General features: G+C 36.2%; 5 protein-coding genes, 1 long non-coding RNA gene, 1 other non-coding gene and 1 pseudogene across 9 annotated transcripts; 4 read left to right on the top strand and 4 right to left on the bottom strand.

The window, feature by feature from the left end:
- Positions 1–42980: 42980 nt before the first annotated feature.
- On the bottom strand, positions 42981–51317 carry LOC107612937 (E3 ubiquitin ligase PARAQUAT TOLERANCE 3). Its single transcript, XM_016314728.3, has 15 exons — positions 50084–51317; positions 49291–49387; positions 48994–49078; positions 48750–48916; positions 48338–48414; positions 48181–48237; positions 47910–48066; positions 47677–47828; positions 47318–47482; positions 46912–47214; positions 46773–46814; positions 46326–46575; positions 46123–46245; positions 44983–45055; positions 42981–43786 (listed from the first exon to the last, which is right to left on the bottom strand). Exons 1-15 carry the CDS (start codon positions 50247–50249, stop codon positions 43199–43201), a joined length of 2502 nt encoding a protein of 833 aa, XP_016170214.2. The 5' UTR covers positions 50250–51317; the 3' UTR covers positions 42981–43198.
- Positions 51318–66117: 14800 nt separating this feature from the next.
- LOC148549216 (small nucleolar RNA R71) lies at positions 66118–66225 on the bottom strand. Its single transcript, XR_015898740.1, has one exon. It is a non-coding gene; the product is annotated as a small nucleolar RNA R71 (small nucleolar RNA).
- Positions 66226–81946: 15721 nt separating this feature from the next.
- LOC107613244 (Protein kinase superfamily protein) lies at positions 81947–86236 on the top strand. 2 transcript variants are annotated; one of them, XM_088496141.1, is made up of 10 exons: positions 81947–82246; positions 82387–82523; positions 83010–83500; positions 83786–83951; positions 84035–84085; positions 84189–84371; positions 84502–84595; positions 84762–85166; positions 85248–85513; positions 85617–86236. In XM_088496141.1, exons 3-10 carry the CDS (start codon positions 83037–83039, stop codon positions 85977–85979), a joined length of 1992 nt encoding a protein of 663 aa, XP_088352267.1. In that variant the 5' UTR covers positions 81947–82246; positions 82387–82523; positions 83010–83036; the 3' UTR covers positions 85980–86236. The 2 variants fall into 2 exon arrangements, with proteins under 2 accessions (XP_088352267.1, XP_088352266.1); XM_088496140.1 differs by having other exon boundaries at positions 84762–85513.
- A 3610-nt stretch (positions 86237–89846) lies between these two features.
- LOC148549217 (secreted RxLR effector protein 161 pseudogene) lies at positions 89847–90623 on the bottom strand (annotated as a pseudogene).
- A 120-nt stretch (positions 90624–90743) lies between these two features.
- On the bottom strand, positions 90744–93720 carry LOC148549218 (uncharacterized). Its single transcript, XM_088495698.1, has 4 exons — positions 93364–93720; positions 92812–93180; positions 92459–92672; positions 90744–91738 (listed from the first exon to the last, which is right to left on the bottom strand). Exons 1-4 carry the CDS (start codon positions 93718–93720, stop codon positions 90744–90746), a joined length of 1935 nt encoding a protein of 644 aa, XP_088351824.1.
- A 24985-nt stretch (positions 93721–118705) lies between these two features.
- LOC107611271 (aspartic proteinase CDR1-like) lies at positions 118706–120046 on the top strand. The gene has a single exon (XM_016313219.3). The coding sequence runs from the start codon at positions 118706–118708 to the stop codon at positions 120023–120025; it is 1320 nt and encodes a 439-aa protein (XP_016168705.1). The 3' UTR covers positions 120026–120046.
- A 1526-nt stretch (positions 120047–121572) lies between these two features.
- Positions 121573–124257, top strand: LOC110265988 (uncharacterized). Of its 2 annotated transcripts, XR_015895926.1 has the most exons (3): positions 121573–122343; positions 123059–123492; positions 123581–124257. It is a non-coding gene; the product is annotated as an uncharacterized LOC110265988 (long non-coding RNA). The 2 variants fall into 2 exon arrangements; XR_002352741.2 differs by having other exon boundaries at positions 123059–124257.
- Positions 124258–131565: 7308 nt separating this feature from the next.
- On the top strand, positions 131566–135134 carry LOC148549219 (uncharacterized). Its single transcript, XM_088495977.1, has one exon. The coding sequence runs from the start codon at positions 131663–131665 to the stop codon at positions 132746–132748; it is 1086 nt and encodes a 361-aa protein (XP_088352103.1). The 5' UTR covers positions 131566–131662; the 3' UTR covers positions 132749–135134.
- Positions 135135–144179: the final 9045 nt, after the last annotated feature.

A 144179-nucleotide genomic window follows, 5' to 3' on the forward strand; every position in this document is an offset into this window, starting at 1 on the left:
CTGACGGTTCATCTTGTTGCTTAGATTAGGTAATTTTATTTTTTGTTTAAGCTTTTTATTTTTAATTTTCAAAAAATTCAAAAATTCAAAAAAAAATGTGTTCTTCAGAATTTTTAAGAATGAATTCTAGAGTTTCATGAGATATGTTGAAGCCTAGCTGGCTGTTAAGCCATGTCTAATCTTTTGGACCGAGGTTTTCGCTTATCTCTGCAGGAGCCTTTTGGTTCCCATCAATTTGGCTGGTTTATGTAATGCTCTGCTAAAGCTTGGCTGGCCATTTGGCCATGTCTAATTCTATTGGACCGAAGCTTTAGACTAACATTGCATGATTCCTTGAAAAATTATTAAAAATTTTGTATCCCTTTATTTTCTTTTTCCACAAAACTTTTCGAAAAAAATATAAAAAAAATTATAAAACCATAAAAACCAAAAATTTTGTGTTTCTTGTTTGAGTCTAGTGTCAAATTTTAAGTTTGGTGTCAATTACATGTTTTAACTTTTCTTAAAATTTTTGAAAATTCATGCATGTGTTCTTTCTTGATCTTCAAGTTGTTCTTGATGATTTTCCTTGTTTGATCTTTAATTTTTCTTGTTTTGTGTCTTATCTTGTTTTTCATATGCATTTTCAAATTATTAGTGTCTAAACATTAAAAATTTTTAAGTTTGGTGTCTTGCATGTCTTTCTTTTCTTAAAAATTTTCAAAAATATATTCTTGATGTTCATCATGATCTTCAAAGTGTTCTTGGTGTTCATCTTAACATTCAAAGTGTTCTTGCATGCATTTTTTGTTTTGATCTTAAATTTTTATGTTGTGTCATTTTGTTGTTTTTCTCTTCCTTCATTAATTCAAAAAAATCAAAAATAATATCTTTCCCTTATTTTACTCATAAATTTTGAAATTTTGGGTTGATTTAGTCAAAAGTTTTAAATTTTAGTTGTTTCTTGTTAGTCAAGCCAAAATTTCAATTTAAAAATTTTATCTTTTCAAATCTTTTTCTAAAATCAAATCTTTTTCATTTTTCTTCTTAATATTTTCAAAAATTTTAAAATTGATTTTCAAAATCTTTTTCTTATTTTTATTTCATATTTTCAAAATTAATGCTAACAATTAATATTTAGATTCAAAACTTCAAGTTGTTACTTGCCTATTAAGAAAAGTTCAATCTTTAAATTCTAGGATCATATCTTTTAGTTTCTTGTTAGTCAAGTAATCAACTTTAATTTCAAAAATCAAATCTTTTTAATTTCCTTTTCAAATCTTTTTCAAAATGAATATCAATCATATGTTTTTCAAAATTTAATTTCAAAATCCTTTTCTAACTTCTTATCTTTTTAAAATTGATTTTCAAATCCTTTTCAATTAACTACTTGACTTTTTGTTTGATTTTAAAAAAGTTTACTATTTCTTATCTTTTTCAAAACCACCTAACTACTTTTCTCTCTCTAATTTTTGAAAACCACTAACAACTTTTTCAAAATTCTTTTTAATTAACTAATTGTTTTAAATTCTAATTTTATTTTATTTCTTTTCTTAAATTTCGAATTCTAACTTAGAATTAAATAAAAACAAAAATATTTTTCTTTTCTTTTAAAATAATTTTCAAATACACTCTCTCTCATCTCTTTCTATTTATTTTAATTATTTACTAACATTCTTCTTCTTAAAATTCGAACCCTCTCCCTCTTTCTGTGTTCGAATTCTCTTCATTCTCTCTTTACCTCATTCTTCTATTCTTCTCTTCTTCTACTCACATAAAGGAATCTCTATACTGTGACATAGAGGATTCATCTTCTTCTCTGTTCTCTTTTTTTACATATGAGCAGGAACAAGGATAAGAACATTCTTGTTGAAGTTGATCCTGAACCTTAAAGGACTCTAAAGAGGAAGCTAAGAGAAGCTAAAGCACAACACTCTGGAAAGGACCTTACAAAAATTTTCAAAAAAGAAGAAGACATGGCAGTCGAAAATAACAATGGTGGAGATGCAAGGAAGGTACTTGGTGACTTTACTGCACCAACTTCTGACTTCTATGGAAGAAGCATCTCAATTCCTGCAATTGGAGCAAACAACTTTGAGCTTAAGCCTCAATTAGTTTCTCTAATGCAGCAGACTTGTAAGTTTCATGGACTTCCACTGGAAGATCCTCATCAGTTCTTAGCTGAATTCTTGCAAATCTGTGACACTGTTAAGACCAATGGGGTTAATCCTGAGGTCAACAGACTTATGCTTTTTCCCTTTGCTATAAGAGACAGAGCTAGGATATGGTTAGACTCACAACCTAAAGAAAGCTTGAACTCTTGGGAAAAGTTAGTCAATGCTTTCTTGGCCAAATTCTTTCCACCTCAAAAGTTGAGCAAGCTTAGAGTGGAAGTCCAAACCATCAGACAGAAGGAAGGTGAATCCCTCTATAAAGCTTGGGAAAGAAACAAGCAATTGATCAGAAGGTGTCCTTCTGATATGCTTTCAGAATGGAGCATCTTATGTATATTCTATGATGGTCTGTCTGAATTGTCCAAGATGTCATTGAATCACTCTGCTGGAGGATCTCTTCTTCTGAAGAAGACGCCTGCAGAAGCCCAGCAACTCATTGAAATTGTTGCAAATAACCAGTTCATGTACACTTCTGAAAGAAATCCTGTGAATAATGCGATGACTCAGAAGAAAGGAGTTCTTGAGATTGATACTCTGAATGTAATATTGGCTCAGAATAAAATATTGACTCAGCAAGTTCATATGATTTCCCAGAATCTGACTGGAATGCAAGCTGCATCCGGCAGTGCTAAAGAAGCTTCCTCTGAAGAAGAAGCTTATGACCCTGAGAATCCTGCAATGGAAGAGGTAAATTACATGGGAGAATCCTATGGAAACACCTACAATCCTTCATGAAGGAATCATCCTAATTTCTCATGGAAGGATCAGCAGAAGCCTAATCAAGGCTTCAATAATAATAATGGTGGGAGAAATAGGTTTCGCAATAGCAAGCCTTTTTCATCATCTTCTGAGCAACAGACAGAGAATTCTAAGCAAAGCCACTCTGACTTAGCAACCATAGTCTCTGATCTATCTAAGACCACTCTCAGTTTGATGACTGAAACAAGTGGGTCAACTGAGTAAAATAGTCACTGAAACTCCTCCTAGTACTCTCCCAAGCAATACAGAAGAGAATCCAAAAGGAGAATGCAAGGCCATAAATATACCCAACATGGCTGAAACTATAGAGGAGGAAGAGACAGTGATTTCCAAAGAGGAAGACCTCAATGGACGTCCACTGACCACTAAGGAGTTCTCTAATGAGGAACCAAAGGAATCTGAGACTCATACAGAAACCATAGAGATTCCACTGAACTTACTGTTGCCATTCATGAGCTCTGATGAGTATTCTTTCTCTGAAGAGGATGAAGATATTATTAAAGAGCAAGTTGCTCAGATCCTAGGAGCAATCATGAAGCTGAATGCCAAGTTATTTGGTAATGAGACTTGGGAGGATGAACCTCCATTGCTCATCAATGAACTGAATGCTTTGGGGAAACTGAAATTACCTCAGAAGAAACCGGATCCTGGAAAGTTCTTAATACCTTGTACCATAGGCACCATGATCTTTGAGAAGGATCTGTGTGACCTGGGATTAGGAATAAACCTCATGCCACTCTCTGTAATGGAGAAACTAGGGATCTTTTAGGTACAAGCTGTAAGAATCTCACTAGAGATGGCAGACAAATCAAGGAAATAGGCTTATAAACTTGTAGAGGATGTCTTAGTGAAGGTTGAAGGCTTTTACATCCCTGCTGATTTCATAATCCTAGACACTGGGAAGGATGAAGATGAATCCATCATCCTTGGAAGACTTTTTCTAGCCACAGCAAGAGCTGTGATTGATGTGGACAGAGGAGAGTTAGTCCTTCAATTGAATGAGGACTACCTTGTGTTTAAGGCTCAAGGATCTTCTTCTGTAACCATGGAGAGGAAGCATGAAAAGCTTCTCTCAATACAGAGTCAAACAGAGCCCCCACACTCAAATTCTAAGTTTGGTGTTGGGAAGCCACCATTAAGCTCTGAGTCTCTGTGAAGCTCTCTAAGAGCTTCACTGTCAAGCTATTGACATTAAATAAGCGCTTGTTGGGAGGCAACCCAATGTTATTTAATAATATTTAATTTTATAGACATTTGTTTTCCATTGTTATTTTATGTTTTCTTTAGGTTGATGATCATGTGAAGTCATAAAAACAGCTACAGAATTAAAGCAAAATGAAGAACAACATGAAAAATAGCACACCCTGGAGGACAGGCTTACTGGCGTTTAAACGCCATTAAGAATAGCAGAATGGGCGTTTAACGCCCAGCCTGGTAGCATTCTAGGCGTTAAACGCCAGAATGGGCAGCATTCTGGGTGTTTAACGCCAGAAAAGGGTGTCTGGCATCTGGCTGGCGTTAAACGCCAGAATTGGCAGACATACTGGCGTTTAACGCCAGAAAAGGGTGTCTGGCTGACGTTAAATGTCAAAAAGGAGCAGCAGACTGGCGTTTAACGCCAGGAAAGGTAGCAGAGCTGGCATTTAACGCCAGAATGGGCACACAGTGGGCTTTTGAATGCCAGAATGGTGCAGGGAGCAGAATTCCTTGACACCTCAGGATCTGTGGACCCCACAGGATCCCTACCTACCCCACCTCTTCTTCTCTCCTTTTCACACCTTTCCATAACACTCTTCCCCAAATACCCTTGACCAATCACATCATTACCTATTCCCCAAACACTCTTCACCTATCAAATCCTACCCTCTTCCCCATATCCTCTTCACCACTCACATCTATCCATCATAAACTCCACTTACCCCACCTATCACATCCATCCATCATAAACCCTTCATGAGATCATATCCCTAGAACTCTACAAGGTAGCGGACAAGCCCTCTACTTTGGCAAGGTTAGCTTTCCCTCATCTCATCTGTACCGTATACAATTCAACTGGAATTGTCATAGAGAAAGACATCCTCATTGAAGGAGACAAGCCCATCACTAAGAAAAGGATGGAGCAAATAAGAGAGCCCACTCATGGACCTCAACAAGAGAATAAGAAAATTCCTCATCAAGAAATCCCTGAGATGCCTCAAGGGATGCACTTCCCTCCACACAATTATTGGGAGCAAATCAACACCTCCTTAGGAGAATTGAGTTCCAACATGGGGCAACTAAGGATGGAGCACCAAGAGCACTCCATTATCCTCCATGAAATCAGAGAGGAGCAACAAATGCAAGGAAGAGATATAGAGGAGCTCAAGCACTCCATAAGATCTTCAAGAGAAAGAACTAGCCGCCATCACTAAGGTGGACCCGTTCTTTAAATTCCTTGTTCTTATTTTTCTATTTTTCGAATTCTATGCTTTATGTTTTGTCTATGTTTGTGTCTTTATTACATGATCATTAGTGTTTAGTGTCTAGGTCTTAAAGCTATGAATGTCCTATGAATCCTTCACCTTTCTTAAATAAAAAATGTTTTTAATTGCAAAAGAACAAGAGGTACATGAATTTTGAAATTTATCTTGAAATTAGTTTAATTATTTTGATGTGGTGGCAATACTTTTTGTTTTCTGAATGAATGCTTGAACAGTGCATATTTTTTATATTGTTGTTTATGAATGTTTAAATTGTTGGCTCTTGAAAGAATAGTGAAAAAGGAGAAATATTATTGATAATCTGAAAAATCATAAAATTGATTCTTGAAGCAAGAAAAAGTAGTGAAAAACTTGCAGGAAAAAAAAGAAGAAAAAAACTGGCGAAAAAAATAAAGAAAAAAGAGAAAGAAAAAGAAAAAGCAAGCAGAAAAAGGAATAACCCTTTAAACCAAAAAGCAAGGGTAAAAAGTATCCAAAGCTTTGAGCATTAATGGATAGGAGGGCCCAAAGGAATAAAATCCTGGCCTAAGAGGCTAAACCAAGCTGTCCCTAACCATGTGCTTGTGGCGTGAAGGTGTCAAGTGAAAAGCTTGAGACTGAGAGGTTAAAGTCGTTGTCCGAAGTAAAAAAAGTGTGCTTAAGAGCTCTGGACACCTCTAACTGGGGACTCTAGCAAAGCTGAGTCACGATCTGAAAAGGTTCACCCAGTTATGTGTCAGTGGCATTTATGTATCCGGTGGTAATACTGGAAAAAAAATGCTTAGGGTCACGGCCAAGACTCATAAAGTAGCTGTATTCAAGAATCAACACACTGAACTAAGAGAATTAATAACACTATCTGAATTTTAAGTTCCTATAGATGCCAATCATTCTAAACTTCAAAGGATAAAGTGAGATGCCAAAACTGTTCAGAAGCAAAAAGGCTACTAGCCCCGCTCATCTAATTGGAACTAAGTTCATTGATAAGTTTGGAATCCATTGTATATTCTCTTCTTTTTATCCTATTTTGTTTTTAGTTTCTTGGGGACAAGCAACAATTTATATTTGGTGTTGTGATGAGCGGATAATTTATACCCTTTTTGGCATTGTTTTTACATAGTTTTTAGTATGTTTTAGTTACTTTTTATTATATTTTTATTAGTTTTAATTCAAAAATCACATTTCTAGACTTTACTATGAGTTTGTGTGTTTTTCTGTGATTTCAGGTATTTTCTGGCTAAAATTGAGGGACCTGAGCAAAAATCTGATTCAGAGGCTAAAAAAGGAATGCAGATGCTGTTGGAAATTAGACATCCTGGGCTTTCCAGCAATATATAATAGTCTATACTTTGTCCGAGATTTGATAGCCCAAACTGGTGCCCAAAGCCAGCCTAAAACTTTCTGGCGTAAAACGCCCAAACTGGCACCAAAATTGGAGTTAAACGCCCAAACTGGCATCAAAGCTGGCGTTTAACTCCAAGGACAGCCTATGCATGAAAAAGCTTCAATGTTCAGCCCAAGCACACACCAAGTGGGCCCCAGAAGTGGATCTCTGCACTATCTGCACTTAGTTACTCATTTTCTGTAAACCTAGGTTACTAGTTTAGTATAAAAACTATTTTTAGAGATTTATTTTACATCTTTCGATCACTTTTGATCTTTTATCATACTTTTTCATCTATTGTTCACGTTTGGAGGCTGGCCATTCGGCCATGCCTAGACCTCTTTCACTTATGTATTTTCTACAGTGGAGTTTCTACACCCCATAGATTAAGGTGTGGAGCTCTGCTGTTCTTCATGAATTAATGCTAAGTACTATTATTTTTCTCTCAATTCACGCCTACTTCTTCTCCAAGATATACTCTCGTTCTTAATTCAGTTAAGTCAGAATGAAGGGGTGACCCGTGACAATCACCCAATCTTTGTTACTCGCTTAGTGATGCATGGAAAACTTGTCTCGCAACAAATTTCCTTCGGCAAGTGTACCGAATTTGTCGTCAAGTAAAAACTCACAATAGAGTGAGGTCAAATCCCACAAGGATTGATTGATCAAGCAACTTTAATTAGAGAAATGTTCTAGTTGAGCGAATCTAGGATTTGAGTTTAGAATTGCAGAAAATAAAATGGCGGGAAGGTAAATGACAGAAAAAGTAAATGCTAAAATTAAAGAACTGAAAGTAAATGACTGAAGTAAACTGCAAAATTGTAAATATGGGGGAATTGCTTATAAAAGTAAGTGACAGAAAATAAAGAGAATGGGTAAGATCAGAAATGGGGAGTTCATTGGGCTCAGGAGATGTTGCATTCTCCGGATCAATTTCATTTTCATCTCTTCCTCAATCAATGCACTCATTGATCTCCTTGGCAATCTTAAGTGATTGAATTACAATTTCTTGTAATTCAATCTCTCAAATCTTGATCAATAGCCAATTCCTTGGTCAATTGCTCATGAGAAGAGATGAAGTATGGTCACTAATTATACCACATGCATTTCCCAAATCAAGTGTTGAGAGGATTATAGTCACATATCCATCCAAACCCAATTTGGTCCAGCATGAGAAAGCATTTCTAGCTTGATCTCTTCATTCCTCTTTCAAGGTTCAGAAGAGATCCAAGTATGAATAGCTTCTTTTCCAAGATAACTACCCAAATTGGATGAAGATCGAAAGCTTTCAAGTAAAATCAAGAGAAAAGATAGAAGAAGAATAATGAAAACTAGTATTGATCCATCAAATTACAACAGAGCTCCCTAACCCAATGAAAGGGGTTTAGTTGTTCATAGCTCTGGAAAATGAAAACAAAGATGGAGAATACATAATGAAACTAGAAGTGTATAGAAAGTAAATACAGAGAGTAATTCTATGCCCAGAGGCTCCCTATATTTTTCAACTCCCGATTAATTCAAAGCTACTCCTATATATACTACTCTTCTACTCTTCTAGTTGGTTCTTCAAGTCTTGGGTCTGGGCCTTTGGATCTTGAGTTTGAAGCAGTTATCTTCTTCATTGGGCTTGGCTTTACTTGCATAGAGAAATTGTGAAGTGGGCAGAGACTTTTGCTCAGGACGTTAGTGGTGTTAACGTTCAGTGAAAATATGGGTTCGAGAATGTTAGTGACATTCAACTTTTTCACTAACGTTCCTTACCCAAGTAAGAGCCACGTTAACCTCAACGTTAGTGGCACAAACGTTGCCACTAACGTTGCCTCTTTGTCCTTCACGCACGTTATTGGGACTCAACTTTCCCAATAACATTGAGAAGCCTCCCCCTTCCCAACGTTAGAGTCCACGTTAACTTAGTTAACATGGCTCTTTTAACTTAGGCTTGCCAACCTTCGAGAACGTTAGTGACACTTAACATTGTCACTAACGTTCCAATGTGCCCCTTAGCTCCCACGTTAGAGTCCACGTTAACTAGGTTAACATGGCTTCTAACGTGGCTTATGCTAGCCATCTCCAACGTTAGTGACAAAGTTGAGTGTCACTAACGTTGGTTCAACATTCCCTTATCCACGTTAGCTTCCACGTTAACTAAGTTAACGTGGGAGTTAACGTGGCTCATGGTGGCATGTGTGGGCTCCTTCCAACGTTAGTGACAATGTTGGGTGTCACTAACGTTGGCGTCACCTCCCTTCCTCACGTTAGCTTCCACGTTAACTAGGTTAACGTGGGAGTTAACGTGGCCTAGAGTGACTTGGCCATCGTTAGTGGTAATGTTGAATGTCACTAACGTTGGCTTCCCCCCTTTCTTTTTAACGTTAGAGGCCACGTTAACTAAGTTAACGTGGACTCTATCGTGGCCACTTATAGCTTGGTCCAACGTTAGTGATAATGTTAAGTGTCACTAACGTTGGCTCCATTTCCTTTCTTCCACGTTAGAGTTCACGTTAACTTAGTTAACGTGACTCTTAACGTGGGCAATGATGGCTTCGAGAGCGTTATTGGCAATCACTTTTCTCATTAACTTTGTAAGTTACTCCCATTCCACGTTAGTGTTAACGTTAGTGTAACTAACGTGGCCACTAATGTGGTTCTTCTTTGCTTCCTTTGTCCTGAAATCAAGCAATAAAGTGCATCAAAGTTCTAGTCCAAGTCATGGGAAATGCAACATCAAATTTGTCCTTAAATTCATGCAAAATCCTCATGAAATCATGTAAAGTGCACAATGTATGCTTGAATCAAGATGTAAGTGAATATCTACCCAAAACTAGCTTATTTCCTAAGGAAACGCATGAAACTACCCTAAAAACAATAAAGAAAAGGTCAGTGAAACTGGCCAAAATGTCCTGGCATCACATAGCCAAGATCCGCGTGCCTGACAACCACAAAGCGGTCTACATGATGTTCAATGTAGTCATTGGACGACAGCCGGAGTATATTCTCTTGTGTATCTAATACACGGACCGAGTTCGTGAGATTAGTATCTTCGTGGTATAGGCTAGAACAATTGGCAGCATTCCTGGGATCCAGAAAGTCTAAACCTTGTATGTGGTATTCCGAGTAGGATCTGAGAAGGGATGACTGTGACGAGCTTCAAACCTGCGAATGTTGGGCGCAGTGACAGTATGCAAAAGGATCAATGGATCCTATTCCGACGCTAGCAGGAACCGACAGATGATTAGCCATGCGGTAGCTGTACCTGGTATTTTTCACCCGAGACGAGAAATCTGACAGTTGATTAGCCGTACAGAAACTGTAGAGGACCATTTTCACTGAGAGGATCCTACAGCTTGCCATGGAAGAAAGTAACGCATGGTTGGAAGAAGACAATAGGAAAGCAGAGGTTCAGAAGCAACAAAGCATCTCCAGACACTTATCTGAAATTCCCACCAATGAATAACATAAGTACCTTTATCTTATTTTCTGTTTTATTTATCTTTTAATTATCAAAATCTCATAATCAATTGAGTCCTCCTGACTGAGATTTACAAGGATGACCATAGCTTGCTTCAAGCCGACAATCTCCGTGGGATCGACCCTTACTCACGTAAGGTTTATTACTTAGACGACCCAGTACACTTGCTGGTTATTGTGCGGAGATGTGAAAAGTGTGAATCACGATTTCTCACACCACCTGGAAATGCCCCCTAATGACTCAGGAAGACCATCATCAATCCTGCTTGGAAGACCATTCCTGAAAACTTCAAAGTTCAAGCTGGATGCATTCTCAGGAACTTACTCCTTTGAGATAGATGGCAGAGTAGTGAGTTTCAGTTTAAATGAAGCTATGAATCACCCTCCGGAAGATCATTCTATCTTCCAGTGTGATATCATTGATGAAACTGTAGCTGAAGTTCACCAAAAAGAAGTAGAAGAGAAGCACATGGAGCAAGGTCCAAGTGTGGGGACACCCTCTAAACACAATGAGGACATTATACCATTATCACTAGCTCCAGATGATCCAGAGCCTATCCATGAGCAGAAATTAGAATTGAAGCCCCTTTCTCCACACCTCAAGTATGCTTACCTTGAGGATAATCAGAAGTTCCCAGTTATCATTGCAAGGGAACTCACTTCCCAACAAGAGGAACAACTACTCAGTGTGCTGAGAAGACACAAGAAAGTAATTGGGTGGAGCTTGGTGGATATAGTAGGCATCAGCCTCAAATTTGTGAGCACAGAATATTCTTAGAAAAAGGAACAAAGCCTGTCCGTCAACCCCAGAGAAGATTGAATCCCACCATCTTAGAAGTTGTCAAGAAAGAAGTGACCAGGCTACTTGAAGCAGATATCATTTACCCCATCTCAGACAGTGAATGGGTCAGTCTAGTACAAGTGGTGCCCAAGAAGTCTGGAATCACAACAGTAAAGAATGAGCATGGAGAACTCCTGACAACTAGAGTGCAGAATTCATGGAGAGTTTGCATTGACTATAGGCGTCTCAACCAAGCTACTTGCAAGGATCATTACCCCTTGCCATTTGTTGATCAGATGCTTGATCGCCTGTCAGGTAAATCCCATTACTATTTTTTAGATGGTTATACGGGCTATTTTCAAATTCATATAGCTCCTGAAGATCAGGAGAAGACTACTTTTACATGTCCCTTTGGAACGTATGCATATAAGAGGATTCCTTTTGGCTTATGTAATGCACCGGATACTTTCCAAAGATGCATGATGAGTATCTTTTCAGACCTTATTGAGAACCGCATGGAAGTATTTATGGATGATTTTAGCGTTTATGGTGATTCCCTTAACCTTGCTTGGATAGTTTAGCTAGAGTATTAGACAGGTGTGTTAGTTCAAACCTTGTATTGAATTTTGAAAAATGTCACTTTATGGTAAAACAAGGGATTGTTCTAGGACATGTTGTGTCTAATACTGGTATTTCTGTAGATCCAGCAAAGGTAGATGTCATTTCTAGTTTACCTTACCCCTTCTCCGTGAGGGAAGTCCGCTCGTTCCTTGGCCATGCAGGTTTCTACAGGAGATTTATTAAGGACTTCAGTAAGGTAGCATTGCCTTTATCCAGACTACTACAGAAAGATATTGAGTTCGAGTTCAGTGAGGATTGGATGCAAGCATTTGATAAGCTAAAAATCGCCCTGACTCAAGCTCCAATTGTGAGAGGACCAGACTGGAGCCAGCCTTTTGAGATTATGTGTGATGCCTCCAACTATGCAGTAGGAGCGGCGCTGGCTCAGCGCAAAGGTAAGGATCCCTTCGTAATTGCTTATGCATCTAAGACCTTAGACGCTGTTCAGTCTAATTCCACTACTATTGAAAAAGAGCTTCTTGCTATTATTTTTGCTCTGGATAAATTTTGAGTCTATTTACTTGGTACTAAGGTAGTAGTGTACTCAGACCATGCAGCTCTAAAATATTTATTAGCTAAAAAAGAGTCCAAACCAAGGCTAATACGTTGGATACTGTTGCTGCAAGAATCTGATTTAGAAATTAAGGATAGGAGTGGTAACCAGAATTTAGTGGCAGACCACTTGAGTCGCCTTGAGCACATTAAGGATGACTCTACTCCTATCAATGATGTTTTTCCATTTGATAGCTTGCATGTAGAATCTGAAGTAGTTCCATGGTATGCACCTGTAGCTAATTATCTAGTTAGCCACACTTTCCCTCCCAATTTTACTAAGCATCAAAGAGACAAGCTGAAAAGCAAGTCCAAATATTATATATGGGATGACCCATATTTATGGAGGTGTGGTGCTGACCAGGTAATTAGAAGGTGTGTGCCTCAATCAGAATTCCAGTCCATTTTAGAGGCCTCTGGAAAAATCCTAGACTGTGGATTCTGGTGGCCTACTCTTTTTAAAGATGCTGCTGCCTTTTGTAAATCTTGTTCCCCATGCCAAAGGTTTGGTAATATATCCAAGGGGGATGAGATGCCTCAATAGATTATGCGTTTTTGTGAAATTTTTATGTTTGGGGCATTGGCTTCATGGGTCCATTTCCGAACTCTAGTGGTTATCTTTATATATTGTTAGCTGTAGATTATGTTTCTAAATGGGTGGAAGCAATTCCTACCCGTACCGATGATGCTAACACTGTTGTTTCCTTTGTTAGAAACCATATTATCTTTCGCTTTGGATCACCACGAGCAATCGTGAGTGATCAAGACACTCACTTTTGTAATAGGAGACTAACAGGATTACTGAAGAAGCATGGGATAGTTCACAAAGTAGCAACAGCTTATCATCCCCAGACTAATGGGCAAGCAGAAGTGTCTAACAGAGAGATTAAACGCATTCTGGAGAAGATAGTAAAGCCTCATAGGAAGGACTAGAGTGCCAGGCTACAAGATGCGCTCTGGGCATATCGAACAGCGTACAAGACACCCATCGGAATGAGCCCCTTCCGCTTAGTGTACGAAAAGGCTTGCCACCTTCCAGTAGAGGTGGAACACAAGGCTTTCTGGGCTGTGAGGGAGTGCAACATGAATTTTGAGAAAGCTGGTGCTGAAAGGAAGCTGCAACTAGCAGAATTAGAGAACCTTCGCCTAGAAGCATATGACAGCTCCAGGCGATACAAAGAGAAGATGAAGGCTGTCCATGACAAGCACATAAAAAGGAGAGAGTTCAGACCAGTAGAGTTAGTTCTTCTTTATAACTCCAGACTGAGGCTTATGCCAGGCAAGCAGAGATCAAGATGGAAAGGTCCCTACAGAGTAAAAAAGGCAGAGCCATACGGAGTTTTTCACCTGCGTCATCCTTCTAGCTCCAAATTCATTAAGGTCAACGGACATCGCCTAAGCTTTATCATGGTGAGAAGATGAAGGAACACAAAGAGCTAGAGGTCTTCCTCTTGGAGGACCCACCAACAGAAACAGAATGAGCTTGAAGACCGTCCAACTTAAGGACGTAAAAGCAAAGTGCTAGGTGGGAGACAATCCACCATGGTATGATCGTTCAGTTTCAGTCTTAGTTTTGTTTTATTTTATTCTACTTTATTTTCCTTAGTGACTCTTCTCATAATATTTGCATATAGTCTGCATTTGCATTTACATTCTGCATACAAAAAAATGCACGCGACGCGCGAGCGTCGCTGACGCGTCCGCGTCATATGTGCATTCGAAACAAGAAGAAAAGAAGCAGAGAGTCACGCAGGAGCATGGCTGGAGGCGTGCCTTAGGTACAAACACGCCCACGCGAACATGTTCCTGACGCATCCGCGTCGCTTGCGAAATCAGCCATCCACGCATGCGCGTCACCCATGCGCACACGTGACCCTGCAAAAATCGACGTAAATAGGTGTATGGCAGAGAGTTATGATGGTGTGGGGCTGGAACTGTGCTGGAAGCACAAGTCCTATCATGCGAACGCGTCTCCCACGCATCCGCATCATTTTTCCAAATGAGGCCATTCACGTGTGTGATAGGTGGAAATCAGAATTCCCACACAAAACTCACCGGCAAGTGTACCGGGTCGCAGCAAGTAGTAAAACTCACTTAGAGTGAGGTCGATCCCACAGGAATTGATGGATCAAGCAACTTTAGTGGGTGATTAGTTTAGTCAAGCTAACCTTGGTGAATTGAAGTGAAATTGAAGCAACAGAATGTAAATAGCAGTGAATTCAAAGTTGCAGAAAGTAAATGAGCAGAATCTTAAAGAGCAAGAAATGTAAATTGACAGAATCTTAAATGACAAGAAATGTAAATTGCATCAAAGGTAAAGGGGGCTGGGTGCTGGAAATTAAAGAAGCAGTAGATCAAAGCTTAGAACAATTGCAGAGGGATTTAATTGCAGGAAGAGTAAATCAGATCACAGTAAGCTTAATTGAAAAATTGTAGAAAGTGAACTTGCAGAAGAGAATCGTAGTAGAAAAGGAAATTGTAGCAGAGAAGGAAATTGAAAATTGCATAAGCCAATATTGAATTCAATACTTGAAAATGTAACAATGCAGAAAAATTAAAAGTGTTTCAAAGAGGATTTTCTATTCTATCCTACTCGTCATGCTCTCTAGCAGAGCCAGCCAGCCTGTGAAATGAAACTGATGCCTTTATATAGGCTTTTACAAAATTAAAATGAAATTGAAATTAGAAACAGATTACAATTAAATAAAATTCCTATTCTAACTATCTCTTGTGCCTTTGAGTGATGATAATGGGCTTTGCTTGCTTTGGATTTTAAGAAGAGTGGATGGCTTGGTTCAAGTGGCATGGGTCATGTGCATTCTGGTTGAATTTTGGTTGAAGGCATGCTCCAGTGGCTTGTTGCTCACTAGTGTAGCGCTCACTAAGTGAGCGTTGTGCTCAATATTTGAGCGCTATGTCATGTGTTGATGTGCGCTTCCCCCTTCGAGCCTTGGTGAACCCCTTTTTTGCATGATGCTTCCTTAATTTCCTTGGTGGAGAGGCACGATAATGCTCACTTCAAGTGAGCATAGTGCTCACTAAGTGAGCGCTATTAGAGCGCCCCTTGCTTCAATGTGTCCCCCTCTTCAAATCTTGGCCAGTGCATGTTTGGTGCCTTGGTGATGCCTTTGGGGACTTAAAGATGCCTATCACTTGTGCTTCAATTTTGTGCCAAATATAGATTGTTATATATTGTTGGAAAGCTCTGAATGTCAGCTTTCTAACACAACTGGAAGTGCATCAATTGGACATTTGTAGCTCAAGTTATGGCTTTTTGAAGTAAGCATGGTCATGCTGTCACAAGGCTTAAAGAAAAGCCCGAAAATGCTCACTCTAGTGAGCATAGTGCTCACTTCTTTTGAGCATTAGCCTTTGTTTTTGCTTTTCGTTCTTCCAGGACACGAGAATGCTCATATATGTGAGCATAGTGCTCACTTCTTTGAGCATTCCTTGCTTGGGCCTTGCTTTCCTTGGTTTAATGCACCACACTTTATTTTCATGGGCCACGCTTTTGAAAGTGTGGCCTAAGGTCCAAAGCGTGCTCAATCTTCAAAGTGTGCCCAAAATTCCTCTTTTCTTCTTTTTAGATTATTTTGTGATTTTTTGCTTCTTTTTCTTCTTATTTCCTACAAAGTTTATAAAATCAAAAGATCAAAGAAATATACCATTTAAGCTCAAAAGAATGCAATATTTAAGCACTAATCATCAATTTCTTGTATGAAAAAGCATAGAAAAACATGACATGATGACATGTCATCACAACACCAAACTTAAACCTTGCTTGTCCCCAAGCAAGAAAATAATCATGCAATAAAGATTGACAATCCATGGTAAGAAGAATACCAACTCAATGTTCATGGTTGGCTAGTTTTCTATGCATGCCACAATCACAAAAGAAATATAAATGATTGATGCTTCTATCTAGCTCATTTTATGAAATCTTTTCCTTATATTTCTTCCTTGAAACAAGCTTTTGATTTTCTTATTAGCTTCTCCTTTTGGGTGCTTTGTCCCATGAGTTGATAACAAAGCTACGATTTTAAATGCTTTGTTTTCAAGTTTTACCACTTGACACATAAGCACCACAAGCATTTAATTAGAGGACTTCTTTAAGCTCATTTGTTTCTTTTCTTGACTCTCTAATCATTGATGCTCGGAACCTTGAGCTTTGAGGGAGTGCATTTGCACTTGAGCCTAACCTTGACTCTAAGTGTTTTGTTTTCAAGCTTTTTGCTTGATACATAAACACCACAAGTACTTAACAATGAAATTGTCATTGGTACTCAGAGCCTTCAGCTTTCTCATTCTTTCCCTTTTTCTTTTCTTGCTTTAATTGTAATTGCTTTTTCAAGGTTTTCATGATTTCCAAAGATTTCACAAAATGTCCTAGATAAAAACTTTAATTAAATAAAATCTAATGCAATTGAGCAACAATTAATCATACTAGCCTTCCAATACTTGTATGCACATGCTAAGTTCTTCTTTAATTCCTTGTTTGTTTATGATCATGATACTTTACTGCTTTGAACTTTACAAAACTCAAGTTGGTAGTCATAATGGCATAGCAACATGTTACAGATCACAATTCAAGCTATGCTTATTCATACACACATGTAAACAGAGCAGATAAAGACAATCATGCAATTTAAAGTGCTGGAAACAAATGAGAGGAAAAGGAACCTTACAACCGTGTAATTCATCTTCTCTATTATTGTCATTTTCCTCCCATTCTTCCTCTTCCCTTGCCAAACTCAGAATGCTTGCTCATCCTCAAGTAATAATTAGAACAATGGCTATGGGGCTAAGATGGATCATGAATATCTTACACAATTAAATGTTAGCAGTACATGTGTTGCAAGCAAGCAAAATTGAGGATAACAATCAAGGCACAAGAGACAGAGATATTGTGATTGCAAACATAAGAGGGTGTGCATGATACATGGCATAAAAGATAAGTGGCACACCAAACTTAGTGTGACACTTTCACTTAGAATTGGTGCAAGTATCTAGTATGGATTGGGAACAAATTTTGTTACATAGCAACACCAAACTTAGAATACAACCATATGTCAATTTATTTAAACTAAAACTAAGCAAATGAAACTTTTATTTGTTACATACAATCACCAAGTGAAGCATCTGCCATGAATAAAGATTTCTTGGTGAGGTATTAACAAAAAAAGTTAAGTAGCAAACTAAATGAAAGCATTTAAAAACAGAAAAATGACTAAAGCCAGTGGAATAAAAAAGGTGTCAAATCAAAAGAAAAATAATACTACAAAGGCATTATGATTATGCAGACAAGTGGTGTTGCTGAATGACTTGCATAGAAAAATAAGTGGCACACCAAACTTAGAATCTTAGTGTGACACTTTCAATTAGAATTGATGCAATCATCTAGAGGGATTGAAAATAAATTGTTGTATGGCAACACCAAACTTATAATGTAATCATATTCCAATTTATTGAAAATAAACAAAGCAGACAGAGAAACTAAACAAAGCAATGTTACCTACGGTTGACATGTTCTTCACTTTCTTCCTCTTCTTCCAGTTTGTTAAGAGGAATGACCTCAAGGGGGGAAAAGATTCAGCTGTTGTCCCTTGTCTTGGCCTCTCCTCAGCAAGCTTCCTTTTGTAAATGGCTTGATTGAGCTTGCTTGCTGGATCAGGGACAGGATTGGTGCTCTTGTTGGTTGCCTTCACTTCTTTAATTTCAAGACATGGTTGCTGTGTGATTATTGGAGTTTTGTCTTCATCCAGAGCCTTTTGAATTGGTAGTTCCATGAGTTCTTCCTCTATGTACTTCTCTTCTTCACTTGAGTTTGGAATTCTTTGGTTGTCTTCCTCACATTCTTGCTCTTCCACTTCCTCCCTTGCACTCAACATTTAACTTAATAGCACTTTCATGGAGGAGGTTTGCTATTCTTCCCAATATTTCTTCGTCTCCTCTTCATACCTTTCAATCACAGATTCAATTGTTGAGACTTTTTGGTCCAGGGGAGTTTGAGGAGGTTGTGAGTTTTCATGTTCTCTTGACATCTCAAGAGCAGTTTCAGGTTCAAATATTTCCACCACCTCTTTCTTCACTGAAAATTTGCTTGACACAGGGGCCTCTTCTTCTTGCTCTTCCACTTTCTTCTGTGCATTCAACATTTGATCTACCAGCACTTCCATGTTTGTGAGGGAGTTTTCTTATTCTTTCCAGTATTTCTTTGTCTCCTCCTCATATCTTTTGAGCATGGACTCAAGCTTTGAGAGTCTTTGGTTCATGGAAGTTTGTGTCGGTGGTGAATTTTGAAAGGGGCTTTCTGTTGAAGCATGGTCAAGTGATGATATCTCTGGATGAATATCATATGGAGCATTAGAATTTCCCTCCCAGCCACCATTAGAATAATGACTTGAATCATTTTGTGGTGGTGAGAAATATCCCATATGATTATTTTGCTCATCTTGTGGTTCTGAAGCATATCTCCATTGATTGGAGTGCTCAGAAATTGTGATCTCTTGGTGATATTCCCAGCCACCATTAGAGATTGGTGATGGTGGGTAATATTCCACAAAATTTGTTTGATCATAAGATGAGTTGAACTCCATTTGAATTTTGTAAAACACAACACCACGGCAAATTGAAATTCATATCTCAGAGAAGAATTTCTTAGTGAGGCAATAACTCAAACACCTTGGTGTCAGTTTAACACAGGAAATAAAAACAAAGAAAATGCTTAATCTAGACTTCTCACCCACTTAATCATTGTTGATCTAAATCAATCCCCGGCAATGGCGCCAAAAACTTGATGGGTGAAAATCAGAATTCCCACACAAAACTCACCGGCAAGTGTACCGGGTCACATCAAGTAGTAAAACTCACTTAGAGTGAGGTCGATCCCACAGGAATTGATGGTTCAAGTAACTTTAGTGGGTGATTAGTTTAGTCAAGCTAACATTGGTGAATTGAAGTGAAATTGAAGCAACAGAATGTAAATAGCAGTGAATTCAAAGTTGCAGAAAGTAAATGAGCAGAATCTTAAAGAGCAAGAAATGTAAATTGACAGAATCTTAAATGACAAGAAATGTAAATTGCATAAAATGTAAAGGGGGCTGGTGGTGCACGAAATTGTGATTCACACTTTTCACAACTCCATACCACTAACCAGCAAGTGCACTGGGTCGTCCAAGTAATACCTTACGTGAGTAAGGGTCGATCCCACGGAGATTGTTGGCTTGAAGCAATCTATGGTTATCTTGTAAATCTTAGTCAGGAGATTAATTATGATTATCAGTCTGAATTGCGAAAAATAAAAGAGCATGAAATAAATACTTGTTATGCAGTAATGGAGAATATGTTGGAGTTTTGGAGATGCTTTGTCTTCTGAATGTCTGCTTTTCCCCTGTCTTCTTCTTCACGCACGCAAGGTTCCTCCTATGGCAAGCTATGTGTTGGTGGATCACCATTGTCAATGGCTACCATCCGTCCTCTCAATGAAAATGGTCCAAGTGCGCTGTCACCGCACGGCTAATCATCTGTCGGTTCTCACTCATGCTGGAATAGGATCCATTGATCCTTTTGCGTCTGTCACTACGCCCAACCCTTGTGAGTTTAAAGCTCGTCACAGTCATTCAATCCCTGAATCCTACTCGGAATACCACATACAAGGTTTAGACTTTCCGGATTCTCAAGAATGCTGCCAATGGATTCTAGCTTATACCACGAAGATTCTGATTAAGGAATCCAAGAGATACTCATTCAATCGAAGGTAGAATGGAGGTGGTTGTCAGGCACGCGTTCATAGGTTGAGAATGGTGATGAGTGTCACGGATCATCACATCCATCATATTGAAGTGCGAATGAACATCTTAGATAGAAACAAGCGTGTTTGAATAGAAAACAGAAGTAATTGCATTAATTCATCGAGACACAGCAGAGCTCCTCACCCCCCAACAATGGAGTTTAGAGACTCATGCCGTCAAAGAGTACAAGTTCAGATCTAAAATGTCATGAGATACAAAATAAATCTCTAAAAGTTGTTTAAATAATAAACTAGTAACCTAGGTTTTCAGAAAATGAGTAAACTACGATAGATAGTGCAGAAATCCACTTCCAGGGCCCACTTGGCATGTGCTGGGGCTGAGACTTTAGCTTTAAATGTGCCTAGGCTGTTTCTGGAGTTAAACTCCAGGTTGTAACCTGTTTTGGGCATTTAACTCCAACTTGTAACCTGTTTTTGGCGTTTAACGCCAGAATAGGGCAAAGAACTGGCATTGAACGCCAGTTTGCGTCGTTTATCTTCAAGAAAAGTATGGACTATTATATATTGCTGGAAAGCCCTGGATGTCTACTTTCCAACGCAATTCAGACCGCGCCATTTGGACTCTTGTAGCTCCATAAAATCCACTTTGAGTGTAGGGAGGTCAGAATCCAACAGCATCTACAGTCCTTCTTCAGCCTCTGAATCAGATTTTTGCTCAGGTCCCTTAATTTCAGCCAGAAAGTACCTGAAATCACAGAAAAACACACAAACTCATAGTAAAGTTCAGAAATGTAATTTTTAATTAAAAACTAATAAAAGTATACTAAAAACTAACTAAATCATACTAAAAACTATGTAAAAACAATGCTAAAAAACGTATAAATTATCCGCTCATCACAACACCAAACTTAAATTGTTGCTTGTCCCCAAGCAACTAAAAACAAAATAGGATAAAAAGAAGAGAATATACAATGAATTCCAAAAACATCTATGAAGATCAGTCTTAATTAGATGAGCGAGGCTATTAGCTTTTTGCTTCTGAACAGTTTTGGCATCTCACTTTATCCCTTGAACTTCAGAATGATTGGCATCTATAGGAACTCAGAATTCAGATAGTGTTATTGATTCTCCTAGTTAAGTATGTTGATTCTTGAACACAGCTACTTTATGAGTCTTGGCCGTGGCCCTAAGCACTTTGTTTTCCAGTATTACCACCGGATACATAAATGCCACAGACACATAATTGGGTGAACCTTTTTATATTGTGACTCAGCCTTGCTAGAGTCCCTAATTAGAGGTGTCCAGGGTTCTTAAGCATACTCTTCTTTTTGCTTTGGACCTCGACTTTAACCGCTCAGTCTCAAGTTTTCACTTGACACCTTCACGCCACAAGCACATGGTTAGGGATAGCTTGGTTTAGCCGCTTAGGCCAGGATTTTATTTCCTTAGGCCCTCCTATCCATTAATGCTCAAAGCCTTGGATCCTTTTTACCCTTGCCTTTTGGTTTTACGGGCTATTGGCTTTTTCTGCTTGTTTTTTTCTTTTTCTTTCTTTTTCTTAATTTTTTTTCGAGCTTTTCATTTTTTTTACAAGCTTTCTATTCACTGCTTTTTCTTGCTTCAAGAATCATTTTTATGATTTTTCAGATTATTAATAATATTTCTCCTTTTCTATTATTCTTTCAAGAGCCAACAATTTTAACATTCATAAACAACAAATTCAAAACTATGCACTGTTCAAGCATTCATTCAGAAAACGAAAAGTATTGCCACCACATCAAAATAATTAAACTATTTTAAAATTCAAAATTCATGTACTTCTTTTTCTTTTTCAGAAAACATTTTTCATTTAAGAAAGGTGATAGATTCATAGGACATTCATATCTTTAAGACATAGACACTAGACACTAATGATTATGTAATGAAGATACAAACATAGATAAAATATAAAGCATATAAATCGAAAAACAGAAAAACAAATAGATAAGGAGATTAAGGAATGGGTCCACCTTAGTGAGGGTGGCGTCTTCTTCCTCTTGAAGAACCAATGGTGCTCTTGAGCTCCTCTATATCTCTTATTTGCCTTTGTTGCTCCTCCCTCATGGCTCTTTGATCTGCAGTCAAATGCTCTACCACTGAACTATGGACCCTTGAGATGAACCTCTCCATCTCTCATGACTCGGGGGTGAAAGCAACTGCCTTCCTTTTCCTCTTTCTAGAGGTTTCTCCGGCCTTAGGTGCCATAAATGGTTATGGAAAAACATAAAAGCAACGCTTTTTTTCCACACCAAACTTAAAAGGTTTGCTCGTCCTCGAGCAAAAAGAAGATAGAAGGGAGTAGAAGAAGAATTTGAGGAAGAGAGAATGAGTTGAGGTTGGTGGGGATCATGTGGGGTCCACAGATCCTGAAGGGTCAAGGACTTAGCATCCCTGCTCCATTGAGGCATGCAAAACGCCCTTAATGTGCAATCCTGGCGTTTAACGCCAGACTACTGCTTATTTCTGGCATTAAACGCCAGCTTTTCCCCTTTCTTGGCGTTGAACGCCAATTTGGTGCTTGTTTCTGGCGTTAAACGCCAATTTTATGCTCTGTTCTAGCGTTAAACGCCAGTCCGGTGCTTGTGTCTGGTGTTTAAACGCCAATAAGCTCTTCCTCCAGGGTGAGCTATTTTTAATGCTGTTTTTCATTCTGTTTTTGATTTTTCAGTAGTTTTTGTGACTTCACATGATCATCAACCTACAAAAAACATAAAATAGCAATGGAAACTAAATAGATATAGTTAAATAACATTGAGTTGCCTCCCAATAAGCGCTTCTTTATTGTCTTTAGCTGGACCTTGCTGAGCTTTTAATCTAGCCTCAGCCTTGAGCACTCTTGCTCATCATTGCCTTCAAGATAATGCTTGATTCTTTGTCCATTAATAATGAACTTCTTATTAGAATCAATGTCTTGAAACTCCACATAGCCATATGGTGACACACTTGTAATCACATATGGTCCCCTCCACCGGGATTTCAGTTTCCCGGGGAATAGCCTGAGCCTAGAGTTAAACAACAGAACTTTTTGTCCTGGTTCAAAGACTCTAGATGACAGCTTTCTGTCATGCCATCTTTTTTCTTTCTCTTTGTAAAGCTTGGCATTTTCGAAAGCAGTGAGTCTGAATTCCTCTAGCTCATTCAGCTGGAGCAATCTTTTTTCTCCATCTAATTTGGCATCAAAGTTTAGGAATCTGGTTGTCCAGTAGGCCTTATGCTCCAATTCCACGGGCAGATGACAGGCCTCACCATACACAAGCTGGTATGGAGAGGTCCCTATAGGAGTCTTGAATGCTGTTCTGTAAGCCCACAGAGCATCATTCAAGCTTCTCGCCCAATCCTTTCTACGGGTACTTACAGTCCATTCCAGGATTCTTTTTATTTCTCTATTAGAGACTTCAGCTTGCCCATTTGTCTGTGGATGATACGGAGTTGCCACCTTGTGACTAATTCCATACCGGACCAAAGCAGAATAAAGCTGTTTGTTGCAGAAGTGAGTGCCCCCATCACTAATTAGTGCTCTAGGGACACCAAACCTACTGAAGATATGTTTCTGGAGGAACATCAGCACTGTCTTAGTATCGTTAGTGGGTGTGGCAATGGCCTCTACCAATTTGGATACATAGTCGACTGCCACCAGAATACAAGTGTTTGAGTATGATGGTGGGAAAGGCCCCATGAAGTCAATACCCCATACGTCAAACAACTCAATCTCTAAGATTCCTTGCTGAGGCATGGCGTAACTGTGAGGCAGATTACCAGCTCTCTGGCAGCTGTCACAGTTACGCACAAACTCTCAGGAGTCTTTATAGTGAGTGGGCCAGTAGAAGCCACATTGGAGGACTTTTGTGGCTGTTCGCTCACCTCCGAAATGTCCTCCATATTATGATCCATGACAATGCCATAGGATCTTCTGTGCTTCTTCTCTAGGCACACACCTACGGATTATTCCGTCTGCACATCTCTTAAAGAGATATGGTTCATCTCACAGGTAGTACTTTGCATCAGTAATTAATTTTTTCTTTTGTTGCTTGTTGTACTCCTTAGGTATGAATCTTGCAGCTTTATAGTTTGCAATGTCTACAAACCATGGTGTTTCCTGGATGGCAAACAGTTGCTCATCCAGAAAGGTTTCAGAGATCTCAATAGAGGGAAAAGACGTCCCTTCTACTGGCTCTATCCGGGACAGATGATCAGCCACTTGGTTCTCTGTCCCTTTTCTGTCTCTTATTTCTATATCAAACTCTTGCAGAAGCAACACCCATCTTATGAGCCTGAGTTTTGAATCCTGCTTTGTGAGTAGATATTTAAGAGCAGCATGGTCAGTATACACAATCACTTTTGATCCTACTAAGTATGATCTAAACTTGTCAATGGCATAAACCACTACAAGCAATTCTTTTTCTGTGGTTGTGTAATTTTTCTGGGCATCATTTAAAACGCGGCTAGCATAATAAATGACATGCAGAAGCTTGTTATGCCTCTGTCCCAGTACTGCACCAATGGCATGGTCACTGGCATCACACATTAGTTCAAATGGTAATGTCCAGTATGGTGCAGAAATAACTGGTGATGTGACCAGCTTAGCTTTCAGAGTTTCAAACGCCTGCAGACACTCTGTGTCAAACACAAATGGCGTGTCAGCAGCTAGCAGATTGCTCAGAGGTTTTGCAATTTTTGAAAAATCCTTTATAAACCTCCTATAGAGTCTTGCATGCCCCAGAAAGCTTTTGATTGCCTTAACATTGGCAGGTAGTGGTAATTTTTCAATTACCTCCACTTTAGCTTGATCCACCTCTATTCCCTTGTTTGAAATTTTATGCCCAAGGACAATTCCTTCAGTCACCATAAAGTGACATTTTTCCCAGTTTAAAACTAGGTTGGTCTCTTGGCATCTTTTCAAAACAAGTGCTAAATGGTCAAGGCAAGAGCTGAATGAGTCTCCAAAGACTGAAAAGTCATCCATGAAGACTTCCAGAAATTTCTCTACCATCTCAGAAAAGATAGAGAGCATGCACCTCTGAAAGGTTACAGGTGCATTGCACAGACCAAATGGCATCCTTCTGTAGGCAAATACTCCAGATGGACATGTGAATGCTATTTTCTCTTGATCTTGGGGATCTACTGCAATTTGGTTGTAGCCTGAATAGCCATCCAAAAAGTAGTAATAATCATGACCTGCTAGTCTTTCTAGCATCTGGTCTATGAATGGTAAAGGAAAATGATCCTTTCTGGTGGCGGTATTGAGCCTTCTGTAGTCAATACATATGCGCCACCCTGTAACTGTTCTTGTAGGAACCAGTTCATTTTTTTCATTATGAACCACTGTCATGCCTCCTTTTTTGGGGACAACTTGGACAGGGCTCACCCAGGGGCTATCAGAAATAGGATAAATAATCCTAGCCTCCAGTAACTTGGTGACCTCTTTCTGCACCACTTCCTTCATGGCTGGATTTAGCCGCCTCTGTGGTTGAACCACTGGCTTAGCATCATCCTCCAATAGGATCTTGTGCATGCATCTTGCTGGGCTGATGCCCTTAATATCACCTATGGACCACCCAAGAGCTGTCTTGTGTGTCCTTAGCACTTGAAGTAGCGCTTCCTCTTCCAGGGGATTTAAAGCAGAGCTTATGATCACCGAAAAAGTGTCACCTTCTCCCAGAAATGCATATTTCAGGGATGGTGGTAATGGTTTGAGCTCGGGTTTAGGAGGTTTTTCCTCTTCCTGAGGAAGTTTCAGAGGCTCTTTCAATTCCTCTAAATCCTCCAGATCAGGCTGAACATCTTTAAATATGTCTTCCAGCTCTGATTCGAGACTCTCAGCCATGTTGATCTCCTCTACCAAAGAGTCAATAAGATCAACTTTCATGCAGTCTTTTGGTGTGTCTGGATGTTGCATGGCCTTGACAGCATTCAACTTAAACTCATCCTCATTGACTCTCAGGGTTACTTCCCCTTTTTGTACATCAATGAGAGTTCGTCCAGTTGCTAGGAAAGGTCTTCCTAGAATGAGAGTAGCACTCTTGTGCTCCTCCATTTCCAGCACTACAAAGTCAGTGGGGAAAACGAATGGCCCAACCCTGACAATCATGTCTTCAATCACGCCTGATGGGTATTTAATGGAGCCATCAGCAAGTTGGAGACATATCCGGGTTGGTTTAACTTCTTCATTTAAACCAAGCTTTCTGATAGTGGATGCAGGTATTAGGTTGATGCTTGCCCCAAGATCACATAAAGCTGTCTTGGTGCAATTACCCTCTAATATGCATGGTATCATAAAGCTCCCGGGATCTTTAAGCTTTTCTGGGAAGCTTTTCAGAATGACTGCACTACATTCTTCAGTGAGGAGAACTCTTTCAGTTTCTCTCCAATCCTTCTTATGACTCAAGATCTCTTTCATGAACTTGGCATAAGATGGTATTTGCTCAAGTGCCTCTGCAAACGAAATCTTTATTTCAAGAGTCCTCAGATAGTCTGCAAAGCGAGCAAATTGCTTATCCTGCTCCTCTTGGCAGAGTTGTTGAGGATAAAGTATCTTGGCTTTGTATTCCTCAACCTTGGTTGCTGCAGGTTTATTTCCTATAGAGGTGGTTGGAGAAGCCTTTTTAGAGGGGTTGTTATCAGCACGTGTGTGTGTCTGATCCCTCACTGGCGTTTGAATGCCAGGGTTGGAAGCTGGATTGGCGTTGGACGCCAACTCTTTACCTGTTTCTGGCGTTTGAACGCCAGAACTGAGCTTCCATTGGGCGTTTAACGCCAACTCCTTGCCTGTTTGTGGCGTTTGAACGCCAGAACTGAGCATTGGTTGGGCGTTTAACGCCAGCTCTTCACCCTTTTATGGCATTTGAGTGCCAGAATTATTCCTCTCTAGGCTCTTACTGTCCTCAGAAGAATTTTGGTTAGCAGTTTGTTCATTTCTTGGCTTCCTGCTACTTTGAAGTGAGGTAATTAATGTTTTCCCACTTCTTAATTGAACTGCTTGGCACTCTTCTGTTATTCGTTTTGATAACTGCTGTTTTGTTTGCTTCAACTGTACTTCCATATTCATATTAGCCATTCTTGTGTCTTGTAGTATCTCCTTGAATTCGGCTAGCTATTTTGTTAGAAAATCTAATTGCTGATTGAATTCAGTAACTTGTTCTGCAGGACTGAGTTCAGCAGTTACTGTTTTAGCCTCTTCTTTCATGGAAGACTCACTACTTAGGTACAAATGCCGATTTCTGGCAACTGTATCAATGAGCTCTTGAGCTTCTTTAATTGTCTTTCTCATGTGTATAGATCCACCAGCTGAGTGGTCCAAAGACATCTGAGCTTTCTCTGTAAGCCCATAATAGAAGATGTCTAACTGCACCCACTCTGAAAACATTTCAGAGGGGCATTTTCTTAGCATCTCTCTGTATCTCTCCCAGGCATCATAAAGAGATTTATTATCTCCTTGTTTAAAGCCTTGGATGTTCAGCCTTAGCTGTATCATCCGTTTTGGAGGGAAATATTGATTCAGAAATTTTTCTGACAGCTGTTTCCATGTCCTTATGATAGCCTTAGGTTGGTTATTTAACCACCTCTTAGCTTGGTCATTTACAGCAAATGGGAACAGTAATAATCTGTAGACATCCTGATCTACTTCCTTATCATGTACTGTGTCAGCAATTTGTAAAAATTGTGCCATAAACTCTGTAGGTTCTTCTTGTGAAAGACCAGAATACTGGCAACTTTGCTGCACCATGATAATAAGCTGAGGATTCAACTCAAAACTACTGACTCTGATGGAGGGTATACAGATACTACTCCCATATGAAGCAGTAGTGGGGTTAGCATATGACCCCAGAGTCCTTCTGGACTGTTCATTTCCACTTAGGTCCATGATGGAGAAAGGGAGATGTTGTGAATTGGAGATTCAAATAGTATTAAAATATTTTTTTATTAAATATATATATATTTTTTTTAGAAAACAGAAATTAAAAAAATAAAATAAAATAAAATGAAAAATAGGTGAGGATTTTCGAAAAATGAAGAGAGAGAAAAAGTGGTTAGGAGGTTTTGAAAAAGATATGATTTTTAAAAAAATTTAAAAAGGATATGATTTGAAAAAGATATGATTTTTTTTAAAAAAAAAAAAAACTTGACAACTAAGATATGATAACATAAAATTTTGAAATTGAAATCTGAATTTTTATGAAAAATTTTGAAATATTTGCTTAAAAATAGTTAGAAAAGATATTTTTTAACTTTTGAATTTTATGATGAAAGAGAAAAACACACAAAAGACACACAACTTAAAATTTTTAGATCTGATGCTTCTTATTTTCGAAAATTTTGGAGGGAAAACACCAAGGAACACCAAACTTAAAAATTTTAAGATCAAAACACAAGGAAGACTCAAGAACACCTTGAAGATTCACAAGAACAACAAGAACATGGAGATAGAACACCAAACTTAAAATTTTTTTGCAAACCACAATGAAATTTTCGAAAACTAAAGGAAAATTGACAAGAGAACACTAAACTTAAAAATTGACACAAGATTTAATCAAAGAAAAATTATTTTTGAAAAATTTTTAAAAGGAAGATAGCCAATTACCAAGAACATAAGCACAACGCTCTAGCCAATTGAGCTATAAATTTAACGTATTTAAATAAGGTATTTAATAAATAAAATTTTTTTTGAAAACTGATATTTTGAAAAAGCGCAAGAAAAACAAGAAAAGACACGGAACAAGAAAACTAAAGATCAAACAAGAAAAATTGACAAGAACAACTTGAAGATCAAGGAAGAACAAAGAACATGCAATTCGAAAATTGAAAGACAAAGAAAAGCATGAAATTGACACCAAACTTAAAACATGACACTAAACTCACAGAAAAACTAAAAATTGATAAAGAAAAATAATATTTTTGAAAAAAAAATTTTGAAAAGAAAATAAAAGACTCTGACGCAAAAGACAAGATTTTCCTAATCTAAGCAACAAGATGAACCGTCAGTTGTCCAAACTCAAACAATCCCCGACAACGGCGCCAAAAACTTGGTGCACAAAATTGTGATTCACAGTTTTCACAACTCCATACCACTAACCAGCAAGTGCACTGGGTCGATCCCACGGAGATTGTTGGCTTGAAGCAATCTATGGTTATCTTGTAAATCTTAGTCAGGAGATTAATTATGATTATCAGTCTGAATTGCAAAAAATAAAAGAGCATGAAATAAATACTTGTTATGCAGTAATGGAGAATATGTTAGAGTTTTGGAGATGCTTTGTCTTCTGAATGTCTGCTTTCCCCCTGTCTTCTTCTTCACGCACGCAAGGTTCCTCCTATGGCAAGCTGTGTGTTCGTGGATCACCGTTGTCAATGGCTACCATCCGTCCTCTCAATGAAAATGGTCCAGGTGCACTGTCACCGCACGGCTAATTATCTGTCGGTTCTCACTCATGCTGGAATAGGATCCATTGATCCTTTTGCGTCTGTCACTACGCCCAACCCTTGTGAGTTTGAAGCTTGTCACAGTCATTCAATCCCTGAATCCTACTCGGAATACCACAGACAAGGTTTAGACTTTTCGGATTCTCAAGAATGCTGCCAATGGATTCTAGCTTATACCACGAAGATTCTGATTAAGGAATCCAAGAGATACTCATTCAATCGAAGGTAGAACGGAGGTGGTTGTCAGGCACGCGTTCATAGGTTGAGAATGGTGATGAGTGTCACGGATCATCACATCCATCATATTGAAGTGCGAATGAACATCTTAGATAGAAACAAGCGTGTTTGAATAGAAAACAGAGGAAATTGCATTAATTCATCGAGACACAACAGAGCTCCTCACCCCCAACAATGGAGTTTAGAGACTCATGCCGTCAAAGAGTACAAAGTTCAGATCTAAAATGTCATGAGATACAAAATAAATCTCTAAAAGTTGCTTAAATACTAAACTAGTAACCTAGGTTTTCAGAAAATGAGTAAACTACAATAGATAGTGCAGAAATCCATTTTCGGGGCCCACTTGGTGTGTGCTGGGACTGAGACTTTAGCTTTAAATGTGCCTAGGCTGTTTCTGGAGTTAAACGCCAGGTTGTAACCTATTTTGAGCGTTTAACTCCAACTTGTAACATGTTTCTTGCGTTTAACGCCAGAATAGGGCAGAGAACTGGCGTTGAACGCTAGTTTACGTCGTTTATCTTCGAGCAAAGTATAGACTATTATATATTTCTGGAAAGCCCTGGATGTCTACTTTCCAACTCAATTGAGAGCGCGCCATTTGGACTTCTGTAGCTCCAAAAAATCCACTTTGAGTGCAGGGAGGTCAGAATCCAACAGCATCTGCAGTCCTTCTTCAGCCTCTGAATCGGATTTTTACTCAGGTCCCTCAATTTCAGCCAGAAAGTACCTAAAATCACAGAAAAAACACACAAACTCATAGTAAAGTCCAGAAATGTGATTTTAATTAAAAACTAATAAAAGTATACTAAAAACTAACTAAATCATACTAAAAACTATATAAAAACAATCCCAAAAGCGTATAAATTATCCGCTCATCAGATGGGTGCTGAAAATTAAAGAAGCGGTAGATCAAAGCTTAGAACAATTGTAGAGGGATTTAATTACAGGAAGATTAAATCAGATCACAGTAAGCTTAAATAAAAAATTGTAGAAAGTGAACTTGCAGAAGAGAATCGTATCAGAAAAGGAAATTGTAGCAGAGAAGGAAATTGAAATTTGCATAAGCCAATATTGAATTCAATACTTGAAAATGTAACAATGCAGAAAAATTAAAAGTGTTACAAAGAGGATTTTATATTCTATCCTACTCCTCATGCTCTCTAGCAGAGCCAGCCTGCCTGTGAAATGAAACTGATGCCTTTATATAGGCTTTTACAAAATTAAAATGAAATTGAAATTAGAAACAAATTACAATTAAATGAAATTCCTATTCTAACTATCTCTTGTGCCTTTGAGTGATGATAATGGGCTTTGCTTGCTTTGAATTTGAAGAAGAGTGGATGGCTTGGTTCAAGTGGCATGGGTCATGTGCATTCTGGTTGAATTTTGGTTGGAGGCATGCTCTAGTGGCTTATTGCTCACTAGTGTAGCGCTCACTAAGTGAGCGTTGTGCTCAATATTTGAGCGCTATGTCTTGTGTTGATGTTAGCTTCCCCCTTCGAGCCTTGGTGAACCCCTTTTTTGCATGATGCTTCCTTAATTTCCTTGGTGGAGAGGCACGATAATGCTCACTTTAAGTGAGCATAGTGCTCACTAAGTGAGCGCTATTAGAGCGCCCCTTGCTTCAATGTATCCCCCTCTTCGAATCTTGGCCAGTGCATGTTTGGTGCCTTGGTGAGTGCTTTTGAGGCCTTAAAGATTCCTATTACTTGTGCTATAATTTTGTGTCAAATATAGATTGTTATATATCGTTGGAAAGCTCTGAATATCAGCTTTCCAACGCAACTAGAAGCGCATCAATTGGACATCTGTAGCTCATGTTATGGCCCTTTGAAGTAAGCATGGTCATGCTGTCACAAGGCTTAAAGAAAAGCCCGAAAATGCTCACTCTAGTGAGCATAGTGCTCACTTCTTTTGAGCATTAGCCTTTGTTTTTGCTTTTCTTTCTTCCAGGACACGAGAATGCTCATATTTGTGAGCATAGTGCTCACTTCTTTGAGCATTCCTTGCTTGGGCCTTGCTTTCCTTGGTTTAATGCGCCACACTTTATTATCATGGGCCACGCTTTTGAAAGCGTGGCCTAAGGTCCAAAGCGTGCTCAATCTTCAAAGGGTGCTCAAAATTCCTCTTGTCTTCTTTTTAGCTTATTTTGTGCTTTTTTTCTTCTTTTTCTTCTTATTTCCTACAAAGTTTATAAAATCAAAAGATCAAAGAAATATACCATTTAAGCTTAAGAGAATACAATATCTAAGCACTAATCATCAATTTCTTGTATGAAAAAACATAAAAAAACATGACATGATGACATGTCATCAGCGTGCACGTCCCTCACACGCACGCGTCACCCTAAATTTTGGCAATGTGCGTATTAAAACAGAGAGTTGTGCGTGCGCAAGGCTCCTCTCACGCCAATAGCCCATTTCAGGTCACGCGCAAGTGTCTCTCACGCATCCGCGTCACTTGAAAATAGCGCAAACTGCGCGTCCGCGTGTTCCACGCGTCCGCGTCACATGCGCCGCACAGTTTATCCAGATCAGTGCCAGAATTCCTATCTTTTCTTCCCTAATCCTAATTTTTCTTCTCCCCTCTTATTTCTTTCTTCTTCCTTCTTTCTTCTTTATTCCTTCTCACTTTTTATTTTCTCCCTCCTTCTTTTTCACATCCATTATCAAGGTTATTTTCTTTTCTTCTTCCCTTTTACTTTTCCATTATTACTTTAATTTATATTTTCTTCTTCTTTTTCCTTTTTACCTTCATTATCTATGTTTTCTTTTTCTTTTTTTTCATTATATTAATTGGTGTTAGAAATTTAATTGGGTGATTGTTTTCTTTTGTATTTTGCTTGTGAATTATTAATGAGTTGTTTGACAATTATCAATAATTATTTTTTGGTTGTTTGCATGTTCAAATTTAATACTTTCAATAACATATTTACCATGCATACTAAGTGTTTGTGAAAAAGCCGTATGGCATGGTGCATTTTTAAATTATTCTATTTTTCTACTCGAATGCCTGTTTTTCACAAAATCCCTTTTCATATATTATTGATTGAATATAATTGTCAATACAAACAGATTGTTAGTTTGAAACACTTGATAATCAATTTGGGCAATTAATGCTTGATCTATGCTACTCATGCCTTTGCCAGTATGCCAATAAACATCTTGCATCTACTTGCCATAACATGCACTTGCTATATTTCCATTGATGAACTTTTCACATGTAATCGCGACCATGTGGTAACGACATCCTTCTTTACCATGCAATGATTATCACTTGTACCATCCTCTTCCTTGATCTAACCCTTAGCTTTAAATATTACTTACTTTTTCCCTTTTCAGGATGGCCACCAAGAAGGGTAAAGAGAAAGCTACTCCCAAACCACCAGCAAGGAAAGGAACAAAAAAAGCACTAGCTGCGGAGCCATCTTTAACAGCAGTAAAGCCCTCAACAAAGAGAGTCAAGAGGATCATCAAGGTCGATGACAAAGAGAAAGCCTTTCCAGCAAAGGACACTGCGCGGTTCACTAACCGCTACTGTGAGCAGATATTCCCCATCCTGGTTGAGCGGAACTATAACAATGAGTACCTACTCATCCTCCCAACCCACATTGTTGAATTTGTTGAGCCCCGCATTGAGCGAAGACAATGGGGATTCCTACGGAGACAGCCACGGCAGGTTAACCTTTCATGGGTAGTTGAATTCTACTCAAATTTTCACATGCCAAACCTGCAATCTGTCTATGTCCGTCAGAAGCAAGTCCCCATAACTGAAGAAGCCATTCAGCGAGCTTTAGATCTTTCCCCTGCTCCAGAAGGATTGGACGCATACCAAGAAGCTTCTTTCAAGCGCCAGACATACCAATTTGATTGGGACGCCGTTCTCAGAGTTATAGCACAACCTGGCAGCAGATGGATCTATGGATACCATCGATCCCGACCTAGGGGCATATTGGCTTCAGCACTCACCTTGGAGGCTCGAGTGTGGGCACAGATTATGTCCCACTATGTCTTTCCGAGCACTCACGAGTCCTCCTTCACTGTAGATATGGCTGTTCTACTCTGGTGTATCCTTACAGACCAGTCTCTCAACTTACCAAGACACATTCGGAACGCTATAGGACACATACAAATTACGGGCAACCTACCTTTTCCCGCCTTGGTTTCAGATCTAATCTTAGCAGTCGGAGTCTCCTACAGAGCTAGGGACACCAAGGCCATGATTCCACGGGATGATCAGTACGTCCCTAATAGGAAGTACATCAGACCTCCAGCAGCCACTATCAACCGGAGCACAGAACCAGCGAAAGATATCCCTTCTCCTTCCACATCACAAGAACCTTCAGCAAATCAGCTACTCCTACAGATAATTCAGAGGTTAGACCGGCTTGACCGGCAGGGAAAGCAAAGAGAGCGTCGTAACAAGCGCCGATTTACATACCTCAAAGAGCTGCTTATTGGTAACCACCCACCTGAAGAAGACCCAGACACCCCGGACTCCACTTCATTTACCAGCACAGGGAGCCATAACGGTCCCGATTGTGGAGATGCTGCAACTAGCCCCCCTCTGTTCCTGACTGATGGCACCGGAGACGTTGCCAAGCTTTAAGTGTGGGGAGGTTGGTCAGTACCTGACTTCCGGAGGTAATTTCTCTTTATTAGCACCAATAAATTATCTATTTTTCTTTTGTTTAGGATAGGATAAATTGCATAGTAATAGGTATTTGCATGCATGTTCTAATTAGTTGAAAAATAATAAGTTTCTTTTTAAAGACTCTATTTTGAAAATTTTACTAATTTAAATCAAAACTTTTGAGTTAAAAACTTGTTTGAAGATTGTAAATTGGAACGTGGTTTTTAAGCTAGAACACACAACCTGTGAGACTTGAGCTTAATTACATGGTTACACTATTTAACCATAATATTTTATTCTTGTGTGTTTTCTTCTCTATGATTGTAATCTATACTTTGTTCCATCCTATATGTCCAATGTTTAATGTGTTTATATGCATGTATATGATTGAGGCCATTATTTGATTATTAGCTCACTTATCCCAAATAGCCTACCCTTTCAATCACCTTTGTTAGCCACTTTGAGCCTTTTAAAATTCTATTTGTTCTATATTTTACCACATCACTAGCCTTAAGTGGAAAAATAATTAAATACCCCAATTGAATCTTTGGTTGGCTTAAGATAGAGATTGTGTGTCAATTAAAGTATGGAAAAACTGTGGGAACATGGGTTAATAAGGAATGTCTTATATTTTTATTTCATTTAATTATTGGGAATTTGGGTACCTACTCATGTGAAACCAGAAAAATTAAAAATCCATGTGCATTGATAAATTGTGTTTACATTTAATAAAAAAATAAAAAAAATCCAAAATATTCAATAAATAAATAAATGAATAAGGGGACAAAATTACCCCAATGTTAAGTTAATGAAAAAATCAATGCATATGTGATAAAAATTAAAAGAAAAGTTAATGCATGAGTATGTGATACAAAAGTGGGAAAATTTTGGGTAGCTAGGCATAATTCTAAAAGTATAAAGAGTGTATGTATAGGTGAAAGCTTAGGTTGATCAAGGATTCAATTTAGAGTTCACTTAGCCATATATATACTTTCACCTTTACCTTAGCCCCATTACAACCTTGAAAAGACCTCATGATATTTACATTGGTACATTAAATACTTGTTGATTGGTTAGGTTAAGAACAAGGTTTAGAAAGCATGATTAGAGAAAAGTAGAGCGATTACCGTATACACTTGAGTAATTAGAGTGCACATATACTATCAGTAAGGGTTCAATGCTTGATTCTATGTTCCCTGCTTTCATAAGCTGTCTTCATACAAGTTTACTTATTCTTACTGTATGATTTTAATTAGTGATATTTGACTTATGTTTGTCTTGAAGAACTTATTTACTTTTAACCAAGTGGGCAAAATCATCTTAGTATATAGTTGCATTCATACATAGGTTGCATTGCATTGCATGAGTCTTACTTTTTCCTACTCATTTATTTTATCTCCTTAAGCTAAGCATGAGGACATGCTAATTTTAAATGTGGGGAGGTTGATAAACCACTATTTTATGGTTTATCTTGTGTTCAATTGAATGGTTTTATCAAGCTTTTACCCACTTATTCATATTATTTGCATGATTTTACAATTCCTTCCTAGTGTTATTCTATGGTTGAAAACTTGCTTCTTAGAGATCTTTAATTTGTATATTTTAATTCTCCTTTATACCGTTCGATACCGTGATCCGTGTGTTAAGTGTTTCAGGCTTTATAAGGCAAGAATGGCTTAGAGAATGGAGAGAAATCTTGCAAAATGGAAGGAACACAAGAAACCAAGGAGATAACCAGCGAGCACCGACGCGCACGCCTGGCTCACGCGAGCGCGCGGTATGAAGAAATTTGCAGCAACGCGTGCGCGTGCCTGACGCGAACGCATGGATTGGAGTCTGCACAAGGACACATGCGCGTGACTGACGCGTACACGTGACACGCCAAAATGACCAGCGACGCGCACAAGGCACGCGTGACTAACGCGTACACGTGACATGCGCGATCTGCATAAATAACAGAAAACGCTGGGGCAATTTCGGGCCGAGTTTTGACCCAGTTTTTGGCCCAGAAACATAGACTAGAGCCAAGAAACCTGCAGAGACTCAAGACACATTCTCATTAGCATAGTTTTAGGTTTGGAGATCTGAATCTAGAGAGAAAATTACCTTTCCTCTAGGTTTTCTTTACATTCATAGTTCTATAGTTTTATGCTTTTGCTTTTGGATATTGCAGAGTCATCACCTCCGTTGAAGATACTATTCTAGTTTGTTTCCTTACTCTTTTATTTATTCCATATTCTTAATTCTTGTTTAGAGTTATAATTGGATTATTTTCATGGATTGTCAATGAAAAAGGATTACTTTTATTTTTAATTAAATTGCAGTTATTGTCATCATGTCTTTCTTTTATTCTCTTTTTAATTCTATGCAAGTAATTTTTATGTCAATGGAGTAGATCCCCAACTTGACATGGGGGTTGATTAAAAGGAGACACTTGAGTTGGAATGCTCAAGTGATTAGTTAAATTGGAAGTTGGTGGCTAATTCTGTATTTACTAACGCTAGACCTTCCCAAGGGAGAGGACTAGGATTTGCGAATAAGAGTTAGCTTAATCACTTGACTTTCCTTTATTTAGTAAAGGTTAACTAAGTGAAAATAACAACCTCTTTATACTACACTCGAGAAAATTCCAACAAGGATAGAACTTCCGATTAATCATTCCCCCAGTCAAGGCTTTTTAATTAGAATATATGTTTCTCTTTTAAATTACAATTATTTATTTTCTGTCATTCAATTCTCAAAATTCTTGGAAAACTCCTGATTAATAACTTAGTACCCTTTCTAGCAACTCGTTGGGAGACGACCTGGGACTCATACTCCCAGTATTTTCATTCTAAATTTTTGTGACAACCTTTCTAAATTGATGAGGCGGATTTTTTCTGGTTAAGGGATATACTTGCAACGCTGTTCTTATATTATAATATCTTAATTGGTCATAATTTCTGCCACGCACCAGTTTTGTAAATTCTCCTTTAATTGTGCTTAAGAGTGAAAACATGCTTTTTAGGTCTTAAAATTGCTAGATTTAGTTCACCTTGATTCCATTAGATGCCTTGATATGTTTGTTAAGTAATTTCAGGTTTAGGAGGCAAAGATTGGATTGAGGGAATGAAGAAAAAGCATGTAGAAATGGAGAACTCATGAAGAAATGAAGGAATCGCAAAGCTGTCAATCCTGACCTCTTTGCACTTAATCGATCATAACTTGAGCTACAGAGGTCCAAATGAGACGGTTCTAGTTGCGTTGAAAAGCTAACATCCGACGCTTCAAAATTATATAAAATTTTCCATAGTTTCCTAGAATTTAGGGATGCGTACGCGTGATGTACGCGTACGCGTGGGAAGCTGCACGTGACTCACTAAAGGCAACTTGTGGCCAGCGATTTCTAAAGTATTTTGGGCCCAATCCAACTCATTTCTGATGCTATTTAACCCAAGGAATGAAGAGGGATGAACCAATTAGTTAGGTAGTTAGTTTTAGTTTAGTTTTCATCATGCTTTAGTTAGTTTCTAGAGAGAGAAGCTCTCACTTCTCTCTAGATTAGGGTTCTTAGTTTTAGATCTAGATCTACTTCTTCTTCTCTTCTAATTTTCCTTTTCCATCTTTAATTGTTCTCTTGTAGTTGTAGAATTCTTCTTCTCTTGTAGTTCTCTTGTAGTTCTTTGTATTGTTAGTTGTAGTTTATGAATTCTTTTGTAGATCTATATTTCTTCTTCAATGCAATTGGTAAGTTCTTTGTTGTTTCATAATTGTTTTGCCTCTCTATTGTTAATCTCTTGCTTTTGTAGTTGTAGATTCCTTTAATTCTTGCCATTAATAATGTTTGCCTTTATTTCCTTCTATGTGTTTGTTAAAATGTTTCTTCTAGCTATGAGGTAGATTTTGTTCCTCTTGGCTTTGGTGGGGTAATTAGTGACTCTTGAGTTATCAAATTCTCTTGTTGATTGATAATTAGAAGTTGCTAATTAACTTGAATGCCACTAAAGCTAATCTTTCATCATAATTAGGCTAGGACTTGTGGAACCAAGTTAATTCATCCACTTGACCTTCCTTCATAGTTAGAGGTTAACTAAGTGGGAGCAATAGATAATTCTCATCACAATTGAGGAGGATAACTAGGATAGGACTTCTAGTTGTCATACCTTGCCAAGAGCTTTTCTAGTTGTTAGTTTTTTTCCTTTGCCGTTTACATTTCTTGTTCCTTATCCAAAACCCCCAAACATACTTCATAACCAATAACAAGAACACTTTATTGTAATTTCTAGGGAGAACGACCCGAGGTTTGAGTACTTTGGTTATTTTCATTGGGGTTTGTTTTAGTGACAACCAAATTTTTTATTGAAGGAATTGTTTGTTGGTTTAGAGCTATGCTTGCAACGAGATTTCATTTGTGAAATTCTAAACCACACACACAATTATCTCTCATCAGTGCCATTCTATAGGAAGTTTCGTATCATTGTAATTAATGTTTGTACTCCTCTTTAGATATTGTTGTTCATGATTTTATGTTTCTACTCCCTTTAAGATAAAGATGAAGATCATAAGATGAAAAATACAAAAAGGAAATTCAGTTTTTTTTTTAACTTGGACATATCAATCTCTTATGTTCACTTGGATCTGTCATACACAAAAAATCAAACGTAACTCCCTTTAGACTGACCTAGTTGATATGGATGCACATGTGGAAGAGTTTTCAAAATGAGACAAATCAAACTCGAGGATCAATGTGTCTAGATTTTAAAGAATTTAGGGACTTAAATGTATTTTTAAATCGTCAGAAACTTAAATATCTGCAGACCAAAAAGTTAGAGATCAATTTGTCTTTTTTTCCTTTCCTTCTCGGATTTAATATTTGAATGATAGTAATTGTAGTTCAACTTTGTTAGATAATCTTATTTTCTCTTATGCCATTAGCCTTGATGATTCTCTTTTAATTCATCATTTGTAATTCATGGTTTTCAACAAATAAATCCTATATATTGATTAAAAGAATGAAAAGGATTAATAAACAAACAAAAAAACAAGGTAAGTTGTAGCACTTCCCTCCTAGGCTCCTATTAGGAGCTTCGAATTTCAGCTGTAATAAAGCCTACACGATATATGCGATAGGAATTTGGATCCTCTAAATTTTAGATTTTTACTTTAGAGGATAAAGTTGGATTGCTCACTATTGAATATTTTCTCTCTCATGTTTTTTCTTGGTCCCACCTATGAAATAAATGGTGATAGACCATACTTTACCCTCTAAAGTGAAATTCAAAATTTAGAGAATCCAAATCCATGCAACAGAGCTTAAAGAATTAATAAATACCAAGGTTCTGAAAACCGAACCGGTCATCGACCCGCTCTAGCTACTAGTTCACTAGTTTATAGGTTCAACCGGTTCGACCACGGTCGAACCGAAAAAATTGTTTTATAATAAAATAATAAATAAAATATAAATAAGCACACTAAACCTATATGACCTTATCAATTTACAAACTCAAAAGTTTTTTTAAACACTCTTAAAATATATATTTCCAAGCACTTTTGTCATCATCATCTTCAACTTTATACTCATCACTCAATTAAAAAATCCATAACCCTAATCCTCTGTGATTTCTTTTGGAAAAATAAAATCCCATTCAAGAAAGAAATCATAGATGTAAGTAATTGAGAATATTTGTGAGACTCAGCACCAAAACATAGAATAAGTATACATATAGAGCAGTACCAAACAATCCAATTCTCAGTTCCATGAATCATAAACAAAAAGGTGTCTAAATATCCACTGAATCAATCAAATTCAGCATTAAAAAGCATCAAAAACCAAATTTTGCAATTAAAGAATAAAGTAAAAAACATTAGAAATGAGTTGCTTGAAGCCTTGAACCACTGTCTTCCGCATAAAAAAATACACTACCATCATCATCATCGCTCCCAAGACCTCCAACAACAGCATCTTCATGATTCCTTGCTCTAAATCAATAACATGGGACATCTACTGTTTGTTAATTTTTTGAAAGCATCAATTTGGTTTAAAATTAAAAACCAGCAAAGGATAATCACCCTAAACTCTAAAATCAATAAATCTAGCAACAAAAATTCAAAAATAGCATATTCATAAATTAAAAAACAGCAGCAATAGAGTACAAATCCATTTTTAGCAATAATTTTGACAACAACACAAAATCAATTTCTTTGATTGATTTCACATTCAGAAAATCACTAATCAGATTTAAAACAAACTCAACAGAGCAATAATAATACAATCCAATTACAATATCACAACAACCCACTACCCAATAATCTCAACAAACAACATTCAAACAATTAATTATGCTTCAACAATTAATCACTTAATCATGCTTCAAGCAAATAGTTTTTCAACAATTAATCATGCTTCAACCTTCAAGCAATCAGCTTCAACAATTAATCATTTAATAATGCTTCAAATGGGTGTTGACCCGTATACGAATGGCGTTGCTGAATGAAATGATGTAAAACCAACAATTAATCATACTTCAAGTAATAACAGCAAGGTTTAGAAGTTAGAACCAACAATTAATCATACAAAAATTATTATTACAACAAATTAGATTTATACCTAGGGTGAGTGGAAGACAGGGAAGAATGCAGAACTGGCGGCGACAAAAACAGTGGCTGGGTGGAAGGGTCGAACAGAGGTGGCGCCGGCAGAAAGACACTCGCGATGGCAACTGGCGCTAGCGGTGGCTGCGATTTTGACGGCTGAAAAGAAAGCTGCTTGTGCAAACGGAAAGCTGGCGCCACGGGTCAGTGCAGGTGAGTGACTTCCACGGACCTTGCGACACAGGAGGTGGCTGGACGAAGGATGCGCCGGAAGCTCGCGGTGGAGACTGAACGTGGTGAGAGCGAGAGGTGAGAATGGAGGGCTGGAGGGGAGGCTCGAGAGTGGGTGTGTGCAGTGTGGGTGTCTGGGTGAAAGACTCCTAGGGTTCCTTTTGGGTGCAAGTCAAAACGCGTTTTTTGGCAAAAATTCAAAAACCAGCCGGGTCACGGTTCGGTTCGACCGACTGGTTCTCGGCCGATTTAGCGGTCTAACTTCGGTTTTTGAATTTGACGGTTTTTCCTTTTGTCCGAACCGTGTTTACTAACGGTTCCTGGTTCAACCGGTTCGACCGACCGATTCGAACCGATTTTCAGAATATTGATAAATACGCAATATGAAATAGAAAAAAGCATCTCATTTATTTCAACTCAAGATCAAAGCATCTATCACCAAACTAAACTAATCAAAATAGAGTTTACATTTATTTATTTTTCATAATTGTAAAAACCGAACCGAACCGATCGGTTTGACTGAAAAACTGGTAAATCGGATCATAAATCAGTTCGGTTCATCTTTTGGACTGTTTAAGGATAAAAACCGGTATGAACCGGTAAAAACCGACAAAAATCGGTAAGAACTGGTCCAACCGATTCGGTTTAGTTGCCACTCTATGGTGCTCCATAACAACGCATCCCCACATGTGATCCACTGCGATGTAAGGTCCTCATCAGTTCGGTTCGTCTTTTGGACCGTTTAAGGATAAAAGTCGGTATGAACCGATGAGAACCGGTAAGAACCGATCCAACCAATTCAGTTTGGTTGCCACTCTTTGGTGCTCCATAACAGCGCATCTCCACATATGATCCACTGCAACGTATGAGGGACCTATTGATTAGGTTGCCTCCTTGTTACCACTATGCCACTGTGTTTCTCATGCTTTTACATGACAAAGACTAATTATATAGTAAACTCTTGAATTAAATAATTTTATAAATATTTAATTTAATTTTAATTTTATATTCTCTATCTTTTGAATTAATTATATTTTTAATTATGTACCATTATTAATAAAAATATAAACTTTACTAAAAATTTATTAATTTACTTTATCTATTTTAATGTTAGTGTTATGATTAAAGTTATCTGTTTTGATACTAGTATTGAAATTTACTGATATTATGAATTGTTGTTCTTATTATATTAAATTAAGATACTAGTATAGTAGTACTAACTAATTTTATGTCCATCTTTATATTAGTTGTCTATTTTATATTTTTTATTTACGTAGGACCGATTTTATTAGTTCAACCTATAATTTATCGGTTGAATCAATAAACCAGTAAACAAATAATCTTAGTGGTTTGATCACCGGTTCGGTTCTTACAACTATGTATTTTTTGACACTTGATTGAAAGTAGTTTCTACAAATTTTATGACCAAAACTGAGAATAAATTCATTAATGGGAATAAATTCATTAATGGCTCGAATTGCCAATGGGAATAAATTCATTAATGGCTCGAATTGCCGCACGAGCACAAAATATACATATACATTGACGCATTTTACATTTGTTTTTTATTTTTACCTATCATATCATACACAACACAATAAAATAGCAAACATTAACTACGCAATAATTTCTTTGGCATTGCCATCAACATAATTGTGAATTAGAATTTTGTTATTATTCACCACATACAAAAACACTATAACAGAGATGAAGTAGAAAAACCAATTTCTAATGATATTACGTGAGAAAAACCAATTTCTAATGATATTACGTGAGAAAAACCGAATGCTAAAAGTGTTAGAAAAATAAAACTAATAAAAAACAAATAAAGAATCAATTGCCTAGTCGATTATAATCTTAATGATTAGATTATGTAAAATCAACATTCAATAATAAAAAATATTTATCATCATTATTTTCATATCTATTTCTTGTGTAAAAAAAATTATATTTTTTGAATTATTTATCCAAATCGCTACAACTTTAAAATAAGTATTTCTATAACTAAATCCAAACACAAAATAACTTATTTATAAGCTGCTATTAATAAAAGTCCTTGTACTTTAAACTCTTCTTCCGAAAAAACTTATTTAAGTTATTTATCCAAACTGGACCTAAATAGAAAATGAAGAGCTGCGTTTTGGTCTAGGTAGACAACTTGTGCCTTGATGGCCTCCGTTTGAAATGCCGCTCGTCATCACTAGACTCGTATTCAGAAATCGTGCTGCTCTTCCTGCCTTCATAGTAGCCTTTCGGTGCTGCCTTGAGATGCGCTGAAGATGTGGCAGGGGGACCAGCTGAAGCAGCTTCAGTTGTGGGAAAGGCAGATATCTTCCTCTTCTTGGTCATCTCTTCCTCAGCGGGGAAGCTTATGCGGGAGAAAACACTGGCCTTCTGCTTGCGGTCTGCAGCTGCAGCTGCAGCTGCAGATGATGGTGCAGTTGAGGAGGTTTTGGTCACTGGTTCAGATGACATCCGGGAAGAGGATTCTGACCGGTGGTGGCGATGGTGGTGATGGCCTCTTTCTCGATCACGGTGGTCCCTCTGGTCACGATCATGATCATGGTCACGTTCACATTCCCGTTCCCGTTCGACATGATAGTCAGCTTTTCTCTTGATAGGACGTGGAGGCTCCACCTCTCGTGGAGACCGATCAGGTGACACACGTTCTGCACGGTGACGATGGGGTTGGGGATGGTGGTACTCACTACTTGGAGGTGCTGGAAGTGATTTCTGCATTAAAAAAAGAAACAAAAATTATTGTTTGAAACATGTTCGGTTTTAGTTTTTTTTAATTATTATTATTATTTTGACATTCCTCATATCTCTGACATGACAAGAATGACAAATAACACATTTAACTGCCATAAAACAGACTAACAATATACTAACCCAAATTTGTTTGTTTTATGTTCGAAAAATAAATAATGCAGTACAGACCATGTATTAGTTATTAAAACCATATAGACAAAAATTAGGAATGTTAAATTTTAATCACTATACCCTGCCCTCATTAGTGGACAACAATTATGAACAGAACCCTTACAACCAGGATAAAAGGCACAAATCTAAAGGTATCATGGGTCAAAGAATATCGAAAAACAATAGTCCATAAATGATCACTAAAGAGACTCTGAATCCAGAGAGAGCATATAAATTTAATCACATTACTGTTACCATCCAAGTGCAGCAATGCAACTCTAATCTATTTATACCAATTCCCTTTTAATCAACTTTAAACCAACCGGTGGCTGTTGATTAGAGATATATGGTTTTGAGTGGGCACTGCTCCCTCAACCATATATGACCAACAAGAATAGTATGTAGAACAAGCAAGACTAACTGCTAGGCTGTGTTTGTTTTCAGGGACAAGACACTGAGACAGGAACACGGAGATATAAAATTGTGTTTGACAAATAAGATATGAACAGAGATATTGTGTCCAGGGACACTGAATTAGTGTATTTGTGTCCATCCTGACAGGAAGGACATAGAGACACTAACAAAGGACACAATTTATTTTTTATTTTTCTTTTATTATTCTTGTTAATTTTTTGTAATTATATTTTTTATTATTATATTTTTTTTCTCAAATTTTTTTAATGAAAAAAAATGAGAATAAATTGTATTTTTAAAATTTGTTCTAGTTTATCATCAAACAAAATATAAGAACATAAAATTGTGTCTCCGTCTTTTATGTTTTATTCTTAGTGTCTTGTCTTGTCCTTTTCTCAGAAACAAACGCACCCCTAAAGACTACTATCATCATTTAAGAAGCCAAAACAGTGAATGGCATCATCTAAAGCAATTACTGTTCAAGCTCAAGGTTCAAGTTTCTACCAAAATTTAGTGGGAAAAACCTAGAAAGGTAAATGATGCATACAAGTCCACAGATAAATAAAGGCAAAGTAAGAGAACAAAAAGCATACAGTTTTTGATTTCATAGGAACATCCCCAATACTGCTCGCTTCCCTACCAAAGTCTCGATCTTTGGAGAAATCCCTATTTCATTAAAGAAACAAACTCATTAACAATGATAAACAAACTACAGAAATACCTCGAAAATAACCCACATAAAATTACAAGCAACAAGAACCACAATAACATTGGAAATTTTGGCAACAAAAAATTCATCAGGCAACGTCAATAAAAAATAGATTATCTTGTAAACCAAAGCTATTGCTAAGATTAACATGCGACCCTTGTCCTTTATTAACCCAAGAAAAAGGATAGCCGTACCGCTACAAATCTTAATTATTAGAAAGTAAAATTATGTTAAATCGTAAACAAAACACAGTCAAAATACAGAAGAAATATGCAAAAGATCACATAGACGAGCAATCATGTCTAAAACAGTTATAACCCAGTGGTAACAGACACTTCACTTTTAAGTTTAAATTCCATATATATATATATATATTGAATGACATAGGTGTCAGTTTAAATAAAGTTAACAGTGATCATAACTATTTGTCTCTTCATTGCATAATCTAATTCATTTTTTGGAATATATCCAATGGCATAAATCCCTTATCTAGAACTTCCGCCCTATTTAGAATTTCATTGCTTAGGTTTTTTCCCCTTCATTTTGAGAGTTCCAACAATTATTGAATTCATCATAGAAGATTTTTTCTCTTGTTAAAGAGTCTATTCTTTTTCCAACATTTTTAGAGAAGTCGACAAATTAGGTGGCGCGCATAACTATTTATAGGATATATATTTTTCGATCCAACTATTGGATCACACTAACAAATAATAAAGATCATCTATAACACATTTTACCAAAACCAAACATTAACAAACATGTAATTCAAGACCTCTTTATCTATGTATATTTTGAACAAACATATTACATTATTTTCAAATGCATAAAAGATATAACAAATGATTTTAGATTGACAAAATGTTTTTAAGATGATCTATAATATATAAGTTTCTAATCCAATGGTTGATTTTTTTCAAAAATTACACGAATAAAAAGTTGAACAGTGAATATTTACTTAGATCAACACTGGTGTCAATTATATATATATAAAATGAATCGCCATCCAAGAGTAATTCTGTTTTACCTATCAATCCGTTTCTCATTTTCACGCTTTCTCCAACGATCAGCTTTCCGAGCTTCAAACTCCTCTCTACTCATAACTGGAGGTGGAACATTCATCCCCATGCCATACTCAGCAGCAAGATCCCTAAACAATAATTTAGCTTTCTAAAATAGTAATTATCTAAATATGCAAGACAAATTTTGATAATCAAAAAAGGTACATACCTATGAGGTGGAACAACAGGCATCATGTAACCCTGCATGCCAAATGGATCATGAGGCAGACCACCTGCAAATGGCATGTCCAAGGGGCCCAGGCCATAACCCATCATTTGCATCGGGCCACCATATGGTCCCATAAATCCTTCCATACAAGGTTGCATGCCATTCCAGTATGAATTGTAACCAGGTGCTGGGCCCATTGGCATCATGTAGCTCTCAGCCCCAAGGTCGTGTGGGGTTTTCCACTGAAAATCTGCAAGAGAAAAATAATTTGACATTGTTACAAATAACATAAATAGAGGTTAAAAAAAAGACCTCTGTATTGTACTCCTCCCCCGAATGTTCAAGCAGCAATTCGGTTTGCAAAGTTTAATATAAAGGAGAAGTTACAGATACGTGTCCAGATTTGAACATAAATATATAGATTCGAATGCAGAAGAGTAGATTTACCATTTGCAGGCAAACGGACTTTCTTCCTTTTTTTCTTCTTTCCTGCAAAGTTGAAAGTTGAAACTACAAATGAGATTGTCATCGAAGAAAATAAATTATTACATGTCTTACACACGATGACATGAGCAATCTACATTACCTGCCTCAGCAGGAACCATTTTTTGCTGGACTTCCTCCTCAACCAACTGAGCACTCCCTTGTGAGGCTGGTTCCTTTACACTCATCGACTCATGTGTAGCTTCACTTACATCAGGCATTCTGGGCTTCACTTGCTCTGATGTTTGCAATGGAGCTGGAGCAGAAACTGTTTTTTTAGCATCAACAGTTTCCGGTACATTTGTCATTCCTTCATGAACAAGTGAAACCTTTGGTTCTCCCTTAGACGCAGCCGATGAGGTTGGAGATGGAAGCTTCAGTTGTGGACAACGAGCAGACTCCATATCTGGAAAGGAGGAGAAAACAAATGCAATTTGCATGTTAGTTTCAATAAATTTTTAACCAAATAAAGTCCACGTAAGAGTCACATGATAAATAGTTTCAATAACCTTGAACTTGAAAGGTGCTCCCAGCGTTTTCAGCACTGCTATTGCCTGACTCCAATATACGATTAATAGTATCTCTTAGGGTCTTATTTGGTAAAAGATCATCTGCAAGAATATTTGTTGCACCACATATGCACATGGACTTGGAGATAATATAGTCCCTAATACCTGAAAAGAATTTTCAGAATGATATTTACAAAACTTCATCTGAGATGTTTGTACATCGGGAAGAAATGCTGAGGAGAGATTATATCATCTAAAGCATTCTTTACTTGCTTAATGAAGAATTATAAGCTTAAAAACGTAAGTATTTACTCAAATTCTAAGAACCAGGACTTCTTCAGGAAGACGAAGAAACATACATTTGTCACAAAAGCTTTTAAAACAGCACTTGCTTGTCAGCACAGCATCTTTCATCACATCATTGCACAAGGGGCAGTGGAGCTCAGGTGGTAGATCCCCAACAGAACGTGTGGTTGAAGGTAAACCTTCTATTTCTTTCTCAAAAGCAGCCCTGTTTAGCAGGATTAGGTGAGAAATACAATATTAGTCCTACATATGACAGAATGGAGAAGAAGAACCAACATGTACTCACTCATTTGGCTTCAATACAGCTACTGAACCATTTGGTAGTGCATAGGAACCTTGTGGGTTCACCATCAGCATGGATCTCGGAATACCAGTAGGTTGTTTAACTCTCTTGATGTCATAATTTGGATCACCGTTTGTAGGGCAGTGCTGAATAAAATGGCCTACAAAAAAAGTTTAATAAGTAAGCTAAGCATAACCGACAATGCCATCCAGCAATTTAAGCAGATTTAGAGCCCCTTTTTTCTCCCTGATAATAATAAGAGTCTAGGAAATACCAGGAACCTTGCACCTGTGACATACATAGCCTTGGGGAGGTGTTTTCCGCTCCAGTCCTGCTCAGTAAGTGAATAAGCATTAGAACAGCAATATCAAAATCTGTATTCAAAGCAGGCAGTGACTCAAACTTGTATAGAATAGGAAGAGGAGACTCACCAAAACCACGACCACCCCCCATCCGTCCACCCATACCTCTTCCAAAACCTCTACCAGCACCAAAGTCCGATCCTTGACTGCATGCCAAAAGGAAACTTTAGATATGGCAAAGTCTAGAGTGACAATGATTTCACCAAAACAAAGCACATTTGGTATGTGAAATGAAATTTTCTGCAGAAATCCTTATGCAGGAATGATGGTAAATAAGAAACAACTGCTCCTCTAGTACAGGTGCTGATTTCAGAATGAGCAATCCTTTCCACCAGAGATTATTGACCATATTATTGCAGGTGAAAAAGAATACGAAGTTACTTATTAGTAATTCATATTCATATTTACAGTCATCATCCCTTTTTATGCTGATTCCAAGAATAAAGAAAGACAACTAAAGGAAAGTAGATAGTTTACTCACCGTTGCCAATCCAAGGCAGGAGTATCAATCAAAGCCTTTATCTTACTTTCTTCATCAGCTTTGTTGGTTGGAGGAGCTTCAGGAATCAAGTTGCTTGATTGAATGGGTGGTACATCAGGAATTGCATACAAATCATTTCCAAATTCATCCCAATCTGAATCTTCTGGCTGTCATATTATGAGAAGGTAAATAAAATAGGAATGAAGTGGAATTGTTTATTAAATAAAAGCAAAAAGGGACTTACATATTTTACAGCAGATGCATCTTCAGCTGGTAAGCTGCTGTTTTCTGGTTCGGCTTCCATAGCCATATTTTCCACCTTTTTTTGCCTGCAAAAGCCAAGAAAAGTAGCAACTCAACACAGAATTTTTCTCACAAATCAAAAGGGTAGTTTCTTGGGAAAACTGTGTGACTACAACGTGAAGTATCAAGATGAGAATAGCAAGCCCATGACTGCCCATTTCAAGAACCAACATGCATGATGCATGACAATAGTCCAAAAACCAACAACAGTAATAAGATTAAAGGTTAGAGATAATACTCTAGTTCAGTAACAATTGGTAAACGTGGCCGACCAGGAACCCGACGAATTAACACTGAGGTATTTTTAGGAATCAGCATTGCTTCATCAAGATATTCTGAAATTCCAAAGAGACAGAGCAGCTATAAAACACTGAATATGCCATTCATCAAGGCAATTATATATATTAACTACCATGCTCCAAATCCTGCAAGGTTTGGGCGCTTGTAATTCCTACAACTAGCTTACAACCTCACTGGAACTCAAATTCTCAACACCCTGGCCTACATTCTAAGCATTTTAACTTTGAGGATTTCCTTTTCTCTCGTTGTCTTTTTGTTTGATTTTTGCAATAGAAGAGGTGGAGGCTAATGTTAGTCAAATAAAAAACACTACAAAAACCAAGAATTTCATCGTAAAGTGATTCTCATGTACTGACAGTGTAATCTTATATATTTATTAACCAATAGAATTCATGAGAATTGCCTATTTAACTGTCAATCACAACACAACAATTCCCTGATTTTTATTGGACATCAGTGTAAAACAACACTGTCAGTGCATGAAAATAAAACATCAAACTCAACTTCAACACCATGAACTCCTGAAAGCCAAGACTAGCAAAAATGTTTACTTTGAGAGGAACATGATAAACAGAGAGTTTAACCACGAAAGCCCTTCTCAAAGGCAAAGAGAATGCAATAGTTCCATATTTTAATTTTACAATTAACCCCCCAAACTCATGGTATCGCCACCCAAACAGCTATCTGAATGAGAATAACAATAGTTTTAATTAAAAAGTCTCAGAACCAACCTTCATTGGTCTGGGCGTTGGTTACCACGAGATCAAAATCAGTACCCCTGCCTAAATGCTTGGATTCAAATATTTTTTCTTTCAATGTACCAACAGAGATGAAAGGACCGTCCATGGGAATTGAATCATAATCTCTTGCACTCTTAAATTTATAATACACCGCCATGGTATATTTATTCTTTCTATTTTAAAAAAAATTAAGATCAATGATAACAAAAATAAACGATGAATTAAAAGGGCCTATGAAATTCCAAAACTAGAATGGCCCTTGATAATAAAGAAATCAAAACAAAACACAGTACAATACTATATCCAAAGCTCTATTTCTTTTTTCTTCTTTTCTCTGTTTTTGTCCTCCACTTGCAAATTACTAGGGTTAAGATCGATCAAATCAAACCCACAAGGCCGAGGCTGAGGCTGAGAGCACCAACACTACTAGAATTCTCTTCTGCCAGCAAAAATCAACGCGGAATCTTGAACTTCTTCACAAAATTCCGTTACGCATTCAGAATCTCCGCTAATTCAGATTCCGTTGCCGCTGCTCTCAATGAAAACCATCACAAATCAGAGTATTCCGAATACGACCGATCCAAGAGAAGAATCTCCGTCGAAGCCCTCTATGGAAACAGAAACCACCGTGGCACCGGCACAGCGACAGTTAGGAGCTGAGCGATGCAATCGTCGAATCGATAGCAGGAAGAACAGCAACAATTTCCGACGGTCGCGCTTCGACAACCGACCCAAGTCGGGGAAGAACGTGAAGGAGGCGAAACTGCTAACTCGGATTTGGACGAGCCTCTGCGATCGAAACTCTCGAATGAGAGAATCACGAACAACTTCGCGTGCGGTTGCAGAGCTGGAATCGGAGATCGATGGTGGAGGATTGAAGGAGAAAAATCAGTGGTTAGAGAGATTGGAACAGCTTGGAAAAGGGGAAGGGGAGAATGATTAATTAGGGTTAGGGTTGGGAAAGGTTTGGCTTTGGGGTGTGGAAAGAGAAGAGCATAATCAAGTGTAGAAAGAATGCAAGGAGACGAAAGAAAAGCAATTTGGGATGGAAATTTTGGGGATTTCTGAGACAAAGGCCGAGAAATCGCGTGGCTTGAATTTGAGGTTAGAGAAAATTGTTTTATTATTATAGTATAGTACGCTCTTTCCGTCTATCCACTCTAACATGGACTATGGAATGGATCCTCTAATTTATAGTATAGGAAGCGGTTCTGGTATGCGGTGTACGAAGCAGAACGTGATGTTCCATTAATATCGGTCCACAGAGATATGATATAAATTATGTGAATGGTCAAGATTGTGATACGGTATTTTGAGTGTACAAGAAGATTAGAAGCTCACGATAAGTTTGCAAGAAGTTTATTATAATTTATTTTGATATAGCAAACATAAATTATTTTAACACAAATTTATTTTTTATCAAAATCAAGTTTACAAAATTAATTCTATACAAACTCCTATTTATAAACTGTAATCCAAACACATATTTAATAGTTAAGAGGTAGAATTCTGCTAAGGAGTCAATAAAATATTTATATAATATATATAATAGACTATATGAGTTAAAAAATAAACATTATCTATACTATCCAGAATAACCAGAGTATTAGGGATAATAAATATTTCATCCCAAAAATTTAAGCTAATTTTGGAATTCACCAAGAATCAAACTTTTGACCTTTTAAATCTAAAACTCTAATACCATGTCATGATACCACTCATTCCAAAAGTTTTAGCTGATAAAAAAAGATAATATCGGACATCCTTAAACCTTTATTGTATATCTTGTACAAATATTCTATTAACTCCCTATACTTTTTCTAAAAAACATATATATATATACTGACAAAAAAAATTAGCTGTTTCAAGACGTAGTCTTTAAGCGGAGCTATTTTGTTGGATTAACCATTTTTTATATGTGTGGAATGAAATTTTGTTTTTTGTTAGTAAAAAACAAGTATATACACGCTGACAATTTTATTTATAAAGAACAATTTTTTTTATAAGAAAAAAAATCAGGTGAGGTCAATCCAAATTTAATTTTAATTTTGGTTGGACTCTACCCATATAATTTTGTTTTATTTTTTTTGTTTCTAAAATATATATTTAAATAATATATATTAGTAATTCTTTTCTAATGGTACTTGATATATAAATTTTTTTTTATTGTATATTTGTATAATTTGTAAAAAGAAAGAGTGATATTATTAAAACAGAGGTGATAATATACTTTTTTTTAATTTAATTTAATAATTTAACACGTAAAAATTTATTAAAAATAATTTAACAATTAGGCAAAATATCATCAATCATAATTAATTAAAAATTGTTGTCCATGTCATATGCATAAATTTTTCTCTATCCTTACTGTCTTCTATCTTTTTTTATTATTTTATTCTTAATATTTAGATTAAATTTTAATTTAATTTCTAACCTTTTTAAATATTTTATTTTAATTTTAAAGAATTTTAAACAAATTTAATAATATCAAGCTCTTAAATTTGATATAAATAATAAATAGAATAAACGACATAGATATTAATAGTATTATTAATTATGTCATATATTTTTAATTTTACATATTGGAAAAACTTATTCAAAACTTTCTTATAATATATTTTTCCCTTCTTCCTCTCCTACAAAAATTTTAAATCCTAGCAATCATCAACCCTCCAAAATCAACTAAATTTATAAATATGAAACTTGTCACATATAAAAGTACACTTAAAAAAATTTATTTTGTTTATTTGTACAATTATTATATTATAAAAATAAATAACGGTGCTTTTTTCTCAATATTTTTATTTTGTCACAAATTATTCTAATATTATTTTTGTTTCAAATTTGTATTTAATTACTGTTTAATTATATTTTAAGCTTTTCGTTACATCTTTAAAGGTTGAGATTATTAATAATGGAGAGATGAACGGTTAATTTACTGTTACCAATAATACAATTTGTTATGTTATATGATATTAATATCTAGAAATATAATTAAAATAATTCTTAAATAAAATATATTAAAATTACTATTAAAATTAAACCAAATATGACACAAATATTAAGGATAAAAATATATTTATCATTAAGTATTTTTTTATTAAATTGTGTTAGTGATATTTAAAAGAAACATATATAAAATGCAAAATTTGTGTTTTTCTATTGAAATTGACTAAAAAATAAAAAATTAGTAATAGAAATTAAGTTAAATTGTGTTCATGAATGGCCTGGGTTTAGATTTTTCTATCCATGTACTTAAGTATTGTCGGTTTCTCGGAAGAAATATAAGATTAATAATTAAATGTGAATTTTCAAAAATATGTGAAAATATATGAATAGATTTGTGTGAATAATTCTTTGGCGCAAGAGTCAAATTATTGTTGACTTTAGCAGCTTCACTTTTAAGCCAAGATCCAATGAAATTGGTAATTATGTCAATACACTCATATAATATAATGACGAACATTTTTGCTATTTCATAATTTACTATAGGTTAAAAGCACTCTTAACAATCTAATAGTACCATAGAACATTATATTTCACTTTTTGTCACCTGATAATTTTTTTATAGTATATTATGTAAAATCTTTTCACACGTTTTTTTTAATATCTCATTTAAAAATAATATCAAATTTCTTTAAAACAAATAAATTAGTAAAATAAAAAAGTAAAATCATTATTATATCAAGAGTTATATATTTATATTAGAGAATTATCAAAATTTATTATTTTTCACATCAATTAGCAATTAATATTTAAAAACGTGGATTAAAATATATTTTTAAATTATTAAACTAAAGAAATTAGATTGATCACTAAAAATAATGGACAAAAACAATAAATTTTAATAGTCATCTAACATTCCAGATATAGTATTCTAGCATCAAATATGTTAGACATACACTAGTTTTTATGGGTCTCTGTTTTCAACATTATTTTTGAAAAGTATTATATCATCTAGGGATGGCAACGGGGGAGGGTGAGGGATACCTTCTCGCTTCTCGTCCCCACCCCAAAATTTACTCTTCGTTTCCGCCCCAATCTCCACCATGGAAGAATATAACCCCATCTCCACTCCCCCGCGGATCTCCATTCCTCGCGGGGGTGATGAGAAGAATTCGTTGTCGATCTAGAATTTCTCAAAATAGAATATGTTCGTTGTAAGTATAGCCTAAACCAACAAACAATCCTCTCAATCAAAGTTTAGTATTTTCAATTCAAAACATATAAACCGAGAGTCTTACAACTTCAGGTCGTTCTCCCTAAGATGCAATCGAAGTGTTACTTCCTTGGTTGTTGTGCAAAAAGGAGTTTTTAAGTAAGAAATGAAAGATTAAAAGAACTAAGCAATAAAAGAACTAAGAGATAAGCAAAATTGTGAATTAATGCAAGTAAAGGGAAGCAAGATCAAAACTAAATGAAAATGCTATAAATGCAAGAAGAGTCTTGACTTGGGAATGAAGATTCAAGGAATCCCATCATTGTTATAACCACGACTATGGTAATTATGATGAGTCAATCTCGCCTAGTCAACCCCAACTATCGAGGAGTAAGTCAAGCAAGCATAATTGACCTTAATCCATAAGTCCTAGCTAACTTACCAAACTAGTTAATAAAAAGCTAGCGTCAATGGAAACAAGAGTCAACTAACTACCCAAGAATTACCACTAAATGTCGGACATTATGACTATAGTATCCTAGGAACTCAAACCACAAGCCAAGGTGGAAAAATCTACTCAAATTCTAAAGTTGGCATTTTCACAAACACCTTGTGTGCATAAAAATAAAACATGAAAAATTGCAAAGTAAAATGAAAAACTATAACTAACTATCAATAAAACCAAACATAAACAAGCAATCAAACATAAAGGCATCATGAAACATAAAATTCATTGATCAAAACTTCAAGAAACACAAAATTGCAATTATAAACAAGTAACTTGAACCAAAGCAATTGAAAGTAAAAGTGCTATAGTTAAAGGTGAAATTGAGAGTACTTACAATGAAAGGAGTAAAATCAAAGATCAAAACTTCTATAAAATGCTACAATGGAGATGGAAATTAAACCCTAAGAGAGCATTTTCTACTCTACTCCTACTCCTACTCCTAATGCATTTTCTACCTAATCTAACTTAATGAAAGCCTTCCTTATTCATATGTGTTGAATTCCCTTTATATAGCACTCCAAAATCAGCATCCAAGCCTTCCAAAATGGGCCAAAAGCCCTCAGAAAACGCATAGCACGCGTTTCATTAAAAAAAAAATTACGTGCAGGGACCTGTGCGGACGCACACACACTTGACTGAATGTTGACTTATGCGTACGCACGCTGGCTTGTGCGTACGCACACTTGGCTGAGCGTGCATACGCACATTTGGCTGATTCGATCTTGTGCGTACGCACGCTTGCTTGTGCGCACGCACACCTTGCTGTGTGTGCTTTTCCTTGTTTTCTTCATGTGTTCTCCCTTCTACATGCCTTCTTTCACTTTTACTTAGCCAATCTTGCCAAAATGATCTGAAATCACTCACAAAACATATCACAACATCGAATGGCATAAACGTGGAATTAAATTACTCGATTTAAGCACAAAAATGCATGTTTTCACATTTAAGTCCAAATTAGGGATCAAACACAAAAGTATGCATTTTGGTGCTTAAGTGTGAGTTCATGTGCTAGAATCCATCCAAATTGAGTCAAAATATATCATCAAATATGGACTCATCAATTCCCCCACACTTAGATAATAGCATGTCCTCATGCTTAACCAACAAGATAACAATCAAGATGGGTAATCAACTTATTAAATGCAACTACTTATATGCATGCAAGTATATTATATACTATCTATATATATATATCTATCTATGTATCCTATTAGTTTGGTGAAAACAGACATTCAAATTTCCAAACAAGTATAGACAAATAGGGCAAGGCAAGAAAATAATCCAATGGATCCAAAATCTAAAGAATTGATTTGACTCATCAAAAATGAAGCAACTTGCAAGAATACATGATAAGAGACATGGAAATATAGAGTTGAGTAATTGAACTCTCACTAGGTGTGTATACACTCTAATCACTCGGTGTCTAAAGGTTTAATCACTCAAATCTCTTCCTAATCATGCTTTCAAGGAATTGTTTTTCATCTAACAATCAACAACAAGTGATGCATGAGTCAATTATCATGAGGACTTCGTATGGTTGTAATGGGGTTAGGATAATGGTGGGATGGATATGGTTAAGTGGACTAAATTGATTGAATCCTTGATTAGTTTAAGTATCCAACTCAACCTATATCAACCAAATCAAAATAAAATGCAATCCTAACCTTCCATCATTTCTTTTCACAAACATTCATGTATGTTTTATCATCTACATCACATATGCATTCCTTATTCACCTTTCTTTTATTAGGGACAACCTTTGTTCCCTTTTTTTTTTTTTGAAAATAAATGCATATGGTTTAATAGTCCATACATGAATGTTCCCATTTTCCAAAATTTTCAATGAATACCCAAAACAAATGTTTTCATTCACTACCAATATTTTCCAATATTTTCTTCACACTTAAATGACACACACTCCTCAACCTAAGCTAATCAAGGATACAATCCAAGGTAAATTCATGGTTTTTCGCTTAAGGTTGTGATGTGGTGATATTAGAAACAATGGGATAATTAAGGCTCAAAGGGGTTAACAATGGTAGATGTGAGGGTATGGCTATATGGGTAAGTAAGTTTAATTCAAAAATGGCTTCAATCATGCTCAATGCAATTCAAGACATCAATCATTGAAAATAGAGAATCAATCAAAACCAAGATTACAATCATAGAAGAGATATATCACACAATGAACAAAATTAGTGGTTAAAAATTGTAACCACTCAATATAAGCCCAAAAATTCACAAGGTATTTTGTTCTTTCTCTCTTCTATGTTCCAAAATAACCATTCGAGGAAGTTTGAAAAATAATTTTTTTTCAAGTCAATTCAATAGAATGCCCTTGAGATAAATTTCTTGGAAATCCTTGTTATTTTTCACCAAAATTTTTTCCTATATGTATGTATGTTGTGATGGATGCAATTTTAAAATCTTTCCTAGTTCTATTTCTAATTTTCAACATTGCAAAAAATTAACATGAACAATTAGGACAAAATTGAACTAGGTGCTATACTATTCACATAATCCAATCACAACTTTTATCTATAAAATATATACTAAAAAAATATATATACTACGAAAAAGATGCAAAAATACAACATGCAATAACTATGGATGAACTAAGATGTATACATACATACATACATACATACATATATATATATATATATATATATATATATATATATATATGAAGTGCAATGCAACAATAAAAAACACTCCAAATATCTATGAGAAACCTAATAAAAAGAAACAAAAATAAAGTGCAAAGTGTTCGGAAAAGAAAGTTTACGCCCCGAAATGACGAATCCTAAATAAAGTGCAAAGTGTTCGGACAAGAAAGTTTACGCCCCGAAATGACGAATCCTCCCCCACACTTAAGCGTTGCACGGTCCTCCGTGCACAAACACAATCCGGGGAGAATGTCTCTCAAGAGCTCCACCTTCATTTGGCGGATGCGGGGGCTTGGGTTGTCTGGAAATCGCCAAGTCCAATGTATTCTCGGCATCTCCATCCTTAGCTTCCTCCTCCTCTCCCAACTCCTTGCCTCCACGTCTCATTCTCAAAAAGAATGGAGAAAGTATAATTAGAATCATAGGGCAAGTAACACAAAAGGGTAAAGGAGGGAGCAAATAAGCATCTAATTGAGGAAGTTTGCATAGTGGTGTAGAATACACACAACGGCCAGTTAAAGTGGCATCTACACAATCAAAAAGTAAGAATGAGTTCCTCAATTAAATGACCTAAGATGCAACTAAGAGATGAGCATCAATTAAAACACAAGCAAGCTTAGGCAATTGCAACAAGAGTGAATTGAATGTGGAAATTATTGGATATTGAAGTTGTGCAAGTGAAAGAGCAAGATTAATAAAGTAGCACAACAAACAATAACCAATGCAATGATGAAGAGAAACTACCTATTCATCCTTAAGAATAAGGCAATAATCACATGGGAAGGTGCTTACTACAAAAAGTTGACAAACTTGATAGATTCAAGTTAAGTTAACTCAAACAAATGCAAAGCATTAACAAGGAGCAAATACCTTGTGATGTGATTATATTGACTTAAAGACCATGATGAAACGAGCAATTCCATTCAATTCACTAAATTCAATATGTACTTGTTAAAAATTTCACCAATTAAGAAATCAATTGTCAATGTTCATATTACTTTGGTGTTAGCAACTCAAAGCATTAAACAAGTACATTATTGAAATTTCAATCCCAAATAACATCATCATCATTCAAAAGTGCACAATTCTTGATTAGAATGCTAAACAAGGATATAGTCCAATACATATGGTCATGACAATATATGAATTAAACAAAAAGTTCATTCAGGCATTATGTCAAACACATGGTATGCAGTGCACATATTCAACAATTTCAAGCTAAAATTCAAACATCAACAACCCACAAATAAAAAATTATAACACTTGCAACTCAACAATAAACAATTAAGCAAAAGTTAAGCTAAATAACCAAAGTTAAATAAAAAAACAAAAATTAAGCAATCAACTAAACATAACCAAGAAGATTAAAACAAGAAAATGAAAAAGATGAAGAATAGGAAAGAAAGGGATAGGTAACAGTGGCACTTACGTTAGCCACTGCGAGGCTCATGACGACGAAGCTTCGCCGGAGAAGAGAAGAAAGAGAGAAGAAAAAGAAAAAAGGAGAAAGAAATAAAAGAAAGAAGAAAGAAGAAGAAAAGAGAAGAGAGAGAGAGAGAGAGAGAGAGAGAAATGTGGCGGTAGTGGTGGCGGCTCCGGCGGCGGTGGTCGGATGGCGATGGTGGTGGTCGCCGGAAGAAAGGTTGGCTGAGTCGAGGTAGGGGGAGAAGAAGAAAGAAAGAGAAGGGGTGAGGAGTGGCGCAACAGGGCACCCTTTCTCATTATTGCCCAGACCGCGACCCGTGCGTACGCACAACAGTGTGTGCGTATGCACACCAGCAAAAATGGAGGGCGTTCAGGCGCACAGGACGTGCGAGCGCTGCTGGCAGAGAGAGTCAAAAGACGTGTGCGTGTGTACAGGTCTATGCGAACGTACGGAACACTTTTTTTTTTAATAAAATGACCATGTGTGCGTACGCACAAGTGGACGTGCGGACACACAGAAATGCGTTGGGGAGCACGTGCATAGAGGGTGTGAATGCTGCAAACAGAGCGTGCTACAACAGGTGTGCGTACGCACACTTTTGTGCGCCCGCACAGGTGGAGAAAAACAGGGGAAGTGTGCGTACGCACGAGGCAGTGCGCACGCACAGACTCTATTTCTGCAACATTTTTAAAGCCTTTAAGGCACCACCCATGATATCAATCAAAGTTTTTCAAGCCCAAAACATATCATTTATCAAAAACACATGATCAAACATAAAATGCAACTAACTTAAACCTAGAATGCAATCAAATTATGCTAATCTAAGAGACAAAATTCAATAAACAAAACTAAAAGAAAGGAGAGTGGAAATGATATTACCATGGTGGGGTGTCTCCCACCTAGCACTTTGGTTTAAAGTCCTCAAGTTGGACTTTTGGTTGTAGCTCACATCAAAGAGGCTTGTGCTTCCATCCATCCTTGAGTTGCCAACCATTCTTGCTCTTCAACAATCCTCCGGGATCCCAAACGAAGTACATTAAGCTCTCAAGCAACCTCAAGCAAGAAATTGGGATCCAAAATTGTTGGTTGTAGAGTTGTATGCCCGGATCCCACACTTTAGTTTCTCTATCATCCTCTTGTTGACCTTCACTTGTCTCCTTGGATGAACAACCTTCCCAAGCACCTTTGAAGTACCCAATTGAACCTTGTACTCCTCCCAATTGAATCTTGCACCACTTATACTTTGAACTCCTTTGGCTACCAACACCCACTTCTTCATCATTCAATGCTCCAAGAAGGGCCTTAAGTTGGTGGTCCGTTTCCAATAGAGCATATTGGTATGGGCCTATGAAGCTCATAGAGGGAATTGTCATCCATTCAAATTGCCATTGGATTGGAGTCACTCTTGTAAACTCTTGCATGTATGCCTCTACTTCTTGGATGATCACCTCTTCCTCACCACTCTTTTCTAGCTCTTCCTTTTCTCTCTCAAATTCTGAGAAAGGGGTTCTTCTAGATCATTGAGGGGGTTGACCAAGGTGGACAAAAATCATTGTTGATGCAATCCAATTCTTGATCAAATTCCCTCAACTCTCCACTTACATCTTCTAGTTCACTAGCTTTACCTTCCTCCTCTTGTTGCGATTCTTGCCTTAGCTCTTCTTCCTTTTCTTGAGGCTCCATGTTCTCCTCCTCTCTACACTCCTCACTTGATCCTCCACCTTCTCCAAGAGGAATGTCTTGAGTGGTTGAGCATAGGGAGGCCAAGCGGTTCACCGCTTCGGCTATGGTAGCAATGAACTCCCCTTGTGTCCTTCGGAACCCTTCTTGCTCTTGGAAAAATGTTTGAAGGTCTTGTTCTTCTTGGGGCAAGGGTTGTAAAACTTCATATTGAGGTGAAAAAGGAGATTCAAAGGTTGGGAGAAAGGTTGTGTAGTTAGAAGGTGTGTCATGTGGATGAGGGTATTGAGGTGGTTGAAAGAACTAAAGATTGATGGTTTAGAAGTTATAGTAAACTCTCGTTGCAAGTATAGTTACTAAACCAAGCAATCAACCTTTCTTACAAACGTTTTGGTTGTCACAAGTAACAAACCCCTTTAAAATTGATAACCGAGTATTTAAACCTCGGGTCATCTTCTCAAGGAACTGCAGGGAAGTATGTTCTTATTATTGGTTATGAAGATTGTAAATTGGGGTTTTTTAGACGAGGAACAAGTAATTTAAATTGCAATTAAAATAGATAAAAGACTGTAAAGTAAATAAATAACTGTAAAATAAACTTTTGGCAAGGTATGAGAAATTAGAAGTCCTATCCTAGTTATCTTTATCAATGATGATGAAAATTGAATCTTAATTCCACTCAGTTAATCTTTACTTAAAGTAAAGAAAGGTCAAGTGACTAATTAGTTTGATCTTTAAATCCTAGTTAATCCCTAAGGAAAGATTGGGATTATTGAAGTTCAATTTAATTAGCAATGATAACAATTATCAATCATGTTTGAGTTTGATAACTCCTGAGTTACTGATTTCTTAACCAAGACCAAAAGGGAAAGAGTAAATCTACTAGAATAAAAATGTCTTCAGATTGGAAGCAATAGTAACATAAATAAAAGAGAGCAATAATAAACTGAAATACCTCAAATAACATTAATTCAAAGAGTAATCTGTAACATAGAAGAATTCATAAACTAAATTGAAAAGATAAATAAAAAGGAATGTTGAACCTGATAGAAAGAGATAATCCTGAAAGCAAAAGAAATCCTAATTCTAAATCCTAAAAGAGAGAGGAGAGAATCTCTCCCTCAAAACTACATCTAATTCATGAATAGTAACTAATTGGAGACTCTCTCCTGAATAGATGCATTCTCTCACTTCATAACCTCTGATCTGTGCCTTCTGGACTTGGATTTGGGCCAAAAAGGGCTTTAGAAATCGCTGGGAGCGTTTTCTGTATTTTCTGGTGCATGGCCTCTGTCACGCGTCTGCGTGGGTCACGCGGTCGCGTCATTTGGAGTTTTTCTTGTCACGCGGTCGCTTCAGTCATGCGTTCGCGTCATATGCGTTTCACTTAAGGCGCAAGATCGCGTCAATCACGCGGTCGCGTCACTACTATTTTGCGCTGGCATGCGGCCACGTCGTTGATGAGCGGATAATTTATACGCTTTTTGGCATTGTTTTTAGTATGTTTTTAGGAGAATCTAGTTACTTTTAGGGATGTTTTTATTAGTTTTTATGTTAAATTCACATTTCTGGACTTTACTATGAGTTTGTGTGTTTTTCTATGATTTCAGGTATTTTCTGGCTGAAATTGAGGGACTTGAGCAAAAATCAGATTCAGAGGTTGAAGAAGGACTGCTGATGCTGTTGGATTCTGACCTCCCTGCACTCAAAGTGGATTTTCTGGAGCTACAAAACTCAAAATGGCGCACTTCCAATTGAGTTGGAAAGTAGACATCCAGGGCTTTCCAGCAATATATAATAGTCCATACTTTGCCCAAGTTTAGATGACGCAAACTGGCGTTCAACGCCAGCCCTCTGCCCAATTCTGGCGTCCAGCGCCAAAAACAAGCTGCAAAGTGGAGTTCAACGCCCAAACTGGCACAAAAGCTGGCGTTCAACTCCAAGAAGGATCTCTACACGTGCAACACTCAAGCTCAGCCCAAGCACACACCAAGTGGGCCCCGGAAGTGGATTTATGCATCAATTACTTACTTCTGTAAACCCTAGTAGCTAGTTTATTATAAATAGGACCTCTTACTATTGTATTAATCATCTTTGATCAGTTGTATGCTATCTTAGATCACGTTTGAGGGCTGGCCTCTCGGCCATGCCTGAACCTTTCACTTATGTAATTTTAACGCTAGAGTTTCTACACTCCATAGATTAAGGTGTGGAGCTCTGCTGTTCCTCAAAGATTAATGCAAAGTACTACTGTTTTCTATTCAATTCACTTGTTCCGCTTCTAAGATATTCATTCGCACTTCAACCTGAATGTGATGAACGTGACAATCATCATCATTCCCTATGAACGCGTGCCTAACAACTACTTCCGTTCTACATTAGACTGAATGAGTATCTCTTAGATCTCTTAATCAGAATCTTCGTGGTGTAAGCTAGAATGATGGCTGCATTCAAGAGAATCCGGAAAGTCTAAACCTTGTCTGTGGTATTCCAAGTAGGATTCAATGATTGAATGACTGTGACGAGCTTCAAACTCGCGATTGCTGGGCGTAGTGACAGACGCAAAAGGATAGTAAATCCTATTCCAGCATGATCGAGAACCGACAGATGAATAGCCGTGCCGTGACAGGGTGCGTTGACCATATTCACTGAGAGGATAGGATGTAACCATTGACAAGGGTGATGCCTCCAGACGATTAGCCGTGCCATGACAGGGCATTTGGATCATTTTCCCGAGAGAAGACCGAAAGTAGCCATTGACAATGGTGATGCATTACATAAAGCCAGCCATGGAAAGGAGTAAGATTGATTGGATGAAGACAGCAGGAAAGCAGAAGTTCAGAGGAACGAAAGCATCTCTACACGCTTATCTGAAATTCTAACCAATGAATTACATAAGTATTCCTATCCTTGTTTTAGTATTTTTTTCGAAAACCCCATTACTATTTTATATCTGCCTGACTGAGATTTACAAAGTGACCATAGCTTGCTTCATACCAACAATCTCCGTGGGATTCGACCCTTACTCACGTAAGGTATTACTTGGACGACCCAGTACACTTGCTGGTTAGTTGTGCGAAGTTGTGAACCATGGTATTGGCATCATGTTTTTGGAGCCATTACCAGGGAAAGAAAGAGCGATGAATTTTACATAATCAAAGTGTAATCACAATTTCTGCGCACCAAGTTTTTGGCGCCGTTGCCGGGGATTGTTCGAGTTTGGACAACTGACGGTTCATCTTGTTGCTCAGATTGGGTAACTTTCTTTTCGTTTCCTTTTCAAAAAGTTTTCAAAAAATTTTTCAAAAATCTTTCAAAAATTCCTCCTTTGTTTTCGAAAAAAAAAATTTTTAAAATAAAAATGTTTTCAAAAATATATTTTTCTTCAGAATTTTTAAGAATGAATTCTAGAGTTTCATGAAGCATGTTGAAGCCTGGCTGGATGTAAAGCCATATCCAAACTCCTTTGGGATTGGTCTTCAACTAATCACCTCAATGGATGTAATTCCATTCTAAAGCTTGGCTGGCTATTAAGCCATGCCTGACCCTTTGATTGGAGCTTTAGACTAAAGAGCATAAGATTCCTGGAATTCATATTAAAAATTTTGGAATCCTTATTTTTGTTTTTCATATAATTTTTGAAAAAATACAAAAAAATTAGAAAATCATAAAAATAAAAAATATTTCATGTTTCTTGTTTGAGTCATGTGTCATGTCATAAGTTTGGTGTCAATTGCATATTCATCTTGTATTTTTCGAAAATTCATGCATTCATAGTGTTCTTCATGATCTTCAAGTTGTTCTTGGTAAGTCTTCTTGTTTGATCTTTGCATTTGCATGTTTTGTGTCTTTTCTTGTTTTTCATATGCATTCCTGAATTCTTTATGTCTAAGCATTAAAGAATTCTAAGTTTGGTGTCTTGCATGTTTTCTTTGCATTAAAAATTTTTCAAAAATAAGTTCTTGATGTTCATCTTGATCATCATAGTGTTCTTGGTGTTCATCTTGACATTCATAGTATTCTTGCATGCATTCATTGTTTTGATCCATAACTTTCATGCATTGCATCATTTTTCTTGTTTTTCTCTCTCATAATAAAAATTCAAAAATAAAAAAATATCTTTCCCTTTTTCTCTCTTAAAATTTCAAAAATTAGATTTGACTTTTTCAAAAATTTTTAAAATCTAGTTGTTTTTATAAGTCAAATCAAATTTTCAATTAAAAAAAATCTTATCTTTTTCAAAATCTTTTTCAAAAATCAAATCTTTTTTTCAATTTTTTAGTTATTTTCGAAAATTTCAAAAATATTTTTCAAAAATCTTTTTCTTAATTTTACATCATATTTTCGAAAATAACATCATCAATTAATGTTTTGATTCAAAAATTTCAAGTTTGTTACTTACTTGTTAAGAAAGATTCAAACTTTAAGTTCTAGAATCTTATCTTGTGATTTCTTGTGAATCAAGTCATTAATTGAGATTTTAAAAATCAAATCTTTTTCAAAAACTAATTTCTATCATATCTTTTCAAAAATATCCTCTTATCTTACCTTTTTCAAAAAAGTGATTGCAAAATATCTTTTCTAACTTCCTAACTTCTTATCTTTTCAAAATTTGTTTCAACTAACTAACTAACTTTTTGTTTGTTTCTTACCTTTTTCAAAACTACCTAACTAACTCTCTCTCTCTCTAATTTTCGAAAAAATCTTCCCTCTTTTTCAAAATTTCTTTTTAATTAGACTAATTATTTTATTTTTTATTTGAATTTTCGAAAATTACTAACCTTTTTCAAAAACTATTTTGAAAATCACTAACTCTTTTTCAAAAATTATTTTCGAAAATTCTCCTTCTCCCTCATATCCTTCTAATTATTTATTCATCTACTAACACTTCTCTTCATCTCACATCTCTGCTCCTATCATCACCTTTGTGTTTGGATTCTTCATTCTTCTTCACCCCTATTCCTTTTCTTCTTCTACTAACAATAAGGAACCTCTTTACTGTGACATAGAGGATTCCACTTCTTTTCTTTTTCTCTTCTCTTTCTTATAAGCAGGGACAAAGAAAAAGGCATTCTTGTTGAAGCTGATCCAGAACCTGAAAGGACACTGAAGAGAAAACTAAGAGAAGCTAAATTACAACAATCCAGAGACAACCTTATTGAAAATTTCGAACAAGTAAAGGAGATGGCAGCCGAACCCAACAACAATAATGCAAGGAGAATGCTTGGTGACTTTACTGTACCTAATTCCAATTTACATGGAAGAAGCATCTCCATTCCTGCCATTGGAGCAAACAACTTTGAGCTGAAACCTCAATTAGTTTCTCTGATGCAGCAGAACTGCAAGTTTCATGGACTTTCATTTGAAGATCCTTTTCAGTTCTTAACTGAATTCTTGCAGATATGTGATACTGTTAAGACTAATGGAGTAGATCCTGGAGTCTACAGGCTCATGCTTTTTCCTTTTGCTGTGAGAGACAGAGCTAGAATATGGTTGGACTCTCAACCTAAGGATAGCCTGAACTCTTGGGATAAGCTGGTCAAGGCTTTCTTAGCCAAGTTCTTTCCTCCTCAAAAGCTGAGCAAGCTTAGAGTGGATGTTCAAACCTTCAGACAGAAAGAAGGTGAATCCCTCTATGAAGCTTGGGAGAGATACAAGGAACTGACCAAAAAGTGTCCTTCTGACATGCTTTCAGAATGGACCATCCTGGATATATTCTATGATGGTCTATCTGAATTAGCTAAAATGTCATTGGATACTTCTGCAGGTGGATCCATTCACCTAAAGAAAACGCCTGCAGAAGCTCAAGAACTCATTGACATGGTTGCTAATAACCAGTTTATGTACACTTTTGAGAGGAATCCTGTGAGTAATGGGACACCTATGAAGAATGGAGTTCTTGAAATTGATACTCTAAATGTCATATTGGCTCAGAATAAAATATTTACTCAGCAAGTCAATATGATTTCTCAGAGTCTGAATGGAATGCAAGCTGCATCCAACAGTACTCAAGAGGCATCTTCTGAGGAAGAAGCTTATGATCCTGAGAACCCTGCAATAGCAGAGTTAAAATACATGGGTGAACCATATGGAAACACCTACAATCCATCATGGAGAAATCACCCAAATCTCTCATGGAAGGATCAAAAGCCTCAACAAGGCTTTAATAATGGTGGAAGAAACAGGTTTAGCAATAGCAAGCCTTTTCCATCATCCACTCAGCAACAGACAGAGAATTCTGAGCAGAATCCATCTAGCTTAGCAAATTTAGTCTCTGATCTATCTAAGGCCACTGTGAGTTTCATGAATGAAACAAGGTCTTCCATTAGAAATTTGGAAGCACAAGTGGGCCAGCTGAGTAAAAGGATCACTGAAATCCCTCCTAGTACTCTCCCAAGCAATACAGAAGAGAATCCAAAAGGAGAGTGCAAGGCCATTGAATTAATTACCATGGCCAAACCCACAAGAGAGGAGAAGGACGTGAATCCCAAGGAGGAAGACCTCCTGGGACGTCCAGTGATCAATAAGGAGCTTCCCTCTGAGGAACCTAAGGAATCTGAGACTCATCTAGAGACCATAGAGATTCCATTGAACCTCCTTATGCCATTCATGAGCTCTGATGAGTATTCCTCTTCTGAAGAGAATGAGGATGTTACTGAAGAGCAAGCTGCCAAGTTCCTTGGTGCAATCATGAAGCTAAATGCCAAATTATTTGGTATTGAAACTTGGGAAGATGAACCTCCCTTGTTCACCAATGAACTAAGTGATCTGGATCAACTGACATTGCCTCAGAAGACACAGGATCCTGGAAAGTTCATAATACCTTGTACCATAGGCACCATGATCTTTAAGGCTCTGTGTGACCTTGGTTCAGGAATAAACCTCATGCCCCTCTCTGTAATAGAGAAACTGGAAATCTATGGGGTGCAAGCTGCTAAAATCTCATTAGAGATGGCAGACAATTCAAGAAAACAGGCTTATGGACAAGTAGAGGACGTGTTAGTAAGGGTTGAAGGCCTTTACATCCCTGCTGATTTCATAGTCCTGGATACTGGAAAGGAAGAGGATGAATCCATCATCCTAGGAAGACCTTTCCTAGCCACAGCAAGAGCTGTGATTGATGTAGACAGAGGAGAATTGATCCTTCAATTAAATAAGGACAACCTTGTATTTACAACTCAAGGATCTCTCTCTGCATCCATGGAGAGGAAGCAGAAAAAGCTTCTCTCAAAGCAGAGTCAACCAAAGCCCCCACAGTCAAACTCTAAGTTCGGTGTTGGGAGGCCACAACCAAACTCTAAGTTTGGTGTTGGGAAGTCTCAACAAAGCTTTGAACACCTGTGAGGCTCCATGAGAGCCCACTGTCAAGCTATTGACATTAAAGAAGCGCTTGTTGGGAGGCAACCCAATTTTTATCTAACTATATTTTTCTTAGTTATATGTCTTTATAAGTTCATGATCATGTGGAGTCACAAAGTAAATATAAAAATTGAAAACGGAATCAAAAACAGCAGAAGAAAAATCACATCCTGGAGGAAGCATCTGCCTGGCGTTCAACGCCAGAACAGAGCATGGTTCTGGCGCTGAACGCCCAAAATGGGCAGTATCTGGGCGCTGAACGCCCAAAATGGGCAGTATCTAGGCACTGAACGCCCAAAATGGCAGCATCTGGGCGTTTGAACGCCAAAAATGTACCTGGAGGAGAGCTGGCGCTGAACGCCCAGAACAAGCATGGTTCTGGCGTTCAACGCCAGAAATGGGCAACAAATGGGCGTTGAACGCCCAAAATGGGCACCAACCTGGCGCTGAACGCCCAGAGTTGTGTGCAAAGGCATTTTGCATGCCTAATTTGGTGCAAGATTGTAAATCCTTGAACACCTCAGGATCTGTGGACCCCACAGGATCCCCACATACCTCCACTCACCTTACCTCCTCATAATCCTATATCACGCTATCTCTCCATTCATAATCATCCCTTCTATTTTCCATTTACCACTCACATCCATACACCCCACCTACTTTCAAAATTCAAAATCTCTTTTCCCACCCAATCCCACCCATATAGCCGAATACACACATCCCTCCATCTCCTCCATATCTCTTTCTTCTTCTTCTATTCTTTCTTCTTTTGCTCGAGGGCGAGCAACATGCTAAGTTTGGTGTGGTAAAAGCATAAGCTTTTTGTTTTTCCATTACCATTAATGGCGCATAAAGCCAAAGAAACCTCAAGAAAGAGAAAAGGGAAGACAATTGCTTCCACCTCTGAGCCATGAGAGATGGAAAGATTCATCACACAAGCCCATCACTAAGAAAAGGATGGAGCAAACAAGAGAGCACATTCATGGATCTCAACAGGCACATGAAGAAGCTCATCATCAAGAGATTCCTGAGATACCTCAGGGGATGCACTTTCCTCCACAAAACTATTGGGAGCAAATCAACACCTCCCTAGGAGAATCAAGTTCTAACATGGGACAATTAAGGGTGAAACATCAAGAGCACTTCATCATCCTTCATGAAATTAGAGAAGATCAAAAAGCAATGAGGGAGGAGCAACAAAGACAAGGAAGAGACATAGAAGAGCTCAAGGACATCATTGGTTCCTCAAGAAGGAAACACCACCATCACTAAGGTGGACGCATTCCTTGTTCTTACTTTCTCTGTTTTTCATTTTCTATGTTAAGTGCTTATCCATGTTTGTGTCTTCATTACATGATCATTAGTAGTTAGTAACTTTGTCTTAAAGTTATGAATGTCCTATGAATCCATCACCTCTCTTAAAAGAAAAATGTTTTAATTCAAAAGAACAAGAAGTACATGAGTTTCGAATTTATCCTTGAACTTAGTTTAATTATATTGATGTGGTGACAATGCTTCTTGTTTTCTGAATGAATGCCTGAACAGTGCATATGTCTTTTGAAGTTGTTGTTTAAGAATGTTAAATATGTTGGCTCTTGAAAGAATGATGACAAGGAAACATGTTATTCGATAATCTGAAAAATCATAAAACTGATTCTTGAAGCAAGAAAAAGCAGCAAAGAACAAAGCTTGCAGAAAAAAAAAATAGGCGAAAAAAATAGAAAGAAAAAGAAAAAGCAAGCAGAAAAAGCCAAAAGCTCTTAAAACCAAGAGGCAAGAGCAAAAAGCCAATAACCCTTAAAATCAAAAGGCAAGGGTAAATAAAAAGGATCCCAAGGCTTTGAGCATCAGTGGATAGGAGGGCCTAAAGGAATAAAATCCTGGTCTAAGCGGCTAAACCAAGCTGTCCCTAACCATGTGCTTGTGGGGGTGTAGGTGTCAAGTGAAAACTTGAGACTGAGCGGTTAAAGTCAAGGTCCAAAGCAAAAAAAAAAAAAAAGAGTGTACTTAAGAACCCTGGACACCTCTAATTGGGAACTTTAGCAAAGCTGAGTCACAATCTGAAAAGATTCACCCAATTATGTGTCTGTGGCATTCATGTATCCGGTGGTAATACTGGAAAACAAAGTGCTTAGGGCCACGGCCAAGACTCATAAAGTAGCTGTGTTCAAGAATCATCACACTGAACTAGGAGAATCAATAACACTATCTGAACTCTGAGTTCCTATAGATGCCAATCATTCTGAACCTCAATGGATAAAGTGAGATGTCAAAACTATTCAAGAGGCAAAAAGCTATAAGTCCCGCTCATTTGATTGAGCTATGTTTCATTGATAGTTTGGAATTTATAGTATATTCTCTTCTTTTTATCCTATTTGATTTTCAATTGCTTGGGGACAAGCAACAATTTAAGTTTGGTGTTGTGATGAGCGGATAATTTATACGCTTTTTGGCATTGTTTTTAGTATGTTTTTAGGAGAATCTAGTTACTTTTAGGGATGTTTTCATTAGTTTTTATGTTAAATTCACATTTCTGGACTTTACTATGAGTTTGTGTGTTTTTCTGTGATTTCAGGTATTTTCTGGCTGAAATTGAGGGACTTGAGCAAAAATCAGATTCAGAGGTTGAAGAAGGACTGCTGATGCTGTTGGATTCTGACCTCCCTGCACTCAAAGTGGATTTTCTGGAGCTACAGAACTCAAAATGGCGCACTTCCAATTGAGTTGGAAAGTAGACATCCAGGGCTTTCCAGCAATATATAATAGTCCATACTTTGTCCAAGTTTAGATGACACAAACTGGCGTTCAACGCCAGCCCTCTACCCAATTCTGGCGTCCAGCGCCAGAAACAAGCTGCAAAGTGGAGTTCAACGCCCAAGCTGGCACAAAAGCTGGCGTTCAACTCCAAGAAGGATCTCTACACGTGCAACACTCAAGCTCAGCCCAAGCACACACCAAGTGGGTCCTGGAAGTGGATTTATGCATCAATTACTTACTTCTGTAAACCCTAGTAGCTAGTTTATTATAAATAGGACCTCTTACTATTGTATTAATCATCTTTGATCAGTTGTATGCTATCTTAGATCACGTTTGAGGGCTGGCCTCTCGGCCATGCCTGAACCTTTCACTTATGTAATTTTAACGCTAGAGTTTCTACACTCCATAGATTAAGGTGTGGAGCTCTGCTGTTCCTCAAAGATTAATGCAAAGTACTACTGTTTTCTATTCAATTCACTTGTTCCGCTTCTAAGATATTCATTCGCACTTCAACCTGAATGTGATGAACGTGACAATCATCATCATTCCCTATGAACGCGTGCCTAACAACCACTTCCGTTCTACATTAGACTGAATGAGTATCTCTTAGATCTCTTAATCAGAATCTTCGTGGTGTAAGCTAGAATGATGGCTGCATTCAAGAGAATCCGGAAAGTCTAAACCTTGTCTGTGGTATTCCGAGTAGGATTCAATGATTGAATGACTGTGACGAGCTTCAAACTCGCGATTGCTGGGCGTAGTGACAGACGCAAAAGGATAGTAAATCCTATTCCAGCATGATCGAGAACCGACAGATGAATAGCCGTGCCGTGACAGGGTGCGTTGACCATATTCACTGAGAGGATAGGATGTAACCATTGACAAGGGTGATGCCTCCAGACGATTAGCCGTGCCATGACAGGGCATTTGGATCATTTTCCCGAGAGAAGACCGAAAGTAGCCATTGACAATGGTGATGCATTACATAAAGCCAGCCATGGAAAGGAGTAAGATTGATTGGATGAAGACAGCAGGAAAGCAGAAGTTCAGAGGAACGAAAGCATCTCTACACGCTTATCTGAAATTCTAACCAATGAATTACATAAGTATTCCTATCCTTGTTTTAGTATTTTTTTCGAAAACCCCATTACTATTTTATATCTGCCTGACTGAGATTTACAAGGTGACCATAGCTTGCTTCATACCAACAATCTCCGTGGGATTTGACCCTTACTCACGTAAGGTATTACTTGGACGACCCAGTGCACTTGCTGGTTAGTTGTGCGAAGTTGTGAATCATGGTATTGGCATCATGTTTTTGGAGCCATTACCAGGGAAAGAAAGAGCGGTGAATTTTACATAATCAAAGTGTAATCACAATTTCTGCGCACCAGTCGTCCATGCGATCGCGTCGCTTCCAGTTTCTTCAAAAACTTCATTTTATGCTTTCCTTCCAATTTTGTATGTTTCCTTTCCATCCTTTAAGTCATTCCTACCTTAGAAGATCTGAAACTACTCAACACACGAATTACGGCATCGAACGGAAATAAAGGGTAATTAAAATAAATATTTTTAAAGCATAAGAAACACGTTTTTCACATACATCACATAATAAGGAAGGGAAAGTAAAACCATGCAATTAACATGAATAAGTGAGTGAAGAATTGAATAAATCACTTAAATTAGGCACAAAATATATCATAAAATATAGGTTTATCAGTGGTGTATAAGGGTGTGGTGGTTCATATGATTGGTAATAAGGTGTATACATATTTTGATCCCATGGAGGTGTATGGTGTAGTGCTTGAAGGTTTGGTGGTTGAGGGTTGTGTGGGTATCTTTCATATCCTTGGGTTTGGTATTCATATAGGGGAGGGCTTGGGGAAGGAATTGGCTCGTTGTAGCATGGGAAAGATTCCTCCTCCCTCCATCGCTTCTCCCACTCCTTGATGCAATTCCAATTTGAAGTCATTATAGCCTACAAAATATGCACAACCAAGCTCCAAGCAACAAGGGTGATATCTCATAGAGAAAGTAAGAAATAAAAGCAAAAGATATTAATAAACAAGAAAAAATAAACATCCAAATATTAACAAAAACAACCAAATAACCAAAAAGTAAGCTATTTACACATGGACATATTCACAACAACCAAAAGATATAATACCGTTTGCATCCCCGCAACGGCACCAAAAACTTGATGAGAAGAATTCGTTGTCGATCTAGAATTTCTCAAAATAGAATATGTTCGTTGCAAGTATAGCCTAGACCAACAAACAATCCTCTCAATCAAAGTTTAGTATTTTCAATTCAAAACATATAAACCGAGAGTCTTTCAACCTCGGGTCATTCTCCCTAGGATGCAATCAAAGTGTTACTTCCTTGGTTGTTAGGGAAAAAAGGGGGTTTTTAAGCAAGAAATGAAAGATTAAAAGAACTAAGCAATAAAAGAACTAAGAGATAAGCAAAATTGTGAATTAATGCAAGTAAAGGGAAGCAAGATCAAAACTAGTGAAAATGCTATAAATGCAAGAAGAGCCTTGACTTGGGAAGATCCAAGAAATCCTATCATTGTTATAACCACGACTATGGTAATTATGATGAGTCAATCTCGCCTAGTCAACCCCAACCATCGAGGAGTAAGTCAAGCAAGCATAATTGACCTTAATTTATAAGTCCTAGCTAACTTACCAAACTAGTTAATAAAAAGCTAGCATCAATGGAAACAAGAGTCAACTAACTACCCAAGAATTACCACTAAATGTCGGACATTATGACTCTAGTATCCTAGGAACTCAAACCACAAGCCAAGGTGGGAAAATCTACTCAAATTCTAAAGTTGGCATTTTCACAAACACTTTGTGTGCATAAAAATAAAACATGGAAAATTGCAAAGTAAAATAGAAAACTATAACTAACTATCAACAAAACCAAATATAAACAAGCAATCAAATATAAAGGCATCATGAAACATAAAATTCATTGATCAAAACTTCAAGAAACACAAAATTGCAATTATAAACAAGTAACTTGAACCAAAGCAATTGAAAGTAAAAGTGCTATAATTAAAGGTGAAATTGAGAGTACTTACAATGAAAGGAGCAAAATCAAAGATCAAAACTTCTATAAAATGCTACAATGGAGATAGAAATTAAACCTTAAGAGAGCATTTTCTACTCTACTCCTACTCCTACTCCTAATGCATTTTCTACCTAATCTAACCTAATGAAAGCCTTCCTCATTTATATGTGTTGAATTCCCCTTATATAGAACTCCAAAATCAGCATCCAAGCCTTCCAAAATAGGCCAAAAGCCCTCAAAAAATGCATATAGCACGCGTTTCATTAAAAAAATCACGTGCAGTGACCTGTGTGTGTGCGTCCGCACACTTGGCTGAATGTTGACCTGTGCGTACGCACAGGTGCTTGTGCGCGCGCACACATGGAAATTTCCTCTTGTACGTACGCACGTTGGCTTGTGCGTATGCACACTTGGCTGATTCGATCTTGTGCGTACGCATGCTTGCTTGTGCGCATGCACAACTTGCTGTGTGTGCTTTTCCTTGTTTTCTTCATATGTTCACCCTTCTACATGCATTCTTTCACTTTTGCTTAACTAATCTTGCCAAAATGATATGAAATCAGTCACAAAATATATCACGGCATCGAATAGCATAAACGTGGAATTAAATTACTCTATTTAAGCACAAAAATGCATGTTTTCACATTTAAGTCCAAATTAGGGATCAAACACAAAAGTATGCTATTTTAGTGCTTAAGTGTGAGTTCATGTGCTAGAATCCATCCAAATTGAGTCAAAATATATCATTAAATATGGACTCATCAGGGGCCTCATTCTCCATTTTCCTATATTGATCATTTATATAAAAGTTCTAATGAAAAATTAAAAAATAAATAAGAAAATATTATTACAATATACAAGGATACAGTCATGCGGCGGTGAAAAGGAAAAATGACGCCGCGATAATAAACAATGAGACAGTGAAGGGGTGACGACATGATGAACATTGAGCAGGAGTGGTGAGGAATATGGTTATGACGCTATGGAAGATTGCGATTTGTGAGTTCTGGCTTTCTGAGGTGATTGGGGAGTAGGACGGCACAGTATTAGTGTTATGGAGAGAAGGAAAGACACTTTTGAAATTAAGGTATATATATGGTATGTAAAATGACTAAAAAATTTATATTAGAAATAAATTATTAAGGGTATTTAAATAAATTTAATAATTCAGAGATTAGAGGGGACGAGGCGGGAATCCCTACTCGGGTCCCCACCTCTACCTCGAAAGAATTTTCGCCTTCATTCTTATTTCTGTGGAAAGAATTCTCCGCCTTTGAGTTTCCTTTGGGGCGGTTCTCGCAGGAATTTCTGCACTTCGAAGAGTTTTGTCATTCCTAATATCATCTAGCTATTATCTTATAACATGCAGTATTTGGATACTAAAAATATTAGCATAATGTGTTCTGATATCAGTATACATATTTCTCTTTTCTCATAATATTTTAGAAAAATATCTTTATTTAAAATTATATAAAAATTAGTATTTAATGACTAAAATTTTATTAATTATCAATTATAGCTAATAAATCTAAACCGTATTTTTCTTATGTTGTGTAATAGAAATAATAGTCATTAACACTATTCAAATTTTTTAGGTAATTTTAGTTGAAATACACAATTCATTTTCCCATGATTGATTGTATCTGTATGCCCAATTCTTTATCCAATTTCTATCATTAATTTTCATAAAATTAAATGTTATATGTAGTGTTTCTTTTATCGTTTATAAGTATAAATTTTAGAGTCAAAGTATTTTATTTAATTTTTAATTTTTTTTTATTACTTCATAAACTAAGAATATATTCTTCTTTTTTTATGAAAATTAATTATTTTGAGGTATAATTTATAGTATTTTTAATCTTTTATTGATATAGTCATACTCTTATTTTTTTGATCATTTGATGATTGTTCTTACTCAAAATTATTTTTTTTATCTAACCTGGCAGTACAACTGTTTTTTACCGCAATTGTTTACAATGCATCACATCTATTAAATACCATATCGAGTTGTGTTCACTAGTCTAAGTTTTAATTACAGATGTAAGAGTCAACGAAGAGGTTGGATCTACTTATATATTATAACCAACCTAATGGAATGTGAGGAGCTTGATTTTTGATTGTGCAATTGCTTGTAAAGAGTTTTACAAATTAAGTTCGAATTCTATCTCTTCTATACTTTCTACGTCTATTAGAAAAACTTTGAAGTAAATCACTTAATGAGATTGAGTTCCTTCATTTTAGGTTCAACTTTTGAAGAATTGTGTTAGACTTGAAGATGCAATTTAAAAATCTTCATTGATTTCTCCAGCACAAACCTCATATTACAATGTTGAAGATGAAGGTCTCTAGATGAAAGTTGCAATCTCATAAGCCCCAGAAGTAAACAAACAGCATCATCTAATTTCTTTTGATTTACCAATACATTCAACAAGCTATTATAAACAATTGCATTCACAGGTGCCTTATTAGAATGAGATTTAACAAGTAATTCCCTTAACATATCAAATTTGTTTGTCAGTGTATAAGAAGAAACCGAAAATCCTAACAGCTTACTCTCATGCAATTTTTCATCAGATTTCATTTAATTATATATTAATGTTGCTGAATTATGAAGGCCTGCTTGACAAAGGGATCTTAATAGCACATCATAAGTCAAATATGTGTGAGATATGTTCAACATTTTCTTACTAAAGTGAAAGAACTTCAAAAGCAAGGTGGGATTGTTCAGCCATTTGATAACCTCTAATGCAAGTGGAGGAGTTAAATGATCACTAAAATAACCAAAAAATCTATCAAATGAGTTTGACCAAACAAAAAGAGTTGTGACAACCTTCACAAACCAAATCTTAGGTCTTATGATCAGCCCTTTCTCCTTAAGTGGTACAAGAGCAGATCTTCGGTGAGCATGAGCATAACTATGCGCAAGGACTACCTTGAAAGCTCGCACAGCAGCAGAAGGGTTTGTGAACATAATTGTTAAACTTGAACCTGTGACTGTCTTCGCCAGAGGCATCGCATCACTGTTATGTTGTTATTTATATCTCATATCTCAATGAGAGAGTAGAGAGAAAACAAGAGAGAAGGTGAGGGGGTGGGGAGTGGTGAGTGGCACACAGTAAGAAATCCTATAAGTCATTGAAAAACACTACAACCAACCACACGCTTCACTGGTCTAGATAAGAGGATACCATATGTCAAGAAGAATAGACCGTTTGATGGAAAGACTCTAGAGAAAGGAGCAATAACGGTTTTTGCAGAGAACCTTCCACCGAACACTACCGTAGAGTGGTTGTGGAGAATCTTTGGGAGAAAAACAAAAGTAATTGATGTTTTCCTATTAAAAAAAAGGAACTCAAACCCATTAAAGTTTGTGTTTGTTAAGTTTGAGAAAATAACCGAGGCGATTAAGGTGATATAGAAGATTGATGGATGGAAAGTATGGGGATGTAGGCTAAGTTTGTCCAAGGCAAAGTATAAGAGGAAGGAGATGGGAAAAATGGAGAACAAGATGGAAGAAGGACATAATGCGTAGGAAGCCAAGAGAATGGAAGATAAACAACCTAAATTTTCACAAAGTAGAAAGTGTGATGGGAGATTGTTTAGAGATGCTGTTGTTCATGGAAAAGAAGCCACGGGGGTTTGAACATGAGAGATGACAATCAATTGTACCTATTCAAAAACTCTAAAGTTATGCTTGAGACTAATAGAGAGATGGCATATATAATGAAGAGAAGTCTAACTAGTGAAGCAATTGTTCCCATAAATTTTGAAGAGACCAAGGCGGGGTGTTATGAAAGATTGGTGCGACATTTTTTATGTGAACATGGTCGGTTCATTCAAGTTATTGATGACGTTCAATACGATGGAGAATATGCTAGTTGCAAAATGGTCACCATTTCTCTTGAATCACTTCGTTGATGTTAGGAGATGGAGTCCGATGGAAGTAAATGCATCAAGAAGAGTATGGATGGAGGTGTACGAATTGTCGCTACATGCATGGAATCATGACAACATGATCAAGATTGGTGTAGTGTGGGGAGCAGTTATTAAGGTTGAGGATAATCAAGAGCGCCAATTTAACTCCTTCAATATTTTGGTAGACACAAGTTTTGGTCCTACCATTCAGGTGAGATTAACTACAGTGGTGGAAGAAAATGAGTTCTTGCTTTTTGTGAAGGAAATAGGGGGAATGAATATATATCATAACCATAATGTGGTGGATAAAGAGCCAAGAATGAAGCAGATGCAGGATTTTGTTACAAGAAGAGATGATCATATGAAGATTAAAGAAGGCGGCGGGCTGTGGTGTAACAGCGGTAAGGAAGTTGGAAGGGCTAGGGCTGAGCTGGATACCATTACAAAAAAATGTAAACGTCGATAATTCAAAATTTGACCTACATAAATTGAATGTGGCTAATAAATTTGATGGGACCTAGGTGGATGTAGGTAAGAATAATATGGAAGGTGACTGGACTTGTGAATCCAAGACAAACACTTGGGAGGATGATAAGTTAACTATTGAAATTATGAAAGAATCTTTTGTGGGTTTGAAGAGTGGGCCAAGTAAAGGAGAAATAATTAAAAACAAGACATGGACTGATGACAAGGAGGTGGAAACTTTTAGTGAAGAAGTGAATTTAGCTCAAGAAAACAACAACGTACAACAAAAGAGTGTATATCTGGAGGATTCAATATCAGGTCCGTTAGAGCCACCAGAATTTGAGAAGGGAGAAGTGGAGGTAGTACCTTCATATGAGAACAAGGAAGAGAGGGAGGTGAGTAGTGTGAGGTGCAAACTTAGAAAGACAAAGAAACAAATCAAGAAACTGGGGCAAGGTCGAAGGAGAAAGATTAAGAAGACAACGAAAACAAAGAATAAAAAGAAGGAAAAGAAGGTTGACGATAGGGAGTTCATATGGGAAGAAAACACAACAAAGGATGGCACGGATGATGATCTGGAGTCAGAAGCAAATAAGACATGGCTTGTTGGGAAAAGTTTGGGCTTATCAACAATGATTGATGAAGACGTACAAAAATATTTGAAAAAGATAGATGAAGATGTAAGGCAGGACATTGGCGACTATTCAAAAAAAAAAGAAAAAGGGGTCTACGAAAGAAGAACGCAGTGAGATAGGTGTTACTTCCAAACAAGTTAAATGATTTTGCTCTAGAAATGTAGAGGGGTAAAAAGAGCAGGAAAGATGGGAGTGATAAAAGAACTAGTTATGAAAAATGAAGTGAGATTCTTGGGTTTAGTTGAGAGAAAAGCTAACATCATAAAAGAATATGAGATAAAAAGGTTATGGGAACATTGAATTTGTATGAAATATGGTGGATGCGGATCAAAACAGTGGGAGTATAATTTGTGTATGGGAGAAAATTTTTTTTAGGATGGAAAGGACAATCAAAGAAATGAGGTGGATTTGCTTGGTAGGAGGTATTTTAGGAGTCATTGACAAAATTCTGATATGTGTTGTTTATGCACCTAATGATGTAGCTGATAGGAGGATAGTATGGGAGGAGATAGTGAATGTAAAAAATCAATACAACCTACTAGTGCTAGCATTCGGTGACTTTAATGAAGTTATGCACCCAACAGAGAGAAATAGTGGCAGGAGAAATATGACAGGTATAAGAGAATTTAATCAATAGATCCAAGAGATGGAAATGATGGAGATTTCAATGGGAGGAAGAAAATACACTTGGAGGAACGGAAGAAGTGCAAGTAAGATTGACAGGTTCTGTTTGGATCTGGAGCTGTTTCAACAATGCTCAAACTTGAAGGTAAGGGCTTTAAAGTGCTCAAAATCAGATCATGTTCCTCTTTTGTTAGAAAAGGAGAAGAAGAATTAGGGACTGAAATCATTTAGGTCTTTGGACGCATAATTGACACACTCCCAGTTCAAGAAAATGTTTGCACAAGAATGGAGGAAGGTAGGAGGGGACACAATTGAGAAGAAATTAGCAAATATGAAAGAAGTTTTGAAAGTGTGCAACAAAGATAATTTGGAAACATTGATGAGAAGATAAAGATGTTTAAGGATGAAATATCCATAACTGAAAGGATGATTGAGGATGGGATAAATCAAGAAGAAAATACAATAAGAAGAGAAGCGCTGAAAAATCAAGTTGAAGTGTGGTATAAGCATAAGGCAGATTACTAGAAATAACACTCAATGATAAACTCATCAATGACATTGACAAGAACACGAAATATTTTCATATTAAATCAACGATAAAGCAGAGAAAAATTATATTAAATATATTCAATAAGGTAGAAGAACGGTAAATAATTCAAATAAAATTAAACAAGAAGAAAGGAGATATTTTAAAGAGCTATACTCTCAAAATAATACTTATATTAATTATTAAATAATTTATTATTTGAAAAATTTAATTAAAAAATTACTAGAATATCTATATAATTCTACGTTAGGATCATTTTATTTGTACACTCTAAATCTATGAGAAAATATTTGCTTGATTTTCTTTTTTTTCTTTAATTTTTTTCTTTTTATTTTTTAAATTTTTTAGTTGTTCCTTACTCATGTTTCTCATCTTTCACTAGATGTTGTGTTCATATCTTAATTTATTGTAAGTTGAATTTTATCCGAATTAAAAAAAATGTCATTTATATAAGCTTATAATATTATATTAATTAAAAAGATATAATATATTTTGATATTAATTTTTAAAATTATTAACATCAATTATTAATAATTTGATAAAAGAAATTGAATGTATTGCGTCTTAATTTTTTTTTGAAACAATAAAAGACAACTTATCGAGCACAGGAAAAAAATATAATTATAGTAATTATATATCTTAATATTTAAAAAATATAAAAAAATAATTCTTTTAGTAAGTCTTTAACTATTATAAAAGTTAATACAATAAATGATTATAGATTAAAATAATAAATAAAATTGAGAGTTGAGATAAAAATATATGGTAATAATTGATTGCAACTAAATAAAGAGAACGAGGAAGCACAATAAGAAAATAGAAAGCAAAAGAGAACAACGAAATATAATACAACTGTGGCGGTGCAATAATCTTGGATTGTATGCAGGGAATTGTTAGAGAAGATGACAATGTGTGATATAGAAAGATGGAATAATAAAAATAAAATTTAATAATTTTAAAAGAATAATAAAATTAAAAATAGTTTAAAATATTGAATATATATTTGAAATGAAACATATTAGAATTATTTTATCAATTAGAAGTATGTATGAATATAAAAAATACTTTTAATTTAGATTGTTATATTTGTTTTAAATTAAATAGAATTTAAAAATAAATAAATTTAATAATATTTATAAATAATTACTTTATGAGTACTATTTGTAAATATTTATATTGCTCTTATATTTTTGTTATGCATAATAATAACGTAAAATTTTTTTTATCATACCTTATTTAATTTAATTTATTTTATATATTCTAAATGTTAAATAATTTCTGAAATTTTTATTTTTTATTTTAAATTATTGATATCAAATTTAAAATTTAAAATTAAATATATAAAATTTAATTTTTTAAAAATAATAAGAAAGTGACTAAACGGTAGAACCACTAGTATGTATAATGATATAAATTGATATTAAAAAATGCTACTTATCTTTTAAAATTCAACTTTTAATATGTTTTTTTAATGATTTATTATTATTTAATTAATTTGAATACCTATTTTTATGTACTAATTATTTAAAAAATAAAAAAAGTTACTTATTTTTTATTTTTTCTATTCTCTAAAAACTGAATAAAAATTAATATTTAAAAGATGACTAATTACATTGGTTAATATTTATAGTCGACAATAACCAAACTGCTTTTTTTTATTTGGGAGAATAGCACCAACTAATTGAACAAAAAATTTAGTTAATATGTGCCATGATAAGTTATCATTAGTAACAAATTTTAAATATTTTTATTTAATATATATAAAATAAATATATTAAAAATTTAAATTTTTCATATTTTTAGCATTTTTTTTTAATTTATAAATTTAATATGTGGAATAAAACGACGTCTCATAAATATAATTTAGGACACAAGATACATATACCCATAAATATAATTTGTAAATTCAATTTGGAACGACGTCTCACCCGTCAGGCCGTCACCGCGTCGTATCCAGATCAAGTGAATAAAACGACACTTTAACAGTTTAACCACTCTATTTCCGTAAAAATCCCCACTTTCCATACATAGCGGGAAACAACTCTTCCCATATTCTCCACTACAATGATCTCTCTTCCACTGAACTCACGCCCATCCTGCACCCTCATCTATCACCACTAAATTTACGGGACCTGCGTTCCTTCGCATCTTGACGGTCCAGATCTTCCTTCGCGCACTATATATTCCCTCACGCTTCCTTTCTTCTCACTTTGGTAAATCTCAAGATAAAGCAGCAGGTGAAGCCCAATCCGTTGCGTTTATGGCGGACTTCTAGATTCGATTCGTCTCCCCAACGAGCTTTCTCGATCCCTCAGTCTACCTGCAACAGGTAGCACCTCGAGATTTGATACTGAATTTCGTAAAGTTTCTGTTATCTTTGTTGGAACATTAATAAATTCTGGTTTGTTTTTGTGGGATTTGCGTTGTGATTTTCTTTCTGAATTTTGTATTATTATTTTTCATTTTCAGTTGCGCGATCTTTGTAGCTGTTTGGTTGGTGTTTGAATTCGGTGCAGATCGAAGGCGTGATGCTACTATTCGATTTGTGCTGAATTTTGGATTGAAGGATCTCTTAAGAGCAATCAGTGGAAAATTTTCTTCCTAAGGTAGGGTGTTCACTTTCGTTTCTGATTTCTTCTTATTGGTATTTGTGAAGTGATTATTGCCGTTGTGTTGTTATTGGATCTCTTTAGACATGTCGGTTATGATTGAGAATTTAACGGTGATACATTACCTCGGTGTTGGATCCTATTGGAGTGGTTCTTTCAGTTTTACGAGTCATTTCAAGAGTTGAATTATTTAAACTATTCTTAACTATTTTAGTTCATGTTGTTATTTATTAAATGGAAGTAGTTTTGATCTGGGTCTGATGCTTATTGGTATACTTTTAAAGATGTTGAATTATGATGAATATGATCCGTGGAACTTTCTTATTTGTTTTTTAACACTGTATAACTTAGATCTAGTGGTGTGTACATGAAATCACATAGTAGATATTACAGTAGCAACAACTGACATGCTTAGTGGAAATGAAATCTTATATATTTAATAGCAAGAGTTATTAAATATGTGTCATTTAATTCCATGTGCAGCAACCCTAATTAGCTTTCCATAAAACAATGTGGAGATTTAACCCATTTACACACAAGGAGGCAGCTGGCCTTGAAGGCCGAGTTATAGATGTCGGCAATCTTAAGATAAATGTCCAGAAGGCCATCGCAGAAGGAGGGTTCTCTTGTGTTTACTTAGCACGTGATGCTTTCCATATGTCAAAGCAATATGCGTTGAAGCACATCATATGCAATGATGATGAATCACTTGCATTGGCAAAGAAGGAGATATCTGTGATGAAGTCACTGGTAGGACATCCCAATGTAGTCACACTTCATGCTCATACAATATTTGATATGGGTAGGACAAAAGAGGCATTTCTTGTAATGGAATATTGCGAGAAGTCTCTTGTTAGTGTGCTGGAAAGCCGAGGAGCAGGTTATTTTGATGAGAACCAGGTTCTCTTAATCTTCAGGGATGTATGTAATGCAGTTTTTGCTATGCACTGCCAGTTCCCACCTATTGCTCACCGGTAACAACACTAGCTAGTAAAATTGTATAATTGTCGTAAATATCTCTTTGTATTATTCTATTTCCTTTTCTGAAAATATTTCTGTACTAAACCATTTGCAAAATATGAAGCTTTTGTTCATTTTGATTTTCTGCTGTAAAATATTCTATAAAGAATCTTTTTGTTGTCAGTCTATCTTCTAAATGCTAGATATTGAGCACCACAGATTTATATCCATGCAATTAACAGTCACATGGTCTTGTTTTTATTATATTACTTTAATAAAATTATTCTTTGATTTTCCAGAGACTTGAAAGCAGAGAATCTTTTATTAGGTTCAGATGGTTTATGGAAGTTGTGTGACTTTGGAAGCACTTCCACCAATCACAAGCGTTTTGAGAAGCCAGAAGAAATGGGAATCGAGGAAGACAATATCAGGAAGTACACAACCCCTGCCTACAGGGCCCCTGAGGTAAGCTAAGATGTGTTCCTCTAAACTAGGTTATAAATTTATAGAATGAGTGATATGAATTTACATTTCTGTATGCATTTTAGATGTGGGATCTGTTCCTTAGAGAAGTCATCAACGAGAAAGTGGACATATGGGTAAGTAATGCGAGCCCAAAATTTTTCACGTCTTTGATGATAAATGCATTTTCCTCCCTAGTTGTAGCTAGTTAACGAATCGTATTATCATTGATTATGTTAGGCACTAGGGTGTCTCCTTTTTCGCATATGCTATTTCAAAAGTGCTTTTGACGGGGAATCAAAGCTCCAAGTCTTAAATGGAAACTACCGCATTCCTGATTTGCCTAGATACAGTTCATCAGTCACGGATTTAATCAGAGACATGCTTCAAGCTAGACCAGATGACAGACCAGATATCACGCAGGCAAGCTTTGCTTGATTGGCCATTCATCTCCATCAATTTAGGTTGGTCTTAGATCATCCATCAACTGCATTCATAGGTACTCAATTTAGGGCAATCAATTACTGACGTTGATGTTCTACTATGGTTACAGGTCTGGTTTCGTGTTAATGAGCAGCTACCTATTACTTTACAGAAGTCATTGCCTGACAGGCCACCTGAGTTGCCTGCTTCCAACCATCCGGAAGGTGATACATTTTTTACTAACTAATTGATTGAGTCTCTAGTTTTGTCATCTCAGAATACTCAAATTGTGGCACTTGATGTGCATTGTAACTAGAGTCTAGAAGCTCTTAGTAAATGATTAATTTTATCCCAAATATGAAGGATTTATTTGTAGCTAATTTTTGGCAGGTTCTTCAATGTCCACTAACAAATCACACCCAGCACCTAGCAGGAATCCACCTCCCCCGCCTTCATCTGTAGAATCCAAACCATCGGTCCAGGCATCTGTTGCTTCTAGGGGTGGTGGAAATGGGGGGCAGCTTGGTGCTTTCTGGTCCACTCAGCATGCAAATGATTCAATCGTTTCCAAGGAAAAGAGTAAACCTGTATTTGATGAAGAACCATCTAGTAACAATAACACATTAAAGGATGATAGAGTTCATCCAGAGAATGATCAGTTACCCAAAAATGTTGGTACTAACAAAGTGGCCAACGCACCAACTCATTCAGTAAAAAGCAGTGTACATGGAAAGTCACACAAGCCTGACACTGCATCATCCAAGGATTTCGAATTGAACTTTTTTAAGGATAAAGGTCAGATGAATGAGAGGGGATTGTCAAATATAGACAATACAGCTACGTTTCAGGATCATGCTTTTAACACTTTTGTTGCAGAATTTGATACTGCTAAGCTCAGTCCTGGACTTAAGTCTGAAAGGGAAGAAACATTAGAAGCTGAGGTGGAGAAACTGAAAGGGCAGTTGAAGGAAGCAAACATAGCCAAAGCTGAAATCACTTCAAAGTATGAAAAGCTTTCTGCTATATGCAGATCGCAAAGGCAAGAATTACAGGATCTAAAACAGGCACTTGCAGCAAAAACTCCCTCACCAAATAGGGAGGGTATGAGGACCTCTCCTGCACTTACATCATCTGCATCCACGGTAATACCATTTTGTAATTTTCATATCCTACTCATTTGCCTTGCTGAAAATTTCTTTAGCCTGTGCTTTCTAACAAACAGATACTGTTGCATTATAACTGCAGAAGGAGCAGATTGGCGAAACCGTTTGGGAACTTCAGCAGGATAAAACTGAGAGGAAGACTCCTGGTTCAGAACCAAAGTCATGGCAGGCTTTTCCTGAGGAACCACGACAACAAACCTCCTTTTCAGCTGACAATACTTCAAAATCTGTCAGGACTAGAAATACCCAGCAGAAGCCGCAGCCTGCTCCAGTTGCTGCTAACTTCGATTCGTGGGGTTTTGGATCTGATAACTTCAGTGCTGTAAGAGCTAGTACCCCACAGATGCCAAGACCTGGTGAAGGGAGTAATTCTCAGGCATTTGGTGAAGCAAAGGCATTTGAGAAGAAATCAACTACCCCCCCTGCTGGATGGGCTGGATTTTAACTGTGCAGAATGGTTGTGCTCTGATTGCACCTATAAGCATTTTTACTTTGCTCCATTATGTTTGATTCATGCTGTTGGGCGTTTGTTTCTTTTTGTGGATGATTTTACTAAATGGATCTTGTTTATCTGGACTATATCCATTCTGGGGTGGAAGTATTCATTTCCAATTTGCATGATTATTGTATTACTCGTGTCTCTGAAAAACTTTCGAGTATTCATGCCCTGAACTTGGTTTATAAATTTCAATGATTATATTACCTGATTCTACACGCCTAACTTTAACTAACTTGAAATAGGTAACTAGTGATTAGCTTATGTATAATCAGCATTCAGCTAGTAACTTGGTTTCACATGCTGTTCATTTAATAAATAGAATTCCAAGTCCTACTATACAAAATATTTTCCCATTTCAAAAGCTACATGGCCAAATACCTGACCTTACTCATCAGAATGGTTGGTTGTTTAGCCTTTGCATCTACTTTAGCTCAAAGTAGGAAGAAATTAGATGCAAGATCTAGTAGGTGTTGTTTCCGTGGATACCAAGAGGGAGTCAAAGGATTTCTTTTATATGAGATGAAAACAAGACAGGATTTCTTTTATAAGACTTGAAAATGAGAAAACATTTCTCTCTCAGAATGTCAATTTTTATGAATCTGAATTTCCTTTCAAAAATAAATCTGTTTAGTCTAATTCCACTATTATAGATATGCCAGTGATACCTCCCCCAGCGACAGATCCATTCACATACTATACATACATTACCATTAGAATACACAGTCAAACTCACGTCGCATTAATCCCACACCTCCTATCAATACAAATGAACATGACCCTCCCATAATTCAGCATACATTACATCCTGACACTTACAAATAGTGATTCCTATAGTGCTTATATGTATTTACCTAATTTGCTAAAAATGAATAAAAATTAATATTAATTTAAAAAGTATAAAAATAAATAATTTTTAAATATTTAATGCTTACGATAAAAGGTAAGTTGGGCAAATTGGATGCCAAATTCAAAGGGACCATAAAATTTGCCTACAAATATTACACAACCATCAAGCATGACATCACTCCCTCCCAATGAACAGATGCATGTAGAAGGCATAGAACAAACAATGCCTGTCAGGAAATCCAGTAGACTAAGGAGACTATCAGTGTATTTGAAAGACTTTCAATGTGCTAATAGCAACACTACTTGGCAGCCTATGCAATCATCTAAATGTAAATACCCGATACCAAAATAAGTTTCATATTCTTCTTTGTCCACCAATCACTTTCTCTTGCTGTTTCTACCACCGTCACATATGAAGAAGCCATAACCCAAGGTTGTTGGAAAAAGGCCATAAATGCAGAGCTTTTGGCACTTGCTTACTCCTTTACCATCGGGCAAGAAAGCCATTGTCTGTCGATGAGTCTTCAAAGTGAAGTTTAATCCAAGTGGAACAGTAGAAAGAGATAAGGCACGACAGATCGGAGAGGGTTACATACAAACGTATTGGTTGGATTATTTAGATACCTTATGTCCTATGGTCAAAGTCACCGTTGTCTGCCACCAACGGGATGTCAACAAAGCTTTCTTGCACCTATAATTAAGAGAGACTCTGTAAATGAAACCTCCACCAGGCCTGCCCGTTTCTTCACGTAACATAGTCTGCAAGCTTAATTAGTCTATATATGGACTTAAACAAGTTAATAGACAATGGAATATCAAACCATGCTCAATCCTTATTGCTAATGGCTATAAACAGTTGAAGAATGATTACTCCCTATTCACTAAGTCCAAATCACACTACAAGAAAAAAAGTCTATGACTATGTTTTTATGAGAGTGCTCATTGAATAGAGATTTGGCCACTTTTTTTTTGCAACGCTTCAAAAGCGTGGCAAAAATAGTCAATGACTACGTTTTCATGAAAATGGCAATTGATTCGAGATTTAGTCATATTTTTTTTGTCACGCTTAAAAAAGCGTCCATAGAGAGAAACCGGCACGCTTTTAAAGCGTGACAACAGGGTTTTATTATTGTGGTATTTTAAAAGTGTAGCCTTCCTAAAAAAATATTTTAAAGAGCTCGTACCCTTCAAATTAAAATGTCTGAGTTATTACTATCTTTCAAAGTTTATCTTTCTCCTTCTTCAAAGACCCCTAAGCCCTAACTCTTTCAAACATTAAGGCCCAACTCGTTCAGAAGATAACCCTAAGCCCTCTCTTCATTGTGCCTCACCCTCACCTTAACTCCGCGACGATGACACTCTGAAGAGCCCCAGCGCTCCACGAAGTACCACATCACTCCGCAAAGAACGTCGCTGCGCTTGCAACGCCTCCGCCGGCAATCCCTCTTTCGGCACCCCTAACCCTCATTCTGCGGTGACTCTCTGGTGGTGACTCCCTCTGCTCACTTGCCGTCGCAAACCCTCCGTCGATGCTCCCTCTGTCGCCGCCCCCTTCCCTCGCTGGAAACCCTTAACCCCTTCCGTGTCGCTCCCTTCCTCGTGCAGGCCGGGGCCCTTCTATCGATGCTTCATTGCTGGTTTTGAGAGCTGGTAAACCTTATTTATTAAACTCTGTAATCAAACCAAAAAACAAAAGAGAGTTGAAGTTTAATTTAAGTAGCAAGTCTCTGTAATCAAACCAGTGCATATGAGTTGGTTGTGGTTGTGTTGTGTTGAATGTGTTAGCTGAATTGATTTATTTTGTTTGCTTAATATTATTTTTGGGTGCTATGGAATTATCGAATAGAATAGAACTGATGTTATTAAATGCCGAATTGATTTATTTTTGTGTTGTGTTGGGCGGCTAAAGGGGAGCACGAACATAAGTTGAGTGTGGCAGAGATGAAGATGTTGAGATGGATGAGTGGTCATATGCGATTGGATAAAATAAGGAATGAAGATATAAGGGAGAGAGTTGGAGTAGCACCCATTGTGGAAAAGATGGTTGAATCGCGTCTCAGGTGGTTTGGACATGTGGGAAGAAGACCGATAGAACATCCAGTCAGGAGGGTGGATGAGATGGAAGATGGACAAAAGGCGAAAGGCAGAGGAAGACCTAAGAAGACCATCCATGAGGTGGTCAAACGAGATCTACATGTAAACGGTCTCTCTGTAGACATGATACATGACAGAGCACAATGGCGTCGTTTGATTCATGTAGCCGACCCCACTTAGTGGGACAAGGCTTTGTTATTGTTGTTGAATGTGTTAATAGAATTGATTCACCATAGCACGCTATTTGATGTTATTTCATATACGAGTGTTTCATTTATGTCATAATTAGTAATACAACTCTAAATCTTTGAAGTTTGACTAATTATAATCCATAGAGCATGCTACAAATAATTTTTATTAAACTCAGAAGAAAATTGAAAAGCTGCATGTCTATTGAAAGTTGAAACCAAATTAATACTACTGTTTTAACTCGTTCCTAGCAGTCAATAGCAGAAATAGGCATTTGTTTTAAATATGCATGTAATGTTGTTACAAAGAATTTGATCCTTGTTACTTATCTAGCTTAAAATATGTATTGTTTTTACCTTCTTGTCCCTGTCTATTTTTCACTTATTTTTTTTATTTTTATTTTTATCAGAGAACTACTTACAATTAGATTCCCAGCACTTGAAATATACGAATGGAGTGAGACAAGGATTGTGTTTTGGATGAATTCCTTGAGAGAATCATCTCACAGCATCAATATATATACATAGGTACAGAAATAAAATTCCTTAATGCTAGGAGATACAACAGAATCAGATATCTAAAAACAGAAACTATATCAAAACAGAATAACTTATATAAAGCCTATATCTCTCAGAATAACTTATATACAGCCTATATCTCTAGTCTGATATTCAACACTCTCCCTCAAGCTGGAGCATATAAATCATATGCACCAAGCTTGTTACATATGTATTGTATCCGAGGACCCCAGAGAGCTTTGGTGAAAATATCTGCAAGTTGATCGTTGGAGTTGACAAAGGTTGTTACTATTTTCCCACTTTGCAACTTCTCCCTTATGAAATGGCAATCAATCTCTATGTGCTTGGTCCGTTCATGAAACACAGGGTTGGAAGCAATATGTAAGGCAGCTTGATTATCGCACACCAGTTCCATCTTACTCGGCTCACAAAGCTTAAGTTCCTTAACTAATTGCTTCAACCATATAAGTTCACATGTGGCAAGTGCCATAGCTCTATATTCAGCTTCCGCACTAGATCTTGCTACAACATTTTGCTTCTTACTCTTCCAAGATATCAAGTTTCCACCAATAAAAACACAATAACCAGATGTAGAATGTCTATCAGATGGAGATCCTGCCCAATCTGCATCAGTATACTCAACAATCTGGTTATGTCCTTTATCTTCATACAACAAACCTTTTCCTGGAGCACCTTTGATATATCTAAGGACTCTAACAGCTGCGTCCCAATGACTATTGCATGGGGAGTCAAGAAACTGACTTAGGATACTTGTGGCAAATGAAATATCTGGCCGAGTGACTGTCAAATAATTCAATCGGCCAATTAATCTGCGATATCTACCAGGATCTGCAAGAGGTTCTCCTTGATCTGGACTAAGTTTTGTGTTGGGATCCATTGGTGTATCTACAGGTCCAGAATCCAACATTCTAGTTTCTTCAAGAATATCCAGAGCATATTTTCTCTGTGAGATACAGATCCCAGCATTAGATTGTGCCACTTCAATTCCTAGGAAATATTTTAACTTCCCCATATCCTTAGTCTAAAAGTGATCAAACAAGTGCTATTTTAACTGAGTGATTCCCTCATGATCATCTCCAGTAATGACAATATCATCCACATAAACAACCAGATATATGGAGGTCGTGGAGGAAGAATGACGGGAGAAAACTAAATGCTCTGCTTCACTCTGAATCATGCCAAATTTAGAAATAACAGTACTAAAGTGACTAAACCAAGCTCGAGGGGATTGTTTCAAGCCATATAAAGATCGGCGTAAATGACATACTAAGCCGAAAGACTCCTCCTGAGCAACAAACCCGGGAGGTTGCTCCATGTATACTTCCTCCTCGAGATCACCATGTAAGAAAGAATTTTTAATATCAAGTTGATGAAGAGGCCAATGGCGAATGGCAGCCATAGAAAGAAAGAGACGAACAGAGGCCATCTTTGCAACAGGAGAGAAGGTATCACCATAGTCCAAACCAAAGTTTTGAGTGTAGCCCTTAGCCACAAGGCGGGCTTTTAATCGATCAATGGTTCTGTCTGAGCCGACCTTAATAGTATAGATCCAACGACAACCCACGGTAGATTTGCCCAGTGGCAATGGAACAAGATCCCAAGTACCAGTAGAATGTAAGGCAGACATCTCCTCAATCATAGCCTGATGCCACCCTGGATGTGAAAGAGCTTCTGCTGTTATTTTGGGTATAGAAATAGAAGACAAGGAGGAGGTAAAAGCATAGTGCAAAGATGATAAACGATGGTAACTACGAAAATTATAAATAAGATTAGGATTACGGGTGGAACGAGTACCTTGTCTGAGAGCAATAGGAGGACTACTGCTAACTCCCGAAGAAGGATCCAAGGACGGTTCAACCACGGGTTCAGGAGATGAGTTATCTTGGACTGCAGGCCGTGGGCGGCGATGATAAACCTGGAGAGGCTTTGTGGGAATAGGAGGCCCATCTAAGTAAGGAACAGGAAGCACCTCTGTAATGGAAGGTGAAGTGATGTCGGGTGCAGAGAAAAAAGGGGTATTCTCAAGAAAAGTGACATCTGCAGACACGAAGAAATGATTAAGAGCTAGAGAATAACAACGATAACCCTTTTGAAATTGAGTGTACCCTAAGAAAACACATTTGATAGAACGAGCAGTTAACTTGTCTTTGCCTGGGGTAAGATCATGGATGAAACAAGTACAACCAAAGACTCATAGTGGAAGAGAAAAAATGTGCTCATTAGGAAATAAAATGGAATGAGGAACTTGATTTTGCAAAATAGAAGAAGGCATACGATTAATTAAATAACATGCAGTCAGAACAGCCTCACCCCAAAACTTAAGGGGAACATGAGTATGGATAAGAAGAGTGCGAGCAGTTTCAATCAAGTGACGATGTTTACGCTCAGCCACACTATTCTGTTGAGGGGTATGAGGACAAGACGACTGATGTAGAATGCCTTGGGAGGACAAGTAAGACGAAAATGGTGCTGAAAAATACTCACGAGCATTATCACTTCGTAAAATTTTAATTGAAGTTTTGAATTGGTTTTGAATTTCAGAATAGAAAGACTTGAAATGTGCAAATAATTCAGATCTGTCCTTCATTAAATATAACCAAGTGCAATGAGAAAAGTCATCAATAAAGGTGACAAAATAACGAAAACCAGAATGAGAAGTAACACGACTAGGTCCCTATACATCAGAATGAATAACAGAAAAGGGAGACGCAGCTCGTGTATTGACACGACTTGAAAAAGAACTACGAATATGTTTACCTAAATGACAAGTTTGACACTCTAAGGTAGCAAGACGAGATAAACTCGGGACCATAGTTTGTAACTTCGAGAGGTTGGGATGTCCCAGGCGACAATGGACCACGTCCGGAGACTCAACAGCAGCAACAGAAGACACAGTAGTAGTGGGTAAAGCAAGCCGATACAGTCCTTGAGACTCACATCCTGTACCAATCGTCTGTCCCGTCCCTCGATCCTGCACAATAACGGAGTCAGCAAAAAAAGGTAACAGAACAATTAAGAGAACGAGTAAGTTGGCTAATAGAAATCAAATTGAAAGGACAATTGGGCATGTAAAGAATAGATTTCAAAGGTAATGTAGGAAGAGGAATAGCTTGACCTATTCCCTTAGCACCAATTTTAGAACCATCAGCCAAAGTGATAGAAGGAAGAAATGCAGGGTGTTCAAGTTTATAGAGGATAGAAGAAGTACCAGAAATATGATCAGAAGCACCTGAGTCAAGGACCCATGGTCCAAGAGAAGAGGAATGAGAGATACAAGCAACAGAATTACCAGAGTGGGCCACCGAAGCAACGGGAGTAGATGCCTGCTTTGAAGCTTGGTACTTGAGAAACTCATCATAATCATTGCCAGAGACAAATATCCCTTGTGGTTGTGTGGCGAAGTAAACGTCAGATGGCTCATTAGTTTGGACAACATTAGCTACCTTGGTAGGACGACCATGGAGAGCATAACATTTATCCTAAGTATGACCAATCCTATGGCAATAGGTACAACGAAGGCGAGTACGATTACCACGACCCCCACGACCGCCGCGAGTGGGCACTTGAAAGGACACTTGAGAAGAAGATTGGGATGCCAATGCAGTTTGGTCGAAAGTATGGGTCTTAAGAGAGGGGCCGGATTGCAAGAGTCATGCAAATACGTTCGCAAGGGAAGGAACGGGTGAGGTGCCCAATATTTGTTGTCGAAGAGATTCAAGTTCAGCTGGCAACCCAAGTAATGTAAGTACCAAAAACCGCTTTCCCTGTTGAGCATGATGGTCATCAGCATTAGACACATAAGGAAGGAGAGTCGAAAACTCTTCCATGATAGCTTCCACAGCCCCAACATAAAATTCCATATCAGTTCCTTGAAGCTGTAAACTACACAGCTTCTTAGCAACATGGTAAAGTCTTGCAATGTCATTAGTGTATAAAGCTTTAGCACGGTCCCACACATTTTTACAAGTTTTGTAAGCCGGAAACATAGTCAGCTTTGGTGGATCAATAGTCTGCCACATAAGGTTACCTAGCTAGGCATCAATCTTCTTCCAAGTGATTTTTTCAGCGGTGCGAACATCATCAACAGATTTAGTAAGGTGGTCTTCATAGCCTTGGCCCATGAACCAAAGTTCCACAGAATCAGCCCAAGAAAGGTAATTTTTGGCACTCATCAATTTTTCAGAGGTCATTGTAGCGGTTCTAGAAACAACAAATGTTAGAACAGCCGGTTTGCCACCATTGGAGTTGGTGTCGGAGGTTACCTCAGAAGACATGATGACAGACACTCAGAAACGGCCAAAAAATACCTGCAGAAGGGAAACGAGGGCCGGAAAAAGCCTAGGCAGCGGAGCGTGACGTTCACGTGCGTCTGGAGTGGAGGCGCGTGAGGACCACGCGTAGGAAAGGGGCGGCGCGTGCGGCGGTTGACGGCGGTGAAATTTTGGGGACAGGCCGAACTTGGCTTTCCGGTTCTAATTCTGGGGTTGCTTCGGAGTAGGTCTGATGTTTGACAAGGTTTTGGCCGAAAAAACGGTTTCTGACGAAGAGACACAGCTGATAGTGTCAGCTGGTGGGAAAAAGGAACACGGCTGAGAGATTGCAGTCGGAAAAGAAGAAAAACAAATAGAAACCAGAGCTGGGTCGGGACCCGCTCTGATACTAACTTGAAATACACGAATGGAGTGAGACAAGGATTGTGTTTTGGATGAATTCCTTGAGACAATCATCTCTCAGCGTCAATATATATATATAGGTACAGAAATAAAATTTCTTAATACTAGGAGATACAACAGAATCAGATATCTAAAAACAGAAACTATATCAAAACAGAATAACTTATATAATGCCTATATCTCTCAGAATAACTTATATACAACCTATATCTCTAGTCTGATATTCAACACCAGCTATGCTTGCTTCGTAAAAAAAAAACTTTCTTGCAGAAGAATAACTGGATTTCAAGTACTTTTGTTTACTTTTGATTTTTCTGCCCAATGAGTCCTTTGTCTTTTCCCCCTTGAAACTCTTTTTTCTCTAGTATTAACTGTTTTGTTATTAATTTCAGTTTCTTCCACAAGATTCTAACAAAGTTTCATCTTCATTTTTGTGTTCTCATTCTATTTATTGTTTGTGTACTAAGAAAATTTTATATTCTTAATTGATGTGAATCTTGATGTCAATAATTAGAATTGTTCATCCATTCAGATTTCAGAGGTTCTAATCTGTGGTTGTTTGGGTTGTGGAGTTCCTATTCTTTTCATATTGCATTTTCTGAATGCTACTTGAAAATATTTTGCAGACTGAGAATAGAAAAGAAAGTGAGAAAAGGACACTACAGGATTAAGCATATGTTCTGAGTTGCTCGCTCATGCTCATGTCTTTCCAAGGTGATTACCGTGGTCAGAAAATTCTGTAAGAAAAAAGAGGGTTGAATAAGATATATTATATTATTCTGCATATATTTTATAGCAAATCTTTTAGGTTGAATAATATTATTGGCTGTTATTGAACAATGGAAGAATATCTTCATTAATTGATTTTGATCAATCTAACATTAAACTCTTTTATTTCTAGCTAATTGTGTAAGATTACGACAATTATAGTTATTTTATGATGAAGATAGAATTACATAGATTTAATATTGAGCTTATTATAGTGTTTGATTTGCAAAAGTAGTGAACTGATAAGTAAATATAATGATGATATTTCTCGTTATTATTATTCTAAAATCTTCACAATAATAAAATCCTCACAACAATAAAATCTAATGTTAATATTGTTCGTTATTATTATTCTTATATACATGCAATTCAACTATGACTACCTATTATATATGCTCCAGGGAGTTATTACTATATGAATCAGGTATTGTTTAAGTTTAAGTGTTCGATAATACCTGAGCCACTTGCATTGTTATTGCAATCAATCACAACAGAGACATGTGCGATTCAAAATTAACCAATCAATTAATTAGCTGCTGTTGCATCTATATAATGGCAAATAATATCATGAAATTAAATAGCACTCCTTTTAATTTTTGTTTACCTTAGACATAATTTCAGGGTTTGTGTTAGATGTTTCTCCGACCCATTCCCTCCATTCAAGAGTAAGACAACTCATAAGAAAAGTAAAATAAAAACTATTTAGGAATGCACTTTTTCTTGTCTTTGTCTTCTCTTAAGAAAATTTAATAATTTAATTTAGCTTGTCAAATACTTAACACATACAACAAAAATTAATTAATTAAATATTAAATTATTAAAAAAAATAAAACATAGGCTGACAAGTGTTAGGGGCCACTTCACCCTGGTTGAAGATGAGAATTAAAATTCTCAAAAGAGTTTATATTCATGTATTTTTTATGCTTTAAGGCAAGAAAAAAAATTTAATTCTCAAGAGAATTTTAATTTTATGCTTTCCAAACACACTCTTAAAGTTCCTTCACAAAATATTATTAGAATTTATCTTACATTTGAATTAATACTAATTGGTGTTTTTTTTAAACTAAAAGGCTAATAAATTCATGCATCATACACTATATTATATATACATTAGTCAATATAATCAATGCACATTTCTTCTATTTTAGTATTTACTTAAGTCTAAGTCTATTTTTGTTCAGACTTTTGATAGTTATCTATCCACTACTACGACCACTTCTTTTATTTTGCTGCTCCTATGGTACTGCTTTGCTGTTACTGTGGTACTAATTATCTACTGCCGAATTACTATTCCCTGCCGTTGCTACCTCTCTAATTCTGCTTCTGCTGCGCTACTACTTTGGTGCTGTTGCGGTACAGATTAAGACAGCAATTAAGGTTGGTTCATGCGAATTTGAAAACATCTATTAACTTGTTATTGATGTTATGTGTACAACTTAAGTGCTTTCCTAAGGCACTCACTTCAGAACCTTCTTTAAGAATTGCTAAAATTTAATTTTCTTTGCTATTTATGTCCAATGCCTTCAAAGTATTTTAGAGACTTGGACAATATTGTCTTAGTTAATTAGGAAGCTAGACTCGCAGTTAGTGAGACTAGCAGTAAGGACTTCAAACTAGTAACATAGCTATCTATTTGAAATATACAGGTTTTTGATGGATGTGTCCAAGGATTGGATGGATACACCACGTCATGAAAAAGAATATCAACTTGGTATAGAAAAAATTTTATATTTTGCTTTTTCATCAACGGGAGTTCCTCAAGAGGAAGAAATTCAATGTCCATGTGCAAAGTGTTGTAATAGACTTTGGTTAAGGAGAGATGAGGTGTATGACCATCTAATATGCAACGGATTCATAAAAGGTTATAGGCGGTGGTTTAATCATGGGGAATCACTTGTTGCTATGGATGTTGACAGTGACACAGATGGTGAATATAACTGTAATGATAACATTGATGAGTTGTTACGTGATAGATTCAGAGATGCTACACAAGTTGATGGACAAAACATGGGGTCTAACGAAGGTGCAAAGGAATTTTATAAATTTGTAGACGAGGCAAGCCAAGAACTATACCTCGGGTCTCATCATTAGAGAAGAAGATGGATGGTGTATGTGGTTTATTAAAGGTATTGGTACACCAAGTCAATCCTGGAATGAGTGACGAAGAGGTAGCAACCTTAGTGCAAGTTGCCCAAAATTCTCCTTTGGATGCCTCAAGTAGCAGACTAAGAAATACTCCTCACTCCTTTGAATCAACTCACATTCCACCCAGAGATGATGTAAGTAACTATCTTTTCCATATTATTGTCATAAAGAGATACTGATAAAAAGAAAAAAAGAAGTGGTCACTACCTTGTTGCTACTGTTGTCAGCTGAATATTCTAGTATTGGTTGTTGAATTTTCAGATTGTGTACTATTGATTGCTCTTTGTTTTGGATATTTGATATATTCCCATTCAAAGTTGTTGACTTATTGTTATTGTTGTTGTTGATTTTGGATATTTGATAGTGAGATAAAAGATTATAGATGGTGTTGATGGTGTTGAATTGGAGTGAGGTGGGAGTTGGGGTTTAGGTAGGTGTTAAATTGGAATATGAATTTATTAATTCAAAGTTGATTTTAGGATGCGGTCTTTTTTTGTACTAATAATTGGGAAACATACAGCTTAGATGTACACTTTCCTACCACTTTATTATATATATAGTTATACACTTGATGCATGCTTATGTTAATTAAGCAAAAGGGTAAGTACTTTGATTATTAGTTTATAGTTTATTCTAATATTCTAGATTTCATGGACGATGATTGTTCCTTCTAGGCCCCTTGGTTAAACTCTAACTGCTTGCTTTTGAAACTTAATTTGTTTCTTTAATTTGTCTCTACCTTTCTGCCCAGGACAATTGGAATTATTATTTGACTCTTATATAATATTATTATTTGATTTCTTTGTTTTCACTTGTGTAAAATGTTGTTTGACTCGTTGCATTGAAATAACTAATTTGGTTAGTAAAAATATGTTAGAGATATATTCGTTCCGTCACTAGAATACGTATACACAATCTCATGTTATGTAAATATTTTAGTATACAGTAGAGATGTATGTTGTATGTTTCTATAAGCTCTGCAGATCCTCTATTGTTGTGCTATCTAGTTTGTTATATGCATTTTTTTTGTTGCCTTTGTTTTATGATGTTGGGACTTGGGATGGCGGTTTTGTCCTTTTGAACTTGTGGATGAATGGATTGTTATATATATATATATATATATATATATATATATATATATATATATATATATATATATATATATATATATATATTATTGTTTTGATTCATAAGACTATGTGCTGCATGTGCCTACTATTGCACTTGGTGTCATGCTAGCTACTAACATTGTTAATCTGTAATATATGCTTCTCATTTTTTAGTTCGATATAAGATGCACTAACACAACAATATTTAAAATTATGCAGGGTAGTGGTAAAAACAATTTCGCTCAAAATGGATGATCAATAATCACGAAGTTTCATATTTTGTAATGAAGTGTAAATGAAGTAGATAATGTAACCCATGTTGAAATTGTAATTCATGTATTAGGAATTGCAAATGGAATTATAATGACTTTGATTTTTGGTATTTTGTTAGAGCATGTCATGTGATCAAACACATTTTTTTTTTGTGACAAGTTTATGAAGCAAGGATTAGTTGATTTAAAATTACTAGTCATTGTTTATATTTTAAAATTATCTATGAATTTTGTAAGGTTTATTTATTAAAAAAAAATAGGCTACTGAACTAACTTATAGCCACACTTTAAAAGAGTGGCCATATTGTAAAGTAGCCATCAATAGCTATGCTTTTATATCTTGCTATTGGCATGTTTTAAAAGCGTAGCCATATATCTCCCTATTGGCACGTTTTAAAAGTGTAGCCATATCTCCTTTTATTGGCACGCTTTAAAAGAGTGGTCATAATGTACGATAGGCATCAACAGTCACGCTTTAAAAGCGTAGCCATATGTCTTGCTATCGGCACGCGTTAAAAGCGTAGCCATATCTGGCACATATGGCCACACTTCTAAAGCGTGGTGATCTTTAAAAGTGTGGCAAAAAATAAAGCGTAGCGATAGGTCACCAAAAGCGTGGCGAAAAGCTATCGCTACGCTATTTTTGACTTTTTGCCACGCTTTAAAAGAGTAGCAAAAAACTTATTTTCTTGTAGTGTCAGACTCCTCTTTCACTGTATTTCTTACTTACATGATGATTTAGTGTTAGCCAGCAATAATCTCATTGAAATTCACTCCATGAAAGCAATTCTTGTTGAGAAATTTTAAATAATAGATTTGAGAAACCTTAAATACTTCCTTGGGTTTGAGGTTACAAGAACTTACACAGGAATCAACTTATATAAGTGCAAATATGCACTTGCATAGTTGACTTGTTGGAGAAGTATGGCGTGTTAGGTGCAAAACCAGGCTCTATGCCGATAGAACAGACTCAGAAACTTTCAAAGGAATCAGGCACTCAGTTTGCTGATGTCTTGAGATACTGAAGATTAGTGGGAAGACTTGTGTGCCTCACGAATACCAGACTGGACATTAGTTTCGTAGTTGGAAGCTAAGTGAATTTCTAAGCACACCTATTGACATTCATCTTCAAGCTACATATCAAGTTCTGAAATATGTCAAAGTTAATCTAACTTCATGCTTATTTTTTGTAGCAAATTCTGAACTCAAGATGTCTAGATTTGCAAAGTTGGATTGGGCACAATGTCTTGACACTAGGCGCTCCATGACAAGCTTTTTGTTTCTTCTTTGTCTCCTTGCTTATTTCTTAGAAAAGTAAAAATAATCCATTGTCTCCAGATCATCATCTGATATAGAATATTGTTCTCTAGCCATGGTGACATGTAGAGCTTGCTTGCTTTCTTACTTGTTAAAGGATATTCATATTGAACATAAGCAACCAATTTCTCTCTATTATGACAGTCAATCTGCAAGACACATAGCAACTAATCCAGAGTTTTATGAATGCATCAAGCATACTGAAATAGATTACCATATTATTCGAGAAAAATGCTTAGTGGAATGCTTCATATTCTCCCGATTCACACAATTGACCAGGTTGCTGACTTGTTTACCGAAGTTCTGTCTCTTGCTCCATACGCTTCATGTGTCTCCAAGCCTGGCATGCTTGCTTTTCACCAATCAAGGATTGCCAGCTTGAGATATCATATTAATCACCTGATTCACACACCTAGTTTTCATTAACTTGATCTATGTCGTTAGTAATAAGCATCTGTCTAATCAACATTCAGTTAGTATTTAAGTGTGTTTAGTTAGTTTTTGTTGGTTAGGACCTTTCTGTAACAAACTTGTTAAGCTTTTCATAAATAGCAGGTCTTGCTAATAGGTTTAGTTAGCTTGCCATTTACATTAATCTCTCTCTCTCTCTCTCTCTCTCACACACACACACACACACACACAGAGCAGAAGGGAGAGAAAAAATTAAAGGGTTGTGTTGCTAAGCCCGATTAGAAAGACAGTAGAAATTGAAGTAAGGAGCAAAAGTACTAGGCCCAAAACAATCCCAAAATGGACGAAGGACTATGTAGAAAAGTAGATTATGCCACACTCAATGATAATATCTTGGAAAGTTAGTTATTAGATATTTGGATGTGAGACCCCCCACACACACACATAGCAGAAGGGAGAGAAGAAATTAAAGGGTTGTGTTGCTAAGCCCGATTAGAAAGACAGTGGAAATTGAAGTAAGGAGCAAGAGTACTAGGCCCAAAATAATCCCAAAATGGACGAAGGACTATGTAGAAAAGTAGATTATGCCACACTCAATGATAATATCTTGGGAAGTTAGTTATTAGATATTTGAATGTGAGACCCCACACACACACACACAGCAGAAGGGAGAGAAGAAATTAAAGGGTTGTGTTGCTAAGCCCGATTAGAAAGACAGTAGAAATTAAAGTAAGGAGCAAGAGTACTAGGCCCAAAAAAATCCCAAAATGGATGAAGGACTATGCAGAAAAGTAGATTATGCCACACTCAATGATAATATCTTGGGAAGTTAGTTATTAGATATTTGGACGTGAGACCCCTGAATGGTTTTTGTTAAGCATTACGTAAATTCTGGATTTACCACCAAGGGGTTCTCTCCCCTGACTCGAAGGAGGGGATTTTCATTCACCACCATCTTCTTCTTTTCTAGTCATCAATAATGCACATATTCTCCATTATCTTTTTCACTATTATATTGCATTACGATTCTTCAATTTCAGTTTCTAATTTGAAGACTAACATTTGGTAATTTCGTTGAGAGGAGTCATGGTAGATCAGAATGAACTCACTCGCTCCTAGGAGGAAATCGATGTTCTTCAACGTCGCCAGGTTGAGACCAGCAATCGCATTTCAGCTACATACAATTGGGTGGTTGCCATTGAAGATTCACTATAGGAGATACGAAACTTGTTGAAGGAGGCCCTTAAGCTGAAGCAACTTGAACCTGAACCCTCTAGTAGATTTTTCTCTCATGGTAAATCCTTCTTCTCAGTTGACATCAACCCATTAATGAGATGTATTAAAGTTGAGAACTTCCATTTTTTAGTGGTGATGGAGTTGATGATGGGTGTTTAAGGTGCATGGATACTTTGAATGGTATGATTTTCCCGTGCGCATGATCTCTTTTCATCCCACTCGACCTGCATATACATGGTATAGATGGGGTGTTAACAACAATATTAAATATAATTGGAACTCATTTCTGAATGTATTGCAATTATGTTTCAGATAGAATTTATTTTATGATCCTAAGGCAGCTTTGAAAGAATTAAAACAAACCTCTACTGTAACTGAGTATCATAACCAATTTGAGGAATTATCTAATTAGTTGATAGATTTAAGTGAGGAATGGCTAATTTTCCTACTCATACCTGGGTTACAAGACTATTTAAAGTATGAATTGATGATTGCTAAACCCCACTTATGTGGTTGTAGTGTCCCTAGCAAAATTATATGAGCAAAAACATCAAGCTACCTAAAACAATTATAGAAGAACCCCAACCCCCACCTTTCCTTTGACACCCCAGAATAGAAACACCACCACCAAACCACCTATTATGTTACTATTGTGAAGAAAACCTCTCACCCGGACATCGCTGCAAGATGTCTTGTTACCTATTAATCGGAAGTGAGGAGATGCAAGGTTTTTAGTTAACAGTGGATACATATGTGCTGGAATTACAAGGCGTTGACTTAGTGTTGAGAGTTTAATGGCTAATGTTCCTGGGGTATGTTACAACACATTATGGATTTCTCACTATGAAATTTGTGGTGGATGGCATTCCAATTAAGCTGTAAGGAGATCGTTTATTACAACTTGAAAGCATCAGTAATAGAATGCTACAGATGATGGTTCATACTGAAATAGCTATCACTTTCTATCATTTAAAGCTGTTAGAGCATGAACAAGCAGCAATAGTGACTACCCCACACCTAAGACATGCCATGTTTCGTGTACGCAGAAATGTAATTTTCCCATCTCGCGTATGCGACCCTTTGCCAATGTATGCGAGCCCCTTGGCAGGAAATCATCCTCACGTCGTGTGGTCCTGCCTGCGTACGCGGGTCTGTAATTTTTTCATTTCGCATACGCGGGATGTCTAAGCAGAGCCTAGGGTCCGCGTCGCGTGCATGTCTATGTACGCATGCCTAGCAGAATTTGTAAAATGTTGCTAAGTTCCAGAAAATCAATTTTACATACCCAACTTCCAGCGCACATAACTTTTTTGTTAGAAATCGTTTTTAATCCGTTCTTCGAAGGTATAAACTTCACGGACCCAATTTTCATTCTAATCAGTTTTACAAAATTTGAGAATTCGAAAGTCAAGTTATAGCCCACCGAAGTTGGTCAAAAATCAACTTTTACCAAACATTTCCAAAACTCTAGTGTTTCCAAAATCCTAATTCCAAACCAACAATTTTTACAACCAAAACAGTCCTTATTGTCCCTAACCAAGTTCATACCCTTTCCTTTCATACCACAACATGCCAATTACTCTTAACCTTTATCACAAGCTTTTCAATCACTACACAAACACAATAATACCTAATTCATCAATCAAATCCACAATTTCTACTCATAATTACCACCAACATCAACATTAATCAATTATATCCACAATTTCAACATACATTCTCACTTTCTCAATCAATTCACAATCATTTCAACACATTCATCAATCCACCAAATTCAGCTATTATCCACATACTAAATCAAGTCTTTACTCAAACAATCAATTCATACAATTCAACTTATCCTATAGTCAACTAGCCTAAGTTTTCACATGACATTACATATTAGCTATGAGAAACCAAAACTATACCTTGACCGATTTCTCCCCAAGCTCAAACATCTCAATTCAAGCCTCCAAGGTTCCAAATCAAGTGCTATAAGTTTCAGCCACCAAAAGCCCCAATTCAAGTACACTACTTCACCAATTTGACTTGAATTCCACATAAACTCAATCTAATTCATACAATTCACCAAAATTAATACTAGAGTTCACAAAATTGGGCAAACCACAAGGATTTTAAGTTTTCTTACCTTACTCATTGATGATTGGGGTAAAACTCATCAATTACCCGTCACTAGATCGAACCTAAATGATAAAAAATATCAAAATCTCTCAATAAACATACCCAAAACTCAAAATTCTGAAGAAGAAAGAACTGGGCACAAAATCTCAAATTTTTTACCACTTTATTCCAAGACAAATGCATTCCCTCCGACGACTCGTCAATCAGAACTCTGGATTGAATGTTATAAGCAATTGGAATTTGGGAAGTGAAGTTGGCTAGGGTTTCTTTCCCCTAAAACTCAAGTTCAGCGTGAAATTAAGGAAATGAAGGGGAAGAAGGCTTGTTTTGCATTATATATGTTGGACCTTGGGCACATTTTGGACTCGGTCCAATCGGTTCAGTTTGTTAGCCCGTTTTTAGGCCAAAATCTTTAAAATTAGTGTTAAAATTCGAATTTAATTATTTTTACCCTTCTAACTTGTCAAATTTAATTTTTCTAATTTCTTTGAATAATAATTAATTTATTAATTAATTATTTACTAATTACCTAGAGTTTACAATAGGATAGGACTATCACACTCGAAAACAACCATATCGTCATTGTTATGAGACAGTTAGAATATACACTCACAAAAATATATTTATTATTAGACATTTTTACTAAACCTATTGAAAGAATAGAGAAGAAAAGTGGAAAAGAAGAAGTGATATGTTTATGACCAAAGTTAATACTTGCTGATCATTTTATATCTGAGTTAAATTTATTGTACTATATCTCATTTACGGTGTAAAGAAAATTATTGTGGTCTTATCTTATTTTTATTGTAAACAAAATACATATATTATTAACTCGTTTACATGATAAATAAGATAAGTAATGTTACATAAAATTGTAAATACCCTATAAATTACATATTTCGATAAATAAAAATTTAAAATATTTATTTAAAAAAATCAAGAATATTCTATGAACAATAAAAATAGTTATTATATATTTTTAATTTATATATATTTTATCTATTTTTTAATAAAATAATCAATCATTATAATAATTAAATATTTAAAAATAACAAAAATTTTTGGTGGCAAATAATCTTTAATAATTTTAGTGAGTATGTGATCAGTATAAATATTAAATTATTTTTAATAAATAAATTTTATTAATTTATGTCTAATAAATATAAATATAAATTATATTAATTTATTGTGTATAAATTTTAGTAAATATAAATATAAATTATGTATTTTTTACATATAAATTTTTATAAATATGAATATAAATTATTATTGATTAAATATTAATTCAAAATAATAATATTTATTGGTTAGGTAAGATTGTTTTAAAAATAGTATAATTGAATCTATCGTGACTTTTCTTCGCGATAGCAGATTTTCAGGATGTATGTAACATGGTTGTTTTATTTAGTTTTCTGCCAAGGAGAAATGATTAGCCCTAAAATGAAAATTTACAAATTAAATGAAAATAAAAACATCATTTGTATTATGTATAATTGTAATAACCTAGGTAGTTTTAATACAATTCTCCACTTTAATCATCCTGGAAGGTTCATGAGAGCGAGAGTCTCCTCTACGGACAAAACCACGGACCCCTCATTCGGTAGTAGTGCAGCCGTGCAGGCATAGCAAAAACCAGTGACCTGAGGTCAGTGTACGGAGATAAAATTGTCTTCTTAGTTCTTAGGTATCTGATAACCTGAGTTGTTTTATATTTTTTTAGGGTTTAGGATTTTAGATATTTAATTACTGTTTTTTTTAGTGGAATATAACAACAATAATAATATGCATAATTATATGTCATAAACAAATGTCAAGGCACGTTTGATTTTCCTTTAGTTTCTGTTCCATTATATTGACGTATGAACGAAATAGGCAATTTATTTTGATTATTATTGCCATTATTTCCCTTAAAAGTAATACTCTCTTCGAATTACCATTGAAGGATGCAAGCAAGATAAAACGATAAATGAATTAATCAAGTAGAACAAAATCTTATTTCGTTCAAGTGTGCAATAATTGATAGATAAATACTACTGTATAATTGAACAAAAAACTAACCTGCATTTGAACCGTTAGATGCGCAAAAATAAAGATTAATTTCATTACTAATTATTTAAACGATTAGTAACTAATTAACTATATATATATCTCTCCACTTTATTAGGTGACTAACTATGATACTAGTAAATTTGAGCTAATTTTTTAAATTTTTAACAAATTTTTAAATTTCAAAAAAAGTACTCTTAGTATTTGATTCCAGAAAAGAAATATTTCAAAACTTAAAAACATCCTGAAAATTTAAGAAAGAAATATCTAGTAACTCTCGTAAAAAAAATATTCATTTACTCAAAAAAATCACTCGAAATTCTGTAAAATAAATATCTTTTTACTCAAAAAGAAACATCCGAAAAATAGTTAAAAAAAAAACGCACACAAGCGGTGTTACTTTATTTATGGAACCCTTGTAACCGGCGAAAAAGGAGATTTTGATCATCTTTCATTGTGCACGAGGCACGAAGGTGGAGCCGGCATACATCCAATCGATGGTATCAACCTATGATGCACGAACACTGACACGGACACGAGACACGACACGACACGGGACACGTTGACACGCGGATTTTAAAATCTTATAAGACACGGGGACACGCATACATATAAAATATAACGTATTTTTTAGATAAATCGTAATGATATTTTGATATTTTATTGATATTAAAATATAAATTAATTTTTTATAATTATTTTTAATGTCTTATTTCAAGTATTTAAAATATTTTTATTTTAATAAATAATAATATATACTATATCTAAATTTATTTTAACAATATATGTTAAGAATAAGACTGGACATGCTGACACGTGATGGTATTTAGGTGTGTCCAAGCGTATCTGGAGAAGAATTTTTTACTTTTTATTAAGACACGGTTGGACACAGCAGACACGCGTGTCGGACGAGTGTCGGTGAGTGTCGTGTCCGAAATGTGTCCAACACGCGGACACGGCAACTAAACAAAGTGCCCGTGCTTCATAGGTATCAACTGAACAGGGTAGCCCTTTCGGCGTCAGTATCAGTTGAACAGGCTCATGGCAACTGGACAGCTCTATGTGCAGAGTCTAGCCGCGCCCCAACGCGCGTCCCACAAAGAACGGCCACGTTGTCCAGCATAATCGGCAGCGATCTCAGACAAAGGGGACTCATGGCAAGCGGAGCTCGATGTGCAAAGACTAAATACACCACAGGAGACATTGCATGGAGAGCTGCGCGTCGCGGCGATGAGGATTGGATGCAGTTCGGCCCTGTGCCGCGCAAAGAGCAATTGGAGGGGCGAACGATGCAACGGCAACACGACGAATGCTTGAGATCGAGGAACCGACGACGCGAGGAGAGATCACTTGACCTTAAAGAAGCGGTTACGCGATGATAGTCAGTGGGAGGTTACATTCTGCCAATCCTAAATTAATCGTGCTAATCCTAATTTAAAATTCTATTTTTTTAAAAAAGTTGTTCAAGTTGGTCAATATTATAGTTGATTCCTATACCTTTTATTTATGTACATATTTGACACCTTATAAAAAATTATAAAAATATTTGGTAACCAAAGAAAATCAGCCAAAAACAGTCATAACTTGTCTTATTTAGTATTCATTAATTGTTGCGATAATTAATTAATACTAAATAAGACAAATTCTAATTTTTTTTGTCTACCTAGCATTTCCAAAAAATTATTATACTATTAAAATAAATTTGATTATTATATAATATAAATTTAATTTTTTAATAACTAATTATTTTATTACAAAAATATGTAAATAATTTTGTTGATATAATTTTTTTTCCCTTTCAATGTTGTTGTAATCCGTTAATCCTTAGTAAGAGACTAAAAGTCAACTGTATGTAGCCAAACAACATATAAAATGTCACATTTATTATAAATTGGTTTAATTACTCTGTTGGTCCCTATACTTTCACCAAATTTTTAATTAGGTCCCTATACTTTTTTTCCTTTCAATTGGGTCCCTACATTGCTTTAATTTTGTAATTAAGTCCTTCCTAGTGTAAAAAATATTAGAGTTAACTGAACATTTCTTCGCAAATTGAAGGTATTTATAATTAAAAACTTAATTAAATCTTTGACCGCATGTATTTTGGTAAAAATATTATGTTAATTTTAACATTTTTAACATGAAAAGGATGTAATTACAAAATTAAAAGTAGTGTAGGGACCCAATTGAAAGGAAAAAAAATATAGGAACCTAATTAAAAATTTGGTGAAACTATAGGGACCAACAGAGTAATTAAACCTTATAAATTCAAAAGCGATTAATTTTTTATACTCTATCATTCCCAACAATATAAGTGAAATAACAAGTGAAAGATAGACTTAAAAAGAAGAAATATATCATTAAAGTAATTAGCTGCTTTTTTTTTTGTCATGAATTACCACATATTTTGATAGAAATAATTTGTATTCCATAATCCATAATATCATTTAATTTTTCTTTTCCAATTTCATCTTCTAAAAATGTTCAACACGCATTAACAAAGTTAAATTATCCTAACTAAGAGTTAATAGTCAAAATCGTCCTTAAAAGATATTCTGATCTCTATTTTCGTTCTCGAAAGATAACCAACCTAGTCACGTTTGTCTTTCCGTCATCTCCTTGGCTGAGATGGCAAATATTTGCTGACGTGTCCCGTTAACTGCCAGTGTGGCAGACACCAAGTAATATCCTCACTACAAGAAAATGGAATATTTGTAACAAAAATTTGTATCAAATTTAAAATTGTTATAAAAAATAGTATTTTGTAATAATAATTAGTGATTGTTATAAAAGGATAATGTTCTGTAACAACATTACAAGTTGTTACAAAACATGATAATATTTTGTAACAACTTGTTTTATTTTGTTACAAATTATGTTAGTTTTTGTAACGAGATGGTGTTTTGTTACAAAATATTGTAATATTTTGTAACAAAAAAAATAAGTTGCAAAAATTCAAAATATTTTATAACAAAATATTTTTTTGTTTCAAAAACTCTAATTGTTTTGTAACAAAACAATTTTCTGTTTCAAAAACTCCAGTTATTTTGTAACAAAAAAATAATTTATCACAAAATTCAATATTGTTTGTAACAAGTTAATTATTTGTCCCAAAATATAAGTATATTTTATAACAATTTTTTTTCAAAGTGTTAAACACTTTAAAAGTAAAAAAAAATTGTGTATATATTTTTTTTAAAATAATTTTATTTTATTTCAAAAATTAAAATTTTTTATATAGTGTGTAAGACATAAAAATTTTAGAAGATCTTATTAAGAGCTAATTTAGATTTATTTATCATTAAGTATTTTAATCTCTGAAATTATTCTATTAAAGATAATTAAACAAATTTTGATTAATTGAGTTTAAAATAATTTAAGATTTTATCTGATTTTATAATTATTAAATTAGTTTTTATATTTAAATTATAAAATTTAGCAAATGTAAAATAATAAGAATTTTATATGATTTGGTTTAAATATTTTAGATTTTAGAATTTAATACTTTAATTTTTATAAACAAAGAAAATTAATTATATTATCTCTAATACTTTAATTAAAACATTTTATTAAAATTAATTTGTAGATTTATGATTAAATAATATTTTTTTAAGATAAAGAAAGTTAATTGTATTACCATGTATTTTTAATTAGAGTAATTTATTGAGAATCAATAAGTATTTTTATATCACAAATAATATTTTAAAGTTTAGAGATTAAGTTAGTTTTTCAAATATTAATACTTTATACTCTAATTTTATTAAAAATATTTTACTCAAATTAAATCCAAAATTTCTAATTCTATATCCTTTTACCCCACCGTCTTACTGCCATTCACCACCGCCATCCCTTCCCAAAAACCCAATACTCAGCTGCTTTTGAAAACAAACGAAAAGAAAGAAAGAAAGAAAGAAAGAAAGAAAGAAAGAGATGGAGCGAAGAGGAAAAATGGGGAAAAGAAAGGGAGACGTCGTCGCTGCTGCCACCGTCGAGGGAGAGAGAGCACGTCGCGAGCCAGAGACGCCGCCAGGGAGAAGAGGAGCCGTTGTGCTCCGCCGATGACCAGCCACCGTCGAACTTCGAAGAGAGAAAGACAGTGCGCGAAGATGAGAGAGTGGGGAAGCCGATCTTGTCACCGCCGCCGCACCCAGTCGCCGTCAACGTTACGAGAGCTTGTCGCCGTCACTGGCGAGAGTCGTCGCTGCTGCTGCTGCTGAAGCCACTGTCTTCGTTAGTTACTCAGTCTTGTCTCTGTTTTTGGTCCTCCTTGTGTGCTGAAGTCGCTGCTGCCGTGATGGGTGGTCGTGGGGTTGCTTGTGCTTAAACAAAGCTATTACTGCTGCTGCTCCCTGTCGTTTGTTCCTTTCAAGTTTTAGTAAGTTGTCCTTGTTCCAAAACCCTTATTGTTACCATTCTATTTTCATAGTTGATTGAGAATGCTGAGATGCTAATATGTTAGGGTTATGTCAATACCACTGCAAATTGTTCACTGGCATTGCCGTTGCTGATCCGATTTAAGGCTATTGCTGCTACTGCGGGTTAGAACGAAGTTGAAGTCATGCTTAATTTTGTGATTTTCGACTAATTGAGGTAGGAGATTTGTTTTAAAAATAAATGTTTTAAGTTATGAATGCCAATAAAATTAAATGAGTAACTGTAAATGGTTTATGATTGCTTTGTGTGAATAATTGTTAGTATTGAGTTGAATCATATCTGTAATTGGTGATTGGTTTAATGATTTAATATAATGATTATTGATGATGTTGTGTATTTTGAAGTTATACTTGCTGCTAGTACTTGTTGATGTTGATTTTGTGTATGGAATGTTGCTATGGCTGCTGGAAATTGATTTTATGAATCAGAACTTGAGATATGTTGTTATAGATGAGATGCTGAAGAATGGATGCTGTGATAATATGGTTACGTTGCACCTATGATATGAAATTGTGATATATTGAATTAAGAGTTCTTGGGCAACTTTGGTTAGTCAAAAGAAAGTTAGAAATATGGTTTTAGATGAATCCTAGGCTTGAATATAGGAATTGGTATGTGAGGTTGTTGGAAATACTTTGTGCAGAAAACTGCATAATTAGCAGCAGAACGAATGACTTTTTGGGAGTAGTCCAGACCTAATTTTTAGATGAAACTATTTTTCTGTAAAATTTTAGTGTGTCTTGAATATTCCATAAAAATTTCAGGGAATTTGGCCAAGTGGTTTGGAAGATATAATTTTTGAAAGTTTAGTGGTTGCTGCAGATTTTTCTAGTTTTCTGGTTCTGCAGCACCAACTTCCAAACGCTATAACTTTTAATTTAAACAGAATTTTGAGTTAATTTCAAAAGGATTTTAAAGATCTATAAGTCTATTTTAAGTGAGTATAAGTTTCATATTCATATCTGTTTTGTAGACTTAGATAAGTCACTTGGAAGGTCGGTTGTTTACTGAAAACTCTGAACTGGTTTATGAAAACAGGGCTCCACTTCCAATTGATAATTAATTAATCAAATGAAGTGATATGAACTTGAATCCTGATAATGTAAACTTCATTTTTAATTGATCCAATGTTGAGTACTGTTGTTGTGTGCTTGTTAATACCACCAATACTTACTGATTTTAATTGTTCATTGCTTAGTCATGGTGATTCTTTTAATTATTGAATGCCAATGATATTTTTTCTTATAAATGATAATGAGTAATGGTTTGTGGTTTGGCTTGAAGCCTGAAACTTAATTGAACTAATTGTCTTTGCCCACCTATCTGCAGTGGCTGAAGATGATGCTTTCTTGGTCAAGCAAATTGGCCAGAGTTTCCAGTATTCTAAAATAGAGGTATATTCCTCTTCTTATATTCATGAATAGTCAGTTTTGTTCCTTGTTAACATACATGCATCATCTATGTATGGAAGACTAAACATAGATCAAATCCATTTTCTTATCAAGGCAAGAAGGGAGGAACAAATCCAAGCTGCTCATGACGAAGCCATGTTTGGTGCTTCAGCACTTCCACCTCCTACCAGTACTGACAGTGAGCATGAAAGAGAGAATGAGAAAGAAGTTGATAAAAAAGTTGTTGTTACAAGCCTCTTAAGTGAAACGGTAAATGGTTTCACTGCAGACTTATGTGGATAAGCATGATGAGTCATTTAAGTAATCCTTGTATTTGTGTGTGCATTTGTTGTTGAATAATTTCTCACATTAAGTTATTATTGCTGCTCTATACTTGCTGTTGGTTGCTGCTGATTTTTCCCCTCATTGCTTGCTTGTTGAATGATTGTTAAATTCAAAGAGAAAGGAAATGCTGCTGAGTTATTGTTGTTTGTATTGGAGTAGATGATGGTTGCTGAACTGAGATTAGTTTTATTGATAAATCTGTTGCTGAAATCGTTTAATTTGGCTTGATTGATTTTCTATTGAATTAATGGATAAACTGCTGTGCCCCTGCTGCTTGCAAGTGTAATGGTTATTGACTTCAATGAATAGAATGCTGCCTGAATCCATTACCTTTGTTCATTTTACTGTTTTGGGTGCTGTATGATGGGCCATTGATTGCTGTTCTGCTGAGTGCTGCTCTACTTCTTGGTGGTTGGATTGGTTTTAATTGTTTCCTCATGTTTTCTTGCTGGAATTGGCTTATTTACTTCCTTCCTATGAATTCATTATGATTTTTTGTGTTTTTAACTGTCAAAGAATTCATATGGAATTTGAATTGATTGATTGAAATTGTGAAATAGGCAAATTTACTGCTAAAATGCTGCCGAAATTTACCTTAAGCTGTTTTCAATATTCATCTTTGATTCTATTAATTGATTGAGTTGGTATTTAATTGCTTTTGGTTTTCAACTATTGCTAAGCTCAATTGATTGATTATCCGGTTAAGTGCTTCACTGTTTTGGTTGTTGGAAGCTGGAAGCTTGGGTTTTGTTATTCACTATTTGGTTGTTGTCCTATTTGGTTGCTCAATTAAACTGCATTGTGTTGTTTGAGCAAACAAGTTCTATTTGACGAATTTCTGTGTCAAAATAGACCCTTGTTTGCTACATGATTTCTGATTGCCTCAAGATATTTCTTTTGACTATGCACCTAACTTTTTGTTTCGGATTTTCTTATTTATAGGAGTGCTGAAATGGTGACCACATGCTACTTTGAGGGCTCAAGAATATTTTGATTCATAGAGACACTAATCTATGTTAGAACTTTTAACTTTTGGTTGAACTTGTACAAGACATATAACTTGTAGAACTAATCAATGTACTCACTAATGTTATTTTCTTTTAAAACAATTTTAGCTAAATGAGGCATGTTTGAATTATGTATGTTTTACATATTATATAAATGTAGATTTGCTTAATAAAATAGTTAATATATTAGTTAATTAAAAAAATGTTACAAAATAATTATTTTACTTTTGTAACTAAAGAAAAAAAATGTTACAAAATCAAGTTATATTTTGTAACAAAATTTTTTGATAGGAAAAAATAGATTGTCACGAAAAATACCTTGAAGATCAAAATTTGTTACCACTTTTGTAACGGCTTCTGGTTTTTTGTATCAGAAAAAAATTGTTACAAAACATCATATTGAATTGTAACAGTTCCATTTTTCGTTACAAAAACTTTTTGTAACGGGACTTACTGCAACGGCCCCTTTCTTTGTTACAAAAACTTTTGTTTCAAAATTTCGACGTTTTGCAATAATTTTTTTCGTTACAAATACGCCTTTTTCTTGTAGTGCCTCTTATTGCTGACAAGATAAGTCTTTTAGAACAATTCAAATTAGTCCCTAGATAGATGAACCCTAATTCCCAAAAGTTAGAGCAAACAACTAATAAGTCCAATTAAAACTTTCTAGCTTCTAAGCAACGATAAAATATCATTTTGCATAACAATATTATCATGGCTCGAAGTGCTAGTTTGTAACGAAGCAATGTGCAAAGAAAACTGTATATCCATGAACAAAGATGTTTAAGAGAGAAAAATAAGTGATCAGACCTAATGATTTCTGGCCCTCACCAATTTGACATGGTCACCCCTGAAAATAGAGAATGGAAATGTTTGCAAGGTCCCTCTCAAATTATTTAAATTCATAATAACTCCGCAAGTAGATACTATTAGGTAATATTTAACCAGAACAAAGACATCACAGTACCCATTTTCAATAAATGAAATGATAGCTTGTAACCAATGCTTTGAAAATCGGATCGGACTGGCCGGTTCAACCGGATTAATCAGAAACCGGTCATCTAACCGGTCTGGTCCACTTACAAAACAGTTTTGCAAAAAATTGACAAAAAACTGGTCGAACCGATAGTTAACCGACAAATCAGACGAACCGTCCTGGTTTTAGCAGGTACCGGTTCTCCCCCAATAACGAAACGGCATCATTTGGCTTAAAAAAAAAAGAAAAAAAAAGAAAAGAAGGCTGAAGAACGCGTGTTGCAGCCACTTTACCCTAAATCCCTAATCAGCTAATCTCTTCGAAGAACACTCCCACTCCCAACCTTAAGCTCTTCGAGGCTCGAGCTTCTGCCTACGAAGGACGACCGCCGCCATGAATCGAAACAGACGCCGGAGCAAGCACCACTGTCACGGGTTGTCGCCTCAGCGTCGCGGGTCGTTCTGTTCTCTACTTCGAGGCTCGAGCTTCTGGCCTTTTGTTCTCTGCTTCTCTTGTGGTTAGTTCTGGGCTTCTGGCTCTTCTTCTGTTCTTTCTGTTTTTATTTTTTGTTCTGGGCTTCTGTTCTTCTGTTCTTCTTTTTTTTAATTTTTTTTATTTTGTTTATTATATGATTAATCAAATGTTGAATAAATTTGATGTATGTTGAATTTGAGAATTCTGATCTGCTCTGTTCTTCAATTTTTTTATCTTTTCAATTCTGCTCTGTTCAATTTTTTTATTTTTTCAATTCTGCTCTGTTGAATGCCATATGAATCATATGAACTATGAATTGATATATTGGTCTGGATTCTGGATTGCTGGCATTCTGAATTTAGATGGAACAGTCACAAAATGATTAGCAACAACAACATAATGCTGGCATTCTGTTTTGAGTACTACTGTGGTTTTTTCAATTAAATTTTTATTCAGTGAAGAATTTAGGACAGATTTAAAGTAGGTTCACGTTCTTCAGATGTAGAGTTCTTTTGCTCTCTTGTTCTATTTTTTAATTTTTTATATTGTTTATTATATAATTAATCATTCTGTAATGTTGAATAAATTTGATGTATGTTCAATTTTAGAATTCTGCTCTGTTGATGTATGTTCAATTTTTCAATTCTTCTCTATTGAATTAACTAGATGAATAGCTGAATTTAATTATGTTGAATGCCATGTAAATTGTATGAACTATGAATTGATATATTGGTTTAGATTCTGAAAACCTTATCAGAGCTGCAGCCACCTTCAAAAACTTGGCTTGTTGTATTGATTCTGCTTTCTGAGCTTTGTTTTGTTATACTGATTCTGATTTTTGAGTTGTTGGTTCCTGATTTTTTCTAATTTTTCTAATTCTGAGTTGTTGATGGTACTTTACTGGGAATGAATGTATCAATATGCAATTGAGATATTTGTGCTCTTCAACTGGATTTATCTCTCATTTGATATTGGAAGAAGAGTTTTCAATGGATGATCTTGTTATGAATGAATGATCTTGTTTTCAATTAAAGATAAGTGTGTGTTCAATTGTTCAAGTCCATCATTGGTCCAAACACTATAACAGAACTTTGCTATGAACAAATGATCTTATTTTCAATGGATGCTGATTGCTTGTGTGGTTTATTTGTTACAGAAAGTACAATAGGCTCTTTTGCAATTTGATGTCCACTCAAAATCTGCTTTTCAGTTTTTATTTTTTATTTTGAATGCTATTGATGAGCGGATAATTTATACGCTTTTTGGCATTGTTTTTAGTATGTTTTTAGTAGAATCTAGTTACTTTTAGGGATGTTTTCATTAGTTTTTATGTTAAATTCACATTTTTGGACTTTACTATGAGTTTGTGTATTTTTCTGTGATTTCAGGTATTTTCTGGCTGAAATTGAGGGACTTGAGCAAAAATCAGATTCAGAGGTTGAAGAAGAACTACTGATGCTGTTGGATTCTGACCTCCCTGCACTCAAAGTGGATTTTTTGGAGCTACAGAACTCAAAATGATGCGCTTCTAATTGCGTTGGAAAGTAGACATCCAGGGCTTTCCAGCAATATATAATAATCCATACTTTGGCTGAGTTTAGATTATGTAAAAGGGCGTTGAACGCCAGTTCTACGCTGCTGTCGGGAGTTAAACGCCAGAAACACGTCACAAGCCAGAGTTGAACGCCAGAAATATGTTACAAACTGGCGTTCAACTCCAAGATTGACCTCTACACGTGTAACATTCAAGCTCAGCCCAAGCACACACCAAGTGGGCCCCGGAAGTGGATTTATGCATCAATTACTTACTTCTGTAAACCCTAGTAACTAGTTTATTATAAATAGGACTTTTTACTATTGTATTAGACATCTTTGATCAGTTTTATGCTATCTTAGACTTTCATGGGGGCTGGCCATTTGGCCATGCCTGAACCATTATCACTTATGTATTTTCATATGGTAGAGTTTCTGCACTCCATAGATTAAGGTGTGGAGCTCTGCTGTTCGTCAAAGATTAATGCAAAGTACTACTTTTTCTATTCAATTCAACTTATTCCGCTTCTAAGATATTCATTCGCACTTCAACCTGATTGTGATGAACGTGACAATCATCATCATTCCCCCACGAACGCGTGCCTGACAACCACTTCCGTTCCACCTTAGATTGAATGAGTATCTCTTGGATCTCTTAATCAGAATCTTCGTGGTATAAGCTAGATTGATGGCGGCATTCATGAGAGTCCGGAAAGTCTAAACCTTGTCTGTGGTATTCCGAGTAGGACTCTGGGATTGAATGACTGTGACGAACTTCAAACTCGCGAGTGCTGGGCGTAGTGACAGACGCAAAAGGAGGGTGAATCTTATTCCAGTATGATCGAGAACCTCAGATGATTAGCCGTGCTGTGACAGAGCATTTGGACCATTTTCACAAGAGGATGGGATGCAGCCATTGACAAGGGTGATGCCTCCAGACGATTAGCCATGCAGTGACAGCGCATCGGACCATTTTCCAGAGAGGATAAAAAGTAGCCATTGGCAACAGTGATGTCCTTACATAAAGCCAGCCATGGAAAGGAGTAAGACTGATTGGATGAAGACAGCAGGAAAGCAGAGGTTGAGAGGAACGAATGCATCTCTATACGCTTATCTGAAATTCTAACCAATGAATTACATAAGTATTTCTATCCTTATTTTCTATTTATTATTAATATTCGAAAACTCCATAACTATTTGATATCCGCCTGACTGAGATTTACAAGGTGACCATAGCTTGCTTCATACCAACAATCTCCGTGGGATCGACCCTTACTCACGTAAGGTTTATTACTTGGACGACCCAGTGCACTTGCTGGTTAGTTGTATCGAAGTTGTGAATGAAAAACGATTTATTAAGACGTGCGTACAGAGTTTCTGGTGCCGTTGCCTGAGATCACAATTTCGTGCACCAGCTATATAGAATATTTTGGATTCTGGATTCTGTAATTCTGGATTTTTGAATGTTATATTCAATTTTGTAATATGGATTATCTTTATGATGGGAACAATGGAATACTTAATGATGATTATGATTACTAATGAGTAGTGTCTTTATTTAGTTGAAAACTTGTTTAATTTTTGAATGCTATATTCAATTTTTGATTATATATTGAATTTTTTTTATAATTTCACTGTATATTTAATTAAATCGGTTTGACTACGGTTCGACCCTGGTTGAACCATTGAACCAGTCACTTGACCGGTTCAATGATCGGTCCAGTTCTCGCAACCTTGCTTGCAACGTTGCTGAAAACCCAGCAAGCTTGTGTTCATCCCCATACTTAGAATGAAAGGAACACAGTGCAAAACAATAAATAGAGGAGCGCATGGGAAAATGAAGCTTAAGGAAGAAATTCTATGTAAATCATCATACCCCTGAGCACGACAAAATTTACATGGAATCGAATTTGTGGGGACATTTAAGGGGCGCAGGCCCTGCTACTCCAACACGGGGTGATGGTGATGGATTTGGGGAGGTGGAGGAGGGAAGGGTACACAAAGAGGATAGAGAGGTGGATGGAGGTTCAGAAGAGCGCACGAATCTACGAGCTCGGGTCCTTGCCGCCATTCCTTCTGGTGTTTGCGGGATATGTGATGCCAATCGAGCACCGGTGGAACCAGCATGGATTGGGAGGTGATAACGTTAAGGGAAGCTGCTGGGACCTCCACGCTGGCCCGGTGAGCCTCCTGCATTGGTCCGACAGCGGGAAGCCATGGACCCGATGAGCCTTCTGCCTTGGGAATTAGGGTTCATCTATTTAGGGACTAATTTGAATTGTTCTAAAAGACTTATCTTGTCAGCAACAAAAGGATATTACTTGGCGTCCGCCACGTCGGCAGATAACGGGACACGTCAGCGAACGTTTGTCATCTCAGCGAAGGAAATAATGACGGAAGGACGGACTTGATCATGTTGGTTATCTTTCGGGGACGAATTCGATTAATTTTATTTTTCGGAGACGAAAATGAAGATCGGAGTATCTTTTAAGGACGATTTTGACTATTAACTCTCCTAACTAATAAATAATAATTAATAATTAATATTACTCTCTAACCTACGTATAAATGGTCTTTATCACTAGGCTATAATAATAATAATAATAATAATAATAATAATAATAATAATAATAATAAATCATAACTTCTCACTTTCCACATTCCCCAATCAAGGAAAATGAGAAGGTGGATCCACTCTATATAATCATAATTCACCTTTCTTCACTCTCATTCCCGAAGGAAAAAAATGGCAACTCGTGATCACTATCTTCTTGTGCTACAATTAACAACCTTATTCTGCTTTTCTCACTCACTCGATAGTAACGGTGGCTTCAGTGTGGAACTCATCCACAAAGACTCACCAAAATCCCCATTCTACAACCCCTTTGAAACCCCATTCCAAAGATTAAGCAAGGCTTTTCAACGCTCCATGAACCGTGTGAAACGCTTTTACCCACATTCAAAAGCGTTGTCAAATGCACCACAAGCGGACATAATTTCAAACCAAGGAGAATATCTCATGAGATATTCAATTGGGACCCCACGAATTGAGATCTTAGGCATAGCTGACACAGGAAGTGACCTTATTTGGTCACAATGCAAGCCTTGTGATGATTGTTATAACCAAACAAACCCAATCTTTGACCCTTCAAATTCCACAACATACAAATCTATTCCTTGCAACACAAGGGTGTGTGAATCATTGGTACAATCTTCTTGTGCTAAAACAACAAATGAGTATTCTACTTGTGAATACAGTATGTCCTATGGTGATGGTTCATACTCCATTGGTGGTCTTGCATTTGACACACTCACACTGGGCTCAACCTCAGGTAGCCAAATTTCATTCCCCAACATATCAATCGGTTGTGGCCACAACAATCATGGAACCTTCGACTCGAATGGTTCCGGGATTGTTGGGTTAGGTGGTGGTTCTGTCTCGCTCCCTTCCCAAATCGGCCCTTCAATAGGGTTCAAATTCTCGTACTGTTTGATTCCTTTCATGTATTCAAACAATACAACAAGCAAGATAAACTTCGGACAAACGGCTTTAGTTTCCGGTCCTGGGACGGTTTCCACGCCCATTGTTCAAGGTCCTATTGAAACCTTCTATTACCTTACATTAGAAGGAATCAGTGTTGGAAGAAAGAGGCTCGATTTTGTTAATGGAAAAACCAAAGTAGTTGAAGAAGGTAACATTATCATTGACTCAGGGACATTTCTAACTTTCCTTCCGGAAGATCTGTACTCGGAATTGGAGTCTGAGGTGGCATCACAGGTGAATTTGCCAAGAGTGAGGACAGAGGTGCTCAATCTTTGTTACAAGTCCCCGGGGAATAAAATTGAGGGTCCAACTATTACTGCACACTTTGGTGGCGCTGATGTTGAGTTGAACACTGCCAACACTTTTGTTAGTGTCTCTGATGGCGTGGCTTGCTTGGCTTTTGCGGCGGCCGAAAGTAACGGCGCCATATATGGCAACTTGGCTCAGGCGAACTACTTGGTGGGTTATGATATGCAAAACAAGGTTGTGTCGTTTAAGCCCACTGATTGTTCTAAAGTGTGATGATGGTTAAATTGTATTGTCTGTTCAGTTATGAAAAATTGAAAATTATGCAAAATAATTTTATAATCTATAATCTATAATCTATAATCTATATCTATAATCTATATCTATATCTATATCTATAATATATCTTAAAAAGCAGTCTTTGATTGCTGATGTGGCTTCTTCTCCTTCATTCTTGCAGTTTTTTAAATATTTTCTTTGGCTGGGTTTTCTAATTTTTTTTATTTCATTGTATATATTTTCAATGCATGTGTTATTTACTTATTTGACTGTCGTTATTCGCTATTATTTATTTTTTTTTACTATTTAGATTTAATGTACTTCTTCTCTTTAATATTTTAATAAAAAAAGTCTCGGTATATTGTCAATGCATGTGTTGTTGAATGTATTTATTTTCTTTGAAATACATAGAAAATTTTGTGATAGCTAGGGGTTATAAAGTTTCTGCTATCTCTGGTGGTAAACCTAATTAAAATCTTAGATGTTAGTTTAGCTCAATATAATATATACTAGATCCACAAGTATATATTTCCCCATTTTTTGTTCTCCATTATTTGGTCTCTATTGTTTTTTCATGAAATGGTCAGATACGGATCCAGATATCTAACAATGAAAGAGTTAAAAATTAAAATTTTGTATAATTAAATATAATATTATATATTTAATAATTGACATAATTATAATTAATTTTTTAATTAAAAAATTAATAAATATTTTTTAAATAAAGAATTATCTCAGTTTTTATAATTTTTTTATAATTTTTTTATAATTTTACATCTAATAAAATATAAAATTATTTATTTTTAAATATTTTGTTAATTAATTTACTTTAGTAAGTATTTATGTGTAGCAAGTTAAATTTGTATGTTTTATATCATTATAAAATGACATCAAATAATATAAATTAATTTTACTAATAATTTTGTTATGTAAATTTAAAATATATTAAAATATTTTTATATAATAATAGGGATAAAAGGTAATAAAAAATAATAAAAAAGAAACAACTAAATTTCTAATTAAAAAAAGAATAATATTATTATAAATAATATTAAAATATTTTTTATATGATTATAGATGTTGAAATTAATTTTAAAAAAATAAATATGAAAAGAACTCTAAATTAAATAAAAAAATACAAATAATATAAATGTATATAGAAAAATTTAAACTCTAATACATAAAGAATACTAACTCTTTATTATTAGTATGTTATTAATTTTTAGAAGAAGTATAGGGAGTTAATGGAGTATCTGTACAATATGTACAATGGGGTTTAGGGATATTCGATTCAGTAGGACATCAGATGTTTATTATCCTAATATCCGGATGGTTATTCTGGATAGTATGGATGTATTGTGTTTGAGAAATTAGTAGTATTTTATCCTAAATGTTTATTTTTTAACTCATATTGTGCCAAATAAATAGCCCATTGTACACATTATATAAATACTCTATTAACTCCCTAGCGAGATCCTAAATTTTATTCTATATAAGCATCTATTATAATAATATGAGTTTAAAATTTATTGTGGGGTCAAAGCCACTACTTGCCCCCTTGAGTCTGTCCCAGACTCCCTGTGTGTAGATGTTATTGCCAGATTGTTGCCTTCACTCTGACTCATGCATGTCGGAATTCTCCATCTTCTCTGCTCTTCATCTTGCTTCATTTTGGCTGCATTAATTTCTATTAGTTAGTCATTAGTTTCTTTATCTTTGTTTTGGATTTTTTAGTGTCAAATCATATGATTTTCTAACTGAACTGATGGATGTTGGATCTGAATATGCCAAATACTAGTGATTCTGTTGTGATATGTTGGTCTCGGGGCAAATTGCTTGCAATTGGTGTTTGGATTTGGATGTGGTCATTTTAAAAGACTCACTTTCTTTTGAAATAGGTAACAATATATCTGATATATCTAATTTATTCTGGTTTGTGAAAATACAGTTCTTTATTCCCTCTCCATACTTTCTTCCGAACCTTTTCGTAATCTAAAATCAAATTCATCAAATTAATAATTCATTTGGTGGTCTTGTTGGTGGTATCTGGACGATTGATTTCGTATCTGGGTTTCTTCGTGTGTAGACCCATATTTTTCTCCTCTTCTGCCTTTTGTTGCCCCCAAACTGTTTGTGATTTGTGCATGTTCTTTCTCATCTCTTATTTTTTTTTTCCCGAGTTTGTTCCATGATCTTTTTATTTTGGATTTGTTCGGTGCCATATATTTGTGTTTTTTTTCCTACCATCTTTTCAGGTCTAGCGTGGGTTCAATTTCTTGGAACGGCATGCACTCCAGCTTGAAACAAGCTTTGCGGTAACTATTTGTTAACTATTTCCTTCAGTTGTTTTATTCTAACCCATGTTTTTATATGTTTGTCTGTATTTATTTTATTTATCTTAATTGAGTATCTACTTTGGTCAATGTTCGTGGAAGTTATGTTTGTAATATTAAACTCTTAAGTTTCATGATATATTTTGGGTTTTCTTTCATCTCAAATCTATTTTGTGCATTTGTATTCTCATCACATCTATTTGTTATTTCATTTTCTTGCCTTTATTTTTGCTATGTTGTCACCATGTGGCTCAAATCTTTGGGTAGGCTTCGTGTTCTTTTTTTTTTTTTTGTAATCTATTTTTAGTCATCGATTGAATATTGGCACTTCGAATTTAATCATCCTTTCTTTTTTTTTTTTTTCTTTTTTTGAATGTGTTATCTTTCTATTTGTTCGTTGTGCTTACTCGATGAATGAGTTTGTGCTATATATTTCTATTCTTCTTGATCTCTATCTGTTGGTGTTTGAAATATGTAAAAAAATATTGTGATGGACTGAAATTTTGGGTTATTTGCTGTCTCTGCTCATATTTAGTGATTTTTAGATAGGTAAATAGAATTTTCAAATACCTAATAAAAATGTTTTTTTTTTCATTCGTTATTTCTTTTTCCTAATTTTATTTTTGGACCATTTATCTGTATTAGTATCTATTATTAATTATTAATCCATTCGTTTTTTTATCTTTGTCTGTGTTAGCTCATGTCGATTCAGATGATGTTGTAACCGATCCGATGGAGGTTCGATCTAAAGATACCAAAATTTATTGATTCTGCTGATATGTTAAAACGATATTGATCATTGTAACTGAATTTAAATTGATGTTGACTATCAATTTTTCATTTTTTTAACGTTAACTCTCTCTTTGAAACATATTAATTTCGTGTTATATGTTAGAGTAAATTTGTTCTACGGAATTTAATCTCTAAATAATGGCAAAGTAACTTTTCTTACCAAATTAACTTGTTTCATCCCGACCCTACTAAGAACTCCCCAGTTCTTATCCCGTATCTTTCTACGTCCCTTCAGATGGAGACGGGTGTCATCTTCTATGAACTCGAGCAGCCTTATGTGTACGAGGATCCTGTCCTTCGCAACTTCTGTATAGTGGCTGTGGAGCCTCGAGTCCGTAAGTACGTAGTTAAAGACCATCCATTTCAGCACCTATTAGCTTCACCTCTCTTTGATCCTGATGCACTGTAAGTTTTTTCGATGTGGTAGTTACATCTTGCTTCTGTTCATCATCCTTTTGATCACATGCATGGAGGTCCTATTCCAGCACAGTAGGATGGTCAGGCGGTGCCTGAGCCTGGCCCTATCGTCGATGACTACATCCCTGAGTCTCCTCCAGTAGGTTTGGATATGTGGATAGAGTCTCTTTTCTACTCACTCCACTAACCCTTTCACCATAGAGCCTATTAGGATTTCCACCGCAGCTTCTGGTATACCCTTAGCAGTTGAGCAGATTTCTCTTAGTGGTGCAGCTTCTACAGGTGACCGCAGTGATGGTAGTCCCCAGAGTACACCAAAGGTCATCGTTATTTCTGACGATAAAGACATTTAGGAGATAGAGATTGTGAATCTGATTTCTGAGGACGATGAGGATCCCGAGATGGATACAGAGATCGTGAACTTGACTTCTGACAGCGTTTAGGTAGTGGCATCGACATCTTCTTTTGGCAGTGCTTCGGTTTAGTGTTTCTCTTGTTTTAGACTCTCACTTTTGTTTTTTGAGAGATCAATTTAGAAGACTAGGCTAGTCTGAGCATCAGATTAGGGGCTTCCTATATGGGCCAGACTCCGGAGATGTTTTGAGTTGTATATATGTACATAACTGTGGGGGAGTAACTAACTTTTTTTTGGGTGCTATATATATAGTATATTATCCTGTTTGTGTATGTATTTGTTTATCTTCTTAGGTTGGGTAATCTCGTGTTCCTTCTTATTTGCGATTTTCTTTAAGGAAGATTTTTCATAAAAATCGAGTTCTGTTAACTCGATTACAGGCTTGATATTATTAATAACAGTGTCAGTATAGTTTCAAATTGGTAACACTCGATGTTTCGCTATTAGAATGCCATACTGAAAATTGGGTCGTTACAGTGGTCTTGTGGTCGCCCTGCAGTAGGGGTTGGATGACTATTTGGGGTATTTTCTACATAAAGGTAGGCTGTTTTATCAAGGGAGGGCAGCTTTAACTGCAAATTCTTCTCAGATCCCACTTTTGCTGGTTGAGTTCCATGATAGTAGGGTAGGAGGACATTCAATCTTCTTTCAAACCTATAAGCGGCTGGCAGCAATGTTCATTGGCACGGCATGAGGCAAAGGATCAGGGATTATGTTACAGGTTGCTACATTTGCCAGTAAAACAAATATGCCGCGATGAAACCGGTGGGGCTGTTATAGCCCCTACTAGTTTCAGAGAGAGTTTGGGAGCATGCTACAATGGATTTTGTGGCGGCATTGCCAAAATCTAAAGGCATGGACACTATCCTAGTAGTGTTCGATCGATCAACTAAATATGCTCACTTCATCCCCTTAACTCATCCATTTTCAGGCAAGGAGGTGGCACTAGCCTTTATTAAGGAGGTGGTTAAACTATACGGGTTTTCCAAGTCAATCATATCAGAGAGGGATAGGGTGTTTCTGAGTAAGTTTTGACCCAAACTATTCCAAGACGCAGGGACAAAATTAAAGTACAGCACGGATTTCATCTGCAAACCGACGGACAAACCGAAGTGGTAAATCACTGTTTGAAGATTTATTGTGGTGCTTTGTGGGTGCCACCCGAAGAAATGGTTGGAGACCATGGGTTGAGTTTTGGTTTAATACCTCCTACAATGCCTCAGCCCAAACAACACCATTTCAAGCACTTTATAGTGTGCCAACACCTGTTCTTTTATGTGAAGAGACTTTTTGATCGCATGTTGAGGAAGTGGTAGCATTGACCGCAGCCAGGGATATTGTTTTGGTAGAGTTGAAAACGCACTTGGTGCAGGCTTAGTAGTGGATGAAACAAGCAACAGATGGGCATCAAAGGGATGTGGAGTTCAAGCCCGGTGAGTGGGTTTATTTGAAAGTGTAATGTTATTGAATGTGGACACTAGCACGGAAGGTCAATGAAAAGCTAAGTCCGTGTTACTGTGGACCGTTTAAAATGATTGAGAAGGTAGGGGCAATGGCATACAGGTTAGCCATGCCTCAAAGGTGCAGACCTCACCCGATCTTCCACGTTAGCAAGTTGAAAAAGGTTGTCTCACTGCAGCATCTAGTCTAGATGCTTCCACCGAGACTGCCTGAGGATGGTTAGCTGGTGATGCATCCGTCTTAGATTGTGGCATTGTGAACCGCAGAGGATGTGGCTTTGGAGTATTTGGTGCGCTGGGTGGGCCTCTCTCCTTGTGAGGACAGCTGGGAGCGAGCGGTGACTGATAAACTATTATTTTATGGTTTATATTGTGTTCAATTGTGTGGTTTTATCAAATCTTTACCCACTTATTCATATGATTAGCATGTATTTACAATTCCTTCCCAAAATTACTCCATGGTTGAAAACTTGCTTTCTAGAGACTTTTAATTATGTATTTTAATTCTCCTTTATTCCATTCAATGCCGTGATCCGTGTGTTAAGTGTTTCAGGCTTTATAGGGCATGAATGACTTGAAAATTGGAGAGGAGGCTTGCAAAAATGGAAAGAACACAAGAAATTAAGGAGATGACCAGCGAGAAGCGACGCAGACGCATGGCTCACGCGACCGCGCGAATTGGAGAAATCATAGTGACGCGCTTGTGTGCCTGACGCGAACGCGTGAACTGAAAGCTGCATGAGTGACGCGAATGCGTGGACGACGCGCACACGTGGCAAGGCAAAACGCTAGATGATGTGAACGCGTGGATGACGCGATCGCATGACGTGCACGATCTGCAGAATCTGTAGAATTCACCGGGGGCAATTTTGGGCCTTGTTTTGACCCAATTTTTGGCTCAGAAAAGCAGATTAGAGCTAGGGAACATGCAGAGACCAACAACAACATTCATTCCACACAATTTTAGTTTTAGATCTGATTTTACTTCTCCTCTAGGTTTTCTCTCTACACATTCATAGTTCTTAGGATTTTGATTTTATTGCTTTTTGGATTGGGATATTGAGAAGAGTTATTACCTCCGCCAAGACTTCATCATTATAGTTTGTTTCCTTACTTGTCACTTACTCTTTCATATCCTTAATTTGTTCGGAATTACTATTGGATTATTTTTAGAGTTTATTAATACAAGAACTATTTTCATTATTAATTGATCTTTTTGATTATTATTTATCACATCTTCCTTTATTTCCCTTTCTTATTTTGTGAAGTTTACAATCATAATGAGCGAGTAGTTCCATAATTTGATTGGGAGTTGGTTGAAAGGAGGATCTTGAGTTGGAATGCTCAAGAGTAAAATTATAATTGGGTTTATCGTTGGGTCGCCCTTTAGTCACTGACACTAGTCCTTCCCAAGGGAGAGGATTAGAACTTATGAGTAGAAACTATGAGTAGAAACTGACTTCCAACTTGCTTGACTTTCCTTTATTTGGTAAAGGATGACTGAACAGAACAATCTTCAATTATCAATTAATCTTGGGAGAACTCCAACAAGGATAGGACTTTCGACTAATCTACTCCTGGTCAAGGTTTTTATTTAAATTACATAATTTCTCTGATTTAATTTCCTGTCTATCAAACTCAAACCCTTTTGGAAAACATCTGATTAATAAAATAGCACATCTTTCTGCAACTCGTTGGGAGACGACCTGGGATTCATACTCCCAGTATTTTAATTCTAATTTTTGTACAACCCTTCTAAATTGATAAGCGGATTTTGTTGGTTAAGAACTGTACTTGCAACGTATCTCTTATATTAATTTCTTAATCCGCCAATTTCCGCCACGTCAATTTTTGGCGCCGTTGCCGGGGAATTGCAAACGTGTGCCTTATTATTGGTTATTGTAAATATTTTTCTTTTACTTGTTTATTTATTTTTGTTTTTTCCTTTTATTTCTATTAGCTACTATGAATTCTCACCTCTCTCGCTTTGAGTTTGGTTCTAAATTTGTTGAAAGGAGTGGAAACTATAACAGGAATATGCATCAATGTCTAAGCAATCAAAGAAGGATGGAACCAAGAGGATCCGATCAACCCTTTTGGCAACAACACCCTCTAAGATATCATGGGCAAGGACCACTCTACAATGCATACCAAGCTAATAGATATGGTGGACCACCTTGTAGTTACCAACAAGCCCCACCTTGTGCTTATAGACCATCTTCTCAACGTAGCTTTGAACCACCACACTCACAAGTTCCTTTTCATCATTCACCACCATATGACCCTTATCCACCACAATCTCAATTCAATTACTCCCAAGAACCACCACATTCTTATTATGAACCCTCTCTCCTAACCAATAAACCTTCATATCCACCCCAACCCCCAATGGATGACAAACTTTGTGTTCTTCTTCAAGGGCAAGCGAAGATGCAAAGGGACGTACTGGAACTCACTACTGCCTTAACTGAGGTAGTTAATATAATACCTTCCCAACATCTGAGCACTCAAAGTACTCCCATGGCTACATGTGGCGAATCAAAAGAAGAGCGTAGCATGAAGGAGACACTAGAAACTTCGGTGGATAATGAGGAGCATGGCTTTGTATTGGAACAAGTGGAAGAAGCCATAATAGTTGTAGAGGAAGAAGTGGTTGAAGATTTAGGAGATGCTGAACCTCCATGGGAATCGAGAACTGTAAAGGATTCCGCTGAAAAGTTCGAAATTGATGCCAACGAGGATAGTGCACAACCTCCAAAGCATACACCTTGTGAAAAATTGAACGGAACGGACCAAGAAGTTGATTCCATGGGCAGTGATGATCATGAATCAAGCTCTCCTAGTCACGAACTTACATCCGCAACTGAATTCTTTGAGCCTGAAGAACCTTATCCAAGTGGATACGAAGATGATGCCGAGGTAGATTTCTCTCAACCTCCAACGTATGACTTGAGTGACGAGGAAGACATAGAAGACTTTGATCAAGACGCAGTTGCAGTTGAAGAATTTTGCAAAGAAGTGGAGGAATTCACAGAAGAATACAAGGGAGTAGAGCTTACAGAACCACTGAAAACACCTATCCCAAGGCCATTATCACCTAATACAAGCTTCAAGTGGGTATAATCCTTGACCTTTATCTTTACTTTTCCACTTGAATATGGTTTGCTTAAAACAGATGGCTAGCTTAGAGCTCTCTGCGGCTTTAAGAGTAAGAAGGAAATGGCTCGTACCCAGAGCTGGTGTGCAAGATTTAATAAGGTTCCACGCTTCAATTCGAAGTGCACGGATTGGTATCAAGTTCAATTGAATGAGCCTTGGAAGACGTCTGGTCATCTTATTGAGAATACAATTTCTAAACCGCCCGGATGGAAGAATATAGATCAAGACAAAGGCGGATTTAAAAGCAAGGTTTGGGATCCTGGAATCTATTCTGACATTCGTCACCACGGGAGCCTGAGAATCTGTTTGAAGCTGCTCAGAAGCTTTACATGCCTAGTTTGGGACCCTGGAGGCTGTTGGCATTCCAAACATTGGTGGAGATTTCTGGATGAATTTAAGCACAAGCCACCATAACAGGAAGCTCATCAAATGTCCAACTTAAGGACTTTAACTAAAAGTGCTAGGGGGGAGACAACCCACCATGGTATGATCGTTCCTGTTTCAATTTTATTTCGTTATGTTTGTTTTTATGTTATTTTATTTTCATTGAACCTGGAATTATTCATAGCATCTACACTAGCACTGCATATTGCATACTGCATAATTGCATAAAATTTTTTTTTGCACGCGACACGTAAGCATTGCTGACGTGTCCGCGTCACAAGTGCATTAGGAAGAAAAGGAAAGTGAACAGAAAGTCACGCGAAAGCGTGGCTGGAGGCGTGCCTTTGGCACAAATTGCCCCATGCGACCGCGTCACTGACGCGTCCGCGTTATGTGAGAAAAATGCCTCCCACGCGTCCGCGTCAACCACGCGAACGCGTGCCCTGAAAATCGACGTAAGAAAGGGTGTATGGCAGTAAGTTACGCTGAACTGGGGCTGGAATGGCACTAGACGCACAGGCCCTACCACGCGAACGCGTGCCCCACGCGTCCGCGTCGTCTTCTAATATTTGTCATCCACGCGATCGCGTCCACCACGCAAACGCGTCACCATGGAATTTGGCAACAATGAGTTTCGAACAGAGAGTTGTGCGAGTGCGAGGCTGCCTTCGCGCTAGTAGCCTAGAACGAGTCACGCGTCCGCGTGACCGACGCGTCCGCGTCGATTCATATAAGCGCAATTCGCGCGAAAGCGTACTCCGCGCATCCGCGTCGCTTGCGTCGCACAGCATATCAATATCTGCCAAAATATCTTATCTTTTTCTTCCCCAAATCCTATTTTTTCTTTTCCCTCCTTATTTCTTTCTTCCCCTTTCTTCCTTCTTCCTTCTTTTTCACTTTCTACTTTCTCTCTCTCACCACCATCAACAAGGTTTTTCTTTTCTTCTTCCCTCCTTACTTTTTTATTCTTCTTCTTATTTTTATGTTTTCTTCTTCTTTTCTTTTTCTTTTCACTTTCATTATCCATGTTTTCTTTTTGTTTCTTTTTCTTTTAATTGATGTTGAAAATTTATATGGGTCATTATTTCTTATGATATGATTGTGGATTATTAAGGAATTGTTTGGCAATTATATATTAATTTTATAGGGTTGCTTGCATGTTCAATTTAATATTTTCAATAGCTTATTTACCATGCATGCTATGTGTTTGTGGAAACGCCCATATGGCATTATGCACTGTTTTTCGATATCTTTTATTCTACTACTCTAAATGCTTGCTTTTACAAAACCCTTTCTATACTATTTTATTTAAATATAATTGTTATTACAAATAGGTTATTGATGCGTGAGCATCTTTCCTATTTTTTCCTAGTAAATTTGCATGTAATTTGTTGAGTTTAATTAAGAATTAATTATATTTTAGCCACTATGGATGCTATTTCAAGTTTTGTGCAATACTATTTATTTTAGGTAGCATTCGGCTGGATTTGATGGAGTTTCTGCAGCACAAGAATCAAAGGAGATGACAGTGAGGAGCGATGCGTACGCGTGACACGCGTGACTGATGCGTACGCATGATTTGGAGCTTTCCATGGCGACACATGCGTGTGACTGACGCGTACGCATGATTTGAAGATTTGCTCAGCGACGCATATGCGTGACCGACGCGTCCGCGTGACTCGCGAAAAAGAACCATCGACGCGTGCGCGTGACCGACGCGTACGCGTGACATGCGCCACGTGCAGAAAATGTAGAAAAACGCTGGGGGCGATTTCTGGGCTGTTTTGACCCAGTTCTTAGCCCAGAAAACACAGATTAGAAGCTGCAGAATGGACAAATCAAGTGGTCCCCACCCATCAGCTGAAGACTTGTTAATTAATTCGAATTTAAATTCAAATCTTATTTTAGGAAAAGATATTATTTTAATTTTAATTTTAGAAATTTGATTTTTAAATTATTAGGATTAGTTATAAAAAGGATCCTAATAGGGTGGTTCCAGAACAACATTCCACAACATTATTCCATACAAATTTACATTCCATATTTCATGAGCAACTAATCCTCCATTGTTAAGGTTAGGAGCTCTATCTATTGTATGGATTGATAATATTATTTTTCTATTTTAATTCATGTTTTGATTTATTTTTCAATAATTATTTTTGTTCTTTATTTTATGAATTTGGGTGGAACGGAAGTATGACCCATGTTCTATTTGAGTTCTTGTATAACTTGGAAAAGCTCTTTACTTGAACAATAGCTTGAAAACATATTATCCTGAATTTCTAATTGTTTGTATTTAACGGGATACGTGACATATAATCCCTTTATTTTTGGACAATTAGGATTCTTGTAGCATATAAACTGGAATTTGATCATCACCCTCTAAATTGGAATTAATTGACCAGTTATTAGTTTGAAAGGCTTGGTAATCTAACTTGGACATTGAATGCTTGATCTATGCTACTCATGCCTTTGCCTGCATGCCAATAAACACCTTGCATTTAATTATCATCATATGCACTTGCCATATTTCCATTGATGATTTTTCACATGTAGTCTTGACCATGTGTCAACATCATTCATCTTTAATGTGCATTGATTACCACTTTTCCCGTTCTCTTCCTTGCTCTAACCCTTGACATTTTAACATACTTTCTCTTTTCTTTCTTTTAGGATGGCCACCAAGAAAGGCAAAGAGAAAGCTACTCCCAAATCAACAGCAAGAAGAGGAACAAAAAGAGTATTAGTGGCAGAGCCATCTTCAACTGCAGTTAAGCCCTCAACAAAAAGAATTAAGAGGATTATTAAGGTTGATGAAAAAGAGAAAGCCTTCCCAGCAAAGGACACTGCGCGATTTACCAACCGTTACTGTGAGCAGATGTTTCCCATCCTGGCAGAAAGGAATTACAACAACGAATACCTTCTTCTCCTCCCAACCCGTATTGCTGAATTTGTTGAGCCACAAATTGAACGAAGACAATGGGATTTCCTACAGAGACAGCCACGGCAGGTTAATCTTTCCTGGGTAGTCGAGTTCTACTCTAATTTCCACCTGCCAACCCTACAGTCTGTCTATGTCCGTCAGAAGCAAGTCCCCATTATAGAAGAGGCCATTCAACGAGCTCTAGATCTTCCCCCTGCTCCAGAAGGACTAGACGCATTTCAAGAAGCCTCACTCAAGCGCCAGACATACCAATTTGACTGGGACGCTGTTCTCAGAGTTATCGCACTACCTGGCAGCAGATGGATTTATGGATACTATCGTTCCCGTCCTAAGAGAATATCGGCTTCCACACTTACCTTGGCGGCTCGCGTATGGGCACAGATTATGTCCCATTACGTCTTTTCGAGCACCCACGAGTCCTCCTTCACTGCAGACATGGCTGTTTTACTATGGTGCATCCTTATAGATCAGCCTCTAAACTTACCAAGACACATCCGGAATGCAATGGGACACGTACAAATTGCGGGCAACTTACCTTTTCCCGCCTTGGTCTCAGATCTTGTCTCAGCAGCCGGAGTCTCCTACAGAGCTGGAGACACCAAAGCCGTACTCCCACGGGATGATCAGTACGTCCCTAACGGAAAATATATCAGACCTCCAGCAGCCACTACAAGCCAGCCTACTGAACCAGTTGAAGACATTCCTTCTTCAACACCTCAAGCACCTACAACAAACCAACTGCTCCATCAGATACTTGAGAGGTTGGATCAGCAGGAACGCAAAGCAAAGCTAAGAGAGCGCCGTAACAAGCGCTGATTCACATACCTCAAGGAGCTACTTATGGGAAAATACAAAGACTCAGACACCCCGGACTCCACTTCCTTTACCAGCACAGGGAGCCATGACGGTCCCAACTGTGGAGATACTGCTACCAGCCCACCTTTGTTTCTGAAAGATGGCACCGAGGACGGTGTAAAGCCTTAACTGTGGGGAGGTCGGTCAGTACCTGACTTCCGGAGGTAATTTCTCTTCCTTAACATCAATAAAATAGGATATTTAGTTAGTTTTTCTTTTTCTTTTGTAGAATAGGATAAATTGCATAGTAATAGGTTAGTTGCATGCATGTTCTACTTGATTAAAAAGATAATAAGTTTCTTCTAAGACCCTATTTTTTAATTAGAACAAAATTTCACTAATTTTAATCAAAACTTTTATGTTAAATTTGCTTGAAGTTGTATTTGAAATATGGTTTTTGAGCTAAAGAACACACAACCTATGAGACTTTGAGCCTAAATCCATGGTTACATTATTTAACCATAATTATTTTATTCTTGTGTGTTTACTTCTCTATGATTGTAATCTATATTTTGTTTCATCCTATATGTCCAATGTTTAATATATTTATATTCGTGCATATGATTGAGGCCATTATTTGTTTAGCTCACTTATCCAAATTAAGCCTACCCCTTAAGTTACCTTTGTTAGCCATTTTGAGCCTTTAAATCCTATTTTTTCTTTATTTTACCACATCACTAGCCTTAAGCGAAAAAAAATTATATATCCCAATTGAATCTTTGGTTAGCTTAAGATAGAATTGTGTGTTAATTGAGTATGGGAAGATTGTGGGAACAGAAGATAATAAAGGAAGGTGTGATGATAATATAATGAGAATTTGGGTACCTACTTATGTGAAACTATAGATATTAAAAATTTATGTGCATTGATAAACTGTGTTTATTTTTAACGTTTAAAAAAAATCCAAAAATATTCAATAATTAAATAAGGGGACAAAATTACCCCAATGCTAAGTTAAAAATTCAAGGATCAATGCATATATGATAAAATTAAAATAAAAGTTGATACATGAGTATGGAATGTGAAAGGGAAATTTTGGGTAGCTAGGTATGAAATTTAAGTTATATAGAATATATATATGCGTGTTAGGTGAAAGCTTAGGTTAATTAGAGATTCAATTTATAAGCTTACTTAGCCAGATATATACCCCTACCTTTACTTTGGCCCCATTACAACCTTGAAAAGACCTCATGATGTTTGCATTGGTACATTAAATGTTGTTGATTGGTTAGGTGAAGAACAAAAATTAGAAAGCATGATTAGAGAAGGATAGAGTGACTACCCTATACACTAGAGAGATTAGAGCATACATACATCATCAGTGAGGGTTCAATGCTTGAATTCTATGTTCCCTGCTTTCATGAGCTACCTTCTTGCATTTTTATCTGTTCTTACTATATAAGAATTGAATTAGTGGAATTTGATTTGTGATTGTCTTGAAGAGCTTATTTACTTTTAACCAGGTAGACAAGAATCATATAGTTGCATTCATATGTATAGGTTGCATTGCATTGCATGAGTTTTACATGTTCCTACTCATTTATCTTATCTCCTTCAACTAAGCATGAAGACATGCTAATGTTTAAGTGTGGGGAGGTTGATAAACCATTATTTTATGGTTTATATTGTGTTCAATTGTGTGGTTTTATCAAATCTTTACCCACTTATTTATATGATTAGCATGTATTTACAATTCCTTTCCAAAATTACTCCATGGTTGAAAACTTGCTTCCTAGAGACTTTTAATTATGTATTTTAATTCTCCTTTATTCCATTCGATGCCGTGATCCGTGTGTTAAGTATTTCAGGCTTTATAGGGCATGAATGACTTGAAAATTAGAGAGGAGGCTTGCAAAAATGGAAGGAACGTATGGCAAGAAATGACAAGAAATTAAGGAGATGACCAGCGAGAAGCGACGCGGACGCATGGCTCACGCGACCGTGCGAATTGGAGAAATCATAGTGATGCGCTCACATGCCTGACGCAATCGCGTGAACTGAAAGCTGCATGAGTGACACGAATGTGTGGACGACGCGCACGCGTGGCAAGGTAAAACGCTGGATGACGCGAATGCGTGGATGACGCGATCGCGTGACGTGCGCGATCTGCAGAATCTGCAGAATTCGCTGGGGGCGATTTTGGGCCCTGTTTTGACCCAATTTTCGGCCTAGAAAAGCAGATTAGAGCCAGGAAACATGCAGAGACCAACAACAATATTCATTCTACACAATTTTAGTTTTAGATCTGATTTTACTTCTCCTCTAGGTTTTCTCTCTACACATTCATAGTTCTTAGGATTTTGATTTTATTGCTTTTTGGATTGGGATATTGAGAAGAGTTATTACCTCCGCCAAGACTTCATCATTCTAGTTTGTTTCCTTACTTGTCACTTACTCTTTCATATCCTTAATTTGTTCGAAATTACTATTGGATTACTTTTAGAGTTTATTAATACAAGAACTATTTTCATTATTAATTGATCTTTTTGATTATTATTTATCATGTCTTCCTTTATTTTCCTTTCTTATTTTGTGAAGTTTACAATCATAATGAGGGAGTAGTTCCATAACTTGATTGGGAGTTGGTTGAAAAGAGGACCTTGAGTTGGAATGCTCAAGAGTAAAATTATAATTGGGTTTATCGTTGGGTCGCCCTCTAGTTACTGACACTAGTCCTTTCCAAGGGAGAGGATTAGAACTTGTGAGTAGAAACTGACTTCCAACTTGCTTGACTTTCCTTTATCTGGTAAAGGATGACTGAGTAGAACAATCTTTAATTATCAATTAATCTTGGGAGAACTCCAACAAGGATAGGACTTCCGACTAATCTACTCCCAGTCAAGATTTTTATTTAAATTACATAATTTCTCTGATTTAATTTCCTGTCTATCAAACTCAAACCCTTTTGGAAAACATCTGATTAATAAAATAGCACATCTTTCTGCAACTCGTTGGGAGACGACCTGGGATTCATACTCCCAGTATTTTAATTCTAATTTTTGTGACAACCCTTCTAAATTGATAAACGGATTTTTGTTGGTTAAAAACTGTACTTGCAACGTATCTCTTATATTAATTTCTTAATCCGCCAATTTCCGCCATGTCAGTGACATTGCATTCTACCTTTTTAAAGTTCCACCTTGAGGACAAGGTAGTTGTCCAATGGGAGAGTATTGATAGAGAGACGCCTACTACTAATAAGTTTTGGCTGTGTTACAAAAGGAAAGGCGAGTAGCAGTTAAGTGACAATTTTAGAAGTTGTTGGCATGTTTCAACTGGCTGATAGATTGTTAGATTCTATTACTCATTGTATATAAATAGCTAGGTTATAGTTATTTTAGTTTTATGTGTATGTTCTATTATAAATTCTGTTAGAAACTAGAGAGAATTCCTCTTTCTGAGTTGGTAGTTCCAACTGTGTAGAACCTTTTAGGGAATGTTAATTGGTCATCCTTTTGCAGCAATAAAACTTACCTATTTTGCTATTGCTGGTTCTATTAGCATAAGAAAAAAAGATTAAGAAGATCTTCATCTTTATCAATATGGGAGAAGTCTTTATTAATATATGCATCTGCAAGACCTAAATCAACTTGTGTCATAACCTGATAAACATATTAAAAAAAGTTAATTGTTTTAGTTTCATGTCAACAAATGAAAACAAAAACCAATAACTATCTTTCGTGCATCAATCAAAAGCACACACCTTCCAATAAAATTGGGTACTATGGATTCTCATAACACACTTTACAGAAGATTTCATATCGGTTCCTTCGAAGATAAACATTGTTGATCCCTCTTCTAATAAACTATAAACTCCTCAAGGTAAAATAGATGAGTGACTCAAGAAATAAAAAAAATCAATGTTATAATCTTCAAGAGAATATCATTATTGTTACAATATTATATGAATATAATACATCTAACAGGAGAGTGTGAAAGAGGATCATATTTATTATATCCAATATGACATGGGAATTGAATTTACGTTAAATAATCGATAATGACATAGGAACTAAAGAATCACGTCACAAAAAGACCTGCATTGAGTTCCTTCGAAGAAGGCACCATGTATTTGGGGTTTGTTGGGATAGAATAACATCTTCTAAAAACTCCATTTGCATAAATCATCCTAGCTTGACTTTTCTTTTCTTATAGATTAGACTTTGTATTCCATTTCAATTTGTAATTTGGACAGAAAATGGATTCACGAAAAAAAATTTGCAATCTATACTAGCCATTATTGATATAAATAAAGTGACTCGCTATCTCAAGTATAAGAAAGTATTACTTTTGAACAAAAAAAATATTTATTTAAGTCTCATGTATATTCTATGTATATCAAAATGTCTCAACATATATTAAAGGTTGTTCTTGAAAAAGAAAATGTAATTTGATATACAAAAGTAATTTCTTTTATCCAGGGTTTTATTTTAGGATTTCTTTGTACGAGTAATTTTAATATTTATTAATTTAACTAGTGTTTAACTTTTAAGGAACTTCTGTATATAGGATAAGATTGACCTTAGAATAAAATTTTTTAACTAATGATACAATAATTTTGATCTTTTAGTTTAACTACAATAATTATGTTATCTTTATCAGTAATCGTATAATTTAGACAATTTGTTAAAACAAAACCATATTTGGTATGCATTTTTATTTGACTTATTTTTTTTCATATATGACATATTGCAATACAAATAAAAATAATTGAATATATCATAATAAGAATAATTCATTATTTTTTATTCTATATATAATATTAAAATTAATATGTAAAAATTGAATACTTAAAAATAAAGATAATAATAAATAGCTAAAATTTTTTGTAGGTTATAAAGAAGATAGATAAGAATAGAAAATAGAAAATAGAACCTAAAAGAAATGAAGTATTCATTCTAACCAAATATTTATGGCGTGTCTATGGTACAAAGCTAAATACGTATATCATTTTATTAAAATTGTAATTTAAATGTAGTGTCAGATACTTGAGTACCAAACAAGTTTAAAAATTTATGTCCTATTGTATTTATATTACTTTGTGTCTTATCTATATCTCATGTATTACCATCCATTAACCAAGCGTAACCCAAGATAAGAAACACATGTGTCACATAAAAATTGACACTATTAATCCTATAAAATCTACCACCACCAATCCACCATTATTACTTCTCTATCTCCCTCCTTATCACCATTACCATGTCAATTCAAATTATCATCATTGACAATTTTTAATGTGATTATAAGAGTAAATGACCATTTGTACCCATGAAAGATACATACGCTGACAAATATACCCATAAAAAAAGAAAATTCACCTTGTAACCATGAAAGATGACCTCCACGAGCCAGAAGTACCCTGACGTTGGTACACATTTGGTCCGTTAATATTCGAACCTACATGGTAACAAAACCTATCCAAACCTATCTGCGTGTAATCCAATGTATACCTCTACAAAAATTAAAACCCTAGCATCCCTTTCTTCTCCAATTTTTACCTTAACCCAGAAATTGAAACCATTTCATTTTTGTTTTTTCCTCAAATATGAACACTGACAAAGAAAAATCCTCTAACCCATGGCCATGTCTCTGCACAGATTTAACTCTACTATGAGTAATGCAAGTTGTAACAAGACTTCGAGTTCAAGGAAGAAAAAGGAAAAGAAGCTTGATAGGAGATGCTTTTGTAGGATGGAGGTTACGTTGATGGAATCTGGCACGGTAATAAACCCAAATAGATGGTTCATCCGATGTTCTTTCTGGAAGGTAATAGCTTAGCGTTTTTCGTTTTTTTTGTGAAGGTTCTCTTTTTTTTTTTTTGAATTTTCATTGACAGTTGGATATGTGTAGGTATTTTTATTTTTCAGGCAAGAGACTGCAAATACTATATGTTGGTGGATGAGATTGAAGAAGGTTAGAAATATCTAACAAGATCATTATTTAAAAGGAATACGGAGCATTCTCATGCAAGATGTGAAGATGGGTTGACAATCACTACAGTTGAAAGGGAGAATCATGAAAGCTTCTCCATGATTGCAAGAAAAATGGAAAAACTCAGGGGTGAGGTTAGAACAAGTAGAGTGTTTCTTGTAACCATAGCATTGGTAGTTGTGTTTTGTTTAGCTTGTAACTTAGGACTGATCTAATATGAAGATTCATTGTTGTTTATGACCATTGTTTCTTGTTAATAATGACAAACCAGTTTGAACCAATTCAGTTTGTTATATTTGATAGAAGTACTCATGAATGATTAATCAGATGGCATAAATAATCATGTATATTTGTTTTATTTGACTTAATAGGTCCTGTAAGATTAATGAGATGATGTCCAAAATATGCATTTCTCATGTATTAAATCTTGTCATACATAATTGAAACACAAAGCTCTAATTCTATAACACTGTCTTTAAAGGTTAAAATAACACACAACATATGATACATTGTGGATTCATATTAAAGACACAAGAGTCTAGTATCTATTAAAGAGTACCTCATATTACCAAAATAAAATAAAAAAGTCTAGGAGTACATCTATAAGTCTTCTTCTTGGAGTCTTCTTTGGAGTTGGATTTCTCTTAGCACAGTCTTCAATCTCATCTTTATTGGAGTAATATTCTCTTCAACAATAATAGGATCATTTATAGGGTGCTCTGTGTATAAGTGAATTCTGTTACCATTCTTCACAGCAGCCTCATACAGTGTAATTATATCCGTATCAGTCCTTAACAATTTCAGCCCATTATCAAGCTCCTTACCAGATTCTAGCCAATAAAAATCAGTAATGGATGTATATCCAATGTCCTTTAGTAAATCATTTATGAAAAATTCATTGAGAGTATCCACATTAACCCTCTCAATCTCTGTTACTTCTCCACTAACATACACAAGTTTCCACATGGACCTCGCTCCCCTATGATTAATACACAGAGTAATATGGACAGTGGCTAACCCTGCAAGCAATACAGTATAATCTAAGGTACCATCTCATATAATTACAGATAATAACATAGCAACTGAAAATCTGACCCTAACCCAAAAATTCTGAAAATATTTCTAAAGCCCATAGAAGATAATCAAAATATTCACCAAATTCTCAAAAACATTCTAAGGTGGAAAAACTAGTAATAACATACCTCTGTTCTTCGTGGAGCAACGATGGTAGGCTATGGATAGTGGACGATAAGATGCTTACAATGATGGTGGGCTACTGGTAGTGTGGACTGCAAGACGGATAGTGGACGACGAGATGCTGACGATGGTGGCCTACGGGTAGTGAAGCAACGACTTGTTAAACTAGGGAAATATCTATGTCACGGAATGGAGGTGTTATGGTCTTCTTCTCTGACTTGAGATGACAGTGGCTATTAGAATATCATAATTAGGAAACAAAATCAGGAAAATATCAAAGAGGGTCAGAAAAAAATCAATGTAATTTATTAGGATATTATTTCATAATTAGCGTACTCATTAGCGTACTCTTGGTCTATATATTGGTAAGAACCTTGCAATCCCAATGGATAATAATAACAAATGATACTTTTCTAAATAATTCTTCGTTTCTTTCCTAAATCCTTTATACCATGATAACATGGTATCAGAGCAGAGTTAGGTTCTAGGAACTCAAAATCAACCATTTCTGACGAATTGACATTACGAATTGCAAATATTCTATGCAATAGTCTTGGAATGCGATCATCACAAACCAATTCTGACAATTTGACAATTGGTTTCTGGTGTATGAAATCACAATCACACTTTTGCAATTCCATACAACTAACCAGCTAGTGCATTGGGTCGTCCAAGTAATACCTTACGTGAGTAAGGGTCGATCCCATGGAGATTGTCGGCTTGAAGCAAGCTATGGTTATCTTGTAATTCTTAGTCAGGATATCAGTAATGATTCTTAGTTTTACTTGCAAAAAGTAAAAGAACATTAATTAAATACTTGTTATGTAGTAATGGAGAACATGTTAAGGTTTTGGAGATGCTCTGTCTTCTGAATCTCTACTTTTCTACTGTCTTCTTCTTCACGCACGCAAGGCTCCTTCCATGGCAAGCTGTATGTTGGGGGATCACCGTTGTCAATGGCTACCGTCCGTCCTCTCAATGAAAATGGTCCAATGCGCTGTCACCGCACGGCTAATCATCTGTCGGTTCTCACTCATGTTGGAATAGGATCCATTGATCCTTTTGCGTCTGTCACTACGCCCAGCACTCGCGAGTTTGAAGCTCATCACAGTCATCCCTTCCTGGATCCTACTCGGAATACTACAGACAAGGTTTAGACTTTCCGGATCTCAGGAATGCTGCCAATTAATTCTAGCTTATACCACAAAAACTCTGATCTCACGGATTTGAATGCTCTGTTGTCAGGAGAGGCAATCAGACTCGTGAACCAGGTATCCAAGAGATATACATTCAATCTAAGGTAGAACGGAAGTGGTTGTCAGGCACGCGTTCATAGGTTGAGAATGGTGATGAGTGTCACGGATCATCACATTCATCATGTTAAAGTGCGAATGAATATCTTAGAATAGAAACAAGCGTGATTGAATGAGAAACAGTAGTAATTGCATTAATCCATCGAGACACAGCAGAGCTCCTCACCCCAACCATGGGGTTTAGAGACTCATGCTATAGAAGATACAAGTTCTTATGTAAAATGTCATGAGGTACATAGTAAGTCTCTAAAAGCAGTTTTTATACTCAACTAGTGACCTAGGTTTACAAAAAATGGGTCACTAAGTGCAGATAGTGCAGAAATCCACTTTCGGGCCCACTTGGTGTGTGCTTGCACTGAGCATTGAGCTTTACACGTGTAGAGATTTCTCTTGAAGTTAAACACTAGGTTGCAGCCTATTTGTGGCGTTTAACTCTGGTTTGTAACCTGTTTCTGGCGTTTAACTTCAGAATAGGGCAAAACATTGGCGATTGAACGCCAGTTTGCGTCATCAAAACTCGGGCAAAGTATAGACTATTATATATTACTGGAAAGTCCTATATTTCTAATTTCCAACGCAATTGAGAGCGCGCCGATTGGGTTTCTATAGCTCCAGAAAATCCACTTCGAGTGCAGGGAGGTTAGAATCCAACAGCATCTGCAGTCCTTTTTCAGCCTCTGAATCAGATTTTTGCTCAGGTCCCTCAATTTCAGCCAGAAAATACCTAAAATCACAGAAAAACACACAAACTCATAGTAAAGTCCAGAAATATGATTTTTATTTAAAAACTAATAAAAATATAATAAAAATTAACCAAAACATACTAACAACTACCTAAAAACAATATCAAAAAGCGTATAAATTATCCGCTCATCACAACACCAAACTTAAATTGTTGCTTGTCCCCAAGCAACTGAAAATCAAATAGGATAAAAAGAAGAGAATATACTATAAATTCCAAAATATCAATGAAACTTAGTTCCAATTAGATGAACCAGACTAGTAGCTTTTTGCTTCTGAACAGTTTTGGCATCTCACTTTATCCTTTGAAGCTCAGAATGATTGGCATCTATAGGAACTCAGAATTTAGATAGTGCTATTGATTATCTTAGTTCAGTATGTTGATTCTTGAACACAGATACTTTATGAGTCTTGGCCGTGACCCTAAGCACTTTGTTTTCCAGTATTACCACCGGATACATAAATGCCACAGACACATAACTGGATAAACCTTTTCAGATTGTGACTCAGCTTTGCTACAATCCACAGTTAAAGGTGTCCAGAGCTCTTAAGCACACTCTTTTTGCTTTGGACCACGACTTTAACCACTCAGTCTCAATTTTTTCACTTAACACCTGAAAAAGAAGTAAGTAAGAAAGAAAGAAGAAAGAAGAAAATATAGAAGAAATTAGGATTAGAAAAGAAAAGATAAGATAATTGGTGCTGATCTGGATAAGTTGTGCGACGCATGTGACGCGGACGCGTCAGTCACGCGGTTGCGTGGTACGCGATAAAGTTAGGCGACGCGGATGCGTGGGTCACGCGATCGCGTGGCCTGATTTGTGCAATTGGCGCGAGTGCAGCCTCGCGTTTGCACAACTCTCTGTTTAAATGCATATTGCAAAAAATCTGGGTGACGCGATCGTGTGGTTGACGCGATCCCGTGAATGGCCTTTCTTTTCAAAATGACGTGAACGCGTGGGGCACGCATTCGCGTGGTAGGGCTTGTGCTGCTAGCATGGTTCCAGCCCCACTCCATCATAACTTTCTGCCATACACCTCTTTACGTCGATTTCACAGGGCCACGCGTTCATGTGGGTGACGCGGATGCGTGGGAGGCATTTTTCCCACATGACGCGGACGCGTCAGCGACGCGGTCGCGTGGATCAATTTGTGCCAAAGGCACGCCTCCAGCCACGCTCTCGCGTGACTCTCTGTTCACTTTTCTTTTCTTCCGAATGCACTGGTGACGCGAAAGTTATTAACCTCCCCACACTTAAACAATAGCATGTCCTCATGCTAAGCTCAAGAAAAACTATAAAGGATGAAGAGGAATGAGAGAATGTATGAAATGCAACCTATCTATATGAATGCAACTACAAGAAGAATGCTTTTTCCTACTTGGTTTAAATGTAAATAAATTCTCCAAGAATAAATATGAACTGGATTTCACTAATAAAAATGAAGTACAAATAGACTTGTAGAAGAAAATAGTTCATGAAAGTGGGGAACAAAGAATCGAGCATCGAACCCTCATTGGGAGTGTATGTACTCTAATCACTCAAGTGTTTTAGGGTTAATTCACTCTACTCTTCTCTAGTCATGCTTTCTAAACTTTGTTCTTCATCTAACCAATCAACAAAAATTTAATGTACCAATGCAAACATCATGAGGTCTTTTCAAGGTTGTAATGGAGCTAAGGTAAGGATGAGGGTATATATATGGCTAAGTGAGCTATAAATTGAATCTTTAATTAACCTAAACTTTCACCGAACATCATATACTCTATATAATTCTAATTCATGGCTAGCTACCCAAAATTTTCACTTTTGCATCACATACTCATGTATCAACTTTTCTTTTTAATTTATCACATGTGCATTTATTTTTTCATTAATTTAACATTGGGGTAATTTTGTCCTCTTATTTAGTTACTTATATATATATATATATATATATATATATTCTCTCTTTTTTTTAAATAGAAAAATAAACATAACTTATCAATGCACATGGATTTTTGATTTTTCTAGTCTCACATGAGTAGGTACCCAAATTCCTAATATTTTATCAAAGTAAAAACATAACACCTTCCCTTATTAACCCATGTTCCCACAGTTTCCCCACACTTAGTTGTTACACAATCCCTATCTTAAGCTAACCAAAGATTCAATTGGGATATTTAATTATTTTTCTGCTTAAGGCTAGTGTTGTGGTAAAATACAGAA

This window comes from Arachis ipaensis, chromosome B8 (genome assembly GCF_059453495.1).
Source record: "Arachis ipaensis isolate K30076 ecotype BB chromosome B8, ASM5945349v1, whole genome shotgun sequence".
NCBI lineage: Eukaryota > Viridiplantae > Streptophyta > Magnoliopsida > Fabales > Fabaceae > Arachis > Arachis ipaensis.

Bases quoted from the DNA above. Each gene is read 5' to 3' on its own strand.
- LOC107611271 (XM_016313219.3), top strand. From the start codon at position 118,706: ATGGCAACTCGTGATCACTATCTTCTTGTGCTACAATTAACAACCTTA.
- LOC107612937 (XM_016314728.3), bottom strand. From the start codon at position 50,249: ATGGCGGTGTATTATAAATTTAAGAGTGCAAGAGATTATGATTCAATT. The intron at 47,829-47,909 runs GTGAGTACATGT...CCTGCTAAACAG, and splicing joins GCTGTATTGAAGCCAAATGA to GGCTGCTTTTGAGAAAGAAA. The intron at 46,576-46,772 runs GTAAATCTACTC...TTTCTCTTGCAG, and splicing joins AGTCCGTTTGCCTGCAAATG to ATTTTCAGTGGAAAACCCCA.
- LOC148549219 (XM_088495977.1), top strand. From the start codon at position 131,663: ATGGCCACCAAGAAAGGCAAAGAGAAAGCTACTCCCAAATCAACAGCA.
- LOC107613244 (XM_088496140.1), top strand. From the start codon at position 83,037: ATGTGGAGATTTAACCCATTTACACACAAGGAGGCAGCTGGCCTTGAA. The intron at 84,086-84,188 runs GTAAGTAATGCG...TGATTATGTTAG, and splicing joins ACGAGAAAGTGGACATATGG to GCACTAGGGTGTCTCCTTTT. The intron at 85,514-85,616 runs GTAATACCATTT...TTATAACTGCAG, and splicing joins TTACATCATCTGCATCCACG to AAGGAGCAGATTGGCGAAAC.
- LOC148549218 (XM_088495698.1), bottom strand. From the start codon at position 93,720: ATGTGGCAGACTATTGATCCACCAAAGCTGACTATGTTTCCGGCTTAC. The intron at 93,181-93,363 runs GTATTTGCATGA...GGTCATACTTAG, and splicing joins CCGTTCCTTCCCTTGCGAAC to GATAAATGTTATGCTCTCCA. The intron at 92,673-92,811 runs GCTATTCCTCTT...GTTATTGTGCAG, and splicing joins GTGCTAAGGGAATAGGTCAA to GATCGAGGGACGGGACAGAC.